Consider the following 144,179-nt stretch of genomic DNA (forward strand, 5'->3'; position numbering starts at 1 on the left):
GACACGATTTATAAATTATCAAGACAGAATGCTAATCAATGACTAGAAGATGATGACACATAAGCTACATAAAATCATCAACTAACCATTCAGAAATGCATGTTGTCACTTTTTCTTGAGTCTCTCCAGCTTTCTGACTCCGGTTTGAACATAAAAGTAAGTTTTCGACATTTTCAGTGCATGTGTGTGAGGTAAAAGGACACAAGCTCTTGAAGCTCCGCCCTCTGTGCCTGTAGCAGCTCATTTGCATTTAAAGGGACAGACACAAAAACGGTGCATTTTTGCTCACCCTCAAAAAGTGGCAACTTTAAAATGCTATATAAAATTATCTGTGGGGTATTTTGAGCTAAAACTTCACATACACACTCTGGGGACATCAGAGATTTATTTTACGTCTTGTGAAAAAGGCATTATACCACCTCATTAATGAATTTTTTTTTTTTTTTAAACTATCATTCCACATTTAAAGCTGGGTTTCAGACAGATTGAGGGTTGTTTTAGCTTTCACATATTCTTAATTTATACAAAAACACAGAACACAGGATGGTTCTTCTGATTATATTCTCAAATACAAAATAATGCATTTTGATTTTACACAAAACCATATGTAGATACTGCTTTACAGACAAGACAAGGTAAAAACATATCCACACAAGGAACTATTTTGGATCATTACTAATTTGCAACATGGGAGTAGATGTGCATCAGACCAATCAGTCATTTTAAAAATGCTATATAAAAAGGAAAATGATAACCTTCACAGGTTTGAGACATCAGAAAATTGTTATTCCAAGATTTAGGTTATTAAAATTTCCATTATGATGTATCTAGACAAAAGTGTTACATGGTCTTACATCAATGTGTACATACAGGCATATGATCATACAGAACAATACCCATAACCATCTACTGCAAAATGTGGTTCTTTAATCATACAAGATAAAAAATAAAATAAAATCAGTGGTAAAACTATTGGAACACAGAAACACCCTGCCTCTCTCTCTCTCTCTCTCTCTATACATCAGATGTAAATCTAAGCGTGCAGAGCTTCCTCGATAAATTTCTCCTGCTCTATTTTGAAACATTCAAGCACATCATAGTGTGTGAGCTTTTTGGAGCGGACTAAACCACACATTACTAAATTCAAAAGTCAAATCTCTCATCTACAAGTACACAGAGAAAAAAGAAAAAAAAGATCAAGCATGTAAACAAATATTAAGTAGATAGAAGATCTAAAAAGGGATACTTGCTACCAAAACTCAAAAAGAGCAATGGAGGGCCACAGAAATGTGGCTACCTTTAAGGTTGGCATAAATAGGGAGAGAATAAACTTTTACAGAGAGCAGGGGAAAAAAAGGGGAAAGACTGGGAGGGATCACAAAAAAGGCATGAGGAATGCTGCTTAGGGAATGGGCCGTCTGAAGCGGCTGCGATGCTACTACTGTGTTCCCTGAGCACCCTGGCTGCCTTGGGCGCCCTGCTGGTAGTTGCCGTAATTGCCGTATTGGTTGTAGTACTGGTTCCACTGGCTCTGGTTCTGGTAGTACTGCTGCCACTGCTGAGCGTACTGAGGGAAGTAATACAATGTATAAAAATGCATGCATCAACAACACAATACTAAACAGTGCCTTGAAGGGCAGAAATGAACAGGGAAGTCAAAAACTGCACCAAAATAAACAAAAATGCCCACCAAATTTAAGAAAAAATGCCCAAGCACAAATATACTAAATCTTTTTATGGCTGTTGAGATTGAAGAGAAATGTGAAAATGAATGAAAAGTGTCAACTGTGGTGTTACATTTAGATCTGCTCATGTTGCATCAGATTTCTTTTTATGGCAACATGTTTTGGCAGCATTGAGCATTATAACCAATCACAAACGTTTCTGTTGAGCTATGAATGCAATTGTCAGTCAGAGGCGTTTAGATTAGTCACCGCTGAAAAGGTTTTGATCAGTGTGTGCTCTCAGCAGCTGAATTCTGCAAGTAAGAGGTTCACTTTGTAGTGCGACAACTTCACCTACTGTAATAAGAGTTTAAACTTGCTCTAGACTGAAGGCATGGACCACTTCAGAGATAGGGAATTTTATGTTGCTCGCTTTCTGTTTTTAATTTATTCTGTTTGATTAATAGTTTTGTGCTTCAAGCTACAAAAACAACCAATATGAAGTCTTGATTTTCTCATTTCTACAAAACTAATTCATAAATGGTTCTTAGATTTTGTCAGTAGCCTACAAGACTATGACCTGCCGTTTACCAAAATGCAAAAACATCATCTATTCAATTAATCAACAATATCAATTAGAACTGACTATATTCATTTATGTAATACATTTTTTTACATTTTTATAATTTATATATAGACTATTTTATTTAGGCATTTGCAGTGTAAATACATGAACAGTATTAAACAGTCTGTGTAAATAAACATGCCATATCAGTTGCAGCTTCTGCTCCATCTTTGCTGTGTAAAGATGGCTTCTGTTGATGTTGATAAAGTTTTGTTTTAGTATTCTGATTGAAGTAATTCATTAAATTACAGTATTTGACATAAGACAACACAGATGCATTTAATAAAGTATTCATAAAAATTGCTCATGCAGAGGTAAAAATGCCCCTGGAAATCAATTCTGATTTCCCATTAATGTAGAAGTGAATGTCTGCCCCCTAGTGCCTGTATGCAGTTTCTATCACTGACAGTCTCACCTGCTGGTACTGCTGATTGTAGCTCTGCTGCTGCTGGTTGTAGGTCTGTTGTGTGGGCGCTGGAGTTTGACTGTAGCTCTGACTACTGTATCCTGGGTACTGACTGTAGTTGCCATAGTTGTACCCTTGGCTATAGTTGCTCTGGTTGTAGGGCTGGCTGTAGCTTTGACTATAAGACTGAGGCTACAGAAAAGAGAGAAAATAATAACTACAAGTCCTGCTGGATTCCTAAAATGAATCTTGGGTAATGCAAGCCCTGTCCTAGTACCTGTGATTGGTTGTAGCCTCCACTTGCTGCAGAGCTACTCTTGTTGTAGGAGCCCTGGCGGTTGTGGTTGTAACTGCTTCCAGACTGCTGGTTGCGGTTGTATCCACCACCACCAGCACCACCACCACCACCACCACGGCCTCCTGAGCCTCCATCCCTGTAGTTAGATCCCCAGCGATTCTGGCTGTAGCCTCCACGGTTGTATCCTAATCAATAAGTTGAGTGATTATGAACATCTAGTTCTTGTAGGCAGTATCTAGCCAGCAATGCAGAACAATAAGTAAGGAATAACTGTATAGTAGGGCTGGTCAATAATCGCAAAATACTCCTAGACCAGGATATGATCAGGATAACCTTGAAGGGGTTTCTTTGCGATAACGCCGGCTGAACGCACATTACCCTGTTTGTTACACGGCTGCGCAATACGTGGGCAAGAACCATTGATTTGGAAATTACTTTATGATTTTGCCTGTACATTCTCTTAAAACTTTCGCTAAGAAACAACAGTCCCTTACAATATCAGTATTATTAATACTAAAGTTCTCCAAAATCGTTTTAAATATAATCCACAACAGAGATCTAAAATGGCAGTTGTATTGTATGAAACAAAAACGTGAGTTTATGGTGTGATTTGAGGGACATGAAAGTAGCACTGGTTTCAGTTAACCAGATGAGAGAACTGATATACACTGTTGCCATTGATGATGGCAAATCAATATTAGGAAATATCACACCTCTGAATGCCACGGCTGACCAATCAGAATCAAGTATTCCAGTGTAATAGCTGTAATAATTGTATAAACATGATGACCGCACTAAACTTTGGGGTCAGTAATATATACAGGGGTCGTACAGATATGGTCAAAAGAAATTCCAGGACTTTCAAAGCACTACTTTTTTGGTTTTCAAAGACTACAACCAGAGATCGCACTCATCAAACAATATCTTAAGTTTTTTTTTTTTTACTCAAATTAGAGATATAAGGCATCCAAAATACAACTTATTAAATAATATACATTTAATACAAAGCTTATAATCTATTATTGTTCAATAAATAATATTTTATATAATAATGTTGCTGTACCTATCGAGAAAAGGTCTGATGGGGGTTTATCAGATGGGCTGCAGTGTTCATTCTGCGCTAAAAGATTGCATTTGTGCTTTTTCGAAAAAATGAAGTTTCATATATATTGTATTTAAATAAGTCAAGCACTTTTGAAGTACCTCTTCGTAAATATGGCTGTTTTCAAGGATTTTCCAGGACTTAAATTTCAAAAAGTACTTTTAGCACCTTGTACGAACCCTGTATATAATATTTTTGAAAGAAGATTCTTTTGTTCACAAAGTGTTTGTTTATTTGACCAAACATAGATTAAAAGCACTAACATTTACTGTAATAATATTTCACAATAACAGTTTTCTATTTTAAAGTAATTTATTCCTGTGATTTTTCAGCATCATTACTCCAGTCTTCAGTGTCACATGATCCTTCAGAAATCATTCTAATATGCTGATTTACTGCTCTAGAAACATTTCTTATTATCAATGTTGAAAACAGTTGTGCTGCTTAATATTTTTTGGAAACAGTGATACATTCGTTCAGGATTCTATTGTTTCTATTAAAAGAACATTTGTTTTTCTATTTAAAAAGCATTTATTTGAAATAGATATTGTTTTAGGGCTGGGAATCTCTAGGCACCTTCAGAGGGATGCGATGCGATGATAAAACGATTATCGATGCATCTTTTTTTCTATACAGATTATTTGTAATGATCCATAATTAATTTACTTCCAATATATTTTATTAATTAAACAAACGGAAATAATTTGGCAATAAATGTTGCGATAGAGTTTGTAATTCGCTTTGCCTTTTCTGAGTTGGGTGAAAGCTTTTAAGGTTGTCCTGGTTTCCACGTCAGCACTTTCTGATCTGATGTGTGGTTTATAACAGAATTCTACACCGAATTTAAATGCTTCCAATTAGATCTCGCTGTGATATTATTAATTCTACGGTGAATTCAAACGCTTTCTCACTGGATCACCCAGCACTGTGTAATAACAGTGTCGCGTGATTGAGATCGGCCCACGAGTAAACCTCTTATCAGTTGGACAACGTGGTGGTCACATCAGTGCGACCTGTTGTCGTACATTGGGTCGCAGTCTGAAGCCCTACTTGCATAAAGTGTGGCTCTTGTCCAGGTCCTTTTTCCGTTCAACTTCATAAAGCCAAAGTTACGCTAGATTTTAACGCAGAGGGTGCCAGACGAATTTCTCAACCATCACGCGTCTCTCAACCACAGACTGTCCAGGCGCCTTTTGCGTTCCGTCAACATTACGTTATCAATTAACATTTAGACATTTTATTTTTGACATTTGTGATTCGATTCAGAATCGTCCACATCCGCATCGCGATGCATCTAAGAATCGATCTCCCCCCCCACCCCTATATTGTTTGCAACATTATAACTTTTGTTAATATGTGTTCTTGATGAATACAAGTATTATTTTCTTTCATTTACTAACCATAAACTTGAAACACACAGAACTAACAAATTCGTCACTCTTACCTCCTCGGAAGCCTCCACCTCCGGAGCCGCCTCGGTTCTGGTAGCCACCTCCTCTACCACCCTGAGGTCCACTACGATTGTCATAGCGCTGGAAGTTGCTGCGGCCGCGGAAACCACCCTGGCGGTTATCAAAGCGCTTCTCCGGGGGAGGGCCTGCTTTACGGCCTTCTTCGTTGTACTGCTTGATGAGGGTGTCGGCTTCTTCCCGCTGAAGCTCTATGAATCGCACCTCGTCCAGGAACTCGCCAGCGTCGGGCAGAACATAGTTTGCTGCGGGAGCAGAGGCATGCAATGAGGGACAGAATAGCCGTGCAGGCAAAAGACAAAGAGAATCATAATCAGCACCATACAATGGTGACAGCAAAAATACAGGGGAGGGGACAGAACAAGGAGACAAAGAGAGTAAAAGAGAGAGAACTGGATCATGTGGTGATAAAGGTAACATGCTCTAGGACAAACGTTGCCTTAGCTGTGTAAGAAAACCCTTGTCCGAGAGTAGGAATATGAGGACAATGTAGGGGGCCATAGGGGAATGAAATTAAACTAAAAACAGTTGCCAGAAAAAGAGTGTTATGATAAAAGGTGTCCAGGGAAAATAAGTAGGAACTAGCCAAGGGCATCTGTCCAATAATTTATTTAACATTTAATAGTAGCCTACTGCCAATACAAACTGCTCAGTTGCTGAAGTGAATTGGAGAGCCTGAGCCAATTGCAGCAATTCTGTTCCTCAATCCTGATTATCTGAGCTGGTTTGCAGTGGTGACGAATGGCATGAGAGACAATGCAATAAAATGTGGTTAACAGGGCAGGAAGAGATGAAAAAAAAGGTGAGAGGAGCTCTTTTATCTGGCAAAAAGGTTTAACAGAAGGAGGGACGGGTGGGTTCTTCCAAGTCTTAAAAAAAAAGAAAAAAAAAAAGAAAAAAAAAAAACAAACAGCAAAAGCAGATCTGGTGTGTAGTTTTGAACATTTGTTTTGGTTATCCATGGCATTCCTACCTTTCATTTCTAACACAGCATGATCGGGAACATCCTTCCCTTCCTCATCAGTTCGCTTTAACGTTCGCTCTTTTAAATCCTCATCCGTGGGACAAATTACAATAGCCTTGCGTTGAAAACCTTCAAAAGGACGCATTTTTCGTCTCTGGGCTGATCCATATACATTTGTCTAGCAATGGTGACAAGAAAGAAGTAGAAGCTGTTCATTATTTGCTTTTGTTACGGCTTTGCGTTCCATAGGAGGGGAATTGGATTCCTGCAACGATGAAAGTGAGAGAGTTTTTTTTCATGTCTATAGTTACTGCTCTGGAATGACTAGCGGTTGTCTCTCACAACCCCAACTGACTTACCGTGAACTGAGCCGACACATGAGAGTTTATGAATGACTGACAATGTATAGGGGACCCTTTCTGCTTCCCTCACGCTAGCGCGTTTAACAGAAGCCGCTCTCTTATGAGCAGCTTGTTACAAACAACTGGTCTGTCCGTTTCTTACTATACAATAAAAGATCCAAGTTACATGAATTTACATGAAGTTAAATTCTCATTTGACAGCTTAAGACTGCGGTCTACTGTTTCCTCTTAAACTAACAAAACACAGTCATGCTCTTAATGTAATTACATCAATGATTTCTAAACATCAACGACAGAGATTTTGACATCATCTGCTGGTACATGTTGTCCTGTCTACAAGGAAATCATCTTAAATTTCTGAGGAATGTAAATAACCCTCACTTCTTGTATTTCAAACACATGCACTGCCTGGGTCCCCTTCACTTACCTTTACTCATCCGTTGAAAAGACCAGAATGCCCGACACGGACAAACATTTAGTACCAACCTGTGCATACTCACAGACTCCTAAAGGACCCATTAGCATGTCCTTTGACCTTACCTACCTTACAACCACTGGAACTGTCTACCTGTAAACTTCAAGCCGGTTAGTTTTTCCACTTACCTGCCATTCATTTTTAAAAACAACATTCAAGTAAAGTTCCAAGTTTATCTAATGAAAAGTTCTCGTTTTCTTTACAGTTACCATAGCAACAGAAGGTGTTTTCTTACTCACCAGGCAGTGATTACTTGTTTTTCAACATCTTACTAATGTCATGGACTACTTGTACAGTGTGGCAAGATTTCTTTACAACAAGGCAATACATAAAGTCAAAAATATTCATTGTGACAACATACTATACTGCATTCTTTCACTGCTCGTTTTTAACGTGTAAAAGCGAAACAAAACAAATCATAATTCAGCAACATGTTCAGGACAAAGAAATAAGGACTGGATAAAACAAGTCTTCAGGAGCACAATAGGCTAACCAATGCTTTGGACTAAGCTACAGAGAGATCAAAAGTGCATTAATGAACATGTGTAGCAGTGGATGTGGGGTAGTTTTTGGGGAGGAGGGTTGAGAAGGAAGGGAAGAGCTTTAGCTTTGAGAATAACACAGAGGCAGGCAAGTATGGCAGTACCTGGTCCAGGATGTAGTTGCGCTTCTTGCGGGCAGCAATCTGGATGAGCCTGTTGAGACACTGCGTGGCCTGCTGAATAAGTACGTCCCAGCGTCCGGCATAGTTGCGCTGCCGACGGAGTCCCATGACCTGATGTAAACGACAAAATAGACTTCAGGAATTGGAGGAACTACATATTTTGGTGGATGGCCTGAACAACTTTGAGTTATTGTTCTTAACCAAGGTTGGGCAACTCTAGCCCTCATGGTCCTGCAGAGTTTAGCTCCAACCTTGATAAAACCATCTAGTTAAGGCATTGTGGATTACTAGAAATTTACAAGCAGGTGTGTTTGATTATGTTGAACACTGAAGGACAACAGACCTCGAGTTAATGCCCATCCTTGGTTTTTAAAACACAAGATCAACAGGCAAAGATTTCTGTCTGAACGTGTATGGCAGGAGAAGCATGGCTTTACAATGCACAGTTGCTATATTAACAGATTACATCCAACAGCCATACCTTCATCTTATCCATGATAGCATTTGTGCCCAGGATGTTGTACTTCTTGTCTGGGTTCTCTCCTGCATATTTTATGGCCCAGGTGGTTTTTCCACTACCAGGAAGACCAACCATCATCAGGATCTAAGAAGAAAATGTTGAGGCAACATTTTACAAACCAGGTATCACAAACATCTTCTGTCCACTGATCACGTAATAGTAGTTGTGGCCAAAAGTTTTGGCAGTGGCAAATTTTGTTTCGCAAAGTTTGCTGCTTCAGTTGTTGATTCACATTGTTAGTAGATTATTGTGCAGAGTGATCAGATGCATTTTAAATATTGCAAAAAGCTTAATTGGCCAAGAACTATTACAAAAACCCACATTTCACTGTTTTTTGGCCCTGCCTCAAAATCCCCAGCAAACATAATTTCACTATTTCTATCAACTAGGGATGTGCAAGAGTACGCAAGTACCCGGACGTGACGGTGATGATGTGACGCAATGATGCCTGGAATCACTTTATGAAAATAGTCAAGAACAAGATGTGCAGGACCAATCTGCCATATACATAACATTATAATGAGATCACTATTGTAATAGAATGTTATAATTCTTTGTGAGAGTCTGGTGTTCATTCTCTTCAGTCTCGGCTCAAACGGCCCTGCCAAACATTATTGACTATGATTGGATAATTTGAGACATATCCCTTTTATGGGTTTATTTTTTTCAAAAAACATTGATATTATAAATAATTCAGCAGTGTTATTTTTTTCGTTCAACAGTAGGCCTATGTTTTTGATTAAAATACTTTTTCGTTATGGCTCAGAAAAAGCAGAGGGTTGTCTGGAAACACTTGATAAAGTAAATGAAAATACAGTTAAGTGCAAGATGGATAAGCAGCGCCAATCCGCCATACATAACATTATAATGAGAAAACACTAAAGAATGTTGTTCTTTGTGCTTCAGTTGCCCGTGTTTCAGCGCATTGTTACGGGAAGAGTGCATCAACAACGGGAGTGACACTTTCTGGCTAGCACGAAACTGAAAGTTATAATTTTACGTTTATGTTGTGTATCTAGGATCTCCGATTAATCTCAAATAGGTCACGTCATATAGGACGGGTTTCAGTTTATTGGTGTTCATTCACTCTTTGGCTTCACCTCATGCAGCTATTCCTTTTAGTTGTTTCTTTTTCGTGTTATTCTTCTTGTCATATTTTAATATTTAGAGGTTATGAAGGGTCAACACTGCAAATAATTACTCTTTGAATATATTTGCCAATAAAAGCCTTTAAAACTTATGAAATGCTTACCATTGTTTTCCAGTATACCATAGAAACGTGACAAAACTTATCTACAAACACTGAAGCAGCAAACTATGCGAAACAATGTCTACTACCAATACTTCTGGCCATGACTATACATGTCTTTGTACGCCTTGCAAACATAAACATTTGTTTTTCTGTTATGTATTAAGCAATGTGTAATAATGCCATCATTATATAGCTGGTAATATATACTGTAGATGAAGTCTTGACTCAAGAATTAACTGTGCAGTCTTTCGACAACACAATAGGTAGACATTTTGAAACATATCAGATTATGGCATAATTTTCCAGCAAATGTTTATGAATTTATAGTTGTATAAATTTTAGCCACAGCTGCAAATAATAATAAATAAAAAAATGTCATTATAAAATCTTTGATGAGACTGCTATAAGTAATGAATATTTATCTCAAATGTTAACTGTCAATTCAAACCTCGCATTCAGTTTTATTGGCCGGTCCCAGTGTCCCTCTGACTCGGTCGTCCAGGTCAAGATCCTGAATGAAGGTGAAGCCTTCTGGCTTGGGGAAGAAGGGCTCCTCTCTCTGTCCAAAGTTGAATTCTATGGCACAGTTCTTCACCAATACATGTGGGAAAAGAGCACGTCCGGCCAGTTCCTCTCGAGTGACACTGAAACACGGGCCCAGCGACTTGCCATTCTTGGAGAATGCCATCTCTACTTCCTCACCGCTTTCAAAGTCCTATGAAAGGCAATCCGAGTGGGAAAAAGAAAAGAAATAAGGTTAATAATACAATGTCTGAGACCTTATTAAGATGCGCTGTTTAATGTAATATAAAAAAATAAGAGAAAAACAATTACAATATAGCAGCCAATGATATCATTTTCACTGAACTTTTCCCCATAGTCTTCAAATTTACAGTTGGAGGATTTCTTGCCAGTTCCTCCATAGCCAAAAGAGAAGGGTTCTTCACCTATAATATAAATAAGTTATAATTAATAAATTAGTTCAACTGCAACGTTAACACAACACAAAACATAAACCCCACACTTTCCAGGAAAATCTAGCCCTGTTTGATCCATTTCACTAAAGAAAAAGGCATTAGGTGTCAGAAATGCCTTGAAGTATGGTCATTTACCGAGTTGAGTGTTGCATGAGTCCAGGGACCATCCGATTCTCACCACATGAGGGTCAGGCTCAGAGCTAGGAAGGTGCTTTACTGAAATTTCCTCATTTATCTAAACAAAGGAAAGGACAGGAGAGATCAGTATCTCTAAGACAATCAAACATGGCACTGGTTTACAACACTCGTATTAAATAGCATCTTTGTTACCTTCATTTCAAAGCACACACGTCCTTTGGTAACACCGTAAGTGGCTCGAGCACCTGACCACAGGAAGGCAAAACCCTCAATGGTCAGAGGGTAACCACTGTATCTGTCACGAGCCACTTTGAAATGCAGGTCACAGTTATCTGGAGACAAACAAACCAGAAGACATTCTGTAATGTACTATTCTGTGATATTAACGAAACTATCAACCACATTTAAAATAAATCTTGTGTCCAGGAACCACAGAAATTAGGGATGTTCCGATACCACTTGTTTTCCAGAACGAGTATGATACCGATTCTTTCATTTTTGGCCGTTGATGATACTGGTACAGGTATTTTTATTCCATTTGTCTTTTTTTTTTTTTTATGTTGGGAAGAGAAACCAAAAGAATTTGAATCCTATTAGTTGGCAAAAAAACATGAACCAAACCCTAATTGTAATCTTAACCCATTAGTAAGTACATATTGTCATTCAATATTACTCAGTTCTTAAATGTATAATTACACTGGAACAAGGACATCTTAAAATAAAGTGTAAACAATATTTCCTATAGTAATTTTCATGCTTAATTATGCCAGTTAAAATGTATCGTAGAAGCTTCTGTTACATTCAGTTTCTTTTATCATCTTTCATTAAATATCAGAGCACACATTTAGAGCTGCTCCAGGGCAGCAGTAAAGCAATCACATGACGTTTTACTATAATAAAATAGGGAACCTATGGTTATAGATAAATCATTTAACAGTTAATGTTTTCACTTATATACTAATGTGTTTTAGTTTAAATGATGCAGCTATACAGACATAAATACTGAATTTATGTTTAATATTGCATTAATTAGATACATTTATGTCATAGAGACAGATTTAATCTCGAATATCTCCATTCTGCTGTCTGTGTTTCTTTGTAAGGACACAAACACTGTGCACACGCTGCGAGGAGAATTTTAATGAGAATGAATAAAAGAGCTCAGTATTGGCTATCCCTAATGAAAATACAGCACTGCAAATACGAACATCTCCGTCACAAATAAATTCTCTCCTTAATTATACTCACAGGTGTCAATAACCACAAGTTTATCATCAATGTCTTCCTCCTCTTCTTCAGCTGGGGGCTGTGGTGATCGTCCCCTACAACAACCAATGAGAACTCTGAGAATGAGCAATACAAAATAACGAAATACATCCAAGGAGGCATAACTTACCTCCTTTCCTCACGATGCTCATAGTAACCGTATCCTCGACTGTCATCATATGACCTCTTGCGACTGTATGACGAGTATCTATCATCCTCTGATTTAGCCTGTGCATCCCAGTCACCAGCCTGCTCAGCCTGCTGTGGTGTGTCCCCGTCGGCCTTCTCCTCGTCGGCCTTCTCCTCGGGCTTCACTTCGTAACTCTCTAAAAGATTGGAATAAATTAATATATCATAAGTTACATCAAATAAAAATGCTAAGACCACATTTAATGTCAACTTCTGACTTTTAAGAATTACATGAATTGTACAATGAACCTAATTTGGCGGCACGAATGGCAAAGACTTAATTTAAATACATTAAACTAGCACATATGATCATGATCAAGTGGGACTGTGTGTGGAAAGTTAAAGCAGTGGTTCCCAACCATTTTACTGGAGGCCTCCGAACACTGCACATGCAAAATGTGCAGTGTTGAGGGTCCTTCAGAAATGTGGTTGGGAACCACTGAGTTAAAGGAATAGTTCACCCAAAAAAATTTACATTTCCTGATTATTTGCTCACCTCAAGGCCATACAAAATTTAGATGACTTTCTTTCTTCAGCAGAGGAGAAATTAAGGCTTTTGAGCAAAACATTTCAGGATTTTTCTCCATCCACACGACCCCAGCCTACATCAAGCGTGACCTTCCTGACGTGCCAACGTAACTTAATTAAATCTGCCTAAAAATTAATTTTGGACTGTTAAAAATGGACTATGGTGATCCCCATTCACTTGCATTAGATGGAGAAATGTGTGGAATGTTTTCCTCAAAAACCTTAATTTCTTTACGACTGAAGAACGGAGTCATATACATCTTGGATGGCCTGGGGGTGAGTAAATAATCAGGACATTTTCATTTTTGGGCAAACTATTTCTTTAATAGTGTGCAAAAAAAATAATAAAAAAAATCAAGAAACATTATTTTTGTAATAAAACAACTATTATTAGAGAATTCACCCCATGTGGTTTCTAAACTTGACAAGACTAACCTGACTCTTCCTGCTGGCTGCGTTGACTGGAGTCTCCCTCTGGGATCTGCCGTGATGCTGGCTTGTCACACTTCTGCTCCACCTCTGGCTCTGCAGGTGAAGGAGTCTCCTCACACTCCTGCTTCATCTCTTCCTGCTGCTTCCCGGCTGCTTCCTCACGGCACGGCTTCTTGGCCTCAGGCTCCTGGCATTCATCCTGCTCATAGGAGTACTGCTCTGTCATTTGTTCCGGCATCGCATCCGATGAATAATCACTCGTTCCCAAAGCGAGTATGGGGGTCTCGGGGCTGTCCTCGTTGCCTTCATTACTCTCATTTCCCTGATCGTCAAATCCACCCTGGTAGAGGTCTGTGCTGTTGCCATCATCAAATTGTGCCTTGGATTCTTCTCCAAAATCTTTCTCACTGGCTGCAATTTCTGTGCAGAAATTAAGCAGAATTAAAAAATGTTGTCGCATTAATGTCTTTAAACTAATTTAAAAAGTAATTTCAGCCAATTTGAACAATATTTTTAAATTGTTCGCTGCATGGTTAAAAAAACAACCACTATACATTTAAAATTGCATATTATTATTACATTCAGAAAAAATGTAAAATATCGGTAAATAAATTGAAATGTTTACAAACATTTTAAACACTATAAACACATAGCTTATAGATGGTTTTAATTCCTTTCCCTCCACAACAAATCTTACATTTTTTAATTAAACTTTTTTATTGAATGGTATTCAGAACAGAGCAAGACTGAAAAATATAAGTAGCTACATAAACGCAGAGCCAAAACAAATTCATTTAAAGCGAAACTGAAACCGAGACGGTGTTGGTCTCACATAGACTACCTCTCCCTTTGGCACGAATCCAAATGTTGCCACGTTATTTGTAAAACGAAACCCCTGTTTTTTAATGGGTCGTCTTTTTTTTTAACAGAAAACTTTTTCCAGGCTAAGAAATAACAGTTGTAAATTTGTAGTTTTTTTTGTTGCATTAATGTCTTTAACAAAACAAAGTACCATCACTTTTGTATTCATTCAGAATTACTCAAGGAATTTAAGTATTATTAAATTATTTTAAGAGAATGTGTTCACCAAAAGGAAGGTTTAAGTTGTCCTTATTACAGAGTAATTACAGTGTTAATACTAATATGTATATATATATATATATATATATATATATATATATATTACAGAGAGAGAAATTCTCATTTCATATTCATGATTTTTTTTTAAAGTTCTTACTAAAATAATTTAATCATTATTTACTACAAGATTTTTCCAGACCTGGCTGTAAAATTTCATTTTTCCACAAATGGAAACACTTCCCCTAATGTTAAATTTAAAAATATCAACCAGTGCTTGCTTTACTTCACAGAAGGTCGGATGTCCTACATCAAAAGCTTAACCCCCTATGGTGGTTATACACGCTGCCAGGCGGTCCCTTATAAATAATAATCTCTCCTAATCTCTGTGAAGCACATCTCCATTTGCAACAACAACCTGGATTACTGCCTCAGAACATACATAGCCAGGTCAAAACATAAACCCAAGTATTACCTTCCTCCTGATCATCATTCTCCTCTCCAGGCTCCCCGCCAGCCTCGAAGTCCTTCTCCTGCTCGCCCGATGGAGCATCGCCCGCTGCCTCGGCCTCCAGTGCCGCCTGCAATCTGTCCGCCAGATCCGCCTTCAGCCCGCGAGTGTCCAGGCCTCGTCGCTGGAGCTCTTCTTTCAGCTCATTGACTTTGAGCTTTTTAACATTAAGCCCGCTCATTGTTCATGCACCCCTACAGCAGTTTATTCCAAACTGTGCGCCTGTAGATCAAAGTAAACAAACCCGAGTCATTGATTGGTTACTGTACGCGCTCAGCGGATCATCTTCACAATCGCTAAAATATTAGCCCGCAAGCTAACTGGCTAACAGAGGCAAAGGTCTTTGCAGCTAAAATAGAATTTCACTGAATTGTATTTAGTGTTTAGGCATTATTACATTAAACACAACAACATGCACATACCAAATCCATTTGTTTAAGTGTCAAAACAATGTAGTAACGTGGTTTACCGTAGCCATTGACTTAACGCACACTTAGCATTAGTGGTAACTAGCGAACTATGGAGTCAAATAATTGCGCGCAAAATCCACCAGCCTCACATGCATACTCTAAAATCACCACATTCCAGTTTAAGCCACAAACAGAACATAAATACTTCCTCGTGTTTGCAGAAAACCAAATATTTACCTTTATCTGTCAGTTTCCCTCTCAAGCAAATTGTCGTTACGATTGTATCAAAAATGGAGGGTGACCGTGGTAGCCCACTTCCTCCGCCTCGCGAGAGTCTGAGTGCTCCGTCCCTGAAGCTGATTGGCTAAAGCTGCTGTCTGTCTGAGGCCCGTTTAGCCAATCATATTTGTCATACGCAACCATGTCCGTAAACTTCCGTTTCAAGTCGACATTAATGTTCATGTCTTTATTTCTTTGTTACAGTCTATGGTCCACATTCATATAAAACAATGTAAACGTGTCAAATACAACAAATTTCCTTCTTATTCTGGGACTAAAACTTAGCCTTTTTATTCTGGGACTTCACTATATTTTTTAAAGTACTTTTTGTAATTCACAGAGAACAAAGGAATGGGAGGAATGTAACTTATGTAGATACAATTTTGCTCATATAAAATTAAAACTGTGAGTTAAATACATTATGTTTTGTCCCAGTTACAATAACCATAAACTGGGATAAGTGCCAAAATAAATGGCACTTTAAATGTTTATAATATTTAATAAATATAATTTTTATTTATTACGAAAAGAGACGTCTCTACTTGTATTTGTTTTTATACTTTATATTTTACGTTTTTTTTTTTTTTTTTTTTGCGAGCAAATAAACAATCAAGACGATAGATCCGCGTGTGTCTAATAAGCAAGACCAATCTTTGCTGTTTCTTATCTTGTTGATAAGTTTAGAACCAAAGGAATCAGTCCGTTTAGTGATTAGAACGATTGAATCAAATTCGATCGATTATTTTTGTCTAGCAATAGGTTATCTGCAGAGAGCGACTTCTACTGCCTTGTTTTATAATAACAGTCGTCAATGCTGAATAAGGAAGTACACTATGGAGAGAGATACTGGTGCAATCGCTTTAATTAAAGCTCTTGGGTGAGTAACGCAACAAAAAAAAATACGGCGACATAAAAAAAAACAATGTATTATTCTTGTCAAGATAATAATAATTTTGCTTTTATATTGCACAGGTATAAGAGCAGAGAGTGCTTGAAGAAATGCAAATGTGACGAATTGCCTTGCCCTTTGCTCACCTGGTTGGTCTCAGAACTAAGAGAAAGTTTTCCCGATGCTCCAGGTAACCCAACCCAGACAAGTCTTATACAAGCTTTCCATCCATTTGCGTTTTTTAGTCGTTTGGTTTGCACGTATCATATTTAAATGATTAGACCTGCACTTTTAAATCTAATAATGATGTAAATTTAGCTTTAATTCTAGGCCTGGGATTAAACATTAAAACGTGTCCCTGCCTATAAGACAACATTTTGCACAACTTTGTTTAACCATCCTTTTCTTCTTTTTTTTTTTTTTTTTGCTGATATTATGCATAAAATGTAACTGTGCTTCAGCACGGAGAGTTGGTGGTGCAGTTCTGGTCGGGGAGTTGAGGGAGATGCTGAAGGAGATGTCCTGTCCTCAAAATGCTCTTATATCAGAGAACCTTTGCCCACTTCTGTTGTTCAGAGTGACTGGTAAGGTAGGGAGGTGATAGATGTTCTCAATTTGTGCATTTTTAAGATTTTCTGTGAAGAGCTACAGTGCATTTTCTCTATCAATTCACAGAGTATTTGGTGTCAGAGTTGATGGCAGCCCGTATGCTGACGTACAGAGAGAGTCATCCAGAAGATGCAGATCAGAATTGTGAGACAAATGGCAAAGAGCAAAGAAAACGGGAGAGTCTTACTATGGGCAGTGAAGATGAGCATCAGGAAACCAATCAAGTGGAAGAGGATAAAACGAATTGGCAAGAAGTAAATAAGGGTCTGGCAGAGCTGTTCCAGACTCTTGGCTTAGAAACATCTTCTCGGATGAGTGATGCCTGTGCAGAGGTAGGAATCAGATCACCACTGAATGTCTAGTAATTACTTGGTACACTCTTAAAAATATATGTTCCAAATGGGGGTTTTCACAAGAAACCTTTTAAAAGGTTAGTTCACTTAAAGGGGTGGTATGAAAAACTTTTAGCCTTTTATGTTCAAACCGGATTCAGACAATGATGGAGAGACTCAAGAAGAAGTGACAACATGTAGAATGCAACAAGACGTTTCTGAATGGTTAGTTGATGAATTTATGTAGCTTATGTGTAGTTATCTTCTAGTCATTGATTAGCATATTCTGTCTTAATAATCTATAAATCGTGTTCCGGGGGCGGGGTTTATGTAAATTTTAGGGTTGGTGATGTCACTAACCCTGGAGGAATGTCATGTAGTCTCTACCAGCCGTTTGTTGTAGTCCTTAAAAAACGATTTCTTTAAAAGAAAATATCTCCTTTTGCTTTGAACTTTGAGAATTGTAACTTTGCAGATGTTGTTTGTGCTCAAACAGCAACATTACACACTAACTAAAGTTAGAAAAGTGAAATCATAATCAAAATTCTGTCACTAATTACTCACTCTCGTGTCGATCCAAACTCGTTAGACTTTCGTTCATCTTCGGTACACAAATGAAGATCTTTTTAATGAAATCTGAGAGCTTTCTGTCCCTCCATTGACAGCTACGCAACTACCACTTTGACGATTTAAAAAGTTCATAAAGAGATTGTAAAACTAATCCATATGAATTGAGCGGATTAGTCCAAATTTTCTGAAGAGACTCGATCACTTTCTATGATGAACAGATTGAATTTAGCCTTTATTCCCATGTAAACATTCATCAACTCACACATCAGTTGTAAACAGAAGCTCAAGCATGTTCGCTTGACGTGCGAGAACCAATGAGGTTCATTCTCGTGTTACGCATCACGTTTGAGCTTCTGCAAGAACCAATGAGGTTTGTTCTCGAGTGTCAAACACGTACGGCTGAGCCTCTGTTTATGTTCACTGATCAATGTTTAAATGTGAATAAAAGCCTAAATTAAATCTGTTCATCATATAAAGCGATCGAGTCTCTTTAGAAAATTTGGACTAAGCCGCTCAATTCATATCAAATGGATTAGTTTTACGATCTCTCAATGAACTTTTTGAAGCTTCAAAGTGGTAGTTGTGTATCTGTCAATGGAGGGACAGAAAATATCTTAATTTGTGTTTTGAAGATCAACAAAATTCTTACTGGTTTGGAATGACATGAGGGTGAGTAATTAATGACAGAATTTTCATTTTTGGGTGAATTAGGCCTAACCCTTTAGGATCCCCAAAGAACATTTCAGTGAACCATTTCAGTTCTTTTAAGTTGGCATGTAATGAAATTTGTGAAGACTTTTCTTCCCTATTATTACGTATATCAGAGTGAAACGCTTTTTCGAACGAGAAAAAAAAGTAGGGCAGGACTTGATTTTGTCCATCAGGTATTGATTGGATGGTTGTTGTTTGCTATTGGTTGATCTCATGTGAGTGACAGGTTGTCCCGCCCTCGCACCAATAAACACATCATCAGAGAAGAGAAGAGGGAGGGGAAGTTATTTTGATTAAAGATTATGAGGGCACATGAATAAAAAAGAAATAATGATATGCATGATAAATCCTATCTAAAAAATACGACAATATTCCATAAAAAAATAAGAATTGTCCATTTTGATTTCATGGTGACTTTAAAAGGTTTTTTTCTTAGTTTGGAAAACATTTGAATAATCTAAAGAACCTTTTTCCACAATAAAAATCCTTTTTTGAAATGTAAAAGTTTCTTTCCATAGATATTTCAATGTTTTAATATAATACGAGCTTCATTCATTCAGGTGGAGTCACGGCTGACATCACTTCCAGAAGGTGAATTTCCAGAAGCGTTACTGAATACCAGTCTGAACTCTGAGCAATGGGTATGTATTACAAAGTTACATTTGACCTATTTCAGAACTCTATTCCATAACAAATATTTTCACAATAATGTTTTTCACTCTTAGAAAAAGATTGATGACATCAACAGAGCTCTCTGTAAGGATTATGAGTGTCGGCGCCAAATGATTATCAAACGCTTTTATGTCACACTACAATCCTTTGCTTGGGGAGAGAGGGGAAAGGTACTAAGATTTAGTTTTTGCAAACCTTCAAGTATGTATTGAAATATTTTTTTCACCAAGCAAATTATCCCTTTTCTTTTAAGGAACGCAGTGCTGTGCTTTCTTCCATGGCCCCCTTTTCACCTTCTCCTGAGTCGTTCGTCTCCATTGCTATGCTGTTGGCGACCAGAGAGGACGAGTCTCGCATTAGGCCAGTTAAAGCAGGGCCTTCAACAGCTGTTCACAAGGTGCCCTTCACCAAAGTTTTGCTTCTAATAGTAACAATAATTCACTTTTCTCTCTAGCATTGAGTGCATTAAATTTAGTGAGGTAAATTACATAATAAAATATATAAATGGGGTAATTCACCTCTGGCAAAATGGGCTTTCAATAAAGTTTTTTTAAATCAATGCTACTGTGCATGTAGCTAACCAAGGCCACTCCTAGTCTTCTCCTATTGGATAGCCTTGACCAGAGTCAAATACCTTGCTTGAGTAGGAAATCCTTCTTAGCAAACTTGTCGACTTGTATTGTTGCCGTGTGCAAGAATTCAAAGAGTAAAGGTTTAGCGGGAGTGAGTTATTTTTGGTTTCTAGTGAAGGATCCAGCGCGTTGTAGGCAGTGGCTAATGGCACAAATAATGGTAAACACTGCAACGAAAAATCTGAAAAACCTCTGTGTTTGTAGTTTTTGGCCAAAGGAAGAGGAAAAAACTGACAGAAACTGCCATTTCATCAGTTAATTAGGAAGAAAATGAACGGGGAGTACCTTCTGTCCAACAGTGAAGCAAAACACTGTCACATACTGGTGTAACTCCCTCATTCCCCAGTATGGTTATGTTTAGGATTAGGTGTGGGGTCGGGTTAGGACTAGGCCATTAACCTAAACTTACCATATCTGCTTTGTTAATAACCAGGGCTTGACATTAACACCCGCCAATTGTGGCTGGATTTCAGCAGTGGCATGTAATGCAGTCACTCCTACAAGCCACTTTGGCGGGTTGAATTTTAATATATACATTTTTCATTGATTCATTGAAATAATGTGCATAATTGTACTCAATCCCGCAGATTTTGCGCTCACACTCAAAGTGTGTGCACATAAAGCTGCCTCTCAGAACTAAATTGAGTTATTTTTCGCTGCTTAAACAGTCAAATACACACAAAATAATGTCAAAATGGCAGTCTTGGCGAGTATTCACGTATACACAGTCAGTTTTGTTTTAAGTGAACGTAAACAGTTGAGAAAGAAAAGGCATGTGTAACAGTATAATGGGTCTGTGTGTCGGGTCTTACAGTGACAACAGCCCTGTTAGTAACCCTCTGTTAGTAACCCTCTGTTAGTAACCCTCTGTTAGTAACCCTCTGTTAGTAACCAACCCTCTGTTAGTAACCCTCTGTTAGTAACCCTCTGTTAGTAACCCTCTGTTAGTAACCCTCTGTTAGTAACCCTCTGTTAGTAACCCTCTGTTAGTAACCCTCTGTTAGTAACCCTCTGTTAGTAACCCTCTGTTAGTAACCCTCTGTTAGTAACCCTCTGTTAGTAACCCTCTGTTAGTAACCCTCTGTTAGTAACCCTCTGTTAGTAACCCTCTGTCAATCCGACTGTCCGTGGCCGGGGATACAAAAATGCAAAAGTACAATCTGTGGTTTTCATAAAAGCCCTGGAGCTGTCAAAAGTCTGAATTATGCATTTTGTGTCATCTGGCGGACTTTTGTTGATAAATTAAAATGAATGAATTCTCAGTCCAGGTCAGAGGCAGAGAGAGTACACATTGTTCATTTACATATACCCCCTCCGACATTGTAACAATACAAAGCTGGTTGAAAGTCAGCGAACTTGCACTTTAAGAACAATTTATGCAAAACATTTGTTTCTGCAGGTACTAATGGGCAGTGTCCCAGACAGAGGGGGACGTCCAGGAGAGATTGAGCCACCGATGCCCAGCTTCACTGGCCGCAGTGAGGGAGGAGGTGGTGGTGGTCAGTATAGAAAGAGGAGGCGAGAATATTCAGGAAAGAAGAAGAAAAATAAAGAAAATTAGTGGTTTGTTTTTAGTGCTAGTTTTGTAACTAACACAACACAACTCAAAGAGCTTATTTTTAAGCAATATTTCTCAGTAACATTAATGATCATGGACTATGCTTATAGATTAAAAAATGAATCCTTATTTAATGTTTCAAAGCACTTAATGCACAAATTTAATTTGATGACCAAAAATGTCATAAGTTCATTTCAATGAAATGTATAAATATGAATTGCTACAAGCTGTATTTTATTTTCACAATCAAGATATATGATATTATTAAAGGCACTTATGTTTCCTTAAAAACAAAATTTTCTCTTTAAACTCTTTTTTTCCTTATTACATTTGCATCATTAGTTTTGCATGTCATCGTTTATTTTTTTACATCTGCATTTCTCAGTGACAGTTCATTCAATGAAATCTACCAACATTCTTCTAGTTTTTAGTAATAAAATATGTGTTGTTATGAATGGAATAGATAGATCTTCATTTGTGTTCCGAAGATGAATGAAAGTCTTACGGGTTTGGAACGACATGTGAATAAATGAATATTTTTGGGTGAACTTTAACCTATTATACTGATGAATGAATGAATGAATGATGAATGAAACATGAAACAGAAGTTGTGATCGTTTTTTCTACCCTACTGGGAGATATATCCAAGTGAAACGGCTTCTCGAACAAGTAGAAATGTAGGGCGGGACTTGATTTTGTCCATCAGGAATTGATTTGATGGTTGTGGTTTGCTATTGCTGTGATGTCACGATGTCAGTGACAGGTTGTCCTGCCCTAGCGCCAGTAAAAAGTCATCAGATATAGAGAAGAGGGAGGGGAAGTTATTTTGAATTTTTTTTATTAAAGATTATGATATTATTATTATTAAAAAAATAACGATGATGTGCACGGATAAATCATTTATTATAAATGCTGCAGTATTCCATATCAAAATAATTGTTCATTTTTGATTTCATGTTGACTTTTACACTAAGTAACACTTAGGGATAGTTTCAAAAATATTGATGTTATTGTTATAATATTCCTCAGTAGTTTGGTGTTTATTATTCATGTGTTTGTCGTAAGGAGTTGAATTTGTGGGCAGTAAATGGTTAACTGGAGTGTTTGGATTAAGACGCTATCTGGTAACCAAGGACGATTCCGCGCTCACACACCCTGACAACATTAAAAGAGCGCTGAAACTTTGCAACACAACACTGCACAACGTTTCATTTCATGCACTTATATTTACACTAAGTTTAGGACGGAAAATATGTGTTTGGAGTCAATGAATCGAAGAGTTTAAACTTTTATACTGTTTCGTTGTCACACTATGCTGCTAATGCGACCGTAATTTTTATTACAATACTAAATAAATTATTTAGATTGAGTCTATTAAATTGATTTGATTCAATCCAAGCCATGTCTGGAATTCAGCATGCATCCAATCAAAGCATCAAGCCTTTTAAATCCAGCGAGGAATATCTCTATGCCATGAAAGAAGACCTGGCAGAATGGCTGAGAGATTTATACAACGTGGATATTGACGTAAATAATATTTTGGAGGTGTTGGAAACAGGTGCGCTTCTGTGTGCTCACGCTAATAACGTGACACGAGTGGCGGATGCGTTTCTGAAGAAGAGCGGAACCACTGAGATCCAACTACCCGCTTCTGGAGTCACTTTCGTCAGCTCTGCACAGCCAACAACATTCCTGGCCCGCGATAATGTGACGAATTTCATCAACTGGTGTCGAAAAGAGATGAGCATTTCAGGTACGTTACGTTTTATAATTGTACATGTATGTGACGTTTTATATTTGTTGAATTAAGAATTATCACTTGTCTTTATCACATAATAACCGGTTGATAGAAAATCACTTCTTTGCAATTCAGACTTTTACCTCTAGAGAGTGCTGTGAGCTCACATAGTCGCGAAGCTTGTCAAGTGTTGGGCTGTTTGCTCAAATGTAGTCTTTCCCAAGGTTTTACACATATGAAAGTTAATAGTAAATTCGATAAATATCTTTAAAATCATGTATACTCGCATGAGAGGAAGACTCCAGTCATAACAGTAGGCTTTACATGCAGCCTTATGGGGATCACATGACCAATCGAATTCTTCTTCTTCAGTGTTGGGGAAAGTTACTTTTAATGTGATGCGTTATATTGTGTTACTCCTAAAAAGTAACAAATTGCCTTACTTAGTTACTTTTTATGGAAAATAATGTTACTTTTTTATGGAAAGTACGTTACTTTTTCTTGGCTGGGCTGGGCTTGCTTGTTTGTACAAACAAACAAAAGTTATATTTTTGGAAAATGTAAAGGGCCTTTCACAGTGAAATGCAAATTCACACATGTACAGTAAAAACAAACAAAACTTAAGATCGCAGAAGAATAGGATGTAGGAGAAGAAATTTCAATACACTTACTTTAGCTATTTATATAAAAAAAAAAAAAAAAAAAATATATATATATATATATATATATATAGCCTATATGTATGTATATGTTTAACAAGTCATTTGTGCTTAATGGTATGGTTTAATTTAATTATTGAAGGTCAGCAGCAAAAACATTGGTTAATACAGTGATAATAAATACACCAAGTATTTTTGTGTTATTTAACATATTTAATTTTACTGTTTTTATTCATTTTGAGGAATACTGAATCTGTTTTGTGTAAGTGAGATGACTAAATGCATGCTCACATTTATTCTAGAATTACAATAACCATCATATTTACACAGCGCACACAACAACTCTATATTTTCTCCTGATTTCTCTCAACATGGAGACAGGAGAGGGGACTTATTTGAGAAAGTAACTCAGATATTTTGTTGTAAATGTAAAAATAATGCGTTACTTTTCTCGTTACTTGAAAAAAGTAATCTGATTATGTAACTCATGTTACTTGTAATGCGTTACCCCAACACTGTTCTTCTTTCTATACAATTCATCTAGTCTATACCATATCTTAACAGATATTTTGCTAGTGGAATTAATTAGTATTTGTAAACTTTGCTTTTGCTTGTTGTTGCATCTTACAAGTTGTCAGTAAAAGTCCAAGACAACTGTTATATAGATCAGCGCAACATAATCAAAATGCTTTTTATAAAAAAAAAAAAATCGTATAGTTCCAGATCTGTTTTCTGTTACCGTCTTAAACTCTACCCCTACTGCAGATGTACTGATGTTCGAGACAGACGACCTTGTCCTGCGTAAGAATGAGAAGAATTTTGTGCTGTGCCTTCTTGAGGTGGCCAGACGGGCCTCTCGTTTCGGCATGGCTTCACCGGTCCTCATTCAGCTGGAGCAGGAGATCGAGGAGGAGATTCGTGAGGAGATGGAGGACTTGCCTGCTCAGCCCAAACCACAGAGGCGCTTGATAAACATCCAGAACCTGGATGAGATGGTGCCGCATCAAAGATCAAATTCATGTTTACTGATTTGCTGAGGGCATTGGATTTTAATTAAGAATTGAATCTAAATGAAGCAATTTTTGCATAAAATGTGGATCAAAATGACATTCATTGCAGTCTTAATCTTAATAATCCCTTTAGGTGAATCTCACGAAACCTGTCAAGAACTTATTTCGTATTCCACTGCAAATTCAAATGAAATCAAAAACTGCATGGTGAAAAGAAAAATAGCTACTTTAATATTTTTGCATTGTAATATGTTTGACAACAATTGAGCGCAGCATAAAAGTTAGAGCAGAGAATTAAAACTATTTTTTTAATAAAAAAACCCCAATGTTGTCCAGACAGAATTATTTTTACTTTTTATAATTTTTCATTACATTAATGAGAATTTAAAAGGGGGAAATGTATTAAATTATACAAAAATAATAAAATAATACATTTTATGTATTAAAGATATAATGTCTTATTTTTTTCACCATTGATGTCTAATCACTAATGAACATTTTCATGTTTGTTCTTAGTAATCAGTCAATTAGCAGATACTTTAATCTAAAGCGACTTGCCAATAATAAGTACACTTAATGCAGGCACAAGCAATCCGTAATTAAGTGCTTTGTAATGTTGGCGGCTCATGGCTTGCTCCTTCCAGTGATTGAACCACCAACCTTCTAGTTACCAGCTTTAGGCTTTAACCACTACACCACCTGACACACAAACCCCACAGTTATCCAACTGATGTGGCAGTCAAGAGGATGCCTTGGAAACTAGGACACCCAAAGGGTCAAAGCTGAACATCCATCTGTACCTATAAGATTCATGCCTCTTTTTAGCATTTAAAATGATTTGCAGGATAGGAAAAAAGGAGAACTTTGGATTAGCCTGTCATTTTGATTTGTGAGTCCTCTCCTTACTGATTTATGAAGGCTTTCAAAGTGACAGGTTACATCTGCTTAGAATGCAATAACGTTTTTGTGTTTGTGTGTGTGTGCAGGTCCAGTTTCTGATAAGCCGATGCACTTGTCCATCCCAGTTCCCCATGGTGAAGGTATCAGAGGGCAAATACAGGGTTGGAGACTCCAACACTCTCATATTTGTTCGGGTATATACATTTTTTTTTCTAAGCACTACTCGTATTCCTGCCTGCCTATGCTGGAAAATGTTGATCTATCATAGTCATTAAAATGTGTATTTTACTGTCTCTGTAGCTTTGTTGAGCATAAATGGAAAAGTAAATGTTTTGTTGATATGACAACATGAGACATGAACATGCTCATACATTTTTATTAAGACGTACGTGTGTGTGTGTGTGTGTGTGTGTGTGTGTAGATTTTGAGGAATCATGTTATGGTGCGAGTGGGCGGAGGATGGGACACCCTGGAGCACTATCTCGACAAACATGATCCCTGCCGCTGCACTTCTCTCAGTACGCTCACAAATACACACCTACAACTACCTACAAAAATTAGCATCAGAAATTATATAAACAGTGAAAGGTTTGTGGTAGTTGATCATTCTCAACCCAAACATTTTTGTGTGAACTATCCCTTTAAGATTGCTTTGGCATTATGAAGTACATTATGAGACGTTGTGGGATAATGTTTGTATAATCTTTACTAATATTTCATCACATCTCAACACATGGACTGTAGTATATTAAAATAACTTATTTAAAGTGCCCCTATTATGCTATTTTAAAGACTCTTAAGTTTGTTTCGGAAGTCTTCTACAATAGGTTTACATGCATCCAAGGTCAAAAAACACTTACATTTTCTCACAATATACATTGCAGCATCACCTCTTTTTTCACAGTATCTGACACAGTTCGATCAAGGCTTCTCTTAACCCCTTTTTTTTCCTGAGAGCTTCCTCTGCTCTGATTGCTCAGATGGCCCAGTCTGTTGTGATTGGTCTACTGCTTACAGTGTGTGTCGGAAACGAAAGGCTATTATTTGGAAGTGAAAAAATGGAAGTGAACACAGAAAACAGCGTCTTCTCAACCCAAGCCAAACTCTTCCAGGCCTCAGCTACAACTATCAAAGTAGATGTTGTTTGCAGGCTACCAATGAAGTCCATTGGCTGATATCATGCAAATTTGTTACAAACCTATGTAGACTATGCAAGAAGTAAGACTGGACTTACTGACGACTCATTTCAGGCAGTTCAGAATTAGTTCTTGCTTTTAGGAGACAGTGACTCCATTTGTTATGCACTTTCATCTTTGAAACTTTGCAGGCCTTTTATATTCAAAAACAGCTATATAGCACTCTACATGAAAGGTAATATCCCAAAAAAAAGCATAATGGGGGCACTTTAAGGAATTGGCTCAGTATTTCCTGGAAAACCTCTTTTATTTCTCTCTCACACATACATATCAGTCCATAAGTTGACCGCACGTCCAGCTACTCCAGTCCATGAGATCAAAGAGCGGTTGACCACACCACAACCTGATGCCCAGTGTGCTTCTCAGACCACTCTTATGCTGAGTCGAACTCAGTCGCCTCTTCAGCCAGCTGTCTGGACCCCTTCAGCCCCATACAGAGCCCAGAGAGGACGGCCCTCTCCTCCACGCTCCTCCTGTTCCCCTGACCCTGAACATCAGCCCACCCGCCGGAGAAACAGCCCCTCTCCTAACAAGTAAGTGTCCAGTTGGTTTGCTAGCTAAGTAATACCTAAACTATTTAACCATTACATTTTGATTGATTTTGAAGTTGGCATGAAATTTTATCTATTTCCTAAATGCATATTATTGATAATATTGTGAATGATCATTCGTGCATGTTTAATTTAAACGTAAGCGCGACTTTTCCAATCATATGTCTGTATATTATAACCCCTTTCTTACCATCGACTGCAAGCTCGTATTCAGATCGGCCTCTATCCAATCAAAAACCGCTAAATAGAACCATGTCCCCACCCTAGATTTTCTTTTCCCCGATTATCTGATTCACTAGTATGTACGTCACAATGCTTAAGAAAAGATCGTTACTTCTGTTAAATCACGATGGATTTTTTCTTCTATGTACAGTATACAGTCAGAACTTGTTGGAAGGTGATTGGTCTAATTAAAAATCTTTCTCTGAGGCAGCCAGAGAGCTGGCTGACAGGAAGATAGAAATCCACTTAAACCCTTGGATTTTCACAGACACTTTACTTGTTGTCTGAGACCCAGACAATAACAGCACCCAGAGGCATAAACATGAGTTTGTGTGCAAGACACCGAGAGAGACAGAGACTGTGATATAAAAAAAAGAAAAAAGAAAATAAATAAATAAATAAATAGTCACTAAGAAACAAACTTGTTCCACTTCATCATGACATCTCATTAGTAATGTCCAAAGGTAATTACAGAGGCTATTATCTCATATTATTATTACTCTATTATATTAGAGTTATAGTCTCTATTATACACACATTTAATGATCACATGTTGGCTATTAAATCGTTGTAATAAAATGAGTTGAATAACAAAAGGAGAGAGCAATGGTAATTAACCTTCATCCTTTTTTCAAGAAATTAGTGCCTTGACTTTTGTGGGTTAATTACTTTTAATAACTTTTAAAAGGTTAGTTCACTCAAAAATGAAAATTCTGTCATTAATTACCCACCTTCATGTTGTCCCAAACCTGTAAAACATTCTTTGACTAATATGAAAACTAATATGAATTGAGCGGTTTAGTCCAATTTTTCTACAGAGACATGATGGCTTTATATGATAAACCTATTTAATTTAGGTGTTTAATCACATTTAAACATTGATCAGCGAGCATAAACAGAAATTCAACCGAACCTACTTGATGCACAAACCTCATTGGTTCTTGCAGAAGCTCAAACGTGCTGCGTAACACGAGAATGAACCTCATTGGTTCTCACACGTCAAGTGAACATGCTTGAGCTTCAGTTCACGACAACTGATATGTGAGTTGATGAATGTTTATATGTGAATAAAAGCCTAAATTCAATCCTTTCATCATATAAAGCGATCAAGTCTCTTCAGAAAATTTTGACTAAACCGCTCAATTCATATGGATTAGTTTTACGATCTCTTTATGAACTTTTTGAAGCGTTAAAGTGGTAGTTGCTTAGCTGTCAATGGAGGGACTGAAATTGTTCAGATTTGATTAAAAATATCTTAATTTTGTGTTTCAAAGATGAATGAGAGTGTGAGCAACATATGGGTGAGTAAATTATGATAGAATTTCTCTCATATCTTATCTAATATGAGGGTTTTAGAAAGTTAGTTTTAATCAGTAGTTTGCAACCATAATCACTAATGACAGACTGTATCACTGTGGTTATTATCTGAAATTATATTCATCCAGATTGCATTGATTTACATATTCATTCCAATAAATCGCCAGTGTGACTGCATATAGATGCAATCACACTTAAGTGCAAAATGCAAATTGTTGAGTAAATCAGGTAAGCAAATCACAACACTGCAGTGTCTGGTCTCTTTTTCAGAATAAAAGCAGCAAAAGATAAAAGGCTAATGACAATAACTAAATGCCAATAACAAAAACTCATTTGCATCCTAATTAAATCTGGTCGAAATCAGTCCCAGACCACGTCAAAATGTGAAAACGCAGATAAACACATGCCAATGTCTGGTGTAAATGAGGCCATAAACTGAGAGTGGGTCTGCAAAAAGGTTGTTTTAATGTATGTCCATGAAGTGTCCATTTGAACAAATCCCTTCTGATATGATAAAATGGAGTTTGCATTACCATATGCTTAATCATGTATATTGGTGTCCCTAAATACAATACATTAAGTCCCCAATACTTTTAACAGCTGTTGAGGAACCACAGACTCACTGACCCTAACAAGGCTCTGTGTGGGTGTTTTTTCTTCTTCTTTTTAGATCAAGGGAGAGACCGAGTACTCCATCTCGAGTGTACAATTGTGCTGACAGAAAAGATAGCTTGAAAACAAACTCCTCCAGTAGGACAGGCAGAAATGCAACACGGACGTCACCAACACCTCGCCTGACAAGCAGTCTTCCTCGGGCCACCCATCATCCAACCACACCACAACCTGGGATACAGCGTCCTCAAACACCTCTAATCCTTCAGAGAAACACTAATCAGATCCAACTCCAGCAAGCGCCTGAGAAGAATCTGGGTCAAACCTGGACCAAATCGCAGTTTGTTTCCAAACTAAGACAAAATTCCACCATTGGAGTAAAAGGACGAGAGAACGAGGACAGAGCGTACCTTGTCTCTGACATGAAAGAAAGTCCAGGAAGGACCTTCCAGAGTTTTCCTAGAAACACACATTCATGTTCCAAACCTCCGAACATCACTATTCATGAGCCAGAGGGCAATGGGGGTCCCAGAAAGAGTGCACATTTCATCCGCAACTTTTCTCCTTTTAAAGGTATAACAGGGGCCATCTCAGAAGCACAACACACCAGACCTAGAACACCAGCTAAGATCTCTCAAGAAGAGTCACCTGGTAAACCGAAAAATATTCTGGATGTAACTGAGAAAGGCCAACTTGAACAAAGTGCAGATAGATCAGCCAGCAAGAAGGTACAGCACTTGGCTCTACACGTGCCGAACATTGTGCAGTTTCAGAAGTCTTTAGGGGTTGAAGAGGGAGGAATTGAGACAAGATATCTCTTCACTCCTCCTCCTCTCAGCCCTTCTCAAGAAGCCACCCTCTACAAGAGCCTAGAGGAGGAAATCTTGTGCAATCTACAGCAGCTAAGCATCGACACAGAAACCAGCACTAGCTCTGATGAGAAGCATCACAAGACTCCTAAGAATTCGAGAGAGATTCCATCTGACCACTGTAAAGCATCCAACAGATCAGCAAGTCTTGATCGGGCAACACCCGACAGTGGAAACAGGGCTTTTGAAGCAGTCATGGCTGAACTCTCTGGTGGCCAAAGGAAGATGGAGAAGGTGTCAGTTGAGAAGTGGATGAACACTCTTCCTAAGGGTCTCAGAGGCAAGGTGGTGGACGACCACACTACCGCACATCACCTTAAGGTCTCTAAACCTTGTATGACCAGTTCTTGGTCCTCATTGGGATCCAGTATGGATTCAAAGGAGACTGCTGAACTTGTTAAAGGGCCAGTTGACAACTCAAATGTTGAGACCAAAACTCCCCCTGGCAAAGTATCAAATTTAGGAACTGAGCATGTAAAAAAGCAGAGGAGTTGTTCAATCAAACAAAGAAGATCCTTAAGGAAGCCAGAGAGAGTGCCATCCATCTTCAAGCTGAAACTAAAACCTTGTGTGCGACCAAGGCGTGACCACAGGTCCGACCGAAAGCCTTCAAAGATCCCAAAACCAGTTTTCTACAAAAGAACAAACTGCAAAGATGCCAACTCTCAAAACCAGAGAGGGAATGATTCCCCACATGGGCCTTTAGGCACAGACAACTCTCGAGGAAACACTTGGGCTAAACCAGAATCCCAGGTCCCAATACCGAGTGCAACAAAGTGCCAAAGAGCAAACAAGGAACCACTTGGAGATCAAGATCTGGAAACCTGGGTTTAATCAACAACTCAGAAATTTGTAATTTTGGAGTTTACTGAAAATTTGACTGCCAATTCGATCAAGCCATATGTTAGTCAGGAACTATTTTACTTGCTATTCAAAAGTGAATTTTTTCGGAAAGCCTTCAACATCCTTTACAAAAAGCACAGCACTTTCATCAGAGATTAAAGTCACCTTAACCTAAATGAGATACTTTGATGGGGTTTTTTTTATACATATTTTTAATGTACATGCATTTACTGTATAAAAAACTAATTGACAACTATAGTTTTAATGCCATAGCAATGCCATGTTGGTTCTGTCAAATATTGTAAGGGATTTTTGTTGTTTTGCATTACTCTTTAGGGTCTAACTAATGAACTAAATGCACTAAGATGTTTACCAGTTCCACTCTGTGTACCATGTACAAACTAACGAGCTAAGAGATAGTTCACCCAAAAATAAAATACTTTTATGATTTACTCACATTGTTCCAAACCTGTATGACTTTCTTATTTCTGCAGAACCCAAAATAAGATGTTTAATGTGTTTTTGTCCATGCCATGAAAGTCAATGGGGTCCAAAACAACACTGGAGCTTACTGAATTCATTGTATAGACAAAATAACCCCAAGACATTTTTCCAAAATATCTCCCTTTTGTGTTTCACAGAAGAAAGAATGTCATACAGGTTTGGAGTTACAAAAGGGTGAGTAAATGATGACAGAATTTTATTCATTTTTTGGTTAAACTATGCTACATTCTGAGCTCTTTAAAATATAATTTGGGTTTGACTTATTATTAGACTTTAGATTAAGATTTTCAACGTAGATTGTCTGAATTTATATCCTTTTAAAATGAGCATTTGTCCTCAATGTCACGCTCGGGCAGTCATGGGCCTGTAGACGTGACGGATCAGATGTTATTCTTCCATACAATCAGGTGTTCAAGTGGTGAAACTTTCCCCATTTAATAAAAACTGATACACTGACATCTGAGCCATGTGAATGTTTGTCACATCATGAATGTCTATGTACAGATTTGTATATTTTTACATTTTGTAACATGCTGTAAATATGTCATGACTGTACAAGAATTTGTCCCTGTTCGTTGTTTATTCATTTCAGCTCCTCCAAGCATTCCGCTACCATTTCTTCCCTGCCTTTTCCAAGTCACCTTGTGCTTCAATGTTTTTGGCTGCAGGTTTTATAAATAACTCTTGGCATAAGTCTGGAGCTAATAATAGCTTCGTCAGAACTGCAGCCTGTCACACTACAGCAGCTGTGCTCCCTTGCAACTTTCTTCTCCTTGTTCCCTCCCTCCAAACCCCAGTCCCCTTTCATCCCCAGACTCTTGTCAGTGGAGAGGAGCGCTTTGAAGATGTCCTCTGAGGACTGTGAGAGCATGATACTGTGAGAACCTCAATTCTGGGGACTTGTGATAAAAAGATTAAATTCAGCTTTTTGGAATTACACTGAATCTAATCCCATTATTGAGAATGACGTGCTTCCATTTGTCACGTTACCTGAAATTATTCTTTGATTGTTTAAGGATTAATGAACATAAGTAATCTTCACCAGCACAGGCGTTCATCAGTGAGCCACAACATCACTGATTTCTATTGTACATGCTACGTATCGCACCTTATTACTGAGTACATATAGTGCATTGTATAAAAAGTAGGGCAGATACACTTCTGAAGAACAGATACTGATGTAAGTATTGATTTTTTTACTCGTACATCACACAGAAGAGAATGCATTTTCTGTCTCCAGTGTCCATTTATTAAATGTGCTCTTTACACAGACATTTTTATTTAACATATTTTTGATCTGACTGGGATGTGTAGAAGAAGCTGGTCTGTATATGTGCCAGAGATGTGGTTGGTTAAATTATTAAAGAAGGGAATATTTTTAGTTTTTTACTTGCCTGACACAAACATCATCCAAGCCTCTGTATGACAAAGTGGGTTCCACAATATAAGATCATACATTTATAGCACATTTACATTTAAATGATATTTTCCTCTTGCCCTTGTGACTTGATTTAATGTGTCTACAGCATTTCAGAGTGGGAAAAATTCTCATATCTCGGCATAAATTACATTTTTGAGATAAGACACAGTATCAAGACATACCTTAAAGGGATAGTTCAAGATCTATCATTATTTACTCATCCTCAAGGCTTTCAAAAGAAGAACTTTTAATAATGTACTAGTCACTTTTTTTCATGCAGTTACAATGAATGGAGGCTAAAGATTTCATGCTGTAACATACGACTTCTGCACCACTTGTTATTAACTAAAAAGAAAAAGAACGTTTCAGAACCATATAGATCATTTTATAATACTTTTATGGTGTTTTGCATCCATTTTGAAGCTTGAAAGCTTCAGTAACCATTCAATAACTGCATGGAAAAGAGCAACCACCACATAATTAAAATTTCTCTTTTGTATTCCACATATGAAAGACAGTCAGGTTTGGCACAACACAGAGGTGAGTGAATGATGCTATTTTTGGGGGAACTATCCCTTTAAATACACGAAAATGTCCAAAGAACAAAGACTTTTGTATTTGTGTTGTGTTAATATTATAAGTGCCAGCGTACCGCACCTGAGCTGGGAAACACTTCTGCTTGCAGGTACTGGAAGATCCTTAGCTTAGTAGGGGTTAGGAATCGAAAATCAATCCCAATTCTGGAATCGGATACGTAAGGTCAAGAATCAGATACTTGTTAATAATAAAAATTTTGATTCTGCTTATCGATTCCTGTTTGCACATTGTATTGTGGTTTTAAATCATTCAAGAAGATGCGAAAGAGAACTCAATTCGGCACTCGTGCGCTGTTTTCTCTGAAGCACACATCTAGATCGCACACATAAAGCCGCCTCTCATGTAGTGCACAAATATAGTTCTCTTTTGTGTCTTCTTGCGCTCGAACGGACAAATACATACAAAATTGTCAAAATATTCTCGTAAAACACAGCCGGTTATGTCTTAAGTGAACGTAAACAGTTCAGAAAGAAAACGTGTGTGTAACAGTATATTGGATCCGTGCCGCTCTTAAAGTGACAGCAGCCTAATAAACCTGCTCTAGTCTGTCTCATAAATGTTCATCTATAACAAAAGAAAAAGAAAATCACTCACTGATCTTGACTGAATAACTTTAACTGTAACTTTAATAAGGATTAATCTATATTTTATTTATAAAAAATAAAACTATGCTATGTATTTATTTGAGCTATTGCTAATTTGCTTATTTGTTATAATTGTATTACTGACTGTATACTTATCTTTAACATTTTTAGAAATTTGTATTAGTTAGTTGCTCTTTAGGCTGATGATTTTTGTTTATGTTATTCAGCTGAATGTTTTGCAAAAAAATACAGAATGTTTGATATCTAAATGTTTGACTGGGAATAGATAAGAACCGGAATCGATAAGCAGATTCAGAACTGAAATCGCTAAAATTCAAACAATCCCTAACCCTACTCATAAGCATAGAGGAGCGTCCCATGTTCTGTCCTGGCCGGAACATAAGCAATGACAGAAAGTGTACTAATGTAACATTAAAGCTGATTTTTGTCACCTTTCATCAGCTTTTTGGCAGTTTGGATTTCTAAGATAAAAGGCAGAGATGTTGATTGTGTTCTCTCAGTCCAAAAGGAGAGACATCAATTTGTAGGCTTAGGTAATTAAGCAACATGGACTCCCTGTTTTAAGACCACATCTGTCTGTCCATAGTTAAAATCCCAAATGTTAAGTTCCTTGGCAAGAGGGTTATCACAGCTCTTCCAGCTGCCCAAACAATCACAGAGCTTCCATCGCCTGACAGATCCCATAAATCGCTTTACAATGGCCATCGCAGAAGTCCTCACATTAGGACGCATCGCTCTCTCCTGAGCGCCCGCTGGAAACGGATGGTGGCATGGACGTGTTTGCAGCGGGCACAACCCATGCTGCGGAGAGCCTCTCCGAACAACAGTAAAACGTGCCAGTTGAACTTGGCAGAGCACTCCACGTATCCACACTTCCAGCTCTTTCGGACTAAGTCAGATACGCTGTGTCGGGGGATGACGCGACCTCGCTGCAGATCACGCTTGTTGCCCACTATTAGAATGGGCGTCTCCCCAGAGCCCATGACTCTGTGGAAAGACACACAGACACAACCACTGTAAATACAGAATGCAAAAACAATTCTACACAAACAAGATGGGTCAAATCTTATTATATTCCACAGACACCATAGAAGAACCATTTTTGGTTCCCCCAAAAAACTTTCAGTAAAAGGTGTGAAGAACATTTTCCACTACAAAGAATATTTTGTTCCATGTAAAGGTTCCATAGATGGAGGTTATTTATGAAAGGTTTAATGGGGTTCGATATATAACCCTTGGATTCTTGACTCAAAAAAAAAAAAAAAAAAAAAAAAAACATTATGCAAAAAAGGTTCTATATAAGGAGAAATATCTTAAATGACTACATAATACTTTCATGTTAAATGAGTGATTTAAATTTTTTTCTAGTGATAAAGTATGTTTACAAGCTGTTTAATTCATAACATTTGATTGAAATAAAAAATTAATGAATTAATTAAAACTAAATCCAAAAAATAAACCCTAAAAGGTTCTATAAATGAAGTGATTGACAGAACCCTTTAAAGGTTTATATAGAACCTTTTTCTTCTAAGAGTGTATAGTGCCAAAGTTTATACTACAAGGTTTAGTCATTCCAAACAGTTTTGGTTACCACTGATTTCCTTTTTTTGGACAAAAACATTTAGCAAAATATCTTTCTAATATAGAAAGAAAGTCACACAGGTTTGGTAATGAAATGATGGCAGAATTTCTGTGAACAATGCCTTGAAAAGTGAATTAAACATTTGTATGTCAGGTCATCCTTATTTATTTCTGCAATTGCAGTTGATTGGCTGAAAATTGTCTTGTACTTGTGATGACGTTGGGAGATATTCTGATACCTTTTTTTGTGTGTGTGGAATTTATTAAGGAGTTTGAACTAGGGATGCACAACATAACAGTACCATTTTGATTATCTGTTGATATTAGTAAAAAAAATTTTTTAATTTTTTATTTGGATGATTTTGGATAACAACAAAAAAAAAAAGTAAACAATTATGTATTATATATAAAAGTTGTGACAGAGGTTTATTTATTTTTTAACATACCTTTTTAAATTTTTTTTAGCTAGGAGAAATTCTGAATGGCCGGTAACTTAAAAATGTAGTAGCCGGTGAGTGATAATGTTATTATCTAATTTTATAAATTCTTAGCAAATACCAAAATTAATATTAATTTTTCACACTGTACATTATAATGTTAAAATGCTTAAATTTACTTGTAGCATTTAAAATGGTTTTAGTTTAGTTTTTATTATTCCATTTTTATTTAGACAAAATAGAATTACATTTTAATTTAAGCTGTTATCTGCATTCATTTGAAACATAATAACACCCATGATAAACCTTGCATATATGGGATCTACTAAGTCAGACACGGTACCTCAAGTGTCACTTGAGCCAGAATTACCTCCAGCGCAAACCCTCTTGGTGTTAAAAAACTACTGTCTAGGTTTACTAAACACACACAGTGGAAAACATCAGATGGGTATTTAACGTAGCATATAATGAACAGAACCACCCTGCTGTGATTGTATGTCTTTGAGGCAGTACAATAAAGCATTTGATGAAGTGGAATGTCTTCTTCAAGAGGATCAATTTGGGCTGCATTTTCACCAGACTTATTCAACCATTTGAATCTCTACAAATGATCTTTCTGAAAGGTTTGGTGTTGTCTGAAGCTCTCCTCGCATCCATCTATTCTAGATGCTTCCACGATAAAGGTCCTGTTTACACCTGGTATTAAGATGTGTTTTATTCGATCGGATCATAAGTAGACGAGGGAGACACATTCCCGTTTACACCTGGTGTTTTAATCCGTCTATTTTGTCCACTTTCAACCACTTCTGTCCTGATTTCTCCGAGAGGAGGGTCTATGGCCAGATAGATAAAAGTATGGCCTTGGCTTTTTCAGATATTTCGATCTAATGGACAAGGTATGCAATTTACATATGAACAAGACCGGAGACGATGGAAAAACATGCAGAGAGCATCAGCTTTAGTTTCTGCTCTGACAGCTACAAAACCAGCCGAACGCTGTGAGTGTGTGTTTGAAATCAGGAATGGTGAGAGAACATTGTGCTTGGTACATTTTCATCTTCAACCCAAACTTGGGTCTCCAGCCGACAAAGTTCAAATCCCGTCTCTATAGCGCGCTTCCCATAATCTTTACAGTACACATTAGGTCAGTAGGCGGAGAGTAGACGGTCTTTTGAGGCTGTTTGAACACATTCGACCACATGAGCGTTTACACTACGAAAGCAATCCGGTCAAATACGTTTTCGACTACCTCTGGAAGTGGTTGAAAGTGGACAAGCTCAAAAAGCTTCAGACCACGTTTACACCTGTATTTAGTGTCGTCCACTCGTAATTCGATCAACTGAAATGAATCTTAATACTGTACTAGGGGCCGGTTGCATAAACATAACCATTATGTTAAGACAGTGTCTTAAGTTCAAATATGACCCAATAGCAGTTAATCAGGGCCAGTCAGTCTTAGTTTTTGCTATCAAATTAGGCTAATCTACATTTTTATGTAACTGATTAAAAAAATTATAATAAATCTTAGAGCTTTATGCAACCGGCCCCTGTGTAAACAGCCAAAGTGGCATTTCATGCATCAACATACATATTAGTGTAAATGCATGGCAACATCCTAAACAGCGGCATTCGTGTAGATGAAAGCCCTTTTTCCATCTTTGTAGAAAAAAAGCCTTAGTACTTTTATCAAACTGAGAGTCATTTTCAAATAAAATTGTATTGTTGTTACCTTGAAGATGAAACTAAACATTAAGCTTGTTTATCACACGTCTTCTTCTGCAGGATAGGCGTTTAAAAGATTAATAATATGCCAAAACTGGCATGTCATTTTTCCCTCAATCTTTCTTCCAAAATATAGTACTTATTGGTATTCTGTGATTTTTTTTTTTTTAAATATCACGTATTGCTTGTTTGGAGAGAAATTAGGCAAATTGTAGATTAAGTGGTCACTTCATAGATGCAGATAATGATCTCACATCACAACACTGAAATATTAAACATCTTTAATGGGTTTTGAAAGATGTGGATGATGCACAGACAAAAAATTTATTCATTTTAACATGCCTACTTCTCATGGAATTATGTTAATCTTCAGCCGACTGAAGGTGCAGAAATCATTTAATCTCACCAGAGCATAGGAAGTATTAAAAAAACTATACTTAACCCTGTAATGTTTGACATATGAAATAATAGTTAAAGAAATCTAATATTTTGAAATGTAACAGGGTACAGGGAATGATACAGGGGAATATGAAGCTAATACTTGAGTAGGAAAAAAAAACAGTACAATCCATTGAACGCAAAACTATACGTGTTTTATCCCTCACATGCTTGTTGTTTTCATTCCTGTCAAATAAAAATAAAATGGCGCTACCCTGACTAAGGTCTATTAGTCAGAGAGAGGATTTTCGGGCTGTTGGTGTCTAGCAGCCTCTCGTATGTGTGTTGCGTGTGCAAACGGGTTCAGTGCAGCTCCGCAGTGACAGGCTGTCAAGAGTCGGGCTGTTCTATCAACCTCTCGTCCTGTCTCCAACAGAGAGCACACATCCCGGAGAGCAGCTTATATGTCTCCACACTTATCTCTGTTCAAGATGACCTGTGCCTCTGACAGCTCTGAAAAAAGACAAATAGATTTCCAATTGTTTCACCTCACAGAGGCTTTCCACAGCGCTGCACCGGACTGTACTGGGAAGGAAAGCCAAAAATAGACTTCTACTGTGGAAAGATACAGTTCTGATGTGGAGTCATTTCAAAACTTAATCATTCAGAGCTGATCTCATGTCTGACGTGTGTGTGTGTGTGTACTGATAAGAAGAGTGTGGCGTAAACACAATTAGCCCCAAACCTCCTCAGACCCCGTACTGTCAGTCACCGCGTAACTCTGGGTCTTGAATTGACAGAAACCACCAGCATTGTCCATCAGTCATCGTGTGTGACGGCTCTGGTCTCTGATCCCTGACACAATCATTTCATTCTCAAACACAGCAGAGACCCTCCGCAAACAGAATTCATTTATTACCGCATTCATTCATCATTCATTCACTAACTCAATCTATTCTCTGATTCATTCATTTAGTCATTAATATTAATGTGTTTTGACTGTCAGTCTGGATTGCTGAGCTAAATTCGACATGAGTTGTGCTTCAATCTCGGACATGATCGGACTGAAAGGCATGAACTACCATTGGGGATTAACATATGGAAGCTTGTTTCCAAACCGGAATAAAAGATAAAGGTAATCTGGACTTTTTTTTTTATCTCCCAGTTCTGACTTTTTCTCGCAACTACACGCACATAAAAACGTAATACCTTACATTTCTGAGAAACAAAATCAGAATTGCGAGATTTAAAGTCACAATTGCGAGTACGAATTGCGAATTTGCGAGATTTAAATCTCAATTGTAGGTCAGAATTGCCAGATGTTGAATGTACTGAGGAAATAAGCTCTGATGAGGACAGTGATGATGGTAAAAAAACATCTGCTCAAATTGAACCCTTCCAAGTACAAAAAGGTAACAAAATATACTTTATTTTATTGTTTTGCAGTCGTTACTGAAATATCAGGAGATTTTTATACTATTACGGCAGTTAGAGATCCATCCGTGTTAGATATAGATCTGAGTCGTTGAAGACCCGAGTATGTAATTGATTGGCGAAACATTCATGCATTTAAAAGGGTTAGTTCACCCAAAAATGAAAATTAGCCCATGATTTACTCACCCTCAAGTCATCCTAGGTGTATATGACATTCTTCTTTCAGACGAATACAATCGGAGTTATATTAAAAAATGTCCTGGCTCTTCCAAGCCTTATAATGGGAGTCAATGGGTATATTTTCTAAGTCCATCTAAGCCAATCCATCCGTGATAAAAGTGCTCGAAACGGCTCTGCTGGGGTTAATAAAGGCCTTCTGAAGTGAAGCGATACGTTCGTGTAAGAAAAATATCCATATTTAAAGCTTTATCAACTAAAATAACTAGCTTCTGGCAGACGGGTGTACGCAAGTCGACCTACACCAAATTATAAGGCTGGGAAGAGCAAGGACATTTTTTAATATAACTCTGATTGTATTCGTCTGAAAGAAGAATGTGATATACACCTAGGATGACTTCAGAGTGAGTAAATCATGGGCTAATTTTCATTTCCTTTTAAGGGTTAAAAATGCTGTCTAGGTACTGAATGTTTTGGACAGGAATGATCAGGACAGGAGGCTATTGTTTTACCAAAGATTAATTTACTGTCTCTCTAGTAATTCGTCACTCTAACAGGCTCTGTCTTATTACAGGAACGACTGACAGCGAGCCACGTCTGTTGGTTATTAGCAGATCAGATCAGTGAATCGAACTGGCTCATCCTCCTCCTATTGTGTGGTCGAGGCTGTGAGGCAGTGTCGGGCCAAGGTGACTTAATTGTGTTCTGCCTGAATCAATAAAACATGAATGTTTGACACCGGAACTGCCTGTCTCAATGCTCAGGCCTTGACGCAAGCGAAGCATGACAGCTGACGCCATTGATTACGCTAAATCTGCCTGTGAGTGACAGGCTGAGCGCTGACGCCCTCACTGACCGTTTAAGCCAATCGGTGACTGAGCTGAATTTAAATAACGATTGAGCATCACTGTTACTGTGTGTATTACTTTGATACACATGGCATTTTAAATCCTATTGCGTAAGAAAAATAAATGTATTAAAGATATATTCTCTGAAAGCAAGTCAATACATATATAATATAATATAATATCAAGTCAAATTGATTTATATAGGGCTTTTCACAATACACATTGTTTCAAAGAAGCTTTACAGAAAATCATGAGATTAATGTCTATAATATCTTAATATTTTACAAATTTATATAAAGAGCTGGATGATAATATAGTTACATTTTGTGATCAAGATCAGGTAATTGAGATTTGCTATATGGTATATATTGCCTTATATGAGTGTACTGTAAATAGAGTTGTGTAATAATACAGTTTTTACATTTTGAGAAAATGTAAGTTTTGACATAAACTCTAATGCTCACAATAATGAATTGGTTTGAGTAGGGTAAACTTAAATTAAAACAAATTAGTTCAATCAAATTAACTTTTATGAGTATTTAGAGCTTCCTTTTTCTTTTGAATTCACAAAATTGACACATTTTAAGTAATCTAGATTGTTTCATTGTTTTGAGTTTTTTTTTTAACTTGTTTCTTTTAATTTAGACAAAATTAAATTTAACTGAAACTGGTCTGGGATTTCTATTTCCCAGTCTGCTTTGCCATGACACTTGAAAGGGAGAGTAAATGCAAAAATTGAGTGTTATATAATGTTTTTTGAGCAAGATTAATGTTAAGTGGGATATTCATATTTAATGTTTTGCTATGATTATTTGGAAGAGTTTCTGATATGTGTGGCTTTTTGGGTGATGAGTGGAGCATGAGCTTGGTTTGAGAACAGATGTTAAATGTGCTTTATTGCCAAAATCCTTCAGCAATTGCTATCCTATGCCAATGCAATCAAGGCATTGTGTTACCATTTAGCATTTACTGAATTAGCAAGTTAAAGCTAGCCAGGTTGAGATCACATGATCATTTTAAGTTAAATGTATGAATTAGTTTACTCAAATATTTCAAGTTACCATAATAGCAATTAAAGTGTATGAGTACAAAATAAAAATCTGCCACTTCTGCTTTGAATTTCTTATCTTAAAAAAAATGGATATCATGTAAATGATTAAAAAAATTTTTTTTCAGTTTTGCCAACTTATTTTGATTCACAATGCAATATAAACATCGTATTATTATACAAATATCATTTTCTTGTTTTAATGATGTTTTGTGATATTTTTACTGAATAAAAATGCCGATTATGAAAATGGTTTCTTGCATTTAACTAATTTATTAATTTATTAATTCATTTTACTCCTATAAATACACCATTTGGTCTTGGATGGTTCAAGACACTGTGTGACAAATTGGTCTCACGTCACAACAATTCATTTGCACAAAAAGTGCAAGATATCCTCAGAGATTGTAGTATATTGACTATAAAACACTACGTTTTTTCATCAGAGCTAAAAAAAAGAAGGCTATTCGTTCCCACAATAACACTGAATGATATCAAAGAGATATAGTATGCAGCCAAAAACAGCCACAATTAGGCTTCATCATCAAACCTGCTCAGGGTACGAAGCAAAAAGTCTCTGAGGTTTTTGAATTGGCTTTTGAAGATGACCTTTGCAATCAGCAGATGGGAAAAGAAGGCATTTCTTTTGATTTGGATCCAAATGATGAAGAAATGACCCGGTGTGCTGGCAGCCCATGATTACAGAAGGGTCTCGCCTTTTGAGCGCAATTACAGAACATTGAAGAAAGGAAGGGTTGAGAAACATGCAGGAGATAAAGCAGAGCAGAAAAAACTGGGAATGGACAAAAAATAGAGAGAATTCAGGTGTAAGCAGATAACAGGAAGAGAGAAGGGGGCAAAGATGTAAAGGTGTGAAGGAATAAAAAGAGAATTAAGCAAATATTCCCATCACGTACCTGGTCTCTAAGATCTGCTGCCGCATGCTTTTGACATACTCAAAGCTGTCGAAACAGCAGATGTCGTAAACCAGAATGTACACATGAGCGCTTCGAATGCCTCGACAGCAAACATCTGACCATTCCTGCACAGACACAGAGCACATTATCTAGCAACACAAGATCTTGTTCACGTGAAACACAAAGCTTAGTTTGCCCTATAAAGCCTACTGTATCATATTTGATATGCAAACTTCTAAGGCCTCTAAATTATAAACATGATCAAACCTTTGCTAAAAAAAAACCCTGTACACAATCAACAACATGCCATCTGTTTTTAGCAAGTAAAAGGCCTTTTAATTCTAAAAACATACAGGTGTACACCTTGTACATGTATCTTTTTGCTGTGAAATCTTTACTGACTTTTATAAAGTAAATATAACATATACTTTTATATTGTTCGTATAAGATGAACACTTACTGAACTCAAGCTACTTAAGTTTACTTGATTATCCATACATCATTATTTAAAAAATAAAACTTGAGTATCAAATATGATACATAGCTTTTGAGGAACCTTTACCTCTCAATCATCATTGCATTATATGTTTGTCCCCTGCAATAAAAACTAAAGAGCTTTTATCATAAAAACTAAGCATTTAAATATAATCTTACTAAGACCTATTATTGGCAGATATAGAGAGACAACTGATATTATTGTATTGTATTATATGCATTTTATGTAAGTAGTCTGCTACACTGTTATAAATAAAAAAACTCACTGATTTACACTTCAATCAGAATTTAATAAATATCAGCAACTGCATCAAATTGCATATTTCTGCTTAGTTTGGGCCTCTGAATAAAATTGAGGTGTTTTTCCTCCTCAAGTATGAGCTCCATATTTTCACAATACTATATGAGCCATAAAAGCCTGATGTATTAAATATGCTAGATATGAATATTTTTTTTTAATTGTTCACTAAACTGTTCCATTTAAATAAAATGTCTGACCTTTCATATGTCAGGCTTTAAAGAGTTAATACAAGTGCTCAACAAAAATAATAACACTAAGCATAAACAAAACATAACATTTTCACTCTTGAACCTTGAGATTCATATTACTCATGTTCAGATGATTCATTCAGAACCTTTCTGAACTGATTAATATGAGGTAGTTATAACTGAAGGAGATAGGAGTGTAGCAGGTGATGCGGAAACAAGAGAGATAATGATCTCCCTATTCTTATTCTCTCCATTTCTTTGTGTATATCAGCCATGTGAAGAATGATAGAAGGCACACAGATGCCATAATAACAAATTATGTTTTATTGGAAGGTGCTTTTTCAGATCAAATCTAGTGGTTAGTCAGGATTTGGGGAGAAATGCTCGCTTTTGCAGTTTAAGAAAGAAAAACAGTTGCCTTTTACACCTGGTATTAAGATGAGTTTTGTTAGATCGGATCATAAGTAGACGAGGGAGACACATTCCCGTTTACACCTGGTCTCTTTTGTCCACTTTCAACCACTTCTGTCCTGATTTCTTCGAGGGGAGGGTTTACGGGCAGGTAAAAAATCTGAGTTTTTTTCAGATCTTTTGATCTAATGGACGAAATAATCCGCGCACAGAGACGACGGAAAAACATACGGAGAGCATCAGCTTTCGTTTCTGCTCTGACAGCCGCAAGACCAGCTGAACGCTGTGAGTGTCTGTTAGAAATCAGGAATGGTGAGAGAACATTGCTTGGTACGTTTTTCATCTTCAAACCAAACTTGGGTCTCCAGATGACAAAGTTTAAATCTAATGTGTTTTCGACTACCTCTGAAAGTGGTCGAAAGTGGACAAGCTCAAAACGCTTTAGACCCCGTTTACACCTGTATTTAGTGTCGTCCACTTGTGATCCGATCGACCAAAACGCATCTTAATACCAGGTGTAAATGGCCCAAAGTAATGATAATTCAAGGTAACCTCTAGCTCTCTGACATTAAACTCCAATTGAGAATATAATTATAAATGTAAAGTTATGAAAGAATCCTCTCATCCCATTGTCACTAATTCAAGCACTGAATCATTGTGACAGCACTGAGAAAGAACAGTGAGCTGAGACAAAAGGCCTTTTGCTGCTCAAGTGGCTCTTTTATCCTTTCAAGCTGTCTGAAATCACAAGTGTTACGCAGAACCATGAGCTCTCAGGTTACTGGTTCATTATAAACCAATCTGCAATACTAATGCTCTTACTGTGCATAAACTCAAAACGCAAAAACACTGAAAAGATTCTGTTTAAATGGCCCTTCATAAACCTCCATCACCCTCGGAGACTGTTGCTGATCCGAATATCTCATAATTGTATACCATGCAACTTTTATATAATGTAAATTTTGCATGGATGATACATTAATGTATGAGTAAATGAAGTGTTTCATTGAAACACATATGTATCTCTTCATAAAACTGAGGTTAACACTCCACTGGAGTCACATGGATTACTGTAATGATGTCTTTACTACCTTTCTGGGCATTGAAAATGGTAGTTGCGTAGAATGTCAATGGAGGGACATAAAGCTCTCAGATTTCAATAAAAAGATCTTCATATGTGTTTCAAAGTTGAACAAAAGTCTTACGGGTAAGGAACAACACGAGGGTGAGTAATTAATGACGGAATTTTTGGGTGAACTAACACTTTAAGTGCTTTATATATTATAGAGTATTACATATACATTATGTACTCTGATGCTGATGAGAGATGCTGACGATGGCACTATGGTCAGATTAAAGATAATGTTACATCTCCGTTAAACCGCCTCCTTGTCGTCACTGCCTTTAATATAGTCAATATAGACTAAAAACCTTACTGTCCATGAATAAAGTTTTTTCTTCGCTGATTTTACGTTCCCACCAGCGTCAAAATCAAACCTACGCCCTTGTTTGGGTACCTCAAATATGCTTTCTCTAAATGTGCTAAACTTTGTCCAGACACAAGGTCAGGTCAGAGTCAAATTTTGTGGTATGTTGGGTACCGTACCTGCAGAGAGCTGCCAGGAAAGCTGCTGATGGCTGGGTAATCTGTGATCTGAAGGTCATGCACATGACCATTGAGCACTGCGGCAGAGAGATGCACCCGCCGTGTCTTACTGGACACCGCCACCTCACTGTAGTCATTATGAAGAAAGCGCTTCACAATGGCCGTCTTGCCCACCCCCTGAGCTCCCAGCACTGCGATCCGAAACTGAGGGGACATCGCCCTGTTTCCGCCTCGCCCCCGGTGGGCCGCCCCACCCTCCCTGCTCTCGCAAACAGCTGGCCAGTGCATTCAGAGGGGCACATGGGCAGCACATAGTCCTGACTGAAGCGCAGAAAGCAGTGGTGGCCACAGCACAGTCCCATTCATAGGCCAGCAGTACCTGCAGAAAGAGAAACAGGAGAGAGATGAAAATGACAAACAAGAGCCCAACTCAACTAAAGAGAGAATACTCAATTGATATCATTCACTTCACATAAACTGACACAAAAACACATTTAAATAAGAGAATATTAATAATAATAAATGAGTAAAAATATTATTAAAAAATATCAATATTCAAATAAAATAAAATCGGGCACATTATTTAATTCCACATGTGCGCTTGACAAACCTTTGACAATATGTCAATATTTTTTGTAGTAATTAAGCATCTATTGTGTTTATATATCATAATCTGATAATTCCATTAAATATAACAATGTGTTTATGATATAAAGCACTAAAATGGGGTCAGGATGATTTAAATGGAGCATAGATATTAATAGAAATTGCCACACATAGGCAAAAGCCACGGGCAGCAGGGGACAGGATGCATGATGCTATCCAATAGTTTATTATGAATCTTCTCAGTTTCAATCTAAGTGATAAGACTAATAATACGACACAATGCTTATGTAATGGATTCTCTGCATCCAATAGAATAAAGACACACGTGTCATTTACTTGTTCATTTACTTATATATATATATATATATATATATATATATATATACACACACACACACACACACACACACACACATATATATATCAGCACGTTTTTATATATATATATATAAAAGCGCAAACCGTACTATATATATATATATTTAGAACGCATGACAGTTTATCATTCTCATAAAGCTTTTTAGATTTGAAGCGCGCGACTGTCGGTCCAAGCGTATCGCGCGCACAACAGCAAGACTTACCTTATGTACAGGTGAGAAGTTGCATTCTTCGTGAGGTTCGGGCGGCTGAACACCTGCTCGATCGTTCTCTTCGCGTTCTTACTCTCTGGTCGCATTCAGGTGCAGAAGTAACCCTCAAACTGTCCTGGAGGAATATCCTGTTCTTCCCGCGTCATGTAGACCTCGCGCACTGCACGGCGCGCGCATGTTCGAGCGTGTTGTTAACAGACAGATAAATCAACGCTTGCGCGTAAAATCAGAGTGGTGGACCGCGTCGAGCCCTCGCGCCTCACCGGGTCAGCGTCACAGGTTAATTGAATTTGAAAAAAAAGCTGAGAGCTCTGCTGCTTTGTCCATGGCAAGCCTTTTTAACATTTATTCCTTAAAATAGATTTCTGTGTTACTAATGCTTATAGAGTTAGTAGAGTTATCCATTAGTGACTGTATTTCAAGTTCACTACTGTTGAATTATTCATTATAGCCTACTAGAACGTATACTAAAACCAACTAGTAGGCCTGCTTAATTCAATAAATATCTAGTATTTGGTCTACTTTTATATATAGTATAGTTATATAGTAGTTTTTGCAAAACTCTTAACATAATACGTAAATACCAAGTTCTGAAATTGAAACTCTAGATGGCACAGGCTGATCGGTCCATTTGGTAGCAATGGCATTGTCAGCTACATAGCGCAGCTGATTGGTTGTTGTTGTATCAGCGCCAATGAGCTGTGGCTCAACATTCAAATACCCTTAGTGTTGTGGTTTGTGCTTTCAGAAACCCTCCACCTTCCCCAGCTCCACCTGTATAGATCTGTTACAGGGGTTTAATCGTGTATGTTACCTGTGCAGCAGCAGCACCAGCATGTCTTTCATGCTAACAGGAATGTCTGTGAATGAATTGGCAGTAGCATGTCTCGGTACTTGCTCTGCAGTAGCAGTGTGTTTGTTCACCTCTAGGAGTAGCCAATTTTTGTATCTGAACTTTTCAATCCAAATGGTTTAATCTTTAATTATTATAAGTTCTTTGTAAAGCAAGGAATTTCTGTTGGTTAATCCAAAAGAATTTTCATTGGTGGCTGATGCAATGCCACAAGGAGATCTTATGTTTTTTAAGGGTTTTCTTTTGCATACTTTTGTCACTCAGTGGATCCGTGTAAGACATTTAAACAGTGCCTTTAAAAAACAAGTTTTGTTTCAGGAGCAGTCTGTTTCTGTGCCATATCATTTCGGACTGGAATGTTTTTGTAAGTGATTACACTTGACATTACCTCATAAATACTTAATATCTAACAAAGAGAAGTTAATTAATAGATTTGACCCAGATAAGGGATTTAAGTTGTTACTGTTGTTACCGTCTTTCAAGCATTAAAAAAAACTATTCAGTATTCACGGAGACTAATGGCATAACGTAGGCCGAGTTCACACAGCCGGAATATGGTTGTCACTACCAAATTTTGAGCTTAAAGTCATCATGAAATCAAAATAGACATTTCTTGTTTGTTTTTTTAATGGAATATTGCAGTATTTATTATAAATGACTTATCCGTGCACATCATTATTATTTTTTTATTCATGTGCCCTCGCAATCTTTAATCAAAATAAATTCCCCTCCTTCTTGCAGCGACATCTCTTCTAATCTCTGATGATGTGTTTACTGGCGAGAGGGCGGGACAACCTGTCACTCACATGAGATCATAGCAATAGCAAACAACAACCAACCAATCCAATCAATTCCCAATGGATATACATAACCACAGGGGGGAAAAAGCTAATTCCATTTCATGCTGACTTTAATATGATAAATTAGTTTGTTACGAGCATGTCAACCACATTCTATAACCGAACTGACACTTGCAAATTGTCAGGACTTACAAAGTCTGCCTTCTTGGCAAGCATGCGCTGTAGGAACAGAACCACACTGTACAGCTATTTATCTTTCATGTCATATAATAGTCCTGTGTTAATCATGATGGGTTTCGTTTACTCAAAGAAATAGAGAAATGAGTTGCATTCATCTGAAGATCCACCGGAGCACGATGGACCAAAAATCCTCTTTACACTCGTTGGTTATTTAAAATATCTGATGGATGAACTCATGCCTCGATTGGACACATTTATTTAATAACGTGCTCTCGATTGTAATAAAACATCCCTCATCGATCAACATTATAACACACATTCAATCCTGTATCTTACCCTAATAGTTAGTTTTGAAGAATAAATGTTCAAGTGGCTTGCCATAGTTGTCAGCAGCATTATGTCTCCTTGCGTAAATGCGCTGCGCGTGATGAGCGGTAAATACCAGAGAGTAAATACCAGCACGCGTTTGAAGAGCATGCGTTAGGAAAGCTCATCACTGACATGCAGCACTGAAACACATCGAATATTACCTTGAAATCAATGTATACCTGATCCACAGCAATTGTCATCCCCCTCTCAACGGCTTGTTTATTTGAGTGACTCAAATGATTGCTCATCGTCATTGCTATCTGAAAATGTACACTCTTCTTTATCAACCGACTGTTGAGTACCACGGCTGTCTCTTAGCAACCTAATCTTTTCTTCTGTTGCTAAGTAACCACGTGGTTCTTACCTGTTGGCTTCACATCATTCATACAACCCCAAATTGAGAAAAGTTGGGACATTTTGTAAAATGGGATAAAGTCAAGAATCTGTGATTTGTTCATTCTCTTTAACCTTTATTTAACTGACTAAAGTAAAAGTTTTCACTGACTAACTTAAGTGTATTTTGTAAATATAAACACAAATTTGGATTTTGATGGCTGCAACACACTCCAAAAAAAGTTGGGACAGAAGCATCTTTACCACTGTCACATCACCTTCCCTTTTAATTACACTTTTTAAATGTTTGGGAATTGAGGAACTGTGGTCGTCATTGTCCGATTCTTCTTTTCATGATGGGTCATACATTTTCACTGTGTTTCGGATCATCTGTGATGAGAATGTCATTTCTGCATTGAACAGATGTATAGCTTTCTCCTCGCGTAACAGAGATTCAAGTTGCATTTCTTGATGCAGCGATGGACTATGTTAAGTGACAACAGTTTTCCAAAGAACTCCCGAGCACATGTGGCTGTATTTAACACAGTAGCATGACGGCTTCTCATGTAATGTCGTCTGAGGGCTCAAAGGTCACACACATTCAACAGAGGTTTCCCGGCTTGCTCTACATGTACTGAGATTTCTCTGGATTCCCTCAATCTTTTCACAATATTATGTGTGGTAGATGGTGAAAGACCATTCTTTGCAATCTTGCATTGAGAAATGTGATTCTCTCATGATATTTGGTGGTGAGCCATGACCCATCTATGCTTGCAAAGACTGAGATGCTCCTTTTACTCTCACTCGTGAGACCATCACCTATTACCAATTCACCTGCTTATTGTGGACAGTTTCAAAAGAGTTTTACTATAATTCTATAATCATTTCACTTTTATTTAGCCTTTGTCCAAACTTTTTTGTAGTGTGTTGTAGCCATCAAAATGTCTTTATATTTGCAAAACATGTCCCAACTTTTCTGGATTATGGGTTGTGACAGAACCGCAGCTCAGCGCAGGGTTATGGTTAATAATCAATCCCATTTATTCTGCTAATGGCTGAGCTTATTCCGGCCATAAAAGTCTACAGGTGGCGATTACATTTAGTTGTTAAACAAGAACAGATTTCCAGTGAACTGAATCCACAAATTACAATAAACAAGACGTTAATATTTAGCAAGTGCCATGGACACAACATTACCAGTTATTTTGTCTATATTTGCGAAGCACGTTTTTGAGCAACACGTGTTTCTGAATGAATCAACGAACTGGTTGAGTGATTCTGTGGCTCACTCGTACATCCTCGTGTCCGAATATGCCTCGTCTCTACTATCCACCTTTTTTTGTTTGCACTACAAATCGTCTGTCAGTTTGACTTAATGAGCTGAAAAAATGTCCTACGTGTTTTATTTTCAGACGTCAGGTTTTAATGTGACTTGGTATAACAAGAATATCTATGGCAAGAGCTCTTTCAGTCGCTGCATTCTTTTCCTCCTCGTTCTTTTCTTTTTTCTTTGTATTCTGCTGTAACAGTATGAAAAAAAGTGTGGTCTGCTCTCGTGATTTATTAGACGATACATCCCATGAATAATTCACAGAAATGCACTAAGAATCTCTTGTTTTTCTCCCCAAATCTTCACGTCTCTTTCCAGGTTTGTTTTCACACGGATGCTTTAAAATGTAATCGTCTCCCCTTTTTACTTCTAATTCCTATTAGCAGTGTTTACTGGAATGCTTCTAAAGCAGGTAAATACAACAATTATTGTGTCAAAATGTCACTTTGAAATATTATGTTCCAGTTAATGAACATTTTTGATTATGATTACAGTGATTAACACATCCAAAATATTTCTGTGGAAATAATAAGGCTATTCATGGTCTGTTGTGGTAATTTGTTAATGCTTTTACACTTTTAAATTTCCCTTTAATGTTCGATAGTTGAAGGCGAGTAGAATCCTCTCATTACCCCATTTTTGAAAATACTTATTATTGCATTCATAGAGCGAACCTTTTGCTAATCGTTTACAGTTTAACGGAAGTTACTCCCTTAATTCAAGCAAAGAATCATGAGGTGTAGGAAAAACGTGGATATAACATGAGAAAAAAAGTCGTCCGTACGTGAAATGAGAGTCTACCATCCCCTGAGGTCATGACTCATGCGATGATAATGCCAATATGGCAGATTCAGTATCCAGATTGTTTATACTACACGCATGTAAATGACATACTTTACTAACAGTGCCAAAGTAAGTTCTTCTTTAAATGTAGACTAGAGTGACAGAACGCCATTTTGGACGCAGCGAGTCACTAGTTTGCTCCTTCAGTTGTCCAAGTGAAGGAGGCCTCATATGTAGGTTAATATATTTTCTCAGATGTTTCAGCTGTAATTATGATCAAAAAGTAACTTCTTTAAATTACACAAACTTGCACTGTCAATAGATTAAAATAAGCACAATTAATTTTGTTATTCCAGAAGTTCTAAATGCTCTTCTCAAACAATGAATATACAGTGAATTTTCCAGTTATTCATGATTACTGGATAAGGGTTTTTAAAATACACAAAGTCTCTTATGGTCACCAATGCTGAATTGATTCGATCATAAAATAGTCAAAACAGGAATTGTGTGAAATATTATTACAATTTAAAAGAACCAATTTCTATTTGAATATATTTTAAAATATCATTTATGTATTTATTAACTGTATTTATTCAGCAAGGATGCATTAAATTGATCAAACGTGATAGCAAAGACATCTACAATCTTACAAAAGATTTAGATTTCATGCTGTTCTTTCGAACTTTCATAGTAATTTTAACTGTATTTCTGATTAAATAATTAAGTATACATGAACACTACACTTCATATTTATTATTTTAGGGCTAAGAATCACACTTTTAAACACAGGAACCCTGGTTCTTGAATAAAAAAAATAAAATGACAGTTGTTTAAGTGTTATTAAAATACGAATTTTGAAGCTTGTTTTGACTTATTTCAAATCATTTTAAACCATCTTGCGCCCCCCTTTAGCCAGCCAACCCCTTTTGTTGTGAGTAGCTGCAAACAACAACAAAAAAGCTATAAGCAGAGGTGGGCACAAATACATCAAAAACTATTTTGTTACAAACTACAAATACTGGCTCATGAAATGTAACAAAATAAAATACAAAATACTGATGTGAAAAATGTATTTAAATAAAATACAAGTAATTAGTATTCTGAAAATACAAAAATACTCCCACAATAATCTTAAAGGGTTAGTTCACCCAAAAATGAAAATTCTGTCAGTAATTACTCGCCCTCATGTTGTTCCAACCGCGTAAGACCTTCGTTCATCTTTGGAACACAAATTAAGATATTTTTGATTAAATCTGAGAGCTGGATCACTCCTCCATAGGCTTCTAAGACACTATAACTTGCTGGCCCAGAAAATGTATGAAAGACATCGTTAATATAGTCCAAGTGACTCCAGTGGCTCAATCTTAAGATTATAAAGCGACGAGAATACTTTTTGTGCGCAAAAACAAAACAAAAATAACGACTTTATTCCACTATTCATTTCCTTCTCTCTGGGCCTCGAGTTTTTTCACGTAGTGTTTTAGCGCAGCGCGTCTGTGTTGTACGTCACACGCATCACACACATGACAAGCGTCAGCCAATAGTGAGCCTTACGTGTGACGTACAACACAGACGCTCTGCGCAGTTATACTACATGAAAAAACTCAAGGCCAAGAGAGAAGGAAATGAAAAGTGGAATAAAGTCGTTATTTTTGCGCACACAAAGTATTCTCGTCGCTTTATAAACTTAAGATTGAGCCACTGTAGTCACTAGGACTATATTAACGATGTCTTTAATACATTTTTTGGGCCAGCAAGTTATAATGTCTTAGAAGCCTATGGAGGAGTGAGCCAGCTCTCAGATTTAAAGCTACACTGTGTGATAATTTCCCCCATCTAGCGGTGAAATTTTATATGACTACCCAGTGAATATTAGTTTCTGTTCCTTTCAATTTCGAGAGCGTTTTAACTCCTACGGTGGCCGTATTATTCCAAGATTAACATGGCTTCCAGTTCGACTTCGTCCAATTGCGCCTTTAAAACTATCACCTGTGATCCGTCGCAGCACAGATTTATGTTACAAGGTAAACAATACTTTTTCACCATTGACGTGAGGAAAAGTAACGCAAGGTATACTAGAGGTCGTTCTGGCGTTATGCACAACCATGCTATGGTTAGACAAGCAACTATAAAACTTAGAATTTACACAAATAGGCTGGATTACCTGCCGAGAAGAAAGCAGGCATTCTCTCTTTCGCTTCCTTGGCGACTCTGCTACATGTCTTCGAAAATAGGCGTGATCCTCCATCAGCAATCCTTCAAATCTGCCGGCAGTCGCGAGTAATCTCCCCTCGCATTCGTCTCTGTGTCACTGAGTGTAAAGCGCGAAAGGCGAAGCTTGAATTTACAGGTATGTCCCTCTTTGGCTAATGTAGTTTCAAGATGGAGGGGCAACATGGCGACCGGCATTCGAACCCCTCGCCCGTATGTACATTCGATGGCAGATTATAAACTTACGAGAATACTTTATTACTTGAAAGAAGTAAATATACATTAATAAGCACATATATTTTTGAAAGAACTAAGTGTTTTTTGCTAAGAATCAACTAAAAAAATTACACAGTGTAGCTTTAATCAAAAATATCTTAATTCGTGTTCCGAAGATGAACGAAGGTCTTACGGGGTTGGAACAACATGAGGGAGAGTAATCACTGACAGAATTTTCATTTTTGGGTGAACTAACCCTTTAATGCCGTTTTTAAGAGGAGCAGCGCCACTTCTCCTGTGTTCAAAACTCATTCACTTCTTGGAGGGAGCCCGGTCTACAGGGTGTCACGTGATTTTTGTGCATCTAACCTGGACATTGCCATTGCCAACATCAGACCAAATATGGCATAATCATTTACTATGGTGATAAGCATATGGTGATTTTTCTTAAGTATTTAAGTATTTGAAATACTCTAAATACACTCCCTAAAAATATTTTGTTACAAACTACATTTTATTTTTTCCACACCTGCAAAATACAAATTACAAAATACACTAAAGTAATTAAATACGTATTTAAAATACATTTAATTGAAATACTGCCCATGTCTGGCTATAAGTAATGTGCAAAGATGCCAGTATGGTGAACAAACCGATCTCAACCGTTTGAACCGTCTCAAGAACGCACCTTAAATCTCAATACTGTGCATGTGACATAAGAGCTATTCAGTATTCAGTTCTGGCGCTCTTGCAGACCTGAGTGATTACGACATGCCTGTGTCACCTCCAGCACAGAGCTGATCTCATTGAAAACGACACCTATCTATCTATCTATCTATCTATCTATCTATCTATCTATCTATCTATCTATCTATCTATCTATCTATCTATCTATCCATCTATCCATCTATCCATCTATCCATCTATCTATCTATCATCCACCCATGCATCCATCTAGCTTTCACTAGTGTTTAGTATATGTATACACATACATACACACACACACATATAAATATATATATAACTAATCTTAAATTATGCAGATGATATAATAATAAAAAAAATAATACGAGTAAAAAGGTTAACTGAGAAATTCATAATGAAAAACATAACGAGGGTGCATGTTTGGGAGGCCAACACTGCTGACTTTATTTTGAATTACAACGATCCATAAAATAAACCTACAGAAATTTCATCAGACTTTTTGTTGAATTTGTGCATGTCAGACTTCACATTTCATTACTAGGACGCACATTGACAGTATAAATCATAATCATTAAAACTTATATTTGCACATATAAAGGTTAATGTATTAATATTTCACCTTCTTATACAAGTGTTCTACTGGCAGATGTTTATTGGACACTGCTTACATGCAGGTTCACAGGCACATTAGCAACTATGGCAACAAAAAAGGTTCACATTTAGTCACCAGCACCACCATGAAGACTAATAAAGTTTTTTTTTGGGGGGGGGGGACACACACACACACACACACACACACACACACACACACACACACACACTCAACTCTACTTAACAGTCCAAAAGTGATTCATCCTTGTATCGCTGAGTTTATGTTATTTAAATTATTTATTTTTTTGCATCCATATGTTAGAGTATTAGTTGTAAACCAAAGCGGAGCGAGGTTGTATAATAATGTTGAACAGATATTTCTAACACTCCAAAAACTACCGCACAAAACCTACTCACTTTCACGAGCACAATATATCACATATGGATGGATTCAGTCTGGGAATTAATATCAGATGACCCAATTATACAAGATTGATAGAAAACATGTTTTGAGTCTTTGTTTTTTTGTATCACATTAAGTTGATTCATAGCAGTTTCAACGATATAAGACATTGATGGAGTGTCGACATGTTCAACAGTGGTTAAGCTGAACAAGATAGACAAAACTTTAAAAGGAATGTGACGTTTTATGTTGGTCAAAGCATGCAAGGCTAATAGACAGCTGGCAATGTTGTACAATCGCATGAAGTAGCAGATCAGAGAACGAATGATGCATATCAAAAACTTACTATTTTAGGGGATATAGTGATTTTTAAGTGGTTACCATTAAAACAGTATAACTTTCATAACTTGCTTCAGTTTAAAGATTTTACTCGTATACTTTTGCCTTCTTCGCATAAGATGACAAATACAGGGCATGGCAACGTGAAGTACTGACAATGCGTTCAAACAATTAAAAAATATATAGCTGTGTTCCAAAATTCCCTTCGACACTATCAACAACATCAAGACATTTGGCTAGAACAGAACATGTGTGATTCATGCGTAGTGGGCACATTGAGGAAACTGGTACCTATAGATGGATTTAAAATAGTGGCAGAAAACATTGGAGAGCTGGATCCTCTGCCACAGAGGTGGTGGTGGCTGGTTGGGGAGGAAGGGACGAATATGTAGAGAGAGAAAAGGACGATAGAGACGTTCAGTTCTTCAGAATGGCATCGTACATCTGGTACACATACTGAGACACTTCTGGAGCCCTGCATTTCAGAGACAGCTGAAAGAGAAAGAAAAGCTATTTAAATGTGGTTTGCTTATTTAGGTACATAGAGTAAAAAACAGTGGTTAATTTCATACAAAAAAAAAAAAAGAAAATCTAATATTGACATTTATTATTATTATTAATACGAAAAATTAAAATGACAGGCAGAAATTGTCAATTATGGTTTCTAAATGTCTCACGATTTTCAACTGTTAATGCTCTCAGCAGCCACTCAATGTGGTCGACATAATTGTTTATTATCTATTTTTAAAAAGGGGACCTATTATGCTCTTTTTAAAAGTCTAAATTTCTATTAGAAAAAACACACATTATTTTCACATATTTGACATTGCTGCAACTCTATGAAGCCCCTCCTTCCGAAAAGCGTAGTGTGCTCTGATTGGTCGGCTGGACCAGTGTGTTGTGATTGGTCGGCTGGACCAGTGTGTTGTGATTGGTCAACTGCTTCCAGTGTGTTTTGGAAATGTCACACCCCTTAACATAACCGCAAGTTTCAACACACCAATGCAACTCAACCAGGCCGCATCCCTTTATTCTGCATATGCCTTGGGTGGGAATTATTTAAATGAGGAATACAGTAACGTATGTTCCCTGAAGAAAACTCAAGACTACAATGAGGAGTTTCAGGGAGTTCAGAAACAGTAAAAGACACTGATATAGAGAATAACTCCCTTTGGAGTGACTTTGAGCTTTGTAACTTTGCAGACCTTTTTCATGCGCAAACAGCAACATTACACACTAAAGGAAGTTGAAAACGTAAAAACGCATAATAGGACCCCTTTATTGTAGGCTGGGTCATATTTTCTTTTACGCTGCATAATTTTATTACGAGTTTGATTCCAAATTATAGATGAATTTGCACCATAATATTGTAATGTTGAGTTTGATTGGAAACACGGCCTGTGATGGCAACATAAAATATATTGGAAGTCTTTTCTCTTCATTTGTGCAAACACAACTATGCACTATGCATGATGATCATACAACATTTATTGAAAAATCTTTATCATTGTATTTTTACCCTGCTGTCCATATCCCTATCAGAACAGACCTTAGTCTATTTTTGGGTTGTGACCCACCAGATGATAATCAACACCACACTTTGATGGGCTATTTTCTACAGGTATATGTTTAGCACTAATATTTGCTATGAATGACTGCTTTAAGAGGGTTTTCCTTTTTGCTAGAGTTACAGCTTTTCACTACAAACCTTTGAGTGAAGTTTGATCAATAAAATGCTACCCATAAAAGTGTTAGAATTAATGTTCCCTTTAAGACCATAAGAAAATCTGCACAGACTCAAAGCTAGCAATTCTTGAAGTCAAATATTTTGTTAATATGCATGTCCAATAATTTTCAGTTTGGAACTGCAAGGACTGAAAGCCTAAAACAAAATGGATTTTAAGTTAATTCATAATAGCAAGAATAGTTTCTGAACATAAGGTAACCTGTTATATAGTATATAATACACTATATATAACCTGTTATATAGTGTATATACACCACATGGGATGTTTATATATGTGTACAGTACCGGTCAAAAGTTTGGAAACATTACTATTTTTAATGTTTTTGAAAAAAGTCTCTTCTGCTCATCAAGCCTGCATTTATTTGCATGAATTACAAAATGTCCCCCATTTGCTAAAATGACAGCAGCATGAACTCCACAAAACCTAATGATCATGTTCTCCATCATGATTTGAGATAATACAAAAAATATATTGAGCTTCAACAGAAGCAAGAACATTTGACCTTCTGTACAAAGAGCCAAATGATCAATGTCAGTAGTTACTTATTTGAAATTAGATTTTTGAATGTGAGTCTCAGACTTTCGGACTCCACTGTAAATAATAGTTTCTGTTTTTTTGTAATTGTATTTCAGTATACAATAAAGCATCCTCCAAGCGGAGGTCTACCAGCATTTCAAAAATATATATCATTTCTTTCATACAACCCCAAAACAATGGCACAGCAAACATTACAGTCTGTTTTTCTCCTCAGGTGGGCAAAGAACTATATTCACCCCGAGGAGCAAATATAAAAAATAAATAAAACCGACAATGAATACTTTTGCTCTTTTGGCTCAGCTCTTACTATCAATTCCCACTTCCCTTTAAAATGTCACCATCTTCGGATCGACCGAAGATAAATCTGTGACTTTTTCTTCAACTGAATGCATTGAACAATCCTCGGCCCGCCAGGAACATAATCCCTCATACAGCAGGGCTTGTATTGGTTACCTTACTTGAGGAATGTGTTTCCAGAGGTCTTGGCAGACAACAGCCCTCCATCACTGGCTGTTAGGTCAAACCGCACTGGTTAGACGGAGTCCAGTTATCATCTGTTCAGATCGGAGCCAGATGCTGCCAGGACACCGAGGGCTGAAGTCTCATTAAAAATCAATTGTCTGGGATCAGGTAGGGATTCTGATCGCACTGATCCGTCCTGGCCTCAGGGGGCCTCAGGCAATCAAGCTCAGCAGAGGTGTCTGAACAGATGCCTTCTGAATAATAAAGAGGGCTCTATTGCTAATCAACCGATTAATCTATTTAGCAGCCTCTTAATTTGAACACCAACTTCCCAATGGAAATTTATGGAGTCCGTGGCAGCTGCTTTGCTGGCCAGTCAGTCGGGATTGGTTTCATTTGTTTTTGTCCTAAGGACTAAGGTGAGAATACTTTTTACTCACTTGAAATGGAATCACAAGTTGAAAATAAATCACTGAATTATTTCAACTGTTCAATCAGATGCCATTTTTATTCTGTCCACCAACTGCAAACTATAAGCACAGGATTGTGTGGAATCAGAGGCGGTGAAGAAGCATCTATGCCAGGGATGTGCGCAATGACTAATTTCACTGGAAATTTTGCAACTCTCCACCGGAGAAAGTCTGTAGGCCTTTATGCGATCCATTCGAAATATATATGAATGCTAAAATTATAAACAATGTATATTAAATTTAAATGTATATATATAATTTTTTCCCAAAAAATATTTATTCCTAAGCAGAGCCATAACCTTTTCTTTACGATTCCTATCCCTACACTACAATTACCTGCAAAGACAGCATTTTTCAGGCTTCAGACGCTGTCCATCTGCTGCGTACACAAATTTACACATCACTTCGTGCTTAGCAGTCAGTTGTGAAGATCTGAAGAGGGATTTTCTGTCTAGCTTGTCATAAAGCCAGTTTTATCCCAGTGCTTTGTGTTTAAAGAACAAGCATTAAAACTGTCGAATGTGATGCTGTAATTTGGCTCACCCTCACTCATATGATTATAACAAACCACTGTCAAATGTGCAGCTGGAGCTTTTCCATCTCCAGTGTCATGCTGTCGCCAAGCAAAGGTTCACTGAAGGTGCTCAACTTGTGTTCTGTGCCTCACTGAGCAAAAGACTATTTCAGTTCACCAGGCAGAGCACTGTTTGGCCGCTGCTGTTTGGCTCCACATGAATTATAAAAACTTGCAAGTGCACACACTGAACGGATGATGAGCACTCATTGCCATACTTTGCATCTCAATATCAAAAACGCAATCAGATTTGATATCCGATGAGAGGTTTGTGAAGAACTTTTGATATAAGAAAGAAAGGCTGAAACTACAAAAAGGTAAGTTAAGAGTAGGGTAGGAAATGTTTTTCATAAATTCTTTGTGTTATACTGGTTGAAACTCTGTTCACACACATCCTGAAAGCAATCAATATTATAAGTAGTCTAAATATAAAAAAAAAATATATAAAAAATGTACATGTATGTTCTGTGGAAGTCCCAGGACCAAAAAATATTTGTCCAATCATTGCATTTGGCCCGAATGTCTGCCTGCCTGTCAACATATGTATTTTTAAACCTCGGCGCATCACTCTGCAGCAGTCAGGTGCAGTGATGGGAATAACGGCGTTATAAATAAACGGTGTTACTAACGGCGTTATTTTTTTCAGTAACGAGTAATCAAACTAATTACTGCTTCCTCCATTACAACGCCGTTACCGTTACTGTCAATAAAAATGCGGCGTTTTATATATTTTATATACAGTATTATATTGAGAGCACTTTTTGTTAAACTTACAATTGTGAGGAAGAAAATACTTCAAGTAGGCTATACAGAATGTCTACCAGTTGTAAAGGTGTGTGAGTTTTATCATTTTAATTATATGCACTAGTGTATGTGTAAGTATATTTTTATTAGGCTACTATTTATTTATTTTTGGTACATTTCTTAAGAAGCATAATTTATTTGTTGGCCAGTTGTGGCCTGTGCAATAAATATGAAAAGTTCTAAACCATCTATTGTTTTATTGTTGCACTATAGTAATGATAATATTTTAATATTTAAGTTAATAGGTGTCTCTCACATTGTCCCACAGCAACATTAAAATAGTGTAGATTAGTGTACAATGTTTTATAATAATAAGATGTTCTATTTAGTGTCAATTTCATTCATTTAACATTTCATATTGGGGGTATCCAAGAAATTTCTTATATTTAAACTTTTTTTTTTTTTTTTTTTAACGCAATAGTTACTTTCCCTGGTAATTAGTTACTTTTGTAATGATGTAATTCAGTTACTAACGCAGTTACTTTTTGTGAGAAGTAACTAGTAACTATAACTAATTACTTTTTTTAAGTAACTTACCCAACACTGGTCAGGTGGTACAAGTAAGAGCGCTGTAAGTTCACGTTCATTAATATTGTAATGTTACTGTTGTTGTTGTAATGTCTTCTGGAGGAGACGTGGCTCTGGAGACGCTCTGAAGGGAGGGAGCAAGCTTTCCCTCTCCAAAATTGCCTACTCTAGCTTTAATGATGTTTTTTTAAAAAAGTGTACAAAACTAAAATGCCTTTTAACTCAAACATTGACGAGTTTTTAAACACAGTTTTCTCAGCTTTATGTCCGAAATGTTTTTGTTTTTTTGTTTTTTAATGAAACTTGCCACATTTAAGTGTTGATAAAAAATAATGAATGAAGATAGAATGAAATGCATTGCTTGCTTTTGATAAATTTACTGTTTACATATTCATTCAACAAAATATTCTGGGGTGCATGAACGTTTAATGAATATCATCAAAAATGCTGCCGCTGGCATACAATAAAACGTTGGCGGGGGAAATAATTAAAGTGTTCATTTTTAAAAATGTATCTCACTTCACTTTCCAGTTAGTGTTCTCATGTGATGACATCTTACATGACGAAAGTACAAGAAAAACTATTATTATACTATAACTATACACTACTATAAAAATATATAAAATTCCATTATCATCTGTAAACAGTTATTGCATTCTGCTACTGAATCTTTTGCAGAATCACATCAAAAGAAATTACATTTTATCAAAGCTAAGTGTCTGCAGTCACCAAAGTTGAATGTATTATTCTATGGTATTCAGATGTTTTTGTCTTAAAAAGACAATAAATAATTTCAAATGGGTTCTTCTTATAGGCTGCGCTCAACTAGCGTAGTCTGATTGACAAGTGAATGACTCTTAAGAGCTGGTTCTTTTAATGAACTGGGCAAAATCAATCAAAGGTCTTTGAATCAGATTAACAAATTGCTTGCTGTATCTGTCAAAGCTGTTACTGAATAAACATCTGATTCACTTATTGAGTGCATGTTCTCTCAGAGGCACACTTTAAAATAAACCAAAAGCAGAATATAGTTTACTAAACTTGTTGACTTAATACAAAATCACAGAGGAGAGGATCAAAAAAGTCAAAGTCGAAAAGACTTTGCATATAAGCAGAATCTCATTAAGTGGCAGCCCTCTCCTCTGTGATTTTGTATTAAGTCAACAAGTTTTGGACCAAAAGTCATGCATGTTGCTGTTTGTGAAGATAATTCAGGAATGTTCCCCAGGGCACTGGAGATCCATGAGCTAAAACAGGGATCAATACTCTACCTGTCGGCGACAAGCCTTTTCTGAACGCTTCATGCTGCTCTTGACCTTCCTGTTCATTTAATGCATTAGGCAAGCAAGTCGAGCAGAAAGCACGGCTTTCAGGGTCATGAATTTATCATGTTTAAAAAGTCTGATCTTCAAAGCAGTGAATTACATAAAGTGCTGAAAACTTGGAGTGGATTGGTGGACAAATAAATGGATATAAAAAATAAAGCAAGTTTTATGTAAATACAGTACTCTGTCAAAGTGAGGGATGAAGGATGTCCTTGAATATGTTCTGGACAACGTCAAAAGCATTTTGTTTGTCAAGGGACAAGATTTATTTTGCTCTTTTGTATTAAATTGGCAAGCATTTGTCGAGCTGGACTTCGTTTGAATACCCAATTGTTGAATCTTCGCGCTGTGAGTGATTACCGTGTAATTGGGATTGCCAGGTTGTATGCGGAGTTCGGCGAGTATCCAGATCCCGTTGGTGAGTTTCAGCGACTGATACAGCATGTCCTGGCCTTCTACGTTCCTCTTGGCGATGGTATAGATATTGTTGTTCTGCAGTTTGCCTGACACCGTATCTGCCAATACCAAAGACAACTGGTTACCCAACAAAACATTCACAGAAGTCTCTCAACAGAATACAGTATAAGCAGAAAAAGCTACCATCCATCCAATTTAAAAACCTCATGAAAAGGTCTGATGGACACTTGTATTAAATATTCCCTAAAAAGTAAGTACAAGTGTTCCCTATTGAAACAAGAAGAGTACATAGCAATACATACATTTAAAGGAAAAAAAACAGTTTGTACCATGGATAAAATCAATAGAGGCTCTTTAAAAATTTATACATTTCAGCCAGTTTCTTCACAACCAGCTTGTGGTTGGGAAAGTAATAAAGTATGAGCATCAGCACAACCAAAGACACACAATTAACCGAAATTTGCTACTTGCTATGTCCTAATTGGACACAGGTGGTGTTTGGGAAGTTGACATGTAATTTTACTGTGCTCAAAGAAAAAGGACATACATCTTTTGTTTCTTTCACCATTTGGCTGAAAAAAAAAGGCTTTATCTGCAATCACAAAATTATCTATTCTTATTATTATTATCTAGTTAATTATCTAACTTGAAATAAATTAAGATAAATTTGACCAATTAGACAGACACACAGACACATACACACACTCTTTATTGGGTGCTACTTGACAATTGAAGTATTGCCCTAAAAATTTCAAATAAAATTTACCTGCGATTATTTTTCATTTGCAGTGCGGTAATTTTAATTTTTAATGCTTATATGGAACTACTTCAAAATGCATTTATTCAGTCCTGCAGTGTTACAGAAATTCAGAGACTTTCCGCTTAAATATTATGAAATATTACGGAATACTTCATAGTCCAAATACTTCACATACAGAACCATTGGTGATTAAAAGTGGTGAAAATTATGACCTATTAGATCATCTAAGTAAGATATACAATATGTATAAAGCTTCAACTCTTCGTGTTAGTGTTTTTTAAAATATTTTTCATTTCATCATACCATTTTACCATGATCAACTACATGGTGATAATACGGGCAAGAAGGGACCTTCTCATTCTGTAAGATATTTTATTGGACAAAACCTTTTATGATCAACTAAAAAAAAAACATTATCTTAGTGAACATGTTAACAAAAACCTCTTCCTAACATTAGAAACAAGCATGCATATTAATGTCTTAAACAGCAGATTAATTTACACATCATACTATGACCCTGAGTGATGCTGTTCTGGAATCAGACACTACTGAGCCATATCACTGTGCTGTGAGAGCATTGGAGAGCGTGGAACGAGAGAGAGAGAAGAAATGATGAAACCCCTGGCAACAGAGAAAGATAAGCGCTGAAAGACAAGGACAGGCCGCAAACAAAGTAAAGGGGCACAATAAAACCCAATCGAGTGTTTAAAGGGGGAGAAAGATGGATTGGGGAAATAAAAAGCCAGAAGGGTCATGGGCAATGAAGATGAAAAACATTTATACACAGACAGAGGGAGGTCTGAGGACAGAGTCAGCGGTTATATAAGCCACAGAATCAGGTGATGACAGCTGGTGTTACCAACATGTGGAGTGTGCTGTGACTCACTCCAGTTCACACTGACTGACTACACACACTACTGCTGTCAATCCTGTGAGTCTGCCTTCACAATACACAGCGGACACACAGAGGGAGCTGCTCGAGACAGGGTGAGGAGGGACACAGCGTAATATATATATATAAGGAATAATTGACGACGGGCTGTTGAATTATTAGAAAAAGAATGCAGCCACGACGCTTATACTACGGTTACCATTGTTCAGATGATGTATTTCAAGACGTTTGTCAGGTTTTTGTCCTTAAAACGGTCTTGTGTGTAGGACTCATTTCTTACGCATCTAATTCCCAAGCCTCCGTTGCTAATTCCAAAACATCATTTTAGAGCTAATAACGGAGACTTGAGTCACTGAGAGCAGTGTGTAGTTATTAATGCAGTTATTAGAGAGAGAGAGAGAGAGAGAGAGAGAGAGAGAGCTTAATGTATTGAATTACCTCAGTCTGTGCATCTCTCAACAGTGTTCGGCACCAGCGTCTAGCGAAACTATGAGAACCGTCACGTAGCTTTTAAGTTGTTAAACTATTTTACTGATAAAATCATCAGAGCGGTGCTGACAACACGTTTCTGTGCGAGTGTGTGTCCGTACTGTATGTGTGTTTGTTTGAGTGGGAGAGAGAGTGCGAGAAAGAGATGTGTGTTTTTCCATAATAACTAATAAATGCATTAATACATAAATAAAACCAACATTTTGTGGCTAAAAAACGTGGAAATAATTGGTTGTTTTTTACGGTGACCGGGAGGGGACATGTTCGGTTCACTTAGTTTTGTCGTGGCCACAACATATAAACTCGTGGGAACGTCATATTAAGCCGTGGCCTCAAGATCATATGTTGAGGGAACGATATATTTTTCTCGTGGCCACGACTTCATATTTTGAGAGAACGACATCTATTTCTCGTGGCCATGAGTTATGTTGAGAGTACCACACCAGTCAATACTGTACATATACAGCAGTCAGAGATGGAGATGACTGATGAAATAACATTTTACTTTGAATTAGGAATGTCATATAAAGATATAGTGCGGTCTCTGGCATTAAGACATGGGTACGTAAGTGAAAGACACCTGAAGCGCATTCTTAAGTTGAATGGGCTTTTTCATAGGAATTGTTTAAGTGTACTAGTGGGTTTCATGGAGGGGTGAGATGTCTACATCACAACGTCTAGCTACTTCGGTGCTCTCAAGGCTCGGTGCTTGGACCACTTCTCTTCTCCATCTACATGTCATCACTAGGACCTGTCGTTCAGAAACATGTTTTTTCCTATCACTGTTATGCTGACGACACACAACTCTACCTCTCACTCCAGCCAGATGATCTGACGGTAGCTGCTCTCATCTCAGCCTGCCTGACAGACCTTTCCTGCTGGATGAAGGACCACTACCTTCAAAGACTTACAAAGACAGAGCTGCTTGTGGTCTCGGCCAACCCAGCACTTCATCACAACTTCTCCATTCAGCTTTGTTCGTCAACCATTACTCCCATCCAGGACAGCCAGGAACCTTGGAGTTGTGATTGATGATCAGTTAAAGTTCGCAGACTACATTGCTAGAACTGCCCGGTCCTGCAGATTTGCCTTATACAACATTAGGAGGATCATGCCCTTCCTCACAACACATTGTCCAAATTTTCATCGTCAATTTGCTGGCTTGAATGAAATACTCGGGTCACGAATAAAGTCCCGTTTAAGGCAGTAAACAAAAACAAATTATGAGAAACTTAAATGAACAAATAAAGTAAATTATGACCAGGGTAAAAGGAGGGGCCCGTATCGCGTGTGAAGATTCGGTTCCCACGTTATAAAACTGGTAGCCACAAGAAACGGATGTCGTTCCCTTAACATACCCAGTACAACATACCCAGACAACATTGTAAAAAGGAGGGGCCCGTATCGCGTGTGAAGATTCGGTTCCCACGTTATAAAACTGGTAGCCACAAGAAACGGATGTCGTTCCCTTAACATACCCAGACAACATCCCTGGACGCGTACTCAGGGCATGTGCGGAGCAGCTCGCTGGGGTTTTTACAGACATTTTGAACCTGTCTCTTGCCCAAGCAGCTGTACCAACATGCTTTAAATGCACTTCCATTGTGCCAGTGCCAAAACACTCCAGCCCGAAGTGCCTTAACGACTACCGCCCTGTAGCACTCACACCCATCGTAATGAAGTGCTTTGAGCGGCTGGTCCTGGCACACCTAAAAGACTCTCTTCCATCCACATTGGACTCACACCAGTTTGCCTACCGTAGCAATAGGAGCACAGAGGATGCAGTTTCCATGGCACTGCACTCTGTGCTCACACATCTGGACAATAAGAACACTTATGCACGCATGCTGTTTGTTGACTTCAGCTCAGCATTCAACACTGTCATCCCAACTAAGTTAATAGCCAAACTTGGAGACCTGGGCATCAACACCTCCATGTGCAACTGGATTTTGGACTTTTTGACCAACAGACCCCAGAATGTTCGATCAGGCTCCAACTGCTCCACGTCCATCACACTCAACACTGGTGTACCACAGGGCTGTGTGCTAAGCCCGTTTCTCTACTCCCTCTTCACCTCCGACTGCAAGCCTGTGTACGGATCTAATTCCATCGTCAAGTTTGCGGACGACACTACGGTGATTGGTCTCATCAGCAACAACGATGAGACTGCCTATAGGGAGGAGATCAAGCACCTGGCCACATGGTGCACTGAAAATAACCAGCTCCTCAACACCACCAAAACGAAGGAGCTCATCGTGGACTTCAGGAAAGTGTCAAGAGGCACACACGACACCATCCACATCAATGGAATGGCTGTTGAGCGTGTCTCCAGTTTCAAGTTCCTGGGGACCCACATCTCGGCGGACATGACCTGGACAACCAACACCTCCAGCCTGGTCAAGAAGGCTCACCAGCGCCTTTTCTTCCTGAGGACACTGAGGAAGAATCAGCTTTCCTCCACTATCCTGGTGAACTTCTATCGCTGTGCAATAGAAAGCATCCTGACCAACTGTGCTACAGTGTGGTATGGGAGCTGTTCTGTTGCAGAGCGCAAGGCACTGCAGCGGGTGGTGAAAACCGCCCAGCGCATCACTGGGACTCCACTACCTGCCATCGAGCACATCCAGAGGAAACGCTGTCTGCATCGAGCGCGCAGCATCCTTAAGGACTCCTCTCACCCAGCCCACAGACTGTTTTCTCTCCTGCCCTCCGGCAGGCGTTTCAGGTGCCTCCGGACCAGGACCAGCAGACTAAAGAACAGTTTTTTCCCCAGAGCTGTCTCTTTATTAAACTCTAACCCTCATTGATCCCACTCCCCTCATATACTGATTGACTCTCCTCTCCCTCCTCACACCTGCCTCCATTTTGTTATTTGCAATACTATAATGTTCATTTGCACTGCTGACTGTTATTACAGAAACAACTGTTTACATATGCATCTTGCACTACTACCTTGACTGGAATATGCTCAATTTGCACTGCCGACTGTTTATTTACAGTACCGACTGTTTACATATACATTTGCAATACCATACTTTAACTGTAATATGCAATTACTTCCACTGCACTTTCACTCGGATAGCTTCTGTCCAAACTTTATTTGCACTACTTTAAATCCATTGTTATACTGCTCATTTTAGCCTAACTTATACATATATCTATTTGTAAAATTCTGTTTATAGTAATAGCCATCTGTATATTATGCTCACATTCTGTTTATAGTAACACCCATCTGTATATATATATTCATAGTACATATCTATCTGTAAAATTCTGTTTATAGTAATAGCCATCTGTATATTATGCTCACATTCTGTTTATAGTAACACCCATCTGTATATATATTCAGTACATATCTATCTGTAAAAATTCTGTTTATAGTAATAGCCATCTGTATATTATATTCAGTACATATCTAGCTGTAAATTCTGTTCACAGTAATAGTTATCTGTATATTATATTCATAGGACAAATCTATCTGTAAATTTTTGTTTATAATAGTATTCAACTCTATATTTATTCAGTACATATCCATGTTCTGCACTTATGGAACCACTGTATATCCTGCACTTGCTGCTATTGCACTTCTGGTTAGACCTAAACTGCATTTCGTTGCCTTGTACCTGTACTTGTGTAATGACAATAAAGTTGAATCTAATCTAATCTAATCTAATACGATCTCATGTCCACGAGATATTATGACGTTCCCAAGACTTAATATCACATTCCCACAAGTGTATATGTTGTGGCCACGACAAAACTAAGTGAACCGAACATGTCCCCTTCCAGGTCACCGTAGTTTTTATCCTATTGTTGACTATATTTATTTGCTCGGTTAGTGTCTTGTGGGTTTTGGTTCTGTAAGCTGTAAAGACCTTTGAAATAACTGAAATCATTTGGCGAAGTGATATAGAACTGTAATGCTGTCAAGACCTGCCTGGAACTACTTTAGGCCCCGATCACACCAAACTAGGGTGACCAGACGTCCCGAAAAATTCGGGACAGTCCCAAAATCTAAGCTGTTGTCCCGAATCCCGAATCCGGCCCTGGCCCTAATTGTCACGAAAATTGTACTAAAGCAAAATATTGAGTAGTAATTGTCTGATAAAATATTAAAAACTGTCCGTGGAGGTTGAGTTGTCCTGCAGCCACCCCCCGCCGGCTGCTCATTGGCTGCAACATCCTTTTTATTTATTTTTTATTTTATTTTTTTAAACAGTGCCGCGACCTATCAATCACTCCTTTATGACTGGCTGCCTGCACATTCACTGTCCTCGCGACTGCTGCAACTTGCACTCTCTTCATCTAGGCCTACTCTAAAAAACAAAAAGGAGCAAGTTGCAGCAGCAACGAGGACAGTGAATGTGCAGGCAGCCAGTCGTAAAGGAGTGATTGATAGGTCGCGGCACTGTGTGCAAAAAAAAAACTTCGGCCTAATGTCTGATGTCGGGTTACACAAAGCAAATCATCTACACAATTATTTAGTTTTCTTATTTAATGACCAACAATTTAGTTGTAATAATAATGTTGGCACAAGGCTTATTAGCCTTCTAGACTATAGCCTGAAAGGTCTGATTTACGCACTGTTACAACAGTCATTGTTTTTTTTGTTTTTTCACAGTGTTGTTTTTTTGTGGCAGACTAAAGACTAATGACAGACTGTTGATCTTTGAATAAAAATATATTTTATTATAGGCTATGTAGTCTAATATCATAGTAGACTTTGCTTTTTTTTCAACTGCAAAAACACGAGGCGCAGCAGGCGGTAAAACGCGAGGCGCAGAACGCTCACTCCCATAGGAAAACAATTCAAAAAAGGCGCCTCTCACTGCAAAAATCGCGTTTGGTGTGATCGGGGCCTTAGCCGTGCATTTTCCTGAAAATAATGGCAGAGCTTAGAACATTCATCAACCAATCAGAATCAAGCATTCAACAGCCCATAGTAAAATAATACAGATTTGCTCAAGGAAATGCAAAACATGCTGCCACAATGCTAGGGTGTTGTGGGTGCCTGCCGTGCGGTTGCTAAAGTGTACATCACAACGTCTAGCTACTGGGGTGCTCTCAAGGCTCGGTGCTTGGACCACTTCTCTTCTCCATCTACATGTCATCACAAGGATCTGTCATTCAGAAACATGTTTTTTCCTATCACTGTTATGACAACACACAACTCTACGTCCACACACACACACACACACACACACACACACACACACACACACACACACACACACACACACACACACACACACACACACACACACACACACACACACACACACACACACACACACACACACACACACACACACACACACACACACACACACACACACAGGCTAAAAAGTTCAAAATAAATGCATCCCTAGTTATATACATCTAGAAGTAACCCATGTCCTGTCCACACCAGAGATGAGAACCTGTGGCATGAAAGCATGAATTTGATTATTCTTGATTCTCTGTAAATGTACAGGCAGCAATTCTGCAGCATATCAATGAGGTTTGTAAACGGTTGTAAAACATTAACGCTGAAAACTAATTAGAGATGTTTATTTTCTGCTGAATTAAGCGCTGAAATTATTCATCATTAGGAATGTGCTGATCCACGGACATGAACGCATGTCATCCTCCTGGACTCAAGAACTGTGGCTGCATTCTGATAAAGAACAAATCAGCCAGTCTCAACAACAACAAAACATGAAACGGCTTCCTACTTATTCAATTCTATGGGGAAAAAAATCAGTCATTTACAAATAATACCAATGCACACAGTGTGGGGAAAAGGCATTCGGTTATATCTTGCCCTCGCTTGTTTGCTCCATTACGTGGACATTGTTATTCAAGTCATGGCAAGCTAGAGTCAATCAGCATCTCACAATAGCAGTCGATTATTCTCTACATGCTAATAAACACGATTGAAACTGAACTGCATGGCTTCTCCAACCAAAACAAGGCATCAGAGTGAAGAGAAAATAAATAAATAAATAAATGAATCAAAGCCTGGATTTGTCAAACTACTGCTGTTTAGTGTGGCACTACATGCGTCGATCACCCTACAGGCGCTTTATAGTCATGGATAAAATTGCATCTGTGTGCCGTGTGTGCGCTTGCTAAAATGAGAGCAGATGAAAGCAGGGGAAGTGAGATTGTCTGACGTCTAGTAATTAAGGAACCTCTGGGCGTCTGATCAATAATTTCAGCGAGTGAAACAGGCTCTCTACGCTGGCCCCTGTGTTCGGCTGCTGCTGTATGCTCAAATTGGCTCCAGGTTGATGAATACAAATAGCAAGCTGATAAGCCTAGAAATAAACCAGCTCTGTCAAAGTCTGTGCACACAGCCAGCCACGTTCCACAGCATTTTTACATTGCCACCAGACTAAATAATTAACTATGAACAATAACGAAATGGTGGGAATGCTTTTTCCCCCCTTCCATTGGCGTCAAGAGACTCTTTCTGCTTTTTAAAATCTGAAAGCTCGCACAGTACACAGTGGATGTTGTACTAAAGCTTTAAGCAAACAATTCAACAATATTGATGGTTTAATATCAAAGCATTGTGAAGTTGCATTCATAAATCGAGAAAGGAAGCTATTCAAATATATTCGGGACTATGGTGAGCCTTGTTCAACAAGCTTTAATACTAGGGGTGTAAAAAAAACACTACAGTAAGATTAGTATGTATTACACTGTCATGTCTTATTCAAATCAGAATACAAATCTCTCTCTCTCTCTCTCTCTCTCACACACACACACACACACACACACACTTGAATATGTGGTTTGCGGGGACTCTCCATAGGTGTAATGGTTTTTATACTGTAAAAACTGTATATTCTATCACCTAACCCTACCCCATCACAGAAAACTTTCTGCATTTTTTCAATTAAAAACAACAACAAAAAACCAAACACACAGTTTAGTATGTTTTTTAAACCATTTGGATTACGAGGACACAGGAAGTGTCCTCATAAACCACGTGTAAGTCTACGTTGTAATACCCATGTCATTATACACATTTGTGTCCTCATAAACCATATATACAGACACACACACTGTAACTGGGTTTTCATTTTTGGGGGAGGACTTTCCATTGACATAATGATTTTTATACTGTACACACTGTATATTCGATTCCCTTACACTAACCCTATCCATCACAGAAAATGTTATGCAGTTTTAGATTTTTGAAAAACATCACTTAGTATGATTTATAAGCTGTTTTTCCTCAAGGGTACCAAAAAATTTCCCCAACAAGGACAACTTTGTGGGGGCCCCATTTTGTCCCCATTAAGAAGGGTTTACCAGGCCACACACACACACAAAATCAACGAGTAAGTCATTGAGGCATTCATTCACTCGATTTGTTCAAACGGCTGATTCCCTTAAACGGCTTGAGCTGTATTTGTGCTGTAAAAAAAAAAAAACTGTCTCTCAACCACAGACACATTGTAGCAGGTTGTAACATGCTGGATCAGGAGCCAGCTTGGGTTTAGGCAGAGGCCAAAATACAAAGAGGTAAGAGCGCTCTGCCAAACAGAGCAAAGAGACCTTTGCAGCTGCCCTGCTATTTGCAAACTTTCCTCTCTGCTAAATGCCTTTGATTCAGTGACCACTGATCCATACGTTGCAAAACACCTACACACAAACTCGAGTCATGAGTAGTGCATGTTGAGGACTAGATCACCTCACCTGCGTTTAAGTGGCATTCTTTGATCTGGTACTGCAGCTCATTCTCATTTGGAATGTCCTTCCATGTGGCCAAGAACACCTGACGCTCTGTTGAGGAAAAGTTTACAGGTTATCATATGGGATTGGCCAATCAGTGTCTATAGTATGTTCAATCCTGGCTACATCTCATCAATCCACTCTTTTATTAAGCCTAAGCTCAATCAAAACCGGTGAGCTGTTTTTAGAGTGAGCATGTGTGCGCAGCGTGCTCGTACCCATTTTGCCGTCCTCCACGAAGAACACGTTGAGAGGGATCAGCGTGCTGAAGTAGAAGACATCAATATTGTTTTTCACAGCCACCTGCAGTGAGGAAGGTTGAGTGGTCAGACTTTTAAATACACTCCACCGTATAAGGGGACTAAAACGCCTCTGCAGCCTGGCTGCAGTTTTGATACCACACTTATTTTCCAAATGGAAAACGCTTTCAGCTGCATGGAAAATGAAAGAATAGGAGAAGGGGAACAAGAAGAAAGGCACAAGAGCATAAGAGAAGGCTGGTAGAAGTCAATGGTCAGACCCCGTTGATGAGTTCTTTCATATTTTACACAAATGTTATTAGACTCTAAACCGAGCCATGGAAATCCAATGAATAAATTATGGCACAATTGAGCCTTTCTATTTTTAGACAACCAGTGTGTCTATTGATGGCAAGAAAGTTTATTTGTATTCTTGTTTATTAATAAAAGTAATAAACTTTTTTTTTTCTGGATTAATTTAGAGGAAAGTGTGTTATTTTTCATGTTTTGGCCAACAACAAATAGATAATATTAAAATGCTAGATTTTGTCCAAATAAATTAAAAAGAAATACCTAAAACCTCAAATTTATCATTTTAAATGCTAAAAGTACATTTAGGCATCACAGCCTTATAATGCACGGTGTTAAAAAAAGATTACATTTAACAGTGTTATTAAATTACTAGCATTTTAATGTAATTAAACCGATAAATGTAAAAAAAATTATCTTCTCAGTCTGTCAGTAACACTATTTAGTTCCTGTCTCTATGAAGCCCCTCCTTCCAAAAAAGCACAATGTGCTCTGATTGGTCGGCCGGACCAGTGTGTTGTGATTGGTCAACCATGTTGAGTGTATTTTGGAAATGTCACACCCCTTACTATACCCACGAGTTTCAACACAAGGCCTAGCCCCCCCTTTTTTGTGTGGGCGGGAATTATTTAAATGAGGAATATTGTTACATGTTCTTTCCCGGAGGAAAACTCAAGACTACAATCAAGGTGTTTTTGCTTACTCATTTAGAGAATTACTCCTTTTGGAGTGGATTTGTGCTTTGAAACTTTACAGACCTTTTTCATGCTTTAACAGCAACATTAAACACTAAAGAAAGTTAAAAATGTAAAAAAGCATAATAGGGGTCCTCTTTAAATTTTATGGAAAAGGGTGGCTGGCATTCTCTTCAAAATGTCTCCTTTTGTGTTCCACAGAAGAAAGAAACTCGTATAGGTTTGGGTGAGTAAATGACAGAATGATATTTTAAAAAAAACACCTCTTTAATTAACATGGACATGGTCAGGTCATAGCGTCACCCAGCCACTCAAAGGGCAATCAGTGACTCTTCTGCTCATTAGAAGGTTGAACTCATTAACACAAGCCATAAACACTCTGCAGGCAGCTCTGTTTAATACCAAAGAGCCAGATACTTGACACAAGCAACAAGGAGTAAAGTCACAGAAAGGGATCCTTAAACAGAAGATCCGATGAACCAAAGATATGAGAGGATGAGAGAAATAGAGAGGTGGACGAGTGTCAAGGAGATGGAGGAAGGAAATATGGTGGGACATCATGGTGTAAATGTTAAGGAAGGAACACAGGAAGAGCAAACTCAGCTAGACATCCATCTAAAGATAATCCAACACTCTGTAGTATGACTAATGAGGCAGAAACATGTCAATATAAATCATTTGATATGACGATTATTCATAATGACATGTGTATCTGATTGATTATCAGCATTAGTAGACTAGATGCCGTGGGCAAGTGCTCATTATCTAGAGTGTTTTAAAGGCATTAAATTGAATGTTTTGTAGCTGCTGTTCACCCAAATGATCTCAGTAACTAATGAAGCACGTGGGGACAACTGACTCAAATAATCAGAGACAAATGTGCCCGCTGTGCAGTTGAAAGCTTGGAGGTTTGGATCCACAGTGATGTAATTTAAACATTAACGGCATATTTGTAATGGTTTATTTCTTGTGGGATGATTAAGGCAAAGAAAGGGACCTCAGAAGGGCCCATTGGGCCGTGTGTGGGTGTTTATGGGGGTGTAAAGTATGTGGCAAAGGGCAGTAATGCATCGTACCTGTAGGTTGTTTAGAGGGTCCATCTTCATCACAGGTCCGATGGTGTTGAGAGGGAGGGAGATGTCGATGCTCTGGCTGGGCATCAGTGGAGTGTGAACGGGGAGAGGTGTGGTGGGGATCACTCCAAAACTAAAGACAAGACAACAAAACGTGATTATAGTGTCTCATAGCTCTACTTAATGTATCAGTTCCAGGCAGGGGTGTGATTTACAAATACTCATATTAATGTAATAACTAGTTTTTAAAATAAATTTTTACTTTTTAAGTAGTTTAAAAATGGTGTACTTTTACTGGAGTATATTTTAAGTGATGTATCTGTACTTTTACTCAGCTATTTTCCCTCCGTTTTGTTTTTAATTAAGTTTTTTTCCATCAACGTGATTGGATAGGGAGAGTAATCAGGCACGTGTGTCCATGGTTTGCAGTGCAGTGTGTGTTCACTACTCACTGCTCCTAATGTGTGTGTGCACTAACTTTGATGGGTTAAATGCATGGGACAAATTCCAAGAATGAGTAACCATACTTGGCCTTCACATCACTCACTTTTCGAACAATGTGCATTTACGTTTAAATTTGTAACATTCAGTGGACTGGAATTACAATGTAGTTCGTGTTAGCTCACTATCTTAGCCTATTTCAGTGCATTAGGGGAGATTCACTGTTTGATAATATTAGTGATTCTCATTTCTTTATCTCAAAACCCTTAAACTGGCAGCGTTCTGGAGAGAATAATCTCTCTCTTTTAAACCCATCTCTGGTGTGCGAGACTGAACTCTTATGAATTTCACAAAGGTTCTTATAAAGGGTTTTGTATTCTTTGCACTGTTCTGAACTTTGATATTTCAAGTGATAAAAAAGCTTGCTCAGTGTTTATTAAGGCCTTACAACTGATTATTTTTTTTCCCCATAGATTATTATTTAAATAGTGAGTGCACTGAAAACTTTTTCTTCTCTGTAATAGTCTTTGTGTTGTTTTAATGTATTTTAAAAAGTTGGCAGTCAAAATGAAAACTGTTAAACCAAAGATAGAGAATTACAGCATGTACCCGTTTTTCTACATTTTTAATTTGCACTGTAAAGTGTCTATTATAAGTGTAGAATCGGCAGCTCACTAACTACACAAGAGTACTTTTAAATAAGCTATTCTTTTACTCTTACTCAAGTAGTTTTTTGGACATGTAATTTTTACTCTACTCACACTACTTTTTTGGGGGGGGGGGAAGTAATGGTACTTTTACTTAAACACCCAGCAAATGAGAGCAAAAGTTAAGAGTTGCTGGCTATGTGGTCTGTAAGTTAAGAATCAAAAAACAATTCATGGTTTAAATAAAAAACCATGTAAAAATTATTCTTTAATCCTAAATAGAAAATTACCATCAGAAGTTTAGTTAGGAAATGGAAAGAATTTTTTGCTTTGTTATAATGGCAAAAAAATTATAAAAACTCTAAATAAACAAATTATAAAACAGATAAAAAAAAAATGGTAAAAAAGTAATGTTGTGAAATATTATTACAATTTAAAATAACTGTTGCTATATTTTAATCTATTTTAATACATTTTTGTGTAATTTATTCCTGTGAAGACAAAGCTGAATTTTTAATGCATCATTACTCCAGTCTTCAGTGTAAACAACAAGGCTAGGCTACTAGTGAGTCTCCGTGACGAGTTTGCCCGGGATTGCGAGATCGCCCAAAATGTCCGGGATTCGGCTTTTGTGTTCTACAGTCGCCATTCATTATGTTTACTGTGGCGAGCAGGACGAGACTGAGGGCCGTGGGAGAATGATGAGAGGCCTGTGCCGTGATTACGGAGACGCACCGGTCTCGTATCTCTCACAGAGGAGCGGTAATTTTCTTAGCAATGTTAAAACGCACATCAACCGATCACTTGTTTAGCGTTCATGTAAACACTACATTCATATTCACCAATCGGAATGAATTCAGTTAGATTGAAACAAAAAGTGTGCATGTAAGCAATGAATTGCGACCGCAGAAAGCAAAAGCCGAATCCCAGACATTTTGGACGATCTCGACAGCTGGGAAAAAGAGGATGGTAACCCCTACTACTCAGCTTTCTCCTACTACTCAGCTTTCTCCACAGAACAAGAGTCTGCTAGCTTAGCTTCCAAAAAAAGAAGGCTGACACTATGTGTATATTCTGTGAGTGAGATCCCACCTCCTATGGGAGGGTCGAAAACATGCGGGACAGCTCCTCCTACTGGCTGTAGTCTTTAGCCTCTGGCCAAAAAAAATACATAAATCTCTCGTCTCAGGGGGATATGAGGGTGGAAAGCATGGTAATTCAAAAATACTACAGGATTTCTACTAATACAAAGCTCAATGCCAAATCCTGAAGTATCCCTTTAATGTTGTGGAAAACATGATGCATGTTTTTCAGGATTCTTTGAAGAATAGGAACTTTAAAAGCATTTATTTGAAATATAATTTTTTTGTAACATTATCTTTACTCTGACTTTTGTGCGTCCTTAACAAATAAAACAATTAATTTAGATCTAAAAAAGTCCAAACTTTTAAATGGTAGTGTATATTAAATATGTTGTTAAAATATATATTTAACAATATTAATTAAAAAATCTATTAACCAAAAAAAAATCTATATACAAATTATATATAATAATTTAGTATATAAAATATAGCATATATTAAATCTAATATTAATATATAACAAAAAAAAAAAAAATTACTGGTTTTATTTATTATAAATCAATAATTACTCATAAATATAAAACCTTAATTTTGGAGCCTGGTAACAGGAAAATATGCCACAGTAATAATCACAATCACAGACCTGTTCTTGTTGAACTGGATGGCAAAGTCAGTCATGTGCTGCAGGGCTTTATTGGTGAAGTTCATGTCCATGTACATGTGTCCCTGACGCCGAGAGAAGGTTCCAGATATCTCCAGTCCTTTGGCCTTGACTGCTGGCAGCCATACCTTCAAAAACCACACCAATGAGCATTCAGTGTACCTCCCCTATTTTACAGTCTGTCTACTGATTAAATTAATGCTATGAGGCTCTCTAAGAGGACAACTAGTCCTTCTAAACTAAAGGACACCTAATAGAGGAGTCTGACATCCAGCCACACTCACTCACCCAGACACTGTTGCTTACAAGAACTGAGCTGGCATCCAAAATGAAAAAAGAAAATCAGATAAAAAGAGACAAATTAACATATAAATATAAGCAGCATGAGGCACCCAGGTATTTGATAACTCCACAAGGTAGGTCATAAAGTATCCTAATAAGGTGTAATTGTGCTCTGTCCTACTCCACTGACCTACTCTGGCTCTAATGGAGCTCTTATTAATGATGATTCCCGAGACTTAATTCCCCAAGAAGCTGTTCTGCTCGCGTTTTTTTATGTAGCACATGAAGTTAATGCTCATGCTGGAGAATGGGAATAGACTGATCTGCACTTTTTATCCTCGCAGGAAAAGGCCCTTCATTGTAAATGAAATGGCTGCTGGGAAAATGTGACCCAGTGGCACAAAGTGCTGAAAAGACAGCAGTTTCTCCCTGAAGTTGGAAGGCAAGAGCTGGGCAATACTTGTTCTGTGGCGTAATGCTAATCCATTACGCTGCATCAAAGCGGCCACTTCGAAGAAAATGACAGGCAAGTGTGTCAGTACGTTAGCCTGGCTCCGCCCTCCTACGTACTTCCGCTCAGTTTTCATTTTCCTTCAGTACTCCGTCTGGGTTTTGTGGAATATTCGTGGGTTTTCTCCGGCCACATTTTTACCGGTCCAATCAGCGAACAGAGGAAGTGGCTGAGAACGATGACGTTGAGGTCGTGTTGGGTTACGAGTATAGTTTGAGTTGTAGGGTTACGTCACGACCAAACGTTAGCGATTGGTTATGGCAGATCCAGAGTGGCTCTGGGCAGATCCAATAGTTTTAAACTTCAACAGAGTACCCGCCTTCAAGGAAGTTAACGCTTGTCAATGGAGAGTGGCCAGACTCTCTGTACAAATGAAATGTACGAGAGTCTGGTAGGACCAGTACCTTCAGCTGGATGACGGCTCTGGTTCTGGCCTACCCTTGATTTATTTTTTTCGGCTACGTACTGATACACTTGCCTGTCAGTTTCTTCGAAGCTCTGCTTTTAGGACCACGGTAAGCTTTTAGGACCACGGTAAGCTTTTCTTTGACTGTTAGCATTTTTGGGCTCGCCATCTTCTAACATTACACTCAGACACACCATATTTCTTGGCTGCTTAATGAGAGTTGTTTGACTCCGCTGCGTTTATCAGTCCTGGGGGAAACACTCGTTCTACACGTATTTGGTGAATAATTGACATGTAAAAGTGTAGACCTTGAATATAAAGGTGTTTTCACACTGGACACATTTCTGCGGTCTGAGTCTGAGTGCAATTGTTCCTGGCAAGTTAAGTATTTATGAGTGAGTCATTGAATCATTCATTCAAACCATTAAAAAAATCTAAATTATTCATTCAAATTATTTAAACATTTAATTAAATTAAATAGACTGCAGCAACTAATATTTTGTCAGAAACTCTAGTAATTTACATGTTATTTTATTTAGTTGTCTGTTCAGAATCGTGGGAGAATCGTGATCTCAGTTTGAAACAAATATTCTCCATTTTTCCAGAATTGAGCATCTCTAATCGAAGTTTATATCTTAGGTCATCACAAACGTGCACGCAGCACGAAAGAAACCAGAACACGGGTTAATACATTTAGTTTTTTCTTAATTTGGTGCTATTATGCGCAGCAGAGTAAACAACACTTGGGTTTACTGTATGTGTCGCATGAAGGCGGCTTTCAGCTGCTTGTGTACAGACTCTTTTGAGGAGACAGTTGATTGCCATTCATTTGCCGCCCTGATTGCACTATGAGCGATTACACTGCAGGCTCACTCTCGCTTGTATCAAAGATAAATCATCAACACTAGCATCCCTTACATGTGTTTTATTGAACTAAATACATCACCTTTGGCTAAAAAGCATTAGCAGGTTACTTTTCTTCCTGAACAAGCGCGCACCCGAGTCCGTGTTGCTTTCACATTCACGCAAATCATCATGGCACAGTTCGAGGGCAACCGAACTCAGACCACCTCCTTCAGGTAGTCTCAGGTTCGGTACCAATTCTTCATGCGAACCGTGCCCCGTTCCGACCTAAACTGCCAGTGTGAATATGCCCAAAGACGTCCCCATTTTTTCAGAAGTATTTCCACAAAAAAAAACGTATACGTTTTATATAAAACTTACATTCGGAACAATATGGTATTTTAGAAAGCATAATATTAATATTGTTGCCTATTATTTGGAATGAAATTTGCACTGTGAATGTGTCTGTGATGCCTAAAATGCCATCACTGGGTTCTGAAACAGAGCTCATGTTTGTTTGTACTATTGTGTCAGTGGATTGTTACGGTAAAAAAAAGGTCTTTGTTTTCTGTAGTTCAGAAGTGGTGAATCACTACTCAAGCAACATCTCTGGTCTGACTTTGATCTTGACTGCACACGCTTCTCGGTATGAGGAGTTTGGTGAATTTGGAAAGGTTTTGGCTGTTTTCATTGGTTGGCTGGCTGCTTAAAGATCAGAAACAAAGGCGAGGGGTTATGGTTTAAAGACACGCGGCGAGTAGCACTCACAGTTTTAGGTGTCACATATCCTCCTGTAGCAATGGACATTCCTGTGGACAACTCAAACAGGTCATTGAGCCCACTACTGAGAGCAGCAGGTGTAGGAGACGGCGCAAAAGTGTTGGGCACCGATGACGGGATAAAGTTTTGGCCCACCTGCGTGACACACACATAAGGGTCAAAGGGTTTATAGTCTACTTCTGTACATGTTCATGCAACCCTTTAAACAAAAGCATTAGGCTTTCTTGTTATGAGTTATGAGTAGGTGCAGAATTTGAGGAAAATTGTATTTTGATATTATGGACAAACTACATAAGAGCCGTGCAAGATATGAACAAGAAATGAAGGTACAAAAAATCTGCAGTGTCATTCCGTGTTAACACAACCAGAGGTCCCTGGCAATTTTTTTATTTTGATTCTGGTGGAAAATACATAAATGAAGAAGAAAACCAAATTATTAAATGCCATGGATGAACATTTACTGAGTAATTCACCATTTTGCAGAAGGGGGACAAATTTCACCTGAGCCAAATTACAGGGGGAAATGACTTTAGAAAGATGGTGACATTATTATCTTATTTTTACACAGAGATTGGTAAGTCTATTTGTAACATCAGCTGACTTTAGCAATCCTTGTTGTATTATATGCCAATGGCGACAGTCCAAAAATGAGAAAAAGCACTTTTCGCAGAAGTTTTTTTAAAGTTTGTATGCCTGTAACTCAAGAAGTATTAATAATAATAATAATAATAATAATAATAACAATAATAATTCATTACATTTATATAGCGCTTTTCTCTGCACTCAAAACGCTTTACATAGAAGGGGGGGTTGGGTGGTCTCCTCAACCACCACCAATGTGCAGCATCCACCTGGATGATGCGACAGCAGCCATATTGCACCAGAAAGCCCACCACACACCAGCTTATTGGTGGAGAAGAGACAGTGATGAAGCCAATCAGTATATATGGGGATGATTAGGAGGCCATGAAGGACAGAGGCCAATGGGCAAATTTGTCCAGGATGCCAGGGTTACACCCCTACTCTTTCGAAAGACATCCTGGGATTTTTTGTGACCAGAGAGTCAGGACCTCGGTTTAATGTCTCATCCGAAGGACGGTGCTCTTTGACAGTATAGTGTCCCCATCACTATACTGGGGCGTTAGGACCCACACAGACCACAGGGTGATATGGCTGCTGGCTATTAAAGATATATTAATATTCTTTTAGATTCCGATTCTTAATAAACATTTATTTTGATATCTCCAATTCTTAAAGTTCTATATGGTTCAATCCCAGAGATATGGGGATCTCAATGTGACTCCATGAGTTACATTTCGTCACCTTCCGAAAATTCTTACAGGTTTCTCAGAAAACACAAAAAACTGAACCAATAATTGAAAAATGACTTGGGCAGTTGTTTTAGGAAGGTGACGATTTTAGACATTTTCAGTGGTCAAAAACTAAATGTGTGTTACTTTGTATACAGCTGAAACAAAGTCATTTTTTCCCTCTTGTAATTTGGCTTCAAATCAATGAAAATTATAATTTTAACCGCCCCATACAGTGGATTACTCAGTAAACATTTATCAATGGCATTGAAAATTTTGCCTATCATCACCATTTATGTTTGTCTTTCTTCAGAAGAAAAAAAAATCTTTCTTTAGCTGAGAAAAGTTTTCAAAAACAACACAGAATGACCCTTTAGTACTTCAAAGACATCTTTAGAGAAGTTGCACATCTTATCACCACAAAGCAGAATGGACTTTAGTGCATGCAGGAGAAAAAACCAAAGCAGGACACACAGGAGGGCATCTATTCTATAAACTATTAAGAATCAATGAATAGTGCACAGCATGCTGAGAGTGGACAGGCGGATACGAGCGGAGAGAGAGGAGCTCACTTACTGCAGGACTGCCCCCAACACCTCCTCCCAGATCTCCCCCGAGCTACAACAGAGAACAGAAGACCCATTTCCAGGCCCACAAACAACATGAGAGAGACAGAGAGAGATGTAAAGGATCCATTAATAACAAAGATTTTCCTGTTTACAAAGGAAGTGATGTCACAAACAATGATTAAAGCCTGAAATTTTGCACTTTTTTTCTTGCCATGGTTAAAATCAACCTCAAAGAGTCCTCTAGCTCATGAAAGAGGCTTTCCTGTGGGAAGTAAGAGTTGAGCGGTGTTTTCATGTTGCAGGGCTTTACTGCTGCCAACCCCTCATCACAGTAGTGAGTTAAGACTGAAGATGAGCAGTGATATTTCATAAGCTGAAAGCAACAATTCAGCTTGTGTGCGTTAGAAGTAGCAGTGGAATTTAAGGAAAATTTGCTTTGTGAGTGAAGTTAATGCTCTGGATGATATAATCCTGAAATAAAAATCCTGAAATACACAAGCCTTTCTGAATATGATGACATTTCGAACACTATGAAAATTCTGTCATCACTTACTCGCCCTCATGTTGTATCAAACCTGTATGACTTACAGGTTTTTCTAATGCAATTTAAAAAGTGTTTTTAAAGAGCTTCAGGATTGCAGTGCTTGTTTTTAGGACTGCACAATTCGGCTAATTGTGTGATTATATCAATATGACTATAAAATACTACTACAAATAATAATAATAATTATTATTATTGTAACATTTAAATATTAAACAAAATAAGAAGTATTACTAGAAGGAAAATTCTCAAAAAAATTGTACCTAAGAAAAATTATATAAAAAATAACGTTTTACATTACAATTGTAACATTACAATACTAATATTTGTGCCTTAATGTCTTCATTTTCAAACATTAAACCACTGAGCTTTTATTTTGGTGGGAAAATGTATGGTAACTTTTTTTGGTATCAAGGAAATGCTTCTTATTAAAAATATGGGTAAATGTTCCACAGAAATAAAGTCATACAGGTTTGGAACAACATTATTGTGGGTAATAATGATGACAAAATATTTTTGGGTGATGATCTCCTTTCACTTTCACACTGTGTCCTAACCAAACACATGATAATTCGACATCTCTTTCACTTCGATCAGAGTTTTTGTCTAACCAAGTGCGATGTGACTACATTTTATTGGTTTCTTAGATTTTATTTGTGCACCGAACATCCCTGCCCATAATTAAAAGTCATTGAACCGAAGTATATTAATCAAATATGGATGAGGAAATTATGGAAATGTAGAAATATTGGATATTTTAAGACAAAACCATCAAGATCCACAAAGAAAACAACAGCAAGGACTTCCCCTGGAGATGCATCATGGAAGTCATGAAAACTCTTGTGTGTTTGAATCGATGCAGTGAGTTTCAAGTGCATTTAGAAAGTAAATGGTGCAAAGTCTGATTGTGTGACGACTAAAACTCTGTAGATTCTTTCCCCAAGCCCACATTCCTCTTACTGACCTTCCGCCATACGGTCACCTTGATTTTCACAGCGAGAAAACCGGCATGATTAAACAACCTAACAGATTCATACTCAGCAGGACACAAATCTCAAGCTGAGCCATAAAGTGCCACAGGCATGATTTAGGGTTTGGTAGAAACTGAAGGTTTTGCCAAATGCAACTGATTCATAATGTGATTCAAATTAGACGTTATCTGTGCCCCAGACATGCTAAATGTCAATGTTAATCTAGCTAGAGGCCGTTGAGACTGCAAGTTTAAAAATGCATGCCTTAGGGTGCTGAGTCTGCAGTGTTCATCTCTTTGAAACATTCTCACGACCTTGAGCACTCAGATGGTTCTGTTGGATGTTTAACATTCCTCGGCTCTGAACATTGTTTCCTTGACAGAGAGATGAGGAACACACTGGTATTTTGTTGGAATGACTCACGTAATGACTCAGCAGGAGCATATTCAGTGCATTGAATGCAAAGCTTTGTGCCAGTGTTAAGCGGTGAGTTTGGGCAAAGTGTTAAATTGGGTGGAAAGGAAAACAATTATTTGCAGTTTGTTTGACAATCCATTCCACTTCCTGTATAATCCAGTCCATTTTGAGTACTGGATTTTTGTTCTATTCCATGTCATCAACACATTTACACACGTTTTGTTTTTCCTCATTTGTATATACTATATGGTATATTGTGTTATTTTCATTTGTTTACACACAATGAATTTTCCGTTGTTGCAGGGTTTGAAATTAACACCCGCCAACCCCCCAAATGCGGTTAAAAATGACCTGTGTCGGGTAACGCTGTCAAATCACTAGCCAATTTGGCGTGTTATGCTTACTCTCTTTGCTGGGGAAGTTCGTGTAACCCAAATCTGCGCAGATTTAGCGCAAATACTCATCATGATAGATTAAATTCAGCGTATTGCGCAGAATCTGCGCATATCTGGCTTACTTGAACATGCCCGTCATACGCAACAAATAACGGCGCGCTTGTTCATTTGCATTAAAGCAATGACGAAGATTAAAAACCATTTGGTTAACAGAAAAGACATTGTTATTTTCCAACATCCTACTTTTTTTTTTATGTTCTTTGTACTATATTGATCTGTCCATCTAAAATACATTTTATGAATATATTCTTATTGTTTGAATAAGAAATGAATATATGTATATATGTATATATATATATATATATATATATATATATATGAAAAAAGGAAGAAAAAAATGAAATAACCCAGTTTAACTATGTCACAGCTTTTTATATATGAAGTGACGTAGTTAATCTGATTTATTTATTTTATTATTTATTTATTTTTATTATTAAAACTTCCTATTAAAACAAAAACTATTTCATTATTTTTTTATTTTGTTTGTCTAGTAGAAGTTCTGATTGGCCGGTAACTTAAAAATTTAGAAGCCAAATTGGCCGGTGAGTGAAAAGTTAATTTCAAACCCTGCGTAGTAGTTATCAGTTTTGGTAATAAAATAAAACATCGTCTTACTTGCAGATCATAGATTAAGTGTCTGCATAATCTTCATTATTTACTAGTACTGGCTATTTGAAAATTCATAATTCATTTCATAATGATGTCAGACTGAGACAGATGCCATCAAGTGAAGGAGTGAATGTGCAGTGAATCTCAATGATGAGTCTATCACTAGTCTAGAGACAGGATTGCAACACCTTTCCTTACACCCTGCTCAACACTACTTGAGCTAGAACAGCTCCTTCACACAGCAGGCGCCCGGTGTCTTAATCCTGGTTTGTTCAGGGCACCCGTGCAAGGCTGGTAACTTCTCCAATCTGGAGAGAAGATTGGTCTGAGAAGCAGCACCTGCGCTGCCCAGATATTAACTCTTTACATGTGCCATGCTGGAGGTGCTTCCTCCTGAAGCAAGATGCCTGCTTGACAAATCCAATTATTCACGAGGAGGAGGAAACAGGCCTTTTGTGGCTCCAGGACAAAAGATATGGACAAATTATTTCTGGATGTGAGGTTTCTGGCATTTACCCGTAATATTTCCCACAATATTCATTAAAGGGATTGTTCACCCAAAATGAAGATTCTGTCATCATATATTCACCCTTGTGTCATTCCAGGCAGTATCATTTTCTTCAGAGGAATGCAAAAGAAGGTATAATGCTTCATGTTTGAAGCTCAAAAAAACCCTGTCCCCATTTACTGTCACTGAATGGAAAAGAGCAGCTAAGGCTACGTCTACATTAATCCAGATGTCTTTGAAAATGGCATTTTTCGTTTCGTTTCAAGCGTTTTCCAAAAGTTTCACATTCTCACTGAAACATCGGAAAACACCAAATGAACCGTGTTGTGCATGCTATTCTTCTAGCAGGATCATTTTATTTAGCAAAATATCTCACCATTCACTGATGCGTCCAGGTCACACTGACTCACCATTATATGTTTGGTGTAAAACTGCACTCAGTAGGACAGCAATTGCGAGTAAATTCAGTAATTTTCGCAGTAAAGCGAATATAAGTCACATGACTAAAAATGCATGATCGTTTTCGAATACCTCCGTTTTCACAGTCCAAACTACAACGCAAAATGGCGTTTTAAAATGTATCCACTTGGGAGTACGTTCTACAAAAGAAAGTAAAACGGACTGGAATAGGGATGTAACAACATATCGCAATACATAAATGCAACAATATGTATTGCGGATAGCGACAATACAGTCACCAGCCAACTTATTAGGTACAGCTGATCAACTGCTCTTTAACGTAAATATCTAATCAGCCAATCACACGTCAGCAACTCAATGCATTAAGACATGTAGAAGTGGTCAAGATGATCTTCTGATGCTCAAACTGAGCATCAGAATGGGGAAGAAATGTGATTTAAGTGACTTTGAAATGTAGAATCGTTATTGGTGCCAGACAGGCTATTTCAGAAATCTTTTGGGATTTTCTCTAAGGTTTACAGAGAATGGTCAGAAAAAGAGAAAGTATCCAGTGAGCGGAAGTTCTGTGGGTGAGAATATCTTGTTGATGCCAGAGATCAGAGGAGAATGGCCAGACTGGTTCCAGCTGATGGAACAATAACTGAAATAACCACTGCCAAAATTTCCCATTTAAACTTTTTTTGTCTTTGTTCAAAGTATCGTGAGAGTATTGCATTATGACATAGTTATCTGGTACCGAACTGAATCATCACATGACTATTGTTACGCCCCTAATTTAAAATGACTTGAGAGTAAGTACATGATGACAATATCACTTTTTGGATGAACAATTCCTTAAATGTAAATGTTGGGATAGTGTGCTGGAATTGTTTTGTTTTTAGTTTTTTTTTTAGTTTTGGCAATAGACTATGTCCTACGCACCTATCAATTATCCACAGATGTGCAAGGTAATTGTTTATAAATAAAAAAAATGTGGCCAATAATTACATTTCTCAGTGTGTTCACTTGGTCCTTTTAGAGAGCATGCACATCCAGAAATGCACACACCACGACCACATGTTTAAAATCCCCACTTCGCTTCCCTCAGGAACTGTGTATGTGTGAGTTGAGTGAAAGATTTTATGTGGGTTGATAAATGCGAATAAAACAGCAAGACATTCAGCCCTGGGGTTCTGGTGCTGTGGTTGCAATGGGTTTAGGAGAGCAGGGCCTGTGGCTAGAATGATATAATACTTTTGAGCATATACACAATCTCTCCACTACACATCGAATTTAAAAACTGGTAATAAACATTGTTATTATAGTAATTACAATAACTGGGTAATAACTAGGTGCTAACCCATGTAAATGCATGAGATTAGAGATATAGAAAAAAGTAAATTAGTGATATTGATCATTTGTACACATGGTCAGGTGTTCTTGCTTCCATTGAAGCTTAAGGGTGTGTTCACACTTGGCAGGTTTGGTTCAAGTGTGAACCAAACTCTGATGCGATTGCTCTAGAGCAGTTCATTTGAATAAGTGAACGCTGCCATACAAACCCTGGTGCGCACCAAGCAAGCCAACCGAGACCCCTGAAAAGGGGAACTCTGGTGCGATTCGACTCAATATGAACATAGCACAGACCAAAGACATCTCAACGAAACAAAAATAGGACATGATGTCGCTGCGATCATAAAAAGGGCAGAATGCTCAAGGATACATGGTTCTTCTCGTCATAGGAGTTATGTTGCCCATTACAGTTCGGTACAGGCATTAGAACCGCCACTTACTTGCAGCAGATCTTCATTTGTGTGTGCAACAGAGGAATAACCTGATGCTTTCGACTCCTTTACACATTTTATAAGCTCTTCATGAGTTCTCAGCAGGTCAAAATACCATCATATGTTGGCTACGCACACACAAGTGTATTTAGCCCAGAGAACACAGCATTGTTTTGGATGTTTGGTAAGATATGTCGCAAAACATACGTCATAAAAGCAGTTTTTTTCATTTAGCATCTTTAGGTTTGCTGTTGTTTGCAGTGTGAATGCCAAGCGAACCAGGACTAAAATGTTGGTAGCACTTTATATTACAGTCCTGGACTTTTGGTTCAAATCAAAAGAACCAAACCATAAGTGTGAACACACCCCAAGATACTTTTTTTGATCTTCTCAATACATTGGGAGAAAAATACATTCTTTTAGTTCATTATTTGTAATGATAAAAACTGAAATGAATTTTAAAACAAATTCAAAATGGATGCATTTTCACTAGTGGTCTAGTGCACGACAGGCACTTTTGGACTGTATGCATAGCTTGCTTTCCATTATATGTACACTTAAAACTGCATAAATAGACGTGATCAGCCTTCAGTTTCCCACATTATATTTCATGTTTGGATATGCAAGCAGTAATCAGCATTGTGTCAATAAAATATGAGCGTTTGATTGGAATCACATTCGCAATCACAATCCCCTTCCAGTTAAAAAGAGCTGACCTCGCTGAAGAAGACCACCAGTGATTATTCAATTTGCTGTTCACTGTGATCAGGCAGAAGCTTGTGAGATGTTGGTGGCCATGGTAACGAGTGTGGTTATTGCTCAAATGTGAAATATACTGCTGCAATAATATCACACTGCGCAGAGTGCCCTGAAACCCCTCAACCACAGCTGCACCAGTGAACACACTGCCCAGGCTGAACACAAACCACCAGAGAACTAGTCAACTTCAATGAAAACCCTAGTCATTCTGACAGGAGCAACAGCTGCATGGGCATCTCGGAGGACACGAGTGCAAATTTGAGCTCACTCTTACAGGAATATCATTACAAAACCTATTAGAAATGGAATTACACAAAATAAAATGAATGACTAAAACTTAGAACTAAAGATGCACCAGTCGACCAGCCAAAAATAGAACCAGCAGGTTTTTAGTTTTGTTTTGGCCAATCTCTATTCCGGACTTGTTAATTAATTATTTCCCAAAATGTAATTTGTGTGGATATATTACAAAGTATGCTCGAAACATAGTAAGAAAAAATAGGGATGCTCGACAGAAAATATTGAATTGGTTTATATGAATGTATCTCTGAAGGGAACTGACTGTCTTCAGAAAAGTTTTGATGGCATTTTCTTTTCTCTTATCTCAGTATAGTGTTTATAAGCACAGCGCTGCTTCCTTTAGAGCGGTACCCAAAGAAATCGCTGCTGTTCCATAAGCGCCACCTACTGTCAGAGAGTGAATTTGCATTTTCATTCAGTCCGTCTGCTGTTTTTGTTTTGAGCAGGTGTGTCTTATGTAGCATAATTTTACAAATCTAAAGTCAGACCATTCTTCAAATTATACAATCTAATTCAAATAAAAGACAACTGTTCATGCTACATGTGGTTAACATCTTTCTTTGCACCATGATTAAATTCAGTGGTTGCCTCATTTCAAATGGCTATGGATATTTTTTGTTTAAAGCCAGTTTGCCTGTTATAGAGCAAATAAACAACAAAGAAATTTGCTTAAAGAAAAAAAAAAAAAATCGGCAACCGGTATCGGTAAATTAGCTTGTAAAGAAATTGGAATCGGTGCATCACTACTTAAAACATTTCTACTGATTTGTTAAAAAAATTTGCACTCCCTATTAAGTGACCATAGTTTCTGCTAAAATACCACAGTTACTACAGTACAGGTGTTAGTACTGTAAAATCATAAAAAATAATTTATATGCATCTCCATCAAACAGCTTATCTGTCATTGTTTAATTTCTTTTAATTGTGACAGAATTTACTTTTTCTTCATTTTCCCATAAAAAAATTAAAAAAGAACTAAACATCCTTAAAATAAATTACAAAACTTAATATAAAATAAAATTACAAAACTTAAGTGAGGTTTATGCTTAAAAAAACCACACAAAAAAAAACCTTTGAGGTAAGAAAAATAAACATAATTAAATAGATTTTCTCCAAATAAAAAAAAAACCTCTTTATTATCTTACAAAACTTGGCTAGGTAAATGTTTCAAGGCTGTTTTTTTGCAGTGCACAGTTTTACTGTTGTAACAGTAGCTGGAGTAACCGTGGTACTCTTACGGAAAATATGGTCATCATTGTAAATTGTTGTAAGGGTCGGTGGACATTAAGATCATAAAATCAAAACCAACAACAAAACATATAATTATAATTCAAGAACACGCACCAAACTGTCAAGACCACCTCCAAGGAGATCCACAGCGCCCATCTGCATGGAAGACACCTGGGGCACGTTGACAGGGGGACCGAGGTCCAGATTAAGCAGGTCTCCCAAGAGGTCACCCTGAGATGGAATAACTTGGGGTTGATCGATGGAAGCAGCTTGGCCGGTACTGACTGGACTCTCCCCGGTGTCGATACTGCAAAAGAATGATGATACACACTGAGATGTGACACACACTGAGATGTGACACACTAAGTGAAACTAAGTGAACAAAAGGATGGGGCCGACAAGCCCTTTTTTCATTGTTTGATGGAGAGGACAACGTAGGTTCTGTGTGGCACTACTTACGATGAGTCCCCCATTGTATTACTGGACTGAGACTGATTCAGGGAAAAACAAATAACAGGGATGCCAGACCTTTTGGCAAAGACTTACCATGACTTTGTGATTTTGAGTTGAGATTATTAGATTAAGGGCCATATTTACTAAAAAAAGTTTAAAAAAAGAAGGGACCACAATCCCATAAAAGTGCAGAGGGAGTGGAAAGTTCTGCGGGAGATCTACTGACAATGCACACATTAAAGAACACAGACGTAGCATCTCATTTACATTATGACCAACGCAATCTAACAAGAGCAGTGCAAACTAGCGCAGGGTCACAAACCAGCAAAAAGTATCTTGGCAAATGATAAGTTTAGATAGCATCTTCCTCTGGCATTTCCAAATAAATGAACATCCAAATAAATGAGTGGTGAAAATTCTCTCCACTTCTACCACGCACTGTCAGTTCTTTGCGGTTCCTCCTCCAACAGCAACTATCCCAGCCATGTCAAGCACTAAATGGGTCAAGACATGCTTTTTTTAGGCAGTAAATAGTCTCAGCCTCAGACATCACGCCCACAGACCATTGGCTGAAAGTCTGATGCATAAAGTGCAGAAAATGGGCAACGCTTAAGGAGTTTCGAAGTGGTCATCTGGATTTTAGCGAGACGTGTCGAGTTCTTTAACGGTCCACCTGGAAACGGAGCCGTTGTGACGCCAAACCCACTCATGGAAGAGGAAATCCGTCTTGTTTACAACTGTGACAATGAGCGCTTATCAGGATCAGCAAAACACTGGATTTTCAAAAGCATGTGAAGTTCTGTTGCAGTAAACTTAAATCTTGAATGAATCATTTATTAGATGTACAACAGTCTGTGTACAACAGGGACACAGACTTTACGTTTTCATGCCCTTAAACATGACCCAGAACAAAACTAACAGTGATTGGCTGCTTGACATGTCAAGTCAGATGGCCTCTTGGCCAATGAAAGCTGTGACAAACTAGGCCTTCTGCCATCATTCTGAAGGATTCAAGACTAGGTGTTAAAAAATGCCGCAAATACCAGTAAACTGACTACCTCAAACGATAGTAAATCACACTGCATAATTTAAATACTCCTCCCATAAATTTTGCATCTGAAAGGGAAACTCTATAGGAGTGCATATGCAATAAATTCAGCGGCAAAATAAATAAATAAATAAATAAATAAAAGTGTCCACGCCTTCCATAATAAAATTTTCATTGCATGTCTTTAGTAAATCCCAACAGTAGTTGTTTAAAGCCAAAAGAGGGTTTGCGCTGGTGCAATCTGTTATTATTGGCCCAAAGATTTTTTTAAACCATATTACGGAGCTCACACTTACAAAGAGCAATTTCTAGACAGCCAATGAAATATTCAAGAGTTTTAGCTAGATCTTGATTTAGCTGTCTTAGTACCTGCCGTGCTGGATGGGCAGATGTTTACGGTGAATGCCGTGGCTTCCTTCCACAAAGGCAGTGGGGGGTTTGTGGTAGACGGAGGCCAGCGAGCCGATGTGGCAGATGAGCTCGTCCAACAGGGTGGGTTCAATCAGGTCCGTCTCCTCTGAGATCAGAGGCTTCTCAGACAGCACGACCTCTTTAGCGGTCACGGGGTCGGTGGACAGCAGACGCCAGTAGATGTAGCCACGATCACGCAAGTCAGGGTTATCAGAGTCCTGAGATGGAGAACGAGACCAGGTTGAAAGGAAACGTGACACTGACAGCCAGACACTGAGCTCCTTCTGAGATGCGACACTATGATGTGAAATTTGTGATGATGTGTAATGCTAATGTTTGAATAAACAGTTGGGAAATAAATCGCATGTGTATCAGTATATTAAATCCGTGCATTCAGTCTTAAAGTGACAGCAGCATCATATTCCTGCTGCCGTCTGTTTCATTAATGTTAATCAAACAACAAAAGACAAAGAGAAGTACATTTACTAGGATTAATCTATATTTCATTTATACAGTCAAAACTATGCAGTGTTGTTTTACATTAGATCACTTTCTGTTCTGTATTAATTTGTATTATTTATTTCACAGGAATGCTTTATTTTATTACTTAAAATACATTGTTGTTAAAAATAGTGTTATTTATTTCGTTGATCTGTATCGGTGATCACATCGGTCAATACTGCTTTCAGTGATCGGTAATCGGCCCCAAAAGTCCTGGTCGAAGCACACTTAATTGTAGAGTAACACTATGGTTTGTGATGCTCAAGCACATCTCACCTGAGTGGCCAGACTGAGCACTTGCTGAACCAGCTCTTGAGTCTCTGAAGGCTTCTTCAGGAACAGCTTCACTATGGCTGTCAGGAGAGTCAACTGGACCTGAAAGCAACAATGCAGTGGATACCTTAATAAGTCCCTTCTTTTATAGAAACTATTTACTATAAAAAAAAATTTTTAAATAAGCAAATCAAAGCACAAAACAAAAAACACACTCAAATTGACCTGGGAGGTATTCCAGAAAGCAAAGCTAACTTACCGTCACATATACCCTGAACTCTCGGTTGATTAACCCAAACCTGATAACCGGAGTATGTTTCACATCGCAAGCATCAACGGAGCATGAGCAGCACGTGTTATGTTGCTGCCCAAATCAATGAATGAGAGCGATTCACATCAGAATGGAAGCGTGATTGCCAATTAATCGTGCAGCTCTACTATACTGTATATAACATAATATTTTGCACAATCTGTCACGCCCACTGGAGCCTAATCAATAGGGCACGTATGCGCTAAATACCTATGAAGTAGGGGTGACCCCGAATAGTCGAAGATTCGATGCTTCGATAGGAGGAGCCCGATTCGACTACCGATCTCACGGTCGAATCTTCGCAGAGGTGTTATGAAACGAGGATCATGCCACTTTGGCTATATGAGGGCGCTCAATGTCTGATTTCACATAGAACTAGCTTTTATGTAAATACGTTAATATTCAGCCTATTATGATAATGCTGTAGGCCTATATAAAAATGTGCAAAGAAAGAAGCTTTTAATAAATATTTTTTAACGTGCGTGAATATCCAAACACCCCGTGACAGATTTAAGTTTCACTTTCAATCCGTGACCGACAGAGGAGCGTCTTCGCGGCAAGGATTTAAATCTTTAACAATGTCTGGGATAAGAAAATCTAAAGTGTGGATGTACACGATTAGAAAGGATATTCTCCAAGGCTGGATTTAGCATCAGGAAAACCATGATCGCACTTCTGCCGGCCAACGTTAACATGTTTCACGCATAGACTGGGTTTCACGTTAGAATGTATTTTATCCGCGCGCACAATTTGAAAAGACTCCCAACGGACAGACAGAGTGAAAGACTTTCAGGATTTGTTCTCTCGATCAGGTACAAGTGATTTCAAAACTTTTCAGCCGGTTCTAATTTTATTTTTGGATGCTGTGAACATTTTTAGGTAAAAAGACTGCCTCTCCAGTTTAGCATTTGTTGTTGTTTCTGCAGTTAAAAAGACAAAGTTGAAAATTCTGGCTACCATCGTTATTTTAATAATTTCTTTATTTTTATTTTATTTATTAATCTGTCAGGGTTATCTAATCTAACTATTTGTGGCTTGTGTTTTGAATATATGTTCCCCTGCACTTTAGGCATTTTGCACACATTTGCTCCTCATCCTGTGACTTGATTCTGATTTATTTCGTTTTGTATTTTTATTTATTAGAAAGGTATATTCTGTTCTAATTTAATTTAGTAAATTAATTGTTAATTTTTTCGGTGCATCGATGTTGTGCTGTAGGCTGGCCTGCTCGCACAGGTAATTTAGCCGATTTAATTTGATTTGCATGTGAAATGCAAATCTGCAGTGTGGCCTTTCTGGAGTTATTTATGTTATTTCTTAGTTTTATTGATCAAAAATGTTTTTATACATTTTCTTCTAGGCTATATCTTTGTGTGATTTTCTGTACATCGCGGCTTTGAAACGTTAAAGCCCCGCCCCCATACACATGATTCGACTATTAGTCGACTATAGGCAAGACATGACGATTCTGATTCGACTATGAAAATCCATAGTCGGGGACAGCCCTACTATGAAGTAAACTAACCCTGGAATATAACCTGCTCCGGAGCAGGGAATGTTCAGAGAGTAGGTTGTTATGGCTACTTACCCTGTAAGTTACCTCAGGTTTTGGAACCGAAAGTTGGTTATACTCTTACTCGGAGTAAACCCGGGTATGTCACATAACCTGCTTTCTGGAATACACCCAATCTAAAACAATAAAAATGTCAAACCTGAGTGCTTTCATCATGGAAGCCCTCAAGGAAACTCTCCAGGAGTTCATCAGCATTGTCGATACGCTCTGCATATTCGCCCACAATCCAGATCATGGCTGCCCGAGCGTCGGGCTCATCCAGAGAGTCCAGGTTTTCACACAGAGTGGCAATTATGCTTTCATATCTGTGCATATAACAGAGAGGTGATTCAGCAGGCGATTAATTACATGCTCTTTCATTCTACATGGACCTATTTTTTTTTTTGACAAACTGATATACTCCGTTCCAAAACCCAGTGAGTTGTGTACACAGCACTTTAAGGATCACACGTGGACTTCTTGTGTTATGTTATCTTAATAATGCTGAGATACCTCCTTTTAGTCTAAATCTAAGGCATGTATTCTTTACATATAAGACAATCCCAGAATGCATTGTGACAAGTTGATGGAAAAAATAAAATCAAAGTAGTGGAGGGAACAAGAAAAACTGTCATTTCATTCAGTAATGAAAAATATCAATAAAAATTGTTCAGATGAGAGTTATGAACTGACTTGTTGGGGTATTTGCGGAAGATGTCCCTGATGACCACAATGGCCTCTTGCACAACATAATTGACTTTGGTCTGGATGAGGTCCAGCAGGGTGCTAACACATCGCTCAGCTGATTGCTGTACACACAGATATAAGAGAAAACTCAGTCACAGCTATAAATGAGAAAACTCGTCAAGGCACTACAGCTCTTTGAACACAATATGCAACGAAAAAAATCAATAAAGGTTTCTTATGCTTGATGTTAAGTAATCAAAAAAACAAGCTAAATAGCAGAGATTTATCAGACATTTCTATAGAGACTAAAAAATAAAGCCATACAAATGTAGGTACTTAGGGATGAATAATGAGGCAAGACTTACCTCCACTTTGATGGCACAACGGCCGATGGCTCGAACGGCTTTCCGAACAAAATCTACATCCACCTCAGTGGCATACTCCTTCAGTTCAGCCAGTACCTAGAGAAATCAACATAATTTTTAGTGGACTTCTTTAGAAACAGACTGTGAAAGGCTGAATGACCTCCACAAATGAAAGAACAGGGAATCGGTAACTCACAAAGTAATAAGCTCAGGGGAAAAAGTGTGAGAAGAGTCTAATATTATCGTCTAACAAACAGAGATATTTACGGGGGAAAAGGCTAAATGACATGATATAAGTAAATGAGAAATATAACAAAGATGGAATGTACTATAACGAAATGCAACGAAGCAATTTGTTGTCAGATTCAGTGTAATCAAAGCTGTCATTTTATCCCAGGCAGCTCAATTACCTTAGGTATGGGTTTTAGTTAAACACAGTGACAAACAGTCACCGAATGGAAAGTGTAAGAGGCCATGTTCCTTTTATGCATACTTCTAAGCAATATGTAATAATTAGAGGGACAAATCGACGATTTGTTATAATTTGTTATAATTTGTTAACTGTGCACAATCAATTAAGAAAGTAAAGGGCAAAATAAAAAGAGTACATATTTAGGTCTTTCATACTCGTACATAAAGGACTAAATCAAATTGCAGCCCATTTGCACATCAATTAATATTACAGTGTTATATAACATTCAGCTGAACATGTAATTTTTCATTTGAAGAAAAGTGCTGATACATTTTCCTGTTAATAAAATCTAAATCTCAGGGGAATGCTAGAAATGTCCTAGTTGCATTTTTTTTTGCTATCACAGGAAATTTAGGAGTGTATAGATCTATGAAAGAGAGTGTGATTTCTACATTTACATATGTGACAGTGAAAATAATGATGCAATTAATTCAGCTTTAATTAGAGTTGCAGAATAATCTATATTATTTGAACTTTTAAAGCCCTGGATAAGCTGACTGCCTCTGTCTACTAATGAGAAGCACTGACTACAAGTTGTGTCTCTGACTATAACGGATAACATTGATGTGCTACACTGTTTTCTTGTTGAATATCCTGTTCTCAGCAAGTAAAACATAATGACTTGAAAAGCTAAGAGTTAAACATCTTTTGAAATACCTGGGCAATGTTGGCATGAGAGGCCAGGCGGATCATGATGTCCAGTTTCTCCAGCTTGACGTAGATAGGGTCATTGTACTTGACAAAGAACACTTTGATCTCTTGCTTCAAGATCTCAGGCCTGCAGGTAGAGAGATCACAGTCTTATTCTCAGTCAAAACATTCAGAATTGCCAAGCAAACAGACAAATGGACAATACTGCCATCTAGTGACTGCATTCAGTCATCTACGGCAGAGACTGAGTGATTAGCACATTAAAAACTAGTTCCACAGAAAACAAAAAGGACTGAAAAATAAGGACAGCAGTCTAACCGTTTCTGCACAATAAGGTTAATGTTCCTGAGGGCCACATATTGGACCTCCGGTTCCCCAGACAACAGCGTGACAAGGGGAGGAGAGAGCTTCTTCAGAAGAGTGTTGTAGTAATCCGAGTCTTTGGGCAGGAGCTCCAGAAACTTCATCAGTACCTTCACCGCCGACAGCACCACAGCCGAGTTAGCATGAGAGAGACGTGGAGTCACACGCTCACAGATACTAAAAGAGACAGGAAGAGGGAGTTATGCTTAAGAGTGTTTTCATCTGTATTAATCCTGGTTTTTCAATTTTGTATTTGGAATAGGTTGATTATAAAATTTGTCATTAACAATTTAAATCTTCCCTGTAACATTAGTATGTTTTTCTTAGTGGGCAACACACAGCGAAAAGTAATATAAAGTGTTAAGTCCATCAAGGTTCTGTCCTGAGACCTTCTTTATTTAGTCTTAATGTTACTTTCATTTGATATGATCAGAAATCACATAGTATATTTTTATTCCTCCACTGGTAATAGGACAATTGCACATTTCACAAAGCTATTTCAGCCGTACTGACTACTAAAAACGGAAAGGTTTTTCTTTTGCGTTTTTCACGTACAGACGACAATGCTGTCAAAACGATCCCGGTTCACACGGATTCGCCAAAACTATGTATTATGCATTCTAGGCCAGTGATTGGCGATGTCACTTTGTAAAGAAACACTACACGCCTATAGAGTGAACAAGAAAATACACATGCGCGTGATGTCACTGTTTTCATAAATTAATTTTTTTTTGTAGTTTACATGGAAAAGATAACAGTAGCATTTTCAAAAACGTGCATTCTGAAACCAGTTTTCAAAAGTTTGCGTTTCAGGCCCCCAAAACTCCATTGTTATGTAAATGAACGGCCAAAACAGATCATTTTTAGTGTGGTGTAAACGCCCCGCTCCCTAAATCAAACCCTGCATTAAAAAAAATCTGGAAAGACCTTGATTTGAATTTCTTCCTATAAAAACATTGTGAAATCTATGCAGCAATTCATATTTCATAAGAACTATGTATGGCTTGTATTGCACTATTATGCATGCTGCTATTTAAATCACATATGAACTCTATGAATGAAATCAAAGACCTAAATAGAAAAGGCAAGTCTCTATTTCCTCTCAGAGGTTTATCCCCCAACAAATCTGTTTATCTCTTAATAACAGTCTGAAAAGGAAAATGAATACCATGTGAATAAAACGTCACATATCATCTTAAAATTGAGGAAATGAATTCAATAGTAACATGCAGCTCACTCTAAAGCAGTACTAATTCATTTTATTGCTGTTCTACTCTCAAACCAAAAATAAATAATAATGTTATCATATTCCTGGTGTATATAATTAATCTTCTTCAACTGACAATCCAAGTACAACAATCAGTTGTTGACATTTAGCAGGTAGAAAAGGCCTGAACGTCACCGGTCAGAGCAGACAGCACAGGTTTTTTTTACAGCCTCTAATCAACTTTTTATTTTTTTATGCAAATTCATAGTAAAAGGAGAGAAAGAAAACTTGGCTGTAATGTAATTAACTGCTCCAGACCTTTAAGAAAAACTGAATTCAGAAGATGTCAGATGTTGGTTGCCACATTCACTTCTAAACTGGGGTAATACCTGGGCATTCTCCAACTAAGCAATAGGCACTGTATTATTTTTTCCTTATTTATTATTATTTATAAAATAATAAAATAATTCCTTTTAATTTATAATTTATTCAACTGTTTACGTTCACTTAAGACATAAATTACTCTGTTTACCTGCAAATACATGGTCACTTTGACACTACTGGTTGACATATTTGTACCGGTTAATCGTGTCTACCGGTATATCGCCCACCCCTAATTATTATTATATTTTTCTTAAATATAAATTTTTTATTTTACAGTGAAGTATTACAATAGTAGTTTTGTAATTTGTTTTTATTTTAGTAATAACTATTATTATTACAATTATTATCTTATAGTCAAATTGATTGGCTATATAACCACACCATTTTGGCAAATTTTGCAGCCCTACAAACAAGCAAAACAATCAATCAAATCTTAATTTTTTTGGAAACTTAATTCACTCTCCTTAATCTCATACACCTGTAGAGATAAAGAAACCTAAGAGGATCCTTATTCCCTCACCTCTGGGCCTCACGCTCATCTTTGGGGTTGTAGTTGGAGAGGCAGTCCAGGATGAAGATCTGGCCCCACTCAGTGCACTCGTTGAGGGCCGTCAGGAGCTTATTGATGTTCTGGGGATTCAGGTCCAGGAGGTTGCTGTTGGGGTGAGACTCGCTGATCTCAGACAGAGCAGCCACTGCATTTGCCACAACCTACGAGAAATTCAGATATTAGTAAAGTACTGTGAATGTGGAGGTATGCATTTAGGGGTGTGCAATGTCTATTGTCTACGATAATATTGTGATTGTATATTGTGATTATAATTTTGTGATTGTTGTTTTAACAATGTGCAATCTGACATTATCGAGTATGTTCCTCATTTTACAAAAGCACACCCAAAGAGTTCACGCATACACCACGGGATGTAGTGTAGTAGGTAAGATTAAGTGCGCTTGCACATTTAGAGTGCACACTTTCACTGCGTGATTTAGTCTATAATACATTTAGAATGCACCCAATATTCAAGATAAGGGGGCAAAAATACCTCTGTATGTCTTATATATTTATATATTTTAATATAGTTAATCAATATCCCACAGAGAGTGCCGTTTTTTCCCTCTCCAAATATCAGCATGATTACAAATAGTATTTTGATTTTATACAACAAATAATAAACAAGAAATTAATATTAAAGGGATAAAGAACCTTGATTAGTTCACTTAAAAATGAAAATTCGGTCATCATTTACTCTCCCTCAAGTTGTTTCAAACCTGTATGAATTCATTTCTGCTGAACACAAAAGAAGATATTTTGAAGAGTGTCGGTAACCAGACAGTTGATGGATCCCAATGACTTCCATAGTAGGAAAAAAATACTATGGAACTAAATGGGGTCCATCAACTGTTTGGTAACATTCCTCAAAATATCTTCTTTTGTGTTCAGCAGAAATGAATTCATACAGGTCTGAAACAACTTGAGGGAGAGTAAATGATGACCGAATTTTCATTTTTAAATGACTTGCATTTTAGACACAATATTGCCTGTTTTTGCTCTATTTTGCCATCGAAAATAGTTCCAAACAAAGACACAGGAAAGAATGAACGAATCGTTTAAATGAATGATTCAATGACTCACTCATTAAGACAGACAAATGCTTTGTCCCTGAATGAATCAGCCGTTGAATGAAATGGTTGAAACTCAATGACTCACTCATTAACAGTGACTTTCTGCCTCCTACCTGCAGTTTTAATTTCACATTCAAAGTGTCTTTTAAATCAGTTCAAAACGTTGATCAATATTCAACATTTTTAAAACATTTATGAATTTGTTACTGCAGTTTAAATGCAACCATGTCCCTCTGAGCTGCATCAAACAGTCTGTGTAAATACATCTATGCCACTTCAGAGGCAGATTAGAGTTTCCTCTGCAGTGTAAAGATGAATTTAGTTGATACTGACTTCATTTGATTGGTAGCAGCCCTACCGTGTCTTATTATTCTAACTGAATCTATTGATTAAATTTAAGAATTTGACACAAACGATGATGCATACATTTAAATAGGTTAAAAATGGCTTTATAAAAGTAAAAAATCTATTTAAACTTAATGGAAAAGATCATTTCTGTCACTGCTGTGAACTGACCACCACAGAGAATATGAAGAATATCAGCTGTTCACGGCAGGTACCAACACAATAACACACAAAGCAAAATATCGTCTAATTATCATTATTGATTAAATCCAAGAAAATATTGAGATATAATTTCTTGTCAATATCGCACACCCCTACATGCATTCAGTGAAATTAGATCAAAAGTGTCTAACCATGGGGTTGGAGTCAGCGATCAGGTCCCTGAGAGAATCCAGGAAGCCCTGGTCCTCCACCATCTGAGCGTTGATGTCATGAAGTTTGGCCACACACACTGCGGCGGTCTTCCTCACATAGGGGTCTTCATCCTTCAGACACTTTCGCAGAGGCTCGCACAAGTACTCAGTGATCTTATCCACACGAATACAGCCCATTGTACGCACAGCCAGAGCTCGGATCAGTGGGTTTGGATCCTCGCAGTCCTAAAAAGGGAAAGAACGACTTCAGACAATCTGGTGGAATTTCATTAACACTGATATCTGATCAGATTGATCCAAAAGTCTTACCTTTACAAAGCTGTTAACGGCCATGATGGCCATGTCAGGTTGACTCTTGGCATAGTTCATAAGGTACAGGTAAACCAGTTTCTTCAGTTCCAGGTTATCGGTCTGCATGCAGTTTACCACATCTGGAAACAAGGAACTAAAGAAGCAGTGAAAAGATGTTAGCTTACTTCATAATGTGGGAAGTGAGAGTCCATCTTTGACTGTGCAATGGTGATAAATGAGCCGAAGCACCTGACATCCTTGCCCACTGTCATGGCTGCGATGACTTTTTTCACTGCCTCTTTCCTCTTCTCCTTCTTCTCATTGTTTAGCTCAGCCTTCAGCTCAAAGATTTCACCTGAAACAGAGAGTAACATGATTAGTGGTCATCTTATCTGAGGTTTTCAAAGGCTGATACGGATACAACTTCAATAGAACACAACAGAAGCATTAAAGTTGCTTTTTCCCCCCGAATATTACCTTTCATGTAGTGTGTTATATAGCTGTTTGTGAATCTAAAAGGTCTGTAAAATGTTAAATATCAAAGTGCACCAGTTCTTGTCTCCTAAAAGAAAGACCCGATTCTGAACTGAGTCGATAGTATTTCTAACCTACGGGCCTCGGGCACGAATTGATACGGTAAAACTGATGCCATCATTATTGTTGGTATCACTTTCAGGAAATCTCTGAAGCTGAAATTCAGATGTGGTAATGGCCGTTTTATTTCTGACACACGATGTAGGAGGTAGAGCAATCACAACAGACTGGGCCATCCGACCAATCAGAGAAGAGTAGGCTTTCATAAAGAAGGGCTTCATTTACATTTACATTTATTCATTTAGCTGACGCTTTTATCCAAAGCGACTTACAATTGCTATATATGTCAGAGGTCGCACGCCTCTGGAGCAATTAGGGGTTAAGTGTCTTGCTCAGGGACACATTGGTGTCTCACAGTGGATTCGAACCCGGGTCTCTCACACCAAAGGCATGTGTCTTATCCATTGCGCCACTACCACCTCCCCTTCAGAGAGATCGGCTTCAGAGAGATCGAATCCTTGATTGAACCATTTCAGACACTGTGAGAAAATAAGTGATTCTGCAATGTATATTATGAGAAAGTAAAAGTGTTTTTTGACCTTGGATGCATGTAAACCTATGTAAAGTAATATTTATTTTACACTATATTTAGTCAGAATGAACGTAAAAACATTTGATTAATGTTTTTAAAATAGCAACATTTTCCCTTTTAAATTAATTAACAAATTTAAATTAATCTCTAGATTGTTCTTGATGCGTACAAATCAAATCGATTTTCTGTTTATCAAAATTATTTTACATTGTTACTTAATACCCCTAAAATCACCTGTAAACTCCTGAAATACTTCATATACATTCAGATAAAATACGATCTAGAAACAGTCGGTATCATACATTTCACATTGTTACCATATGGTATCCACATTCAAATCTGTATCAACGCAGCTTGTGCGCAAGGTAATTGCATGGGGTATGGCCTACTTTTCGCCCCGTGAGTGCCAGTGTGCAAACTGGGAAGATCAAGGAACTGTGCGTGTCCACTTCTTGTTAGGTAGGTATTTGACAGAAACGAGTGCACATTCACAGAGGCGTCGTGCTCATTCAAACCGAGGGAGCACGAGCCTCTTCATATTTTTGAGCCAAATGGATTTTTAATACAACTATTTTAACATTTGATAATTAAGTTCCATGATTATTGTAGGAACAAAATAAATAGTGCCCCAAAGTCGTCGCCTTTTGAAGCCAAAATGTTTAATTTAGCCAAGGACTGTAATTTTGACCACGGAGTTTTTGTGTGCCGGGAAATCCGTCCAAAGTTTGACAAATTATTAAATTATCAAACACACAAAAGTTTTAGCATTTTATGAGAGAAGAAAAATTTTGGAAAAAATGGTGTATTAGAGAATCTGCTTCCAAATATGGTGCATTTAAAAAGATTATAGAGAACAGCCTCTGATTCACAAAATGCTCAAACACAAAGATATCGTGTAGTTTAGCCTTGACGTGTCCAATGCTGATGGGTTCAAATTCATTTGTTTCTATTAACTACATAATACGTGGAGGACTGATTTGATCCAGGCCTTCTAAAATTTGTAATATTCAGGAACAGCAAAAGTACGCATTAATAATGCATGTTTTTGCTTCAAAGTACAGAGGAATTATTACAGTGATAGTTTAAGTAAAGTTATATTATACATCATTATTTTGGGGGTTTTCCCACGAAAAAAAAGATCATCAAAAAGTCAGTTCTGCTGTTTTCTATACACGTAAAGGCAGGGCATTGAGGGCAATCACACATATATCAAACTGTGAGAAAATTGTTTGGGGGTTAAAAATAATTTCATTTTAAATTATATGACCATCCCATTGCTGAAATTAACATATTTAAGCAGATTTTAAATTTACTTGCCTTTTTTGTTGGTGGTAAAATACTTGGAGTCAGTCATTCTGACAGCTTCTCAGGTCTGCTGAGAAGGGAATCAATTAAAGTAAACATAAAGAACATTAACAGATTAACCTTTTAACAATGCATTAAATCAACAATAATATAATCAACTCAAAATATATTTGATTGCCAACTGGCCATTTTCATTAACGGTCATGAAATTAGAAAACAGATACAAATTTGAAACGTCTGCAATTCCCATTTTTCACAGGAAATCATCAGGAACAGTTATGTAGACCATTTGCTACATGAACAGACAACAACACAGTAACATAACCACAGTAACAAGACGTTACATAATAAAACATATGTCAGAAATACTATTTGCAGCTGCACCTCACAACTCTAATGATTTATAAGTTTATTAATTGGGCGTGACTCAAAATGATCCAGCTATGCTAAGCTAGTGAAAACCATGGAAGCAGGATTTTATCGACTCAAATACAGGAATCTGTCCTGTCTAAATTATAATGCAAACAATTGATGAAAACACAAAAATATATACGCACAAAGGGATGTAAGAATCGAAGCGATTAATATTTGGTTATTTTTGGAGCTCTTCCCGGCGGGGAGATGGAAGATGCGGTTTCTGCCACAGCTTGGTCGGACGCTGGAAGATGGAGCGCACCCGGAAAAACAAAATGAAGAGCGGAACCAACAAACAAGAAGCATGTGTGAGATCGGAGTCACACAGACGTTACACCAACCATCTCTGTTGAGGTTGAGATGGTTGAGATGCCTTTTTTTACAGTATGGTTATCATGCACCATGGATTTTATATAAGCCCGGCGATCTTAATATTACATTAGTTCACATTCTGTAGGAGATAATATCACATCAAATGTTATTTGTCTCATATAACGTGGAAACCAATCAGCTTGATTCCAAAATATTTGGATCTAACTTACATGACTAACTTACATGACCCCAAATATTATATATAAAAATCGAATATTTTCAGTCCTTTGAAAATACTTTTCAAGTCCTTTTTTATTACATTTTTGTTTAATTTCGTAATTTGAACACATTTATAAGAGAACATAAGTTTGATTGGATTGTAAAGTATGCATAAATGTTTGCGTTAATCTTGTTCACTAATAAGAAAATGTTCACAATCGCATTTTGTCATGTTTCATTGTTTCTAACTGCTCTGTACGTTTTGTCTTGTCTAATAAGGAATGACATGCAGACTGTGAGAATTAACAATCCAAGCCACTGAATTAATTCAGTAGGCTATATAATTTTTTTTTTAAACATCTAGACGGGTCATACCAGGCTTCAATTGATTATTCAGATGTGTGAAATATTCCACAGTACTGTTTTTGTATGGTAACCCTTCCTTGGTACTAAACAGTTGATGGACCCTATTGACTTCCATAGTAATTTTTTTCAACCATCAACTGCCTGATTAGCGACATTCTTCTAAATATCTTCCTTTTTTTCAGCAGAAGAAAGAAATTCATACTGGTTTGAAACAACTTGAGGGTAAGTAAATGATGACAGCATTTTCATTTTTTAAGTGAACTATAGCCTTTAAGTTAACAGCTTTCCAGAAAAAGAAGCTGTGGTGGCAAACAATTTTCTATTACTGAATAAGAGACAAACATGTATCAGTTGTCTTCAAAGATTATTTATTCCCTTGCAAGGAAAGGTCAGCAATCATACAGTCATACAAAGTGGCTGCAGAGCAGCCGCGGCGCTACCATTGGGCCCGGGTGGGCCTGGGCCCACCCATTTTAGGTCTGGGCCCACCCATTTTCTACTATGGTTTTGTACGTTTCTTCGTTCGGATCCATTTGCGATCCATTCCATTTTAAACAAACAACGCAGTTCACATGCTTCGTCCTTGTTTCATTATTCATTAAGATAATAATTAATAAATGCACGCATAATTATCAGTGAACTTGATAAATGTTGCAGATATGTTTTGCTATGCACAAACAAATGACTTTCAACTTATGTGTGCAAAATTCAGAATAAAATGAATGCAGCAATTTGTACAAATAGAGAGTCTGTAGGTCTACTAGGCTATAGCCTACGTGTTGTAGCCATTAAATAAGCTCATTTAGTTTCATATTTGTTAAAATATTATAATGTTATTTTTTCATCTATGTTGATTATGAAAAGTGAACCGCACGAGTAAGATAGGATGCGCAATATATCGAGAGACATGGCGTGGGTCAGACATGATTTTGACCACTTAATTAAGTTTTGTTTTGTAGAAAGACTTTTTTTAAGTGAATTTCGTTTTGTATAAATTGTATCTTAATTTTAATAAAAAAAATTATCAACCAATTTCCTGGAACCAAGAAGCAAATATAGTAGACGACATAGGCCTAATCATGGAGGCGTCCGCTTGTGAACTGGAGCGCATCTCATTCTCATCCTAACTTAACGAAACTCAGCGTAGGCCTCACAGACATGAAATATATCTTAAGAAAATGTCTTTTTAACAATTTAAAACGAAAAGAAATGCTACATAATCAGAGATGTAATCCATGATGTGCATTTCTCTCTATAGGCGCGTTCACTACGGAGATATGGCGATCGTCAACTTCATCTTTACAGCTGTTGTTGCTGTTAATAAACTAAAAATAATAGGCCTATAATTTTACTAAACAATGAATTAAATGAAATTGTAATTGTATTAAAAAAGCAACAAAAAATTCCTGTTTAAGTTTTCTTTTCTTTTTTTTACCTATGATAATTACGCATTAAATTCAGGTAACTGTTAGGCTACTGAGTCACTGTCCTCAGTGCCCAGAAAAGCGCTGAAACGGAGATGAAGGGTAACCCGTTTTTTTTTTTTTTTTTTTTTTTTGGCCTTATTTTAACTGGCCCATCCAGTTTTCTGGAGGCCCACCTACAATCAAAATCCTGGCGCCGCTAGTGCTGCAGAGTGTGACAATGAGAGGATGCCATCCTTCTATATAGTCCTGGCTCCCCCAAACAATTTTTCTCGAAGCTAAATGAAGAAATGTCTCAGCCATTACAAACACATTGTTTAGATGTCTATCATATAATACCCTTGAATAGAGACCCTCTGTCTCGGCCATACACTTAGTCACACATTAACTTTTTGTCAGGTCACAAGGTCATACATTTTATAAGGGTATGTATCAACACATACATTCATTCAATAGGGTTAATAACAGTTATTTCTTCTAATAATGTGGCAGAGTATCATGGGACTCCACATGCAATCCTCGTGCATTTCATTACCTTAATCTAATTACTATCATGTTTCTAAGATTCTATGAATATAAGAAAATGCAAACATATAGAACATATAAAATTTCTTCCACAGAAGAAATTTCTGTGGAAGAAAATGCATGGATTGCGCATTATCATGCAACTCACATCCTTTGATGGTGGAAAAACTGTCTTTTCAGACAAAACTGGATTTGTGAAAACTTTCACTACTTTATTTTGCTCTTTCATGAGTCTTAATACATGCATACTGTAAAATTATAATAATCTATAAAAGGCTTATAATTTATAAAACTGACCACCTAGACAAGTCATATTTGGTTCAAACAGACTGTTCTTATTTGTGAAATATTTCACAGCTCAGAGGGAGGCCGACCATCAAAGGAATGTCTTTAACCTGCCATTTGCTGTAAAATAACGGTAATCTACTGGCAGCTGTTGCCAGCAATGTACTGTTAATTTACAGCCCTTTACCATTAATTTACAGTTCTCCTTTTTTACAGTATGTTACCGTAAAAATTCCATGGAAGGTAACTCGTATCATTTGGGAAACCGATTGCTTCAAACAGTTTGAGTTCAAAAACTATTTATATTGATAGTGTTTTCCTTTATTGTCTTTAATGACTGATGAGGAACATTAAGATGAAAACTGACATATGACAATACATCTAAAAATATATACTAGTAGACTCAGTAGTAAACTGGATTTGTGCTAAATTGAGATTTTGAACACTATTTATTTTTGTTTTTCATTTATCCTTTTATTGAATTATGGGAATTTAATTTGTTCCTTTCAACTTTGTGTATTTAAGACAAACTGCATCAGTTTCAAAAACCTCACTATTTCACAAATGAAGATGGAAACACAGTCGTTTCAAAGACTGAAGAGAATTTCACACAGAAACAAGCTGGAAAATCTGGAGTCGAAGGATCTTTAACCTGCTTTGGGTGTGGAAAGAGTTTTATACGTAAACCAGACCTGAACAGACACGTGATGATTCTGTAATGGAAACATTTGATTTCCATTGATCTTCAACATATATTGCAAAGTAATGTGTCACATGTCTATATTGTGGAATGTAAACAGGATATATGTATGTTTGTACATCTGTCTCCGTGCAGAGTGAGACAGGATGGGGATAGCTGAAGAGGGACCTTCGGACCTCAGAGGTCAGGATGCATCTAAAATTTCTTGGTCCCAGTGTCAGAAGTAGTGATGAATAGGAGCATGTGCAAAAGTGTGTCAAAGTTAGTGGAAAACTACTTGGAAAAGCAACAGCTGAAGGAGACCTTGGTAAAGAATATAAAAGGTGTCGCACAGCTCCTCCTCCTTGTCTTACACTCTGCAGGCAGGCTCTGAATGTCTGTATGACTGTCTGACCTTCTCTTGCAAGAGAATAAATACTTTTAAAAGACAATTGGATTCAGAGTGTCTCTTACGCAGTGATGATGATGTTCAAGAAATTTTTGCCACAACAATTCACACTGGAGAAAGGCCTTATACATGCACTCAGTGTGGAAAGAGTTTCATTCGCAAAGGAAACCTAAATGATCACACTGGAGAAAAACCGTTCACATGCACTCAGAGTGGAAAGAGTTTCACATCTAAAAGTAATCTCAAAGTTTATCTGCACTCTCACTCTGGAGTGAGATCATTCAGCTGTGATCAGTGTGATAAAACATTTGTTTTTGAATCAAGCTTAAGAACACACCCTTAAAACTCATACTGGTGTGAAGCCTCACTTTTGTTCTTTTTGTGGAAAGAGTTGTTCACAACTGGAAGATTTAAAAGAGCATGAGCGTATTCACACTGGTGTGAGACCTTATATGTGCTTTGACTGTGGGAAGACCTTCACTTCATCCAGCAACTTAAAATCTGTGGAAAGAGTTTCTCTATGTCAGGACACATGAAAGATCACGAGAGAATTCATACTGGAAAGAAGCCGTACCAGTGCTCTTCATGTGGGAAGAGTTACAGTAATTTATCTAGTCTGCAGAAACATAAGAAAAATCATTGCCTGAAGGTGTCTAAGTGAGCAAAGTTCTCTTCCATAATTTGGAAATAAGCAAAAGATGGAATAACCATTAATACAGTAATTTAATCTAAAATTAGTATTGAAGTTTGATTGTTTGACAAGGAGAACCGGTTAAAATGGTTGTGAATTGCATTCTAAGTGTTGCATGTTTTGTTCTTCCGACCCCCGTATTGACCCTCTGTTGTGTTGCACATGCGCAGTAAACACTGAGTCTTGCCTGTATACTGGGTGAACTGAACAGTATGCAACAATGTGATAATACTTGTGTCCGTGTCATCGCTCAAGCAGTGCATGTTCATCTCATACAGATGGAACAAAAATAATAATTCAGAAAACTAGTGTGTTGCCATAAAACACTATGATTTATGAAGGGATGTGTTTTGTTTCTTTCTGGTTTAATTATTTTCGTTGTACATATGAGGCATTTGTGAAACAATGGCAACAATAGTCTATCAAATATTCATATCACAAACAACTTGTTTTTAGTCTGCTGTTTAGAGGTGATGCAGTGAGAACATATTGACGAAAAATGAAAATTTGAGAAATAAAAATGAATAAAACTTGTGATTTATTTAGGTAATGAATATGTTTAATTTAGCTTACAATAAATCAAGGGGTTTAACATTGTATTCAGCATTGCTAATGAACCAATAGTAGTAAACACTTATTCTTTTGAATTTTTTAAAATATATTTAAAGAGGTGATTCCTCTCATAATATGGACTCTGAAAAACACATCACTGATAGAAGATAAAATACTTGTTTTACAGCTGCTATCTATTTATGAAATGAGATTTAAGGTCATTAAGTCTCTTACATTAGCTATATGGTTATATGTTATGTTTTGACAATTTTGTCCAAAAATAATGAAAATGTACTTATTTTGAGCAGATTTTGCATACAAGTCGAATCCATCATGATTCATGAAACAAGTTAACTGAATTAATTTCGCTGTGTTTATCAGACTATTTTTATTGGGAGAAATCTATATCAGGGGCCAAATGTATAAAGCCGCTCAGAGTAAAATTTTAGTCTTAAAGGGATACTCCACTTTTTTTGGAAATAGGCTCATTTTACAACTCCCCCAGAGTTAAACAGTTGAGTTTTACCGTTTTCGAATCCATTCAGCCGATCTCCGGGTCTGGGGGTCCCACTTTTAGCATAGCTTAGCATAATGAATTGAACCGGACAAGACCATTAGCATCTCTCTCAAAAAAATTAATAAAGAGTTTCGATATTTTTCCTATTTAAAACTTTTCCGTCGGTCTTAGTACACGATTTAACTACAGAGTCAAGTTTTAAATAGGAAAAATATCGAAACTCTTTGTTAATTTTTTTGAGAGAGATGCTAATGGTCTTGTCCGGTTCAATTCATTATGCTAAGCTATGCTAAAAGTGGGACCCCCAGACCCGGAGATCGGCTGAATGGATTCGAAAACGGTAAAACTCAACTGTTTAACTCTGGGGGAGTTGTAAAATGAGCCTATTTCCAAAAAAAGTGGAGTATCCCTTTAAGTCTGTCAAAATTCTAAGAATGACATAATTATATACTCTTATTCCTACACTTAAGAATAAGTGTGAATCATAAAGGTTTCTAACTGTTAAGACTAGGTCTCAGCTCCTAAATTATTTAAGAGCACTGGAGAGGGATCCTAACCTAGTTAAGAGTAAAGATGGCAGCAGAGAGGAGGAGAACACACACTTTCCAACAAACAAATAATACATTGGAGTTAAATGATGAATTGATCAAACGATAAAAGCTTGATCATCAAGGTATTCTTTTTGTTACTGACCTTTAAGAAATGTTATAGCTCCTCCCACTCAACAAATCAGTACTCTTAACTGCAGAAACTAAAGTAGGCTAATAATAATATTTTTGGTGACTGTAAGAATGCGTCAGTGCTCCGGTGATGACTTGAGCTCATCAGTGCACAGTCATATATGAGTCCACAGCAAGCAGGGTCCCGCCTAAAAGCCTCAACAACACTGGTCCCGCCGGGTACAGCTTCCGTTTGAGAAGCACGTGCTGAAACATCCAAAACCCCGATTTATCCCAAAGCGAAACAGCTCTGCGTTCCTCAGACACGCGCAAACACTCTGCAGTGAATTTGCATGGAACTATTTTAGTCGGCGAAATAGAAAAAACGGACCATATCCTAAGGTAAGGCTTAAAAATCCGTGTATCATTCGTTCAGTCGTTTTTTGAATTAATATTGAATATAGAAAAATTTGAAAACGGTTCCTTTTTCGTTTTTTAATTTTTTCCAAAAAACGAAAAACAAGAATTCAGCTGGATTTCTCGTTTTTCGTTCTCAGTTAGAAAAATGAATAAACAGCTTGAATATTCGATTTCTACACGTGGGCGGGAATTAAACGCCCATTTCATCTGATTTGTCAGCCGAAGATCAAACTCAGTGCCATAGAGAGAGAGAGTTGCGACACTCCCATAGACCTCCGTTGTAAATAATGGCGGCGCTTTTAACCGCCTACTTCCGGGATATGAAGATCGGAATAGTTCCAAACACTGTCATGTGGGCGTTGGACACCATTCACTTACATTGCTGCGCGTCGAGTTGTTCCAGAGTTAAGTTGCCGAAATATCGACCTCTTTTGAATTGTCAACTGTCTATATTGTATCAGAGGCCCTTTGCGATGCTTATACTGGTCTTCATTTGTACATGCACAGCGTAATTATTTATATTTTATGTTGGTTGTTTCAACCAATTTTCAAGCACTGCCTGCTAGCTAACGTTAGTTAGCTAGCGCGACTTCGTCAGCTAAGAGTTCGGTAATGAATCGCTACCACCTTTATAGCAACTTTTATTTAATTAAATTTTTTGGGATATACTAACTTTTCATTATGTTATTATTGTCTTGAGTGAAGCGGCTTGTGAGAACAATGCTGGACCTTTAGGATTGTTATGGCCATCACCAGTCCTGTCTGTTTCATGGATCACCTGCCCCTGGTTTTTGTTTTTCTTGTTCACACACACAAGCACACATTTTTGTTGTCTGTCATTGTTTAATAAAAAATATTTTATTTGAAAACCTTCATTTGTATCAGCCATGCTTAAATTCGTTTTTAATCTGTTATAGTTTTGATAATGTGTATGGCCTTAATCTTAAAATAATATTCTTAGTCTTAACATGATCATGTTTCACGTTGTGGTCCTGGGGGTGGCCACTTTCATCAGAAGAAGTGAGCTAGCTTCTAAGCGAATTCTGAACGGACCGCCACGGCAGACCTCTTGCGTGATCATGAAGGTAGGCTAATGGCTGAATCAAAATTTATAAGCAAAATCACGGGAATCAATAGCCTAATACAGCCCAGTTGTGCTAAAATAAATATCATGAGACGTCCATCATCAGATGAATGATATGGAAAAGTTAAGTTAGAGCCGCTAAAGCCAGTGCTACTACCCATGCGAACATGAACACTAAGCTTTTCCCTCCAAAAATATAGCCTAAAACTTATCTCCAAATGCAAAACTGACATTAACAAAATGCAATAATGCAATAACAGCTGAAAAAGTACTTGGGTGTGTGTTTTATTTTATTTTTACCGTTCAATAATGCAATCGCTGCTGTCTGTCCCATAGAAGAACATGACAGCCAGCGTACGTTTTGGAACTATTGGGGCTTACATGAACCACGTGACAGCCATAGCGGCGACATCAAAGAGTGTCGCAACTCTCTCTCTCTATGGCTCTGATCAAACTGTTCCGTCATCTGTTCTGCACAGCAGAATAAGAGTCCTCCGTTGTGCGGATTCTTAACGCATTTATTGCAACTACATTTAATATTTTTCTCATCAAACCACCAGACTAACGAATGTCTCGACACAACCCGTACCGGTGAATAGACTAGATGGGGCTTTCTTCTGTGTAGACCAGGGCCCGTATTCATAAAGATTCTAAGAATCCTCTCAGAAAACTCTTAATTTAGCTTAAAAACTTTTACGTAGGAGTCTTAGCTTAAGAGCAATTCGGGACCGATCTGAGAGCAACTCTGAGTAAGGAAAAGACAAAAACGTTCATCTTAGTAAGGAGGCGGGGTTGACCCCGTTGCTATGTATGACACAATCTTTTGAAGACTGTGATTGGTTGGTTGTCCAAGAAGGGGAAAAAAATTGATTTTAAGTTTAGGGTCTTTTCTAAGCCTTCACGTTGAAATTACATGCGTAATTTTTCCTATTTGACCATTCTCTCACACACACACACACACACACACACACACACACACACACACATTATATAAATCCATTTTTTTATTTACCATGCTGTTAATTTCCTATAAGGTATTTGCTTGGCTTAGAATGATAAAAATTGTTCCACTCTTTCCAATTACACTGATTGCTGGCATGTCTATTTAAGTGGTGGTTTGAATGTTGGTTTTAATGTATCAAACATGGAATTTTCCCAGTTGCCAAATATCGCAATGTAGTGATTACTTTCATTTCTGGCGCTATGGCATTTCTGTGCTGTGTCGGAGATGTTAGCGTGTCTCTAATAAGATCAGTCACAAACATGATCCCTGCACGATCTAATCTATAGCGTCTTATTAACTCACTGTTATTCATTGTCTGCAACACATTTCTTCTCCCTCTTCGTCTTTCTGCCATTTTCTCCTCTGCTAAAGAAACTCTTAAGCCTTTTAAAAGTCCTCGTCCGTGCTCCTAACAATTTTGACCTTAAGACCTCTTTTAAGGGTTAAGATGTTTTCTGAATTACTTTTTTCTTTACGAGGATTTTTTCTTTAATTTTAAGAGTAAACGCCCACATTTCTAAGAATTTTCTTAGAATGTTGTCACTAGGAGCTACTCTTTGCATTAAGATTCTTTATGAATACGGGCCCAGGAGTTCTCAAGTGCCAGGGGGTCCGTGAAATAATTTGCTATTTTCCGGATTGTAAAGTCAAGTCACGGTTTTTTTTTTTTAACATGAAGCACGCTGTGATTAATCTTAATGTTGACCTTCAAAAATATATAGGCGCGCCAAGAAGGCTATTGGCTGTAGGCTATTTTGGTTGATTTTTGGTGTGCGCCAGAAAGAATATAATAATCATTTATAATAATAATTATTCTTATATAATAATTTCAAAGGCATGATATGTTGTAGTCATTTTGAAAGTACACAAATAGACATATAAATGTTACTGTTTCGAATGAGAGTATTAAACGACAGTAGCTATTAAATCCCCCGTTGAGCAACACATCCAAGTGATGTCGGGTGTCGCAGGCTTGCAGCCTGTTCGTTATTAAAATAAAACACAGTCAACCAAACATATAAAACGTTATTCTGCTTAATTGGTCTGTTGACATTCCAAACTAATTTCCCTTGCTGTGGAGATGCTGATTTACGTGTATATTGGGACTCGAATGAAGTACGAAGCCTTCTTTACATTATTAATTAGCATCCAAATGTTACATTGCAAATATGGATAGGCTACTGGACGAATGAGAGATGCCCGAAACCAACGTCTGCTCTGTACAGTTTCAGTTTCTCGTTAAAATACGCATATTATGTTATTAATACTGTTTGTTAATGTTGTATTTTATTTACCGGTCTTTTACACTATTTATGAATATGCTTTTTTTTTTACAATGTGACGCGCGCGTTTCCCTCTCAACATGACCCGGCGCGCCACGCACAAGCGCGCATCCTAGAGATATAAATTATAATACATTTTAATAAAACACAAGGCCTACGTCATAAAACTTCTCCAGTTGTTAGATAGGCTAGTCAGTCTGAATGACAGTTTATACGTTAACGTTAATATAGGCTATTATATAGTCAATGCATTATTCTTTTCTTTTTGTATTAGTGTTAAAAATATTTAATTTACAACTAATTATATTATATAATATTCTTTTTTTTTTAATTACTGGGCGAGGCTAACAGCCGTCATTTATCCTGCCCATATAGCCAGCTGATGCAAAGCGTAGTTGAATTTATATATACACAGAAGAAAGCCCTATCTAGTCTATTCCCCGGTACGGGTTGTGTCGAGACATTCGTTAGTCTGGTGGTTTGATGAGAAAAAGATTAAATGTATTTGCAATAAATGCGTTAAGAATCCGCACAACGGAGGACTCTTATTCTGCTGTGCAGAACTGATGACGGAACAGTTTGATCTTCGGCTGACAAATCAGATGAAATGGGCGTTTAATTCCCGCCCACGTGTAGAAATCGAATATTCAAGCTGTTTATTCATTTTTCTAACTGAGAACGAAAAACGAGAAGTCCAGCTGAATTCTTGTTTTTCGTTTTTTGGAAAAAATTAAAAAACGAAAAAGGAACCGTTTTCAAATTTTCCTATATTCAATATTAATTCAAAAAACGACTGAACGAATGATACACGGATTCTTAAAGGACAAGTTCGGTATTTTACACTTAAAGCCCTGTTTCCAGATCGTTTCTGATGAAATACAATGGTTGATTGAAATTTGGACAAATGCTGCTGGCCCGAGAATTTTCGGTTTCTGTGGTAGCACCCCCCCACCTCCACAATGGTTGCATAGGTGCACTGGAATAATCCTTCCTAAAACGCATTAAACTTTCGTTTACAAAAGTTATGAGTTTCTTTCATCTGTTGAACACAAAAGAAGATATTTTGAAGATTGTTGTTAACCACACAGTTGACGGCACCCATTGTATTTTATTCCTACTATGGAAGTCAATGGCTACCATCAACTGTTTGATAATGCAAATCGTAATGCATTATTATGCAAATCATGCTCATGATATTAAAAATGCTCATAATCTTGCACAGCAGTTTTTGCATAACAAACCATCCAGATTTGATATTGTTAACATGACAAACTTTTAAAGGGATAGTTCACCCAAAAATGAAAATAAAATGTTCTATTAATCACCCTCCCTCGACCCTCATGTCGTTTCAGACCCGTAAAACTTTTGGAACACAAATGAAGATATTTTAATAAAATCTAAGTGCTTTCTATTCCTCTATTGAAACCTACGCAACTACCACTTTACGCTTCAAAAAGTTCATAAAGAGATGGTAAAACTAATCCAAAGGAATTGAGGGATTTAGTCAAAATTTTCTAAACTTTTGGGTTAAATTTTTATTCTTTACGTTTTGATTTTTGATTGTATAATGTTTTTTTAATGTTTTTTTTTAGATCTGATGGACTTGAACAAGAAAGGAAAAACAGAAGCCAAAAAATCTGTCAACTGCTCTCATTGTAAAAAAAGTTTCACATGTAAAACATACCTTAAGATGCACATGGGAGTTCATAATGGAGAGAAGCAGAAACCAAAAAAAGCCCTTAGGAGGCGCATAAAGAACCACACCGGAGAGAAGATTTCTGCCTGTCACCAATGTGGGAAGAGGTTTACCTGCAAAAGAAACCTTAAGCAACACATGGAAATCCACACTGGAGAGAAGCCACACACATGTGATGAATGTGGGAAGAGTTTCACACAAAAAGTACACCTTAAGGAACACATGAAAATCCACACTGGAAAGAAGCCACACACATGTGATCAATGTGGGACAGGTTTTATTAGTACATTAATCCTGAAGGAACACATGAAAATCCATACGGGAGAGAAGCTGCACACATGTGACCAATGCGGGACAAGTTTTGTAAAAGAAGGAGGCCTTAGGACACACATGAGAATCCACACTGGAGAGAAGCCACATACGTGTGATCAATGTGGGACGAGTTTCACACAAAAAGTACACCTTCAGGGACACATGAAAATCCACACTGGAGAGAAGCCACACACATGTGATCTGTGTGGGAAGAGTTTCGCACGGAAAGACCAACTCAAGATACACATGACGATTCACACCGGAGAGAAGCCGCACGCATGTGATCTGTGTGGGAAGAATTTCTCATTAAAAAACAACCTCAAGATACACATGAGAATCCACAACAGAGAGAAGCCGCACACATGTGATCAATGTGGGACGAGTTTCGCACGCAAAAGAGAACTTGACAAACATGTGAGAATCCACACCGGATATAAGCCACACGCATGTGATCAATGTGAAAAGAGTTACACACGAAAAGACCACCTTCAGAGACACGTGAAAATCCACACTGGAGAGAAGCCGCACACATGTGATCAATGTGGAATGAGTTTCATGCTAAAACAAGACATTAAGATCCACATGCTAATTCACACCGGAGAGAAGCCGCACACGTGTGACCAATGTGGGAAGGGTTTTACTCTTCTACAAAGTCTAAAAAGACACATGCCAGTCCACACAGGAGAGAAGCCACACACATGTGATCAATGTGGGAAGGGTTTTACTTCCACATCAAACCTAAAGAATCACATGAGAATCCACACCGGAGAGAAGCCGCACACATGTGATCAGTGCGGGAAGAGTTATGCACAAATAAGTAACCTTAAGACACACATGAAAATCCACACCGGAGAGAAGCCGCACACATGTGATCAGTGCGGGAAGAGTTTCACACATTCAAGCACTCTAAAATTACATATGCACACTCATTCTGTAGATGGGCCGTTTCACTGTGATCAGTGCGATAAAAGTTTTGGTTTGGAGTCAGTCCTGAGGAACCACCAGAAAATTCATGCTAAGGAGAAACATCATTCGTGTTTTGAGTGTGGAAAGAGTTTTAGGTACCTGGCTGTTTTAAGAATACACATGAAAAGGCACAACTCCGTAAAGCCGTATACGTGTTTTGACTGTGGGAAGATGTTTTATACAAGTTCTGAACATACTCAGCACCAGTTAACTCACACTGGAAAGAAACCTTTCAAATGTTCACACTGTGGCAAGAGATTCTCTCTGTTAGGAAACTTGAAAACGCATGAGAGGATCCACACTGGAGAGAAGCCAGATCATCAGTAAATGATCTTCTCTATGCAGTCATACAAAATAAAGTAAAAAAAAAAAAAACACAGTAAACTTTTGGAAATTTGGAAAACTTATGGAAATCTGTCTTAGCTGGCCGCAACAAATTAGAGGGCAAAGAAATGTCATGTAATGTTGCCATAATGAACAAAGTTCATCTTCATGCCCAGAAGTTTCCAATGTGAGCTTCGTATACCTTCAAAGATCTAAGAAGTTTTATTCTTAAGTATCATCTTTCTTTATGATATCTTTCTTTAATTTCTTATGACATTTTATCATTCCACTTTGTTTAATCACCTCATAAATGTTTACAAAATGTTCTTGTGGTTGCATGTATAGTTCAGGAAGCTGAAGAAATGTCTGTATCTGACATTTATTTTTGACTTGATTGTTTTTATTGTGCTTGCCTTAAAACATCTAGCTATTCTACTACTTGTGACATTGAATATTCAGATGCTAGATATACTGTGAAGTATTAATTTTTACTTAATTGGAGCTTTTGCTTCAAGTAATCATTGATTAAACTCTTGAATCTTTTTATCCGACTTTTATTGTCCATTTCATTGCTTGCTCATTCTAATTGAAAATAAAAAATGTCATAATTTGAGTCGGGGGGCAGTTTGAATTGGATTTCCTTCAATGTGCAGTAGATGCCCACCAACTTTTATCTCTGAAGAGTCTAAAGTCCCTCATATACACTGATCAGCAACAAAATTAAATCTTCCTGTCTAATATTATGTAGTAATATACTCCACAAAACCTCTGAATGAGTTCTGTGATATCTGGCACCAACAGATCATTTAAAGGCAGGGTAGGAGATTTGTTCCAGAAATTTTTTTTGTTAAACTGGCTGAAAGTCTCTTCACATCCTGACAGTAATCAATCACTAAGTTAAGTGGTCTAAATATATTTGTATATATCTCGTCTGTGGAAAGCATAGGACCATAAAATGTTTTGCCAATCCTTGCATTCGGACCGCATGCAATAACACAGTCCTACCTGCCTGTCAACGTATGTATTTCCATACCTCCGCGCACCTGCTTGCGCAGACATCGCACATCATCAGCGCGTTTCATGCTACGCAGATTTAGACAGACGTCAGTCACCGAGCACCACAAACGAAACAGCAGTCGCCTTTTACAGTTCATCCTGAACCAAAACAACCAGCTTATGCTGCGTTCACGCCACTACTGAAATTTGGAAGAGATGGAAAGCTGTGACTTGCTAGCCTCTGCGAAAATTACCCTACCTTTAAGTACTGCAAATTGTGCAGTGTATTTATATAATAATAATATATAAATAGCCTTTATATATTATTGCATTTTGTAATATATTATACTTTTATATTTGTAATGGAAAATATTATAAATATTATTATAATTTATTATAAATATTAAAATATATAGTATTAATAGTATTATTGCACTGGTTAACATTGCAAGAACATTTAAAAAATAATAATAAATTGCAGATTTTTTTAATGTATTTCTTTACGTTTTATCCTATGGCTTTGTTTTTGAGTTAATGGACCAAATAAATTATGGTTTACAAAGAGCCCATATTTTCAGTAAAACTTCACAATAAGGTTTCATTTGTTGACATTAGTTAATTTATGAACATCAATGTATGAACATAACTAACCATGAGCAATACATTTGTTCCAGTATTTATTATTCTTTGTTAATGTTAGTTAATACAAATACAGCTGTTCATTGTTTGTTCATGTTACTTCACATTGCATTAACTAATGTTAACAAATACATAATTTGATTTTAATAATGTATAAGTAAATGTTTAAATTAACATTAACAAAGATTAATAAATGCTATAGAAGTGCGGTTCCTTATAAGTTCACAACTAATTAAACCTTATTGTAAAGTGTTGTGCATATTTGCTGATGCTGATGACACACAGCTCTTCCTCTCCTTTCAACCAGATGATCCCACAGTAGCTGCACGGGTCTCAAGCTGTCTGGCGGACATCTCCACATGGATGAAGGACCACCACCTGCAGCTCAACCTGGCAAAGACTGAGCTTCTCGTCCTCCCTGCCAATCCGTCTCTACAGCACGACTTCACCATCCAGCTAGAGTCATCATTAATCACCCCATCAAGATCGGTCAGAAATCTTGGAGTAACGTTTGATGACCAGCTGACCTTCACAGATCACATTTCAAAGACAGCTCGATCATGCAGGTTTGCACTGCACAACATCAGGAAGATCAGGCCTTTCCTAACTGAGCATGCAACACAACTTATCGTCCAGGCCCTGGTCATCTCTAGGCTTGACTACTGCAATGCCCTTCTGGCTGGACTCCCAGCATGTGCGACCAAACCCCTACAGATGATCCAGAATGCTGCAGCTCGTCTTGTCTTCAACGAGCCCAAGAGGGCCCACGTCACTCCTCTGTTCATCTCTCTGCACTGGCTACCTCTCGCTGCTCGCATCAAGTTCAAGGCACTGACGCTTGCTTACAGAACTATCACAGGCTCAGCTCCCTCCTACTTTCACTCACTCCTACGAGTCTACATCCCTACCAGACACCTACGATCGGTCAACGAGCGACGTCTCGTGGTTCCATCACAGAAAGCCACAAAATCACTTTCCAGAACATTCTCATTTACAGTTCCATGCTGGTGGAACGCTCTCCCCACCCTCATCCGGAATGCAGAATCCCTGACAACATTCAAAAAACAGCTGAAAACCAATCTCTTCCGTGAGCACTTAACCTTATAGAGAAAAAAAAAAAAAAAAAAAAATCCTTTCCCTTTGAAACATCACTTATCAGGCTTATGCTACTCTGAATAATACCTGAACTTCGTATTTTGAGCACTTCCTGCGTTGTTGTTGCTTTTGCCTCTTTATGATGACCCGCTGAACTTAGTCCTAATTTGTAAGTCGCTTTGGATAAGGGCGTCTGCTAAATGACTAAATGTAAATGTAAATGTAAATGTATTTAATATTTCCCAGTAATATTAACCGTATGATACAGTGGCACTTTTATCTTTTAGAATAAAAATGCATCAACTACACAAATATTTATTAAACATCCTCATTATAAGCTAAAAATCTTTCCAAAATTGTTTTTGAAGTTTGACATTATGATCTGATGTTATTTCAATTTTTATTTTGAAAAGTAGTTTTCTTAATAGTCCAGTGGTTAAAAGAACAGAATGTTTTATAGAATACTATATATTTAACCAAATTTTCCACATTTTATAAATGACTTTATAAAAAGATATGTACATCTTTTGGAACAAACAAAAAACAAAAAAAGCAATGCTTTGAAAGCACTGGATTTTATGTAAAAAGTTTTTTTTTTTTCTTCTTTTTTTCTGGCAGCTAATATTAATATAATGTGATATTGTGAATATGTAATACTTCTTGTTCTTGTGGCATTGAATAAAAATTTTTTTTTTAACTATATTTTAAAATGTCATCCTCCTCTCACTCCATCACAGTAGGTGGCAGTATGAACCTGTTTCATTGGCTCAGAAGCCTCCAGTGTGAGCACACACACAGAAGAATAAATACCGACAGTAACAGGAAAACGCATTGACAGTTGAATCGTGCATTGTTTTTCTGCACAGTAATTTTCTTCCCAAATAGTCTTGTGTGATGTAATATTACTAAAAGACTCTTAGGACTAACAATACACATTTTAAGAGCACACATTATTGTTGTCTTAACTGTGAAAGTTGACATCCACGCGTGATGGCAGAGCGAGGAGCGCATTTGACCAGCGCGGCCCCCGCTGAAGACACTGACAGGCCGTCTGTGTTTGAGGTTTTAGCGCAGGACTCTTTGATGGGTGCTGTCAAACCTGCATTACTGCATGCTGTCAAGGTATGCTTACGAGTTTAAAACACCTTGTACTGCATTTGCAACCGTTTTACAAACATTGGTACCTGACATTATGATGCGTGTAAAGCATAAGGTCAATCTTAAGTTGCATCTAAACATCAATCCTTGCCTCGTGCTCAAACACCCGACAGATTTTCAAGTTGTTTCCATTAAGAACTTGGGCTGTGTGCTAAATTGAATACTAACAGTATATACTATGTGTACTGTATGTTTAAAATATACCTCTAGTATAGTATACTGTAGTATATGTCCTGTCCTGGGACTTAATTCAGCCTATTTGAATAACAAGACCCTGTGCTTGTAACCTGTATCCCACAATGCAGTGCGTTCAACTTGACCTTTCATTTCCAGTGTGAAGAATGAACTAGATGTATTATAAACTGGTCATTATCTGATTGGACTGCCTGAAGCATTTTACACAAAACTGAATTTTAAAACACAAAATAACCATTTTATTTTGTGAAATTTGGCACAGGTCCGGGGTTTTCAATCTTTTAGATGCCCCATGATATCCCCCATGATATTTTTGAAAATGCATCTATAGGCATATAGTGTCTTGTATAAAGACCCAATTTATACTGTGAAAAATGTGTATTATATATGTCTAAAATTAATATTTCTGTTTTAGAAAATATTTAGTTTCAACTCATTATAGTTCTTTACGATTAGATTTATTATTTATTTACTAATTTATTTATTTTAATCTACGTTTTATTTTAATTTATTGTCATTGTATGTATTAAGGTTTTTACAGTTTTTCTTTAAATGTTTCCGTGCATCCTAGTTTGAAAACCGTGTCATAGACTAGTCCTTTTTTATTCAGTAAGTGTTGCAAGCATACTTTTATTGTTCATTTTTTTTTGTATAAAAATATACTTATTATAAGTATAAAAATGAACTTTACAGTATTATTAATTGTGCTGGCATTGACTACTGCTGATGTAAAATCCCTGTCATTGTCCACAGATCCTTGCTACATCCAACCCTGCTCGCTATGGATTTCTATGGAGGAGGTTTGATGAGATTTATGTTATCCTGGATATGTTATTGCAGCATCATTTCCTTTCCCGCACCAGCGCCTCATTCTCTGAGAACTTCTATGGCCTGAAGCGTGTAGAAGCAGACGGCACACGTGCTGCCCATCTAGGGCTCCTGCGCAGACAGCACTGGCGCTCCTTGCTCCTCCTGGCCCTCCTTCCTTACCTGCACACCAAACTGGACAAAGTCCTGGCTCGACAGAGAGACGAAGACGATTTCTCGATCCGCTTGCCACAGTCCTTCATGCAGAAGCTGTACAGGGCTTTTTTAGCTGCGTACCCCTTTGTGTGCATGGCCTGGGATGGCTGGGTATTTTGCCAACAGCTTTTGTATGTTTTTGGCAAAACACGGACACATTCTCCGCTTCTGTGGCTGGCAGGGGTTAAACTCTCATATCTCACGGCTAATGACATCCACAGCCTGGATCTCAAGCCATCAGGGCCGGCACTGAGCCCCAGCCAAAGGTGAGTTTATTATGTGTTTATTTTTAGTTTATTTTTCTGTTTTGGCTGGGTAATATTGACACAAATTTCACAATTCGATACAGATTAATTTGGACAGTAAAGGAAGTTCTCAAGGAAAAAAATCTCTCAACTAATGCTATAAATAAACTATTCAGGGAATCAATTGGTAGCTACATTCCTAAAATATTAAAGGTTAAAATGTACTCTTACCACACCAGCAATTTTTGATAATTTTCACAAAATTTGTATGGCCTCCAGAATATTTTCTAGTATCTGAACCTGCAATAACATCCAGAACAGAGCCTCGGCTTTAATAAAAACTAAACGTTTTATTCTAGCCTAATGTATACTCTTTTTTTTTTTTTTTTTATCAACATTTGAATGTGGGTAATTTTTATTAAAAGAAAGCAAAACCATGTTTTTGTCAAAGACTACAATCCATATCTGATTCAGAACGATGATCAAAACAGACCATTATCACCCCTAATGCTGGCACAGTCCTATAGCTTGTCCTGGGTCGACATTTCATTCAGTAACATTAGAGAGTTTTGATTTATATGCTGTTTAATGTTGAGAGAAAATTTGGCGGGGAAAGAGTTTTTGTATATACAACCACTTAAATTACACACAATAACATTTTTATAATTATATATTTATAATGCTAACTTTATAATTACGTTTCTACTCCACTTTGTTTTTAAAAGGTGGCTGTCATATTCAAATGTATATTGAATATTATGGTGCAAATATTTGGCAAAATGCTCCTCTAGTGTTCTGACTAATGAGTTTGTGGACACTGAATGGCTTTTCTGAAGTAAATGTAACATTAGGTAAATTGATTACATTAGACATGATTCATTTCAGTAAGTTGTAACATACCTTCTGATGTTCAGTTGTTTATTTCGTGCTGTAACTAGTAAAGCGGATCATGTGCCATCAGTTTGTGCTGCAGCACAACAGCGTTACATTGATGTCACTCCACATAGCGCCAAAACGGTATTTATTGTTTGAATTTCGTGATAAAATGGACAGAATTTGAAATCTGAGACTTTGTTTCATATCAAAAGTAGCAAAGCTTATTGCAATTTATTGGATGGGAGGCGCGCTACAATGTTCTGTTCATTCATCAACTGAGAACAGCATAGACTAAAAAGATCAATTCATGGGATTTAAAGATCAAAACTGGTTCATAAAAATCGGTTAAAATTGAGATCAAATTTTTTTTTTACCCAGCCTTAGAAGAAAATTCCATGAAGATAAAGCAAGATTTTTCTTATTACATTCATTGTGACATTATTTTTGAGGTTTACAAAAATATAAAGATGCTTAATCATAAAAGTATTTTGATTTCCAGCTTTGTTGAGAAATGTCAGCATCTGGCCTCTACAGCAGTTGGCGGTGTGGCTGTATCTCTTTCAACCAGCCTTTCGATGGGAGTGTTTTTCCTGCAGTTTCTGGAGTGGTGGTATTCATCCGAGAACCAGAGCACCGTTAAGTCCTTGACCTCCCTTCCGACCCCTCCGCCACCTCTCCACCTGCACAGCCAGGAGACATCACTCACACACATCAAAGTCTGCCCGCTCTGCAGGAAAGTGCGCACCAATGACACTGCCCTCGCCACTTCAGGCTACGTGTTTTGTTACAAGTGTATATATGTGTATGTTAAAGCCAACCAGAGGTGTCCCCTCACTGGCTACCCTTCAGGACTGCAGCACCTCATTAAAATATACTCACCCGATGGATAGACTGCTCAAATATGGTTAATGTTTTTCAAGATGCCTTAATGCTAATCTGTCCGATTTTACATAATTATTGCACTTTGTTAAAGTGAACGTTTTGTAAATTGTTATCCCATGGAAAACTAAAATGTCAAATTCATTTTTATGATGTGGTTATGGTCTACTAATTTCTGAAATGTGTAAATATTAAATTTGTACAGATATAATCCCTGCTGATCATCATTGCTGACTCTTATTTACTGTCACAGTGCAAAGGAAGTAGTTATAGATCTTTTCTTCTGTATTGTGGTGTGTACACACAATGGCTGTATAGGAAAAGAAAAAAATTATGTTGGAGATTTGGTTCTATGCATTGGTTGGTTTTTGAGATGTGGGCATTGTACTCAAAACAAACGTGATCTAGCAGGGTGGATTTAAGCAGACTTTTGGGCCATTTACTCAACACCACTCAGCTAAAAATGGAAAACTTTTCATGCGTTTTGGCCGTTCATTTACACAACAGCATTTGAGGGCCTGAAAACACAAACTTTTGAAAACGTGTTTCAAAGTGCAGTTTAAAAAAACAAAGCCATTATTGCTACGTGTACAGATAATCAATTTGGTTTTAAACCAAAGCATGGTACGGATATGTGCATATATGTCCTGAAGGAACTATTAAGCAACTATAAGAAAAGAAACTCAACTGTTTTTATATGTTTTTTAGATGCATCTAAGGCATTCGACCGGGTGAATCATTGGAAATTATTTCAAAAATTGGATGCAGCAGGAGTCCCTAAATACATTGTTAGAATCCTATCATATTGGTATGCCCAACAGACCATGCAAGTGAAATGGGACAGCTGTATGTCGGCTCCTTTTCATATTAGTAATGGAGTAAGACAAGGGAGCATCTTATCCCCCATTTTATTTAATTTTTACATGAATGATTTATCATATAATCTAAACCGAGGTAAAACTGGCTGTATGGTCGGCAGTACAGTGATAAACCATCTTATGTATGCAGATGATTGTGTGATTTTTAGCCCGAGCTCAGCTGGACTGCAGCATCTTCTTAGCATATGCTCTGCCTTTGGGGAAGAACATGATGACGTAAGGTAGCCTACAATGATTCCAAAAGTGTTATCATGATATGCAGAACCGCAAAAGACAGACATTTAACCTTTCCTGTTTTTAGGCTCGCAGGTAATGTTCTTAATATCTGCAGTAAAGTGAAATATCTTGGTCATCTGATTACAGATCAGCTTGAGTTTACGGATGACGATGACATTAATCGTCATTGCTGTAGGCCTATGTGCGGGCAAATGTTCTGGTACGCAAATTTGGGTGCTGCACTGCTGGAGTCAAGTTGACCCTATTTAAAGCATACTGTTCGCCTTTGTACACTGCACATCTGTGGCTGAACTATAAAAAAGCAAGTCTTCAGAAATTGCAAGTAGCATTCAATGACGCTCTGAGGATGTTACTAAAAAAGCCCAGATCAACTTGTGCGAGTGAGTTGTTTGTGAGCACCAGAGTGGACACACTGCAGTCTGTTCTGCGAAAAGCGATGTTCAGGTTCATTTGTCGGCTGAATGATTCTGTAAATCAAGTTGTTGTGGTGCTGGTGAATGTTAGGTACAGTGCCACACGATGCATGTCTCAGTTTTGGGAACACTGGTATAAGTGTCTTTTAAAAACGAGTCATTTAACTGTGTTGTGTATTTCGTGATGTTTTTTCTTTTGTATTTGTATTATCTTTCTTAATTATTTTTTTACTTTTTATGGATGGACCATGAGTCTGGAATAAAAGATACTACTAAACCACAAAAAACATGAATTTGTAAAAACGGTGACGTCGTGCGCATGCATATTACGTGTTCAGGCGCGTAGTGATGCTTTACAAAGTGACATCGCCAACTACTGCCTGGCAAGAATACAGCGTTTAAATCGTTTTCGCGGATCCGTGTGAACGGGATCGTTTTGACAACGTCGTCGTCTGTGTATGAAAAACAAAGGAAAAACGTTTTTAGTGCATTGGTGTCGTGTAAACGTACCCTAAATGATTAGAACCCCATTGAAGAGGGCGGGACAAGCACGCTGTACTAATTCCATAAAGAGTGATTAAACCAGAGCTTTTAAAGAACTGGTAAATTGACATTCCGGGTCTAAAAGGGATTTCAAGGGATTTCCCCAGGCCCAGACTCATTAGACCCGGCTTCACCACTTCCTGAAAGACCACTGCATTTTCCTCATTACAGAACTTGTGCTACCAGTAAGGCAGAAAAACAAGAAAAAGCTTCTCGTTTTATTGTTCCAACCTTTGGGTCTCTGCTCAAACGTCCCCCCAAGAACGACCTACAAACTTGAGCAGCTCAGAGAGAAGATTAAACTCATTCAGATCTTGGTCAATGATGCCAAAGGGCAGCCAATACCAAGTCAGACATGTTCTTTCACTCATCATCGCTGCAGGATCTTCGCTACATTATCTTTTTCAACAATTCATCAGAATCAGTTGCCATTTAACATACCAAAGTCTGAAACTAACCTGAAAGACACTTGAAACGCGGACTTGAACTCGCGCCTTGGTCTTTTGCAGCGTCTCGCGCATGACACGGCATTCTAACAACGCAGAACTCAAGTTAAGAGTTCAACTTCTAAAAAACGCGTTATTATACGCTTTTTGTCGTTCCATTGACGTGCGTCTCCTTTTTAACAACAAAAACGCGTAAACATTGGCTTGTTTCTTCATAAAAATGAGTCACAAGTCAAATAGGCTACTTGCCTGGTTGACACTGCACATTTGTATTTGTTCTAAAGACCGTGGAAGTCTGTCTGAAACTGGTTTCCTACGGCAACATCTTCAAGCAAAACCCGCTGTTTGTCGAGTCATTGACTGATTAAGCAACAAAGTAACTGTTTTTGCCTTTCAGTCTTTATAGTTTGTCTAGCGTCTGTAAGGCCTTTAACTGCACACCTGTTCTCACTTCATCATCATTAGCCTGTGGCACAAGACAGCTTCACTTGAATTTCCAATCAAGCCCAAGGGATCACTATTAATTTAGAGAACTAATTAATGTCACTGAGTTCAGAAGAGGTTGAATCAGGTTGTTCTCAAACAATTGGCTTCTAATTCACCAAATTCTTTGGTTAAGACGCTTGTGACTAATCAAAAACAGCCACAATAAAACTATTGTGAATAAACCTATGTGAGCAGTGTTTTTCCAACACTTCAGCCCTTATTAAATTAATCAAATGTCTTCTTTTTTTTTTAGCTCAGGAAAGTTTTCATAGGTTGGCTATGTGTGCAATGCATAAGATAAGGTTCTTTATTGGTTTAAAAATGTTAACATTCACAGAATCTTTCCATTGCACAAAAGGTTCTTTATACTGGAAATGGTTCTTTAGATAATTAATATGTTCTTAGTTCTTTACACTATAAGAGAAAAACTGAGAGCTGTTGCCTGAAAGGTTCTTTGAGGAACCAAAAATGGTTCTGCATCGCTACGAAACCCACTTTTGGAGTTTTTTATTTTAAAGAGTGTACAGTGCAGCTGTACTATTATATAAAAAAAATCGTATTTCTTGACAGTCCAATTAAATTATTAAAAAAAGATTCTGTGGTGAATATTACTTCCAGTGCATTTGTCATGGCAAGAAGCTGATAACATTGCATTGTGGGAAACATAGTAGGCTGCTATCTGGGTGTTCTGTGCATGTAGAACAATGCTAGAAAATGCACAGTACACATACTTTATAATGCAGAAATATTCTATTCCAAATACAGATATTAAATCTTAATTATTACAATATCCTTATTTTGGATATTCATATGATTTTTTGTTGTTGCTGATGTATGTTCTTCTAAATGTTTATGCAGAAGGTTGGCTATATTAGACTTTTAGAATTTCTATGCATTATAACTAGACCCAAGCTTTAATCTCATTTGAAATGCTTCTCTCAGCCAGCCTCAGTTCATGTGCGCCTGCCAGTCACAGCCGTGAAACCTGACCATCCACTCGCAGTTAGTGAACTGCAGACACTAATGACCAGGATTAGTCTAATGCAGCACTACATGAATCTCACACAAACATGCCCAGGCCATATTTCAGCACAAAGTCAAAATAACAGGCATTATATTTTACACGAAAAAAAGAAAAGTAACACAATTTTTGTGCCTTTTTTTATTTTGCATTGTGACAACATTTGTAAGACAATTAAGCACATTTCCCAATCAAGCCAAATGATTTTAATTTCCATTTTCCTTACTGTCAGTGTAATTTTAATAAGATATTAGTTTCGTCCCAAATGACACACTTATGCACTGTACACAACCGTGCAGTGTATGAATTTTGAGGTTGTTTGGTCACTCAACATCAGAGTCTGAAAGCCCCTCCGCTACGTAACTAAAGCTGCCACAGTTGAGTGCATGAAGTGTCCAACATTTCACATATCGGCTGCATCCAAAATCACATACTTCCCTACTATATAGTAGGCGAAAAACAGTATGTGACAAAAGAAGTATGTCTGAATTCACAGTACTCATAAAAGAGCAGGCAAAAAGTACCCGGATGGCCTACTACTTCTAACCTGGGAAAACCCAGACAAACTTCCGGCAAATTTAGATTTGCTCTGCAAGTAGTCTGGCAAAGAGCCCATCCAAGCCCATTTCTAATCTGTCCAAATCGAGGCACCAATCAGAAACGTTGAGGCGGGCTTTACACGATGACGATCGCTCTGATTGGTTTTAGGTCTATCCAATTGCGCCCAGAGGCATTTGAGCGACGTCCGTTGGTGAAGCGCACCAACTTTTAAATGCATTATTATATTCAAATTGCAAACACATGAGGACAGTCTCCATGAAAGACCCACTGGCAGATGAACGTGCTACTACATTTCTCTCCGAAACGGTAGGAAATTAAATTTGATTTAATAGAGGATTTCAAATGACAAGATGATTGACAGGACAGTTTAAGTGACAGGATGCACGCAACAGATCCGTCCGATAAAGATGACGAAGTAGTATGTCCCAAAGCTTTTTGCTATACATTCAAAAGTAAATACATTTTCTTCACAAAAAGAGTACATACTTTTATGGCGTAGTGTAACTGAGGCGAATTGGGACGCAGCATATGGCTTTACACGATGACGATCGCTCTGATTGGTTTTAGGTCTATCCAATTGCGCCCAGAGGCATTTGAGCGACGTCCGTTGGTGACGCCCCTTTGGAAATGAGTTATTAATGAAGCTTTGCCAGACCATAACTCAGTTACTACTGAGAATGGTCTGGTTTTAACCAGGCTATACTTCTTCTGGTGAGATTCTGAAGTGTGCATACGATGGACACTTTACTATCCATGAGGCCACGGGAGAGGATTTATGAACGGCAGTAAAGCGACGAAACTGATGCTGGTAATTCACATGATAATGACAGCATGGCGAATGTAGTACATCTGGATTACATTCATAACTCACACTATATAGAACTTTTTTTTTAGCGTCCGTGAAGTAATTATTCTAAATAAGTACCTACTCAATTTGGACGCAGGCTTAGTTTTTTCGGTTAATTGAGTTTGTCATCCAGGTATTTAAAGTGCACTTTTTCTATTAGGAATTTTCAGTGTGAACACATCACTCGCACGAATAGTGCACGAATTGGGACGCACCTATTGTTTTTAATTCTATTCTAGTAATGAAATTGAGAATTTAATGACATGACCCAGACATTTTCACATTCACCCTTTGTCTGCTGATTCAGTCATTCCTTATAACAAAATAATAAATAAAAAAGTCACAAGGAAAAACAGCAGGTTTTTTCTTGAATAGATCTCCGAGGCATGCCAAATTTCCATTGGACGCAGAAATGACAAAGTTTTGAAGTTAACAAAATAGGCTGTTTATTTGACATAAATTAACATACAAGTACAGACAGAGTGTGAAAGGGCATGCGCAACGTAACATTTACGATAATAGTCGGCTACATGTTCTGGACGCAAAATACGTTTCACACTAGATATTCACTTGAGTTTCTCTACTGATAGTGTGGCACAATGCAACAAAAGTATCAAAAATGATACTGAAAATATTTTTCCACACACATATACACACCAAAGCAAAGTGCTTTTTTAAAGCCCCTTAAAACAGAGTACACAATTTTGGTCAAGTTCCCTTGTTTGAGCAACTGTGACAAGAGTAGCGCTTCACTATGCCTAATTACAGAGTCGACTCATGAACATACTATTAAATTAAATTAAATTAAACTAAATTAAATTAATGCTTCAGGCATAAAACAAAGCAGCAAACTATAACTCTGCACTCTGAAAGAACTACAGCAGTTGATATCAGTCTGCATACTGCAAACAAAGCAGACACATCATTACCATGGACTACACTACAAGTGCACTTTTGACAGTTTAGTTATTTAAGGCAGGCAGAAATTGGTCCGACTTCTTTTCCCTCTGGAATGTTCCTCAAATTGACTCGTTACATGAATATCAGACATTATTTTGAGCCTGACGAGAGGACCGCCATCTCGGTTCACATTAAACGGTTTCAGCTCGGCCTGTGATGCCAGCTCTGTCTGAAGTATTTTATAACTAACTGTCCCCATCAAAAGTAATTTCTTGGAGCAAATCATCTTTGAGTGTGATTATAGTCATCGACAGCGTTAACTTCTAGTAGCCCACAGGAATAACATTCAGTTGGACTCGTGTGAAATATGGATAATAACTCCATCTTTGTGCTTGACAAGAGTGACAGTGCATTACACATGCAAAAGCTTCAATGAAATACAAGCGCGCACTGTGCATGGCTAAAGCGTCTAGATTTCACACCCAAGCTAAAAATACTGCACTGCATATAGGTCTAGTATGAGCGATACTTCTGTAACAGCTTTTAAAACTAATAATTTTTTGCCATGACAAATCTGCAGGCTGGAAAATTACAGTATTACACATCCACTATTAAACATAGATAAAACTATGTGGTGCATCACTTTTAAAGGCATGAACATTCAGTCATCATTTACTCACCCTCATGTCATTTCCAAACCTGTATGACTTTCTTTCCTCTGCTAAAACAGTGTTTTTGTGTTTTTTTGGTCCATACAGTGATCCAATGTTGTTTTGGACCCCATTGACTTTTACTGAACGTACAAAAACATTGAAACACTCTTCAAAATATCTTCTTTTGTGTTCTGAAGAAAGAAAGTCAGTCAAAACAGGTTTGGAACGACCTGAGGGTGAGTAAATAATGACCGAATGTTCATTTTTTGGCTGGACAATCACTTTAAACTGAAGCTCAAACAAGCACGTACACTGAAAACGCTGGATATTTTAGTCAAAGATACTCTGGCAGTGACTCTGGCAGCTCTGATCAAAAATGGATCCAAGACCAAATCATTTGGTCTCACTATCTGTGGCACACTATCGATCCAGGATGGCATGGCAAAATGAAGAGAAGTAGGCAACTGATATTAAAGAAAGCCACTCTGCGATATTCATTTAGTGTATTTAGAGGCATAGAAACAGAAAACGGCACTTAAAGTGACCTTAAGCCTAAAGAAATATAAATAAATAGCCCTTCTGTTTGAAATCTTGTAAACGTGCGTCTTTTTTTTCTGTAAATCTTCCCCAGTTTCTACACGAGTAATCCTTTCACCAGGCAAAAAGGCATTTTCTCTAAGAATAAAATAAGCCCGAAAGACTCAGGGAGTTTTGATGTGCTTGAAAGCTTAAAGAGTCTAGCAATGGAGCGAAAAGCATCGCTAGGTCTCACACCGATTGCAAGCCTCGCTCATGGCCGTCCAGCTGCACCTTGATTTTGTGCAGTTCCTCGATCTCCTGATGGTGCCGCTCTGTTTTGTGTCGCACTAGCGAACGGTAGAAGTGAATGGTGAACACCACAAAGATCAATCCAACCGGCACCATGATGATGGTGGAGGCCAAGGCCGCCTGCCAGCCACTGTGGCCGGGCGGACCCGCAGGAGAGCTACAGTTCTGCTGCTTAAGGACTGCCTGGACTGCCGCGGATTGCGTCCCAGAGTCTACCGGCAAGAACTTAATCCAGCAGAGGAGCACCACCTCTGCTAGGAACAGAATGATCCCTAGAGCGGTGGAAAAGCCCCAGGCCAGCTCGATGTAGTGGTGCATCCTCTCGTGGGGAGACTCGGAGACGGAGTTGAGATTGTGGATGTTGCTGACGGCTTCCACGTTAGGAAGGATGCAGGTGCTGATGAGGAGGGCGAACAGGTGGACGGCCACCAGCACTGTGGTACATACGCTGAAGGCGATGAGCAGGAAACGTGGGTAGTTGTACTGCATCTCCAGCTGAACCTCCACCATGGCCACCTGGTTATTAAGAAATTATAGTGGTTGTCATAAATGATAACTCAATTGAAAGCAGCTTTTTGATATAAACTTTGATATACGCTTTTTGATATATAGACATCAAAAGTAAAAATCCTATCAGATTTAGTTTTTTATGATAAAAAAAATATATAAAAATGCACATTAGAATGATTTCTGAAGGATCATGTGACACTGAAGACTGGAGTGATGATGCTGAAAATTCAGCTTTGCAACAAAGGAATAAATTACATTTTAAAATATATTCAAACAGAAAACATTTTTACAATATTACTGTTTTTACTATATTTTTGATCAAATAAATACAGCCTTGGTGAGCAGAAGATTCTTTTTTTTTTAAAAACATTAATGCAAGTCAGTGTAATTTTAAATATATATTAAAAAAACTACACTACCCATAATCCTGATGAAAAATCCACAAATAGAGTGCAACAGTGCCCACCCCTTTTTCCCAGCGACGTTGGTTCCAGAAGTATTTTTTTCCAATCATTTCTCCCATACGGATTTCAAAAAAGTCTGTTAAAGTGTTTAAAACCATGAACCAAGTCAACTCACTATAAGGTGAATCACAACATTACAAACTTTGATTTGGAGCAAAAAAGTATTTAAAATTCTGACAAGGTTACAAGGTACAAGACTGTGAACTTAACGGCTTTAGTGAGGAAAAGAACTACAATCCCATGAAGCATTGTGAACACAATCGAATTAAAAACGATGGAGAAATATAAAACTATTCATGTAAAATGTTGATTATGTATATAAAACAATATATTTAAAGTTTATTGCAAAATATGCACATATTGAAGTATTTTGAGAGTGTAATCAGCATAATGGGTAATGTAGTTTTTCACCACAAATTCACCTGTTAAACACGATTATTTTAAAACCAAGAAATAATGCAGGTTGACGTCTTCAACAGACGCAAATACCATCGATTAACAACCCTGTAGCTCACTGTAAGGTTGTTATTAAAGGTTTATAAGTTATTGTTAAAAAATAATTTTCCTATGGAGAAAATGAATGGAGTTTTTACCTCCAGAACCCGACTGTTGCACTATTAGAGAAGATGTTGTCACTACGGTAGCTCAACAAATGCCGCCCACTCCCATGAATCATTGCAAGTCGATCAGATTACACTTTCTTTGTGTGTCTGAATATTTGTTTTATATCTACGTCAATAATAAAAAATAAAAAAAAACACATAATGATTCTGTTTTGTCCTTAAATAAAATAAAAATAGATAGAATTATAATAACTGAACTAGCTACAGTCTTGTCTTTTCATACACTTTTGCTTGCTTGAAATCAAAGTGTATAATGATGCGATTCATCTCAGAAGTTAGTTGCTTACATAACGGTTTACTGAAGAATGTTTGAAATCCCTGTGGAGAAAATGAATGTGAAAAATACTTCCGGTCATGTGGGTGGTCACTGTTATGATCTATTTTGGCCAAAAGTGGTTCAAAGTTTCACAGGACAATGTTTCAGACAATCTCCCAACCAGTCCCGCTGCGTCCGTAAGCTGAAAAATGCTTCCGAGGAACCAACTTTTCCCACTTTTTATGTTATTTCTAGCGAGAACTTACTATCATGGTAATTAAATATTCGCTTAGTTATCACCAAAGCTCACTCTATTTTGCTGTAGATCATTAAACCGTTACGCTGCCTCAGAAGTCTGTCCCAAATCAACCTTTTTCCTGATCGAGCAGTGATGTAACAAGTCAGCTGCCTAAGCTTTCGAATGCAGCCATTGTGTACCAAGAGCCACACACACATTTGAAGAATCACACACAGAGTGTACTATACTGACCATGGCAAAGCCAGACAGAAGGGCTGAGGTTCGGCTGGAGGCCTTGAGCTTCGCCCTGCTGAGGTAGAGTTTTCTCCACGAGAGAGCCTGGACCGAGTGATGGTTAGAGGTGACCAGCTCCAGATAACTGCGGCGCACCCAGTCCCTGTAGTCCATCCCACCACCATCCTGCAGCCGGTCTGATCCCCCGGGAGCCGGGGAGCCCATTGGCACATTGAGCTCACTGCTCATATTAGCTGTGAATAAATGTTTAATCACAATGTCAGTATATATACATTATTTTTGAATGTAAGAGCATGTGCGGCCATCTGTAACGTGAATGTGTGAGGCTGCCGGTGCCAGATGCTTCCAGTTAATTCAGTCTGTTATTCTGCTTGATATTACAAACAGGCATTTGTTGTCATTACGTTTATTTGCATAAACATAAAAACACTGGTTTTTCGTGCAAACATTTTTACTGTTAAAGGCACACTATGCAAGATTTGTACCTTTGATTTGTAAATAATTTCTATGGTAAATGAACTCGTAGTAGGGCGAATCATCCCGATAGCAAAGCAATGCAGGTTTGAGAGTGGCGCCCCGACAAATCTCGCGAGAATCACGACTTGCTTTACGGCACGACGTCACATACATCAAAAACATATGAAACAGCCTCTGTGGAAGACACTAGCACGCATTTCAGACTTGAATCATGGCAGAGTCGACGAAGAAAACGAAGAAAGCGCTGTCAGAAGAGTGCAGAGACGGCTGTACGTGAGTGGTATTTACGACAGTAATGTACAAGTACTCCACAGAGACTCTAGGGGGCGCTGTTTGAGAAAAACGGAAACTGCATAGTGTGCCTTTTACCGGTACTTAAAACGGATTATGAATTGTAAGTCTCACACATTCGCTTCTGCATTAAAAATAAAAATAAAAATAAATCCAAGAAAGAAAGTCTAGCCTATTGAAAAAATAGACTACAAGATTTAAACGAACACTCAATAAGTAACAAAAAGGTACCAGATATATGTTTCCGGACATGATACAATAGAAATGTCATGATTTTTGTTAATTTTTCAGGATATGCATCATGATAGTTTGATGGTATTTTTTGAAGAACCTTATAAATACCCTGGGATATAAATATGGTAATCATTCAGATATCCGTGTGATATAATGATTGGATGGCAAAAATTATTTTATAAATCTGGAACATACCTGAATGACCTTGACCTTGCCCTGCTTTAGGACTGGTTTTCATTGCACGTCTCTAGTAAAAAAATAAAAATTAATATGTTACAGAATAAAACAATAAGAATTAGTAAATGTAAAGTAAAAATAAATAATATCAAAACCAAAACTGAAGGAAAAACTGGACTGTATTTGTCTTGAACTCTGAAATTTAAATATAGTGCTGTAGTATTCACAGTACTCTTCAAATCAGTATATAAACAAGAAAAATAACAAATAAAACCAAGTTAAATAAGCAACAGTAAAATTACATTGTAAGCCAATAAAAATAATACCTTCAGACTTAATACCTAATCTAAAAAAACGTGCATACAAGATTTCTTAAAATGGTTTTATCTGTAAACTGTACAACCAGAGGCCACCAACTCCTACTTTGTGTAGATCTGATATCTTTTCCATTCCCTGACAGCGCACACGACAGGCTAACTCCAGAACTAACTTTTCCCCATAATCCTCACTGGCATCCGCACCAGACCAACTCACACTTATTATTGCACTGCAAGCTGTTCCAGTTAATCTATATCGCACCGTTTTCTTACTACAGCCTGGTAAAATATAAGATATCCTTCCTGATTCACTCCATACAAGTCTAGGGCTGTAGCTAATGGAGCGGAAACAATACTAGGGAACCACAACATGTTCTATTTGTTACTTTAAAAATGGTTAACCATCTGAACATAGAGGTTTGCGCTTGATGTACTGTGGTTGTTGGTTACTTATTAGCTTCTGATTCCTTTGCATTAAAAATAAGGCCGAATCACTACTAAGCCACCTAGTGATAACGCTGAATGATTTGTATCAATATACAAGTATCATTAAAAATATAAAACCAAGTATAAAAGCACCATCAGAAAATAACAAGAATATTGGGTTAGTTCACCCAAAAATTAAAATGTTGTCATTACTTACTCTCATGTTGTTCCAAACCTGTATGAGTTACTTCTGTTGAACACAAAAGAAGATATTTTGTAGTATGTTGGTATCCAGACAGTTGATGGCACCCATTGACTTCCATAGTAGGAATTAAATAAAAAAAATACTATGGAAGTCAATGGGTGCCATCAACTGTCTGGATACCAACATACTACAAAATATCTTTTGTGTTCAACAGAAGTAACTCATACAGGTTTGGAACAACATGAGAGTGAGTAAATGACAAAAATGTCATTTTGGGGTGAGCTATCCCTTTAAGATATGCAAACTAATTTAACACAGGAAGCAGACACATTTAAAAAGCTTTTTGGACATTTGCAATTATAGTCCATTTCCATAACATTTTGTAAGGATCTGTTGCACATATCAGATCATACAGTGGAGCCACAAAACATTGAATATGCTTTCCACATACCTCGATATTCTAAAAAAGCATGTGGTTATTTTTTAAAGATGAAAGTATCTGCGTCGTGCTGGTTATTTAAATGAGCGCCACGTCATACGCATCCGCTTGGGACACAAATATGTGTTAGTGAACAGTCTCGGTCTTAACATAAGCGTCTACCAGAAGTTATTTTGCAAACCTGAGCTATACACAATGAACGCCAGGCCACAGATGTGTTTCTCACCACACACAACTTCCTTTCCTGTCCACTGAAGCATACAATGAGAAAGCATCACAGATCAAACATGCACAGCTGTACTGAAGTCATCAATACGCTCACATATCAACTCACATTTGCTGCCAGTCACCTTTTGTGTTCACATCCACATCACATGAGGGCCGATTGAAAGTGGATACTGGAGAGAAATGGACGTTGACAGCTCTAGCTGGACATGCTTTTCCGCTCAAGCGATGTCCGATTCCTGGACGAATCGTTCTTTTGAGTCGGCTCTTCGGTTGAACAAAATAGGTTCACGAAACGACCTGAATGCTTCATTCACGAATCGGATTGAATCAGTCTGAGCGGTTCTCGAGTCAGCGATTCATTGAACTGAGAATCGTCTCCGCCATAGACATAATAATATGACTCACAATGAGCCGAATAGCAGAAATATTTCAAATAAAATCTACTGGAATTATGTTTATTACTTTACTGTGTGAGTTTTATCAACACCCATAGAAAATAGTTCGCTTTAATAAATACCATAATATTTATTACTAAAATGTATTAATAATTACCTTACTATTTTAATATAATAATGTATTAAAGCTGTAAAAAAAAAAGGTCTTCAGCCAAGGTATGTAAAATAATTGTACTACTGTTTAATGTACAAATATGCCTATATATTGAGATTCTAAAAGACTTTTTGAGCTGAAGCGTGGCTGAGCAAACTGAAGAGGACACATGAAATACCAATGTTTTTAAAACCACATAAACCCAGTAAACAGCAATACGGACCTGTTTACATATGACTATTGTATGGAAACGTTATGACAAGAATGGGATGCCATGCCAATACTGAATCAGTTGCTTGAACCGGTTCTTTGAAACGAAAGATTCAAAAGAACCGGTTCGCGGAGACGATTCAGAGTTAAGTCACGTGATCTCTACTAAGTTGTATATCACGTGAGGAGGGTGTTCCTGTTCTATCCCAGCTGGAAGTTTTGTTTTTACGTCGCAATAAATTTTTTTTTTTTTTTACATTTTTGTTTAATTGAATGCATTTTGCCAACTTCTGCCATTTTTAAAACCTCTATCTCCTGAGCCGTGGCTTTATCTGCAAAGGCGGGATTTTTTCCAAAGGCGTCAAACACCCCGATGTCCCGGAGGCGCAAAATGAGTGACAGGCAGAAAGCGTTCTCTGATTGGCCAGTTTAGTACATGGGCCAGCCCCTTACTACTGTGCTGTTCACAGAGCCTTGCGCTTAGGTAGGTGTTTTCTGAGGATCCCATCTAAAAATAGATTTTTTTCTCTAGCTGACAGCACAGTTAGATTTTAAATAGTACAGTCTGTAGTAATTCCGTGGAATTTGACAAGTATTACAAGTAATTAAAAAGAAAAATAGGCTATTGGTGCACTTTATTTTAAGGTGGCGTAGTTACATACGGTTAGGGTTTGGTTTAGGGTTAGTTACTTACAATATGCATAATTTACAATCATTAATATCGAAAGTACATGTAGTCACGTATAACTACATCACCTTATATTAAAGTGTTGCTAAAGCTACCATTATAATTTAATACATTTCATTGAATTTTTTTTTTAAACTACTACTATGTTTCCTTTTTTTGGTAAATTAAGTCAGTTTATGTCAAGTTCACAATACTTTTGTATCTATCTATCTATCTATCTAAAAATATAAATCTAACAAAGAACTGAGAAAAGGAAAAAGACACAAATGTTCTCATCCACAATTTTATAATGCCCAAAAACTATGCGTATTTGGCATCTATTTAACGCAAACTCAACATTAAAAGGAAAAGAAAGAATTCAAAAAAATGATCCCATCCAATATATCATTCTGGGTGCATCATGCCACAATTTGGCCTTTTATATAAACAAAGGAATATGTTAATATGTGCATGTTATGTTCATTCTTAATCACCCAAAACCTACAGTACATTATTCTTTACACTAAATCATCATCAGTATGTCCATGTTTTTGAAGTCAAAGTCAATACTTTTCAAATTCCACCAGTAGAGGGCAAACATGGGCAACAAATCTGTAGAGCTCAATACACACACAGCCTCCTTTTCTTGCAAGTCATTTAAAAAAGGTCAGAAAAGAAAACACAGGCACAACATTACAAGACAAAATATGTTACGGATTACTTTTGCTGTGTGAACTGAGCCGTTAGATTAGCATTTCAATTTGGGGACAATTTCGAATCCATTCTGGTAAACAAATCTCAGTCTCAAACATGTTGGCATCCTTTTAAAACATGAACTTAAAACCCATCAAGAGACCACATGTGCAACTAGGTAAAGTGTAAAAACATCCATTCAAATATGAACATCTCTATAAACACTGTTTGCTGGAGAGAATGACAAAAACAAATATATTTTGCGCTACGCTAACCCCAAAAGACTTTTTTGCAAATCATTTCAAGCATGAAATCTACAACAAACTCTTAAGCTCATGTGATCAATATGAAATGTCAAAACTGAACATCAGACTGGTGTGAAGAAAGACTAACAACATTTTTTTCGTAAGGCAGTTGACCTCTAGTCAGAGTTCATAGAAGATTACTAACAGCCTTTCTGAGCTTCTGCATTCACCGCTGGAGTGAACACTGTATCTTTAAAAGAGTTTGAACAATTCACTCATGTTTCTGAAGGAAACCAGGATATGGCAGTCTGGAGAGCATCTTCTGCAAGAGTCTGAAATGTAAGGACTCGTCCCACGCTGGACGGTAACATGCTAGATTTTAATCATGAAATCGCTTAGCAATGTTAAGGCTGAAAGGTTTTTTTTTTTTTTTTTTTTTTTATCACAGTGAACGACAAACAAAATGCAATGTGAATCCTGAGCATGACACCTATAATCTGCTGAAAACGTGATCCGAAATGTGATGCAGTGAATGAGAATGGGTAATACGAGCGAAAGGCTAACTGTTGAACGTCCTGGTTTTGGTTCAACTTCGCCCCTTAATATCTTCAACATGGTGACGGACCACAAGCTCTATGAAGAGACCATGACATCAAACTCTGAAGCTTTCTCCTTTGCCATCAATGTGCCGGAGGCGCAGGTAGACGTCTGTGCCGATGCCCTGCATCGACTGGATGGCCAAAGAACCTCCTAAGTATTCGGCGTACGCTCGGGATGTGGGCAGGCCAAAGCCAAACCTGGAGGAGAAAACAAGCGGCATTATTGAGATGTTCTTCGGTTACCTCAAATAAACCTTAAACTTAGCTTAATTACTGAATAAACAACACTAAACAGGAAAACAAACTTTTAATTAGACAAGACTACCAGTCAGGATGGGCGGCATGAGGATATAAGTCATAACATTGATATAAAGCGCCTATCATTACAAACTTTGCTACATCGTTTATACACAATGGAAATATATCCGCGTAACAGGTAAAAAGTGGATGTGCACGAGTCGCAATAAGTCATTCAAGATGTGCTGACTGACACACCCGAAGGGCAAGCACAGAAAGCTCTCTCTCAGACAGCATGCAATCCCGAAATCAGTTCTCGTTCATGGCTTATTTCACTTAAATGGACAAATACACACACAATTATATCAAAATGTCCATTGTGTGGAGTATAAACAGTCAGTTATGACTTGGGTGAGTGTGAACAGTTTGGCGAAAACCAGATGTGCCAGTATCGGTGGTTCACACCATGTCAAATTACTGTAATTACGAGCTCCGACATGTACCACCTGTCTATAATCCCACCCACTTTGAAGCGGTACTAAACTGCAATGGAAAAGCAAACCGAGCCGAGCCGTACCATGCAGTGAAAAAAGCGCCATGAGGGGATGTTTAGACGACAACGATGTAGTCAAAACTTTGATTTTTTTGCGTACAGACGACAACGCTGTCAAAACGATCCCGTTCACACGGATCCGGGAGAAAACGACTAAAAACAATGTATTCTGCTGCTAGGCCAGTAGTTGGCGATGTCACTGTAAAGAAACACTACGTCCCTATAGACTGAACACAATACACATGCGCATGACGTCATCTTTTTCCCAAACACTGTATAGTCTTCACTGTATTAATTAAATATAAATTGATTCATATTAAAGATAAAAAATTGATTCAGTTTTCAGTTTTTTAATTTTTTATTAACATTAATGAAACGTTAATGAGGCTGCTGTGCCTTTAAGAATGAATGCACGGATACAGTTACACATCCGATTTTCTGCCATTTGTTTTAATGTAGGACATAACAGACTCTGTTTACACTGAATACTCCACAGCACTGATCTATATAATGACATTCTATATAGATCAGTGCTCCACAGTCCACACGATGTGCATTTTGACATAATTGTGTGTGTAGCTGTGAAAGAGGACTGAATTCGAGATCGCACGCATTTGAGGTGAAAAGTATTTTAAAAAAGTACAAAAAGTATTCTCGTCGCTTGATGAACTTAAGGTTGAGCCACTGTAGTCACTTGGACTATTTTAACATTGTTTTTATTAACTTTTCTGGGCCGGCAGAATGAAATTACTTAGAAGCCTTTGAAGGAGTGAGACAGCTCTCAGATTTAATCAAAAATATCTTAAATTGTGTTCTGAAGATGAACGAAATCTTACGGGGTTGGGGCAACATGAGAGTGAGTAATTACTGACAGAATTAACATTTTTGGGTGAACTAACCCTTTAAGTAGTACCAAGAAGTTAACTAAGTGTGACACTTTAGAAAATCGATGTTTGAAATGTGTGAATCGATGCAAATCGGTAGAAGATTGAATCGTGATTCATATATGAATACATTTTTTCCCGCACCCCTACTTTATTGTGACATATATTATCGAGAAATAAAAATCTCACATCATGTAATAAGATTTTGGTCATATTGCTCACACCTAACAGTTGGCATCTGTTCTTCAGAGGGTAGTGTGACACTATACTCCAAAGACTTGCAGATCCAGAAAGAACTGGCTGAATCTGGATCATGTGCAGACCACTTCAGCTATTACTCTGGCCTTGCAAGAATGCAAAGAATCTTGCAAAGTCAGCCGCCGCATGTGGACAAGATGTAAATATTTACATGCGAAGAGGCGAAAAGCATTTTGCAGATGCAAAAGAGAAACATGTTCCCGAACAGCACATCAATCATTTACGTAAAATCAACCGAAGCACCAACATTTTAAAGTAGCTTGTTTTAGTACAGATTTAGATCCATCTGCTCTTACCCATGCATGGGTCCGGACTG

At 37.6% G+C, this 144,179-nt stretch overlaps 8 protein-coding genes across 9 annotated transcripts in view; 3 read left to right on the plus strand and 5 right to left on the minus strand.

Annotated features, from left to right (window-relative positions):
* Positions 1 to 544: 544 nt before the first annotated feature.
* Positions 545 to 15,713, minus strand: hnrnpul1l (heterogeneous nuclear ribonucleoprotein U-like 1 like). The gene is made up of 16 exons (XM_082170718.1): positions 15,567 to 15,713; positions 14,884 to 15,141; positions 13,335 to 13,751; positions 12,313 to 12,508; positions 12,165 to 12,238; positions 11,109 to 11,248; positions 10,914 to 11,013; positions 10,636 to 10,748; positions 10,250 to 10,516; positions 8,511 to 8,633; positions 8,012 to 8,140; positions 6,538 to 6,706; positions 5,540 to 5,809; positions 2,973 to 3,178; positions 2,705 to 2,887; positions 545 to 1,567 (listed from the first exon to the last, which is right to left on the minus strand). The coding sequence occupies exons 2-16, from the start codon at positions 15,098 to 15,100 to the stop codon at positions 1,439 to 1,441; spliced, it is 2,733 nt and encodes a 910-aa protein (XP_082026844.1). The 5' UTR covers positions 15,101 to 15,141; positions 15,567 to 15,713; the 3' UTR covers positions 545 to 1,438.
* A 677-nt stretch (positions 15,714 to 16,390) lies between these two features.
* On the plus strand, positions 16,391 to 21,877 carry LOC309499474 (protein FAM98B). Its single transcript, XM_082170731.1, has 8 exons — positions 16,391 to 16,485; positions 16,581 to 16,687; positions 16,959 to 17,081; positions 17,173 to 17,438; positions 19,280 to 19,360; positions 19,445 to 19,561; positions 19,645 to 19,788; positions 21,423 to 21,877. Exons 1-8 carry the CDS (start codon positions 16,442 to 16,444, stop codon positions 21,582 to 21,584), a joined length of 1,044 nt encoding a protein of 347 aa, XP_082026857.1. The 5' UTR covers positions 16,391 to 16,441; the 3' UTR covers positions 21,585 to 21,877.
* A 134-nt stretch (positions 21,878 to 22,011) lies between these two features.
* Positions 22,012 to 32,941, plus strand: gas2l2 (growth arrest specific 2 like 2). The gene is made up of 6 exons (XM_082170719.1): positions 22,012 to 23,334; positions 24,744 to 24,973; positions 25,975 to 26,082; positions 26,310 to 26,406; positions 27,359 to 27,617; positions 29,845 to 32,941. The coding sequence occupies exons 1-6, from the start codon at positions 22,983 to 22,985 to the stop codon at positions 31,487 to 31,489; spliced, it is 2,691 nt and encodes an 896-aa protein (XP_082026845.1). The 5' UTR covers positions 22,012 to 22,982; the 3' UTR covers positions 31,490 to 32,941.
* Positions 32,942 to 33,230: 289 nt separating this feature from the next.
* rasl10b (RAS like family 10 member B) lies at positions 33,231 to 50,664 on the minus strand. Its single transcript, XM_082170741.1, has 4 exons — positions 47,355 to 50,664; positions 46,168 to 46,546; positions 43,167 to 43,291; positions 33,231 to 35,611 (listed from the first exon to the last, which is right to left on the minus strand). The coding sequence occupies exons 2-4, from the start codon at positions 46,453 to 46,455 to the stop codon at positions 35,341 to 35,343; spliced, it is 684 nt and encodes a 227-aa protein (XP_082026867.1). The 5' UTR covers positions 46,456 to 46,546; positions 47,355 to 50,664; the 3' UTR covers positions 33,231 to 35,340.
* Positions 50,665 to 55,558: 4,894 nt separating this feature from the next.
* ap2b1 (adaptor related protein complex 2 subunit beta 1) lies at positions 55,559 to 105,471 on the minus strand. Its single transcript, XM_082170717.1, has 22 exons — positions 105,327 to 105,471; positions 104,782 to 104,836; positions 102,588 to 102,693; positions 102,357 to 102,492; positions 102,027 to 102,272; positions 100,226 to 100,416; positions 98,070 to 98,291; positions 97,758 to 97,878; positions 96,629 to 96,724; positions 96,270 to 96,385; positions 95,737 to 95,902; positions 93,718 to 93,816; positions 92,899 to 93,158; positions 91,143 to 91,335; positions 83,063 to 83,104; positions 81,165 to 81,311; positions 78,337 to 78,482; positions 75,527 to 75,656; positions 73,426 to 73,510; positions 73,172 to 73,258; positions 63,285 to 63,439; positions 55,559 to 56,968 (listed from the first exon to the last, which is right to left on the minus strand). The coding sequence occupies exons 2-22, from the start codon at positions 104,816 to 104,818 to the stop codon at positions 56,894 to 56,896; spliced, it is 2,856 nt and encodes a 951-aa protein (XP_082026843.1). The 5' UTR covers positions 104,819 to 104,836; positions 105,327 to 105,471; the 3' UTR covers positions 55,559 to 56,893.
* A 16,958-nt stretch (positions 105,472 to 122,429) lies between these two features.
* On the plus strand, positions 122,430 to 126,226 carry pex12 (peroxisomal biogenesis factor 12). The gene is made up of 3 exons (XM_082169524.1): positions 122,430 to 122,761; positions 123,746 to 124,281; positions 125,636 to 126,226. Exons 1-3 carry the CDS (start codon positions 122,630 to 122,632, stop codon positions 126,024 to 126,026), a joined length of 1,059 nt encoding a protein of 352 aa, XP_082025650.1. The 5' UTR covers positions 122,430 to 122,629; the 3' UTR covers positions 126,027 to 126,226.
* Positions 126,227 to 131,868: 5,642 nt separating this feature from the next.
* On the minus strand, positions 131,869 to 139,238 carry orai2 (ORAI calcium release-activated calcium modulator 2). Of its 2 annotated transcripts, none has more exons than XM_082169939.1 (4): positions 139,091 to 139,238; positions 137,372 to 137,423; positions 136,172 to 136,407; positions 131,869 to 134,344 (listed from the first exon to the last, which is right to left on the minus strand). In XM_082169939.1, exons 2-4 carry the CDS (start codon positions 137,412 to 137,414, stop codon positions 133,769 to 133,771), a joined length of 855 nt encoding a protein of 284 aa, XP_082026065.1. In that variant the 5' UTR covers positions 137,415 to 137,423; positions 139,091 to 139,238; the 3' UTR covers positions 131,869 to 133,768. The 2 variants fall into 2 exon arrangements, with proteins under 2 accessions (XP_082026065.1, XP_082026064.1); XM_082169938.1 differs by having other exon boundaries at positions 139,075 to 139,237.
* Positions 139,239 to 140,684: 1,446 nt separating this feature from the next.
* bckdk (branched chain ketoacid dehydrogenase kinase) overlaps positions 140,685 to 144,179 on the minus strand; it is a 25,791-nt gene continuing 22,296 nt past the window's right edge. Inside the window, exons 10-11 of the mRNA XM_082170729.1 lie at positions 144,160 to 144,179; positions 140,685 to 142,129 (exon numbers count right to left, since the gene is read on the minus strand). The exon at positions 144,160 to 144,179 is cut by the window's right edge and continues 136 nt beyond it. Of these exons, the coding sequence (XP_082026855.1) occupies positions 141,985 to 142,129; positions 144,160 to 144,179 (165 nt within the window). The 3' untranslated portion in view covers positions 140,685 to 141,984. The remainder of the gene's footprint in view (positions 142,130 to 144,159) is intronic.

The sequence above is a fragment of the Leuciscus leuciscus genome, assembly GCF_965113295.1.
Source record: "Leuciscus leuciscus genome assembly, chromosome: 5".
Classification (NCBI taxonomy): domain Eukaryota; kingdom Metazoa; phylum Chordata; class Actinopteri; order Cypriniformes; family Leuciscidae; genus Leuciscus; species Leuciscus leuciscus.

Bases quoted from the DNA above. Each gene is read 5' to 3' on its own strand.
- hnrnpul1l (XM_082170718.1), bottom strand. From the start codon at position 15,100: ATGAGCGGGCTTAATGTTAAAAAGCTCAAAGTCAATGAGCTGAAAGAA. The intron at 13,752-14,883 runs GTAATACTTGGG...ATTTCTGCACAG, and splicing joins GAATGATGATCAGGAGGAAG to AAATTGCAGCCAGTGAGAAA. The intron at 12,239-12,312 runs GTAAGTTATGCC...TGGTTGTTGTAG, and splicing joins GAGCATCGTGAGGAAAGGAG to GGGACGATCACCACAGCCCC.
- LOC309499474 (XM_082170731.1), top strand. From the start codon at position 16,442: ATGGAGAGAGATACTGGTGCAATCGCTTTAATTAAAGCTCTTGG. The intron at 16,486-16,580 runs GTGAGTAACGCA...TATATTGCACAG, and splicing joins GCTTTAATTAAAGCTCTTGG to GTATAAGAGCAGAGAGTGCT. The intron at 16,688-16,958 runs GTAACCCAACCC...ACTGTGCTTCAG, and splicing joins AAGTTTTCCCGATGCTCCAG to CACGGAGAGTTGGTGGTGCA.
- gas2l2 (XM_082170719.1), top strand. From the start codon at position 22,983: ATGTCTGGAATTCAGCATGCATCCAATCAAAGCATCAAGCCTTTTAAA. The intron at 23,335-24,743 runs GTACGTTACGTT...CCCCTACTGCAG, and splicing joins AAAAGAGATGAGCATTTCAG to ATGTACTGATGTTCGAGACA. The intron at 27,618-29,844 runs GTAAGTGTCCAG...TCTTCTTTTTAG, and splicing joins AACAGCCCCTCTCCTAACAA to ATCAAGGGAGAGACCGAGTA.
- rasl10b (XM_082170741.1), bottom strand. From the start codon at position 46,455: ATGCACTGGCCAGCTGTTTGCGAGAGCAGGGAGGGTGGGGCGGCCCAC. The intron at 43,292-46,167 runs GTACGGTACCCA...GTGTCTGTGCAG, and splicing joins TTCCTGGCAGCTCTCTGCAG to GAATGGTCAGATGTTTGCTG. The intron at 35,612-43,166 runs GTACGTGATGGG...GTCTTTCCACAG, and splicing joins CAGCAGATCTTAGAGACCAG to AGTCATGGGCTCTGGGGAGA.
- ap2b1 (XM_082170717.1), bottom strand. From the start codon at position 104,818: ATGACTGACTCCAAGTATTTTACCACCAACAAAAAAG. The intron at 93,817-95,736 runs GTTTGACATTTT...TGTTGCTTTCAG, and splicing joins TCCATGATGAAAGCACTCAG to GTCCAGTTGACTCTCCTGAC. The intron at 73,259-73,425 runs GTACGAGCACGC...TTTCCTCAACAG, and splicing joins CGTGGAGGACGGCAAAATGG to AGCGTCAGGTGTTCTTGGCC.
- pex12 (XM_082169524.1), top strand. From the start codon at position 122,630: ATGGCAGAGCGAGGAGCGCATTTGACCAGCGCGGCCCCCGCTGAAGAC. The intron at 122,762-123,745 runs GTATGCTTACGA...CATTGTCCACAG, and splicing joins CATTACTGCATGCTGTCAAG to ATCCTTGCTACATCCAACCC. The intron at 124,282-125,635 runs GTGAGTTTATTA...TTTGATTTCCAG, and splicing joins GCACTGAGCCCCAGCCAAAG to CTTTGTTGAGAAATGTCAGC.
- orai2 (XM_082169939.1), bottom strand. From the start codon at position 137,414: ATGAAAACCAGTCCTAAAGCAGGGCAAGGTCAAGGTCATTCAG. The intron at 136,408-137,371 runs GTATGTTCCAGA...ATTTATTCACAG, and splicing joins GCAAGGTCAAGGTCATTCAG to CTAATATGAGCAGTGAGCTC. The intron at 134,345-136,171 runs GTCAGTATAGTA...CTTAATAACCAG, and splicing joins TTCTGTCTGGCTTTGCCATG to GTGGCCATGGTGGAGGTTCA.